Consider the following 123,562-nt stretch of genomic DNA (forward strand, 5'->3'; position numbering starts at 1 on the left):
TGGTATAAGCGATAAGGTTTTTAAAGTAATTATTAATATGTAGCCTACTGCAATGCAAAATCTTGTGTAAAATCAGACTTTGGAGAGTTATCTGAAATGTTTCATTCTTCTATTGGGGTAAGACAAGGTGAAAATCTCTCCCCACTGCTTTTTTCAATCTTTCTGAATGATCTTGAAACTCATTTACTAAAAAAGAGTAAAGGATTAAAAACAATTTCAGATCTTGTGTACGATAATCTACAAGATGAGGATACAGTAACATATGTCAAAATCATCACTCTGCTGTATGCTGATGACACAATAATTTTTGGTGAATCGCCGCAAGATCTCCTGAAGTCACTTGATTCTTTAAATGATTATTGTCAAAACTGGGATCTCAAAGTGAACTCATCCAAAACCAAAGTTGTTGTTTTCTCAAGGGGCAAAATTAGAAATATCCCTTGTTTTCAATTTGGTAACTCAAATATTGAAGTTGTTGATCATTATAACTACCTTGTACTGTACTGGCTGTACTACCAAAAGTGTTTGTATGATCAAGCCAACAAGGCAATGTTTTCTTTAATATCAAAAGCAAGGAGGCTATCTCTTCCAATTGATATTCAGCTAAACCTCTTTGATGCTCTTGTTTTACCAATTCTTATTTACGGCAGTGAAATATGGGGTTTTGAAAACTGCCAACTTGCAGAAAAACTTAAATGTAAATCATCTACAGCAACTGGTATGGTTCTTGGTGAACTTGGTCACTTTCCTGTAATTAATAGTATTAAATGCAGGGTAATTAATTACTGGGCAAAGGTAATTATGAAAGATTATAGACTTAGCAAAACCCTCTACAGTCTTCTATAAGTTTCATATCTGCAAAAGTTGATTAAAGTCTTAAATAGTCATATAACAATAAATTATGGTCACTTCAAGAGGACCCATGTTGCATGGAAGAGGCAGGCTTTTCAATATTAAACTACCAATCATTTTGATAGTCTGTATAATGCACAGGTAGGGACCTGAGCCAACTTCATTAAGTGAGAGATATCATTTTTTTTCAATATCTCTTTTAGTCATCCTTCTCTTATATTCCCTCATATTTTCCTCTTTTCTTTCCTTCTTCCCCTTTACATCTTCCACTTTTTCTTCCTTGCTTCCAGTCCTCATTTTGCTGCTCCCGGGATTTACACAGGGACTGCTGGTGGGGGTGAGTGGGTGTGGTGGGGGTGAATAGTCTTGAAATTAAAACGGATAACCTAGCTCGTACCAGACTATAAGACGTAGGCGGTGCCAGCAGAAACGAAAAGTACCCATGACCCGGACCCAGGAATGGGTTTCATTGTTATTTACATAAATTCCATTATCACAATGAATGAGTAGGGAACAAATTTGAATGTTCTGAAAGGTATTTTTTTCGTCATCTTTAAGTCCCGCAAAGGGTCATTTTTATGAATGGCCAAGTCTTCCAAAAACGTGTAAGACAAACGTGTAAGGTTACACGTGTAAGACTGCATCTTACACGTGTAAGACTGCATCTTACACGTGTAAGATTGCATCTTATACGTGTAAGGTTGCATCTTACACGTGTAAGAATGAAGTGGGATTCTTTAGTTGACGAATCACAGAGTAAGAAATCACAAACAACCAGTCATCTTACGCGTAGCAAACTTCGACCAATAATATGTAAAGACGTTTTGAGATTTGTAATACCCATGACTTCTTATACGTGTAAGATTATGAATTTAGTGATGGGCGATACGCGATATTATTGGCGGCGTACCGAGGATAAGTAGAGCTCGTCACCAACATCGTATTCATGTTCTAAATTTGTATGAGTGTTACAATGTCCTGTATTTCATGCTAAAACTCTGTCAGGAATTGTTCAGATTGTTGGACCGTCATGGTGACAGCCCGTCACTTTCTGGTTACTTTTTCTCAGTTATCTGGAGTCAGTTTGTACTCAATATCAATTAATTTCAAAAGTGAAAGTAAAATGATCACGTTTGCGAAATCTTCCGTGGTACATATCGACTAGAGGCTGAGATTATTCGACGCTCGTCGTATGTACTAGTCAAGAAATGCTATGGCGAGATTGCATTGGTCGAAGATGAATACGCGTAAGATAATTGGTTGTGGTTTAAATATGGGTTCTTTATATATGATTCGTCAATTTAAGCAACCCGCTAGATTCTAAGACGCATAAGATGCGATCTTACACGTATAAGATGCAATCTTACACGTGTAAGATGTCATCTTACACGTGTAAGGTTACACGTATAATCTTACGCGTTTTTTGGTCCACTCGGCCATTCATACATTTTTATAATACACCCACTTTACATACAGTACAGGAAACTATCGTAATGCAATTATTCTTTACTATGATTTTGTTTGAAGGTTGATTGTTGAATGATGGCAGCTCAAGACAATTTCCTGGGATACCCTCAATCATCTACTGTTCCTCAATCTCAAGTTGTTTTTAACAATGCAGCTCCTGTCCAGAATAGTACATCACCTCAGGAAAACCAACGTTACCGAGTCAAAGCTGGACAGGTTACGGGTACTCTACACATTGTGTGTGGATGTACATCAATGTTACTGGGTATAGTGATCCTCTATATCAGTTTGAATTCCTCAGAGGGATTCATCAATCGTTTGGATGAGGAAAATATAATTAAGATCAACTACTATGAGGGTGTTTTGGTGTTTTCCAAAATAGCCTGGTCATTTTGGGGAGGTCTTTTTGTAAGTATCATCAAAACTATTGCACTACATTGCATTCAACAAATTTTAATTCTGATATTTATTTAGCATGGTTTGGGTTTGTGTGTATTATGTGTATCTCATTGCTTTTTAGAATCTTTTTTTATACCTCAATATTATTATGTTGGACCTGACAAATTGCAAACTGACATGACACCGACGCTTATTACCAGAGCATGATTTAAGGAAGCCCCGTCATGCACTACGAAATGTTTCAACTGCCACTTTACTTTTCAAATCCCATTGAACTTAGAATTGTGCGTGTGTCATTATTACTTGGTCGATTTCAGAACAAAAGTGATGTGTGTTTAAAGGATAATTCACACCTTCTGTAGATAACATAAAATGTGAAATCGACCAGCATCTTGACAGCGTTTTTTATGTAAATACAGGGTGTCCCAAAAGTAACTTAACATTGTGAATTGGCCATAACTTGCTTTGTGTTAATAGTGTTGTTACAACAATTGCACAGTATGTAGATACTTCTTTTAGAAATTTTATGATACCAAACATGCCTATGTGGTCATGACCCTTTGGCATGAAATTAACGGATATCTACTGTACCGTAAAACCCACTTTTATAAACGCAAAATAAGTCTCGTCATTTGAGATGTGATAACACGATATAACGTGTTATCGTTTTCAAATCTGTTTTGTTTAATTTTGCTATGTTTGTTTGATTGTTTGTTTGTTTTCAATGCGTAATCTTCATTTTCTGTTTTATCTGGATTTTATATGGAAACTGCTTAAGATCTTTTCAAAGGATTCGATGAACAGTTGTACGCGGTACGTTGTTCTCCATTGAAAGTCGACGTACTGATTGTCTTGGGCTTTTCGCCACCGCTCTCCGTATGACATCGATGTTTGTAGCCAGTCTTCCTGTTCTTCCACGTCCTGCCCGAGGTAGATCATGAACAGATCCAGTTGATAGGACTTTCTGCACTAGTTGCTGAATTGTATTTCGACTGGGTGCATAATTTACATTAACATGTTCCCTAAACTTTGCTTGAGTGAGTTTGTCCGACTTTGTCTCGGCAAATAATCTGAATCCGTTGATCTGTAGGAAATTCATCTTCACTTCAACTGTTTTAAAGTAAAGTTTAATATTGTCAATATATCCTAATTATAATCTAAAACAGCAGTTACGCTTACGCTAGGCCATGTAATCTATGAATATTCATACCTAAATGTAGCGTGTGCAGTGAGTGAGCCAACTCTATTGTTCATCAGGGAAGCACATCATTCATGTGCTTGAACAAAAAACATTATGAGCTTGCTTTTGTGGATTTGATACATACATATGTACAGCCGCACAGTAAGGTCAAGGGGTCATCAATAATGCTGTTTTTGGTATCAAAATAATTCTAAAAGATCAATCTATGTGAATATGTTCTCCATTTTGGTATGAAGTAGAAAGTATTTGAGATATGGCAAATTCACAATGTTAAGTTACTTTTGGGACACGCTGTATAACTGTACAAATTCAAATTTAACCATGCACTTCTATGCAGCATAGCAAAGCAGTGGTATCATGTTACTCACACCGCTCGCCTGCTGTACAGTAAACCCAGTGGGGGCGGTGGGTAGTACTGAAATAATCCTTGGCTTATAACACTGATCCAAACAAAAGATACAAGCAACCTGTTACTCCAGTTATCATGGTTATACAGCCGTTTTCCGTTTTCCGTTTTCCGTAATCGTACAGGAATACCCTGTTCTTACACAGCCGTTTACACGGCCGTGTCCTTAACCGTAGCGATACATGTTCTTCTTTTAAACAGCCGTTTTCACGGTTCTTTCTTCTTACAGGATCTGATGTTTTTCAGCAGTTTTTTTTACCTAGCTGGGGGGTTACACCCCAACTAGTCCGACGAGTAGGACCTTTTTTTTTCTAAGTTACCAGACTATACACATTTCACACTATGATCACTATCTCACATGGCGCAAGAAAGACGAATCGCGAAAGTCCAGTGACCGCGCCGCCCAAAGGGGCGGTTAGTGGATTTTTGTGGTTAATCTTTCTTGAGCGATCAAAGTTAGAGTATAGTTGGTAACTAAGAAAAAAACCAGGTCCTACTCGTCGGACTACCTCCAACTCAGGTCTTGTTTTGCTATCCGATTTTGCTTTCTTCTTCTTTCTGGCAACAAACTGAACATACTTTGACCGATTTTGACCTAACTTGTTCAATTGACCAGGACCATACATATCACCTGACTTTTAATGGGTTAAAGGTTAAGGGGTCGAATAAGCTAAAAATGTGATTTTAGCTAAAAATGCTTCTTTTCCTACATATAACATCCTACAATGACGTCACTTGCACATAATCATCGGCTATATCCAGTTCCCATCAGTAGCATAGCCAGGGGGTTGCGGGGGGATGGTTGCAGAGTACCCCTTGACAAAAAATGAAAGAAAAGAGTGCCCCTCTGACAAAAAATGAAAGAGAAAATCTGGACGGCAAAGGAAAAGAAAAGGGACAAGGAGCCCCCCTTTCACCAAGACATTTTGCAGGGATCGGGTCAAAGGTCCTGCAGAGGTCAAATCTTAGAAATGCATTTTCTGGACATCTGTAAGGGGTACAGGGCTCAAACTCAAGGTCAAAGGTCATCTGGGGTCAAATCTTATAATTGTATTATCTGGACATCCGTAAAGGGTACGGGGCTCAAACTCGGTGACAACAAACCTCGTGACCAGGAGAATATTGTGGAACATTTGCAGGGGCCAGATACCTCCAAAACACCAACATGCCCCAGCTAGGTTTGTGGTCTATGACCACGATTTGGGACTAGTTCTTCTTATACAGGCGATGGAACACCGCCAGTATATTTTCGTCCTGCTGGCATATTCTTTTTTCTTTGACATGTGTGAAGGACTTTTTAAAAATTCTGCCAGTGTCAGACGCTGTACCGATTTCGTCCAAAACCAAGATACGCTGACCTTAGACTATGCCATAGTCCATTTTTGATCAATAAAAGCATGTTAATAATCATGATGAAAGCATTCAGTTGAGCTCGAAATTATACTGATATTTATTACATCAAAATACTAAAATTGTGAAGAAAAAGTTTATATCGACTATGGACATTTCATTTTAAACGGGACTTTGAAAGGGCAAAGTCCCTAACACACTGACTGTCAATCATACTTCTTTATCGATCCAATTTAACCGCAAGCAAAATACAAGACGCGCTCATGCACTTACTAAGAGTTTAATGTTCCCGCCAAAACAAAGGCCGCATAGTTGTGTACCATGTAGTTATTAATGGTAATGGCAGGTGCCCGGAGGATTTAAACCATAACGAGATCTGGGCGACCAATAACAAGCCAGATCCATTAAAAGATGCATTACATCATGGCCAATTACATCATGGCCAATTTAAGTAGGCCAGAAATCCGACAATCTCATCCATAGACAGCCGTGTTAAGCATGTAAACCGCAATCCAAAGTCAGTAGTCCACTTGGGAAGCTAAACAAACAGAGGGAGTACGGTGACTGAAAAGATGAGTTGTGAAAATCTATCAATTGTGCACACATTAATTAAATCAGAGTTTTAAGCTTTAATCCCTCTTCTTAGCGTGTCCAAGCGCAGGGTCAAATGCGCCCGAGCCAATAGCTGACGCATGCAAAGAGCTTTTAAATAGAAATAGAGTCGCAATAGATTATATAATCTTTTGTTCGTTTGATGCCGATTAGAAGTTGCGACAGGCTATTCATAAAAGTGGTACAATTGTTTCGAATAAAGGGGTTCCGCCATTAAATTGGTCACTGATCCGGCATCATATTAACGCTCTACACAACAGGCGAGTATCAATAAGTGACCACACTACAGTCATGTGTAAGGGCAGTCATGTGTAAAGTGGTACCATTGTACTCGCGTATCCCAAATGTGTGCTTGTGTGGGTCTGGAGTCTATAAGGAGGCTTTAGCTGTCGATGCAATCATCTTTACCACCCACCTGACGTTAGGCGTTTCATTTAAATAAATTGAATGCTCTCGCTGATCGATTACACATTAGAATGTATGAAGGCTGCCATCTATATTACACGATATATGGTAATCGCTATACGTATACATGTAAGTATAAGTATAGGCCTATAAAGGTTGTTTTTAAGAAATTTCCATTTAATTTTATTTTAAGAAGGAGATTGGTATAGAAATAGTGGCGTACCCAAAGAGGGGAGGGGTTGGGGAGGGGCAGATTCACCTCTGTGAGAAGTCTTGGGAGGGAGGAGGGGATATGGAGAATGAGAGAGGGCTGGAGGAAGGAGAAATAAAAAGATATAATAAAGACAAGTAAATAAATAGAAATATAAGGAAAATGATGGGAATGAGGGAGGGTGATGAGAGCGAGGGAGTGATAAAGTGTAGGCCTAGGAAAGAATAAGTACAGAGAAGGGAAAAGAAAGGAATGATGAATACATTTAATAATAATTATTAGGCCTATATAATAACTAAACACCTAACAGCACTGGGCAGCCATTCGATGATGTCAATGCCTTTATTCGTTACGTAATTAAAACGCCCAGTCAGATGTAATTCACACCTACCAAACACAACTCACCCAATTTCGCAAACTGGACGTTGAATGTACACTCTCATGAATATTGATTGGCAACATTTTCCAATATGTCAGCGCTCTAATCGGAAACAATAGAACAATAGACCCTGCAGAGCGTTGGACGCATGTCCTCATGTGTGCAGTGTTGCCCCATCTGTGGACAGACCAACAGGTGTTCCATAGTCTGTGGAACCGTTCCACACTCACAGGTAGTGTTTTGTCCTTCTGGTAGATAGCCCCATTTCTGCAAAGCGACCTTGCACCTTCCGACCCCTGATCTTAGTCTGCTGAGACACCGCCACTCAGGCTGTGTGGAATCAGCTCCAGGTGGTAGCTGCTCACTGGGTTGCAGTCCCATAGCTGGTGAATTGGGAGATCTCTCTTTCCACAGGGTGAGTCTTTCCGCTTCCTTGGAGACTGTCCCAAGAGGATGAACTTTGCTTAGGAAACTTTGCCTGGATGTAAGGCGTTTGGGTGCAGCAGTCTGGTTGAAAATGGGGTGCTTCATATCAGTGGTCTGACGCTCACGCTCTTGCATGCTGGTCACTTGTCGACGTACATCTGGAGGGGCTATAGCAGCTAAGGTGTAGAGACTCTCCGTTGGTGTTGATCGGAGGCATCCAGTGATAAGTCGACAGCATGAGTTGAGTGCTGGGTCCACCTTCTTGGCATGAGTTGATCTTCCCCACACTGGGCAGGCATATTCAGCACGGGAGTAGCATAAGGCCAAGGCTGTTGATCTGAGAGTGTCTGCTCGAGCTCCCCATCTGGATCCAGTGAGCTTGTTCAAAATGTTGTTTCGTGAACAAACTTTGGTCCTTGTCTTCTCAATGTGGGCCTTGTATGAGAGTGTGCGGTCGAGAGTGACTAAACGGGTGTTTCACAGTGCTCTAGTGTGGTTCCAGACCAGGTCACCTTCAGTTGACGTTTAGCTTCACGGTTGCGGAGGTGGAAAGCACACAACTGTGTCTTGGATGGGTTGACACGGAGGTAGTTTTCCTCGTAGTATGGCGTGAGCTCATCCAGGGCTTTGGAGAGTCTCTGTTCCACAACAGTGAAGTCGGTGTGTTGTGCACTGATGCCAAGATCGTCTGCATAATATGAAGCGTTGGGTGTCTTCACTTCTCGGTTGATCATTGGTGTAACTATATATTGAACAGGAGAGGTGCAAGAACACTGCCATGGGGTAGTCCGTTCCTGAGTCTTCGCCACCGGCTCTTCTTGTCTCCAAGCTGAACAAAGAACATCCTGTTGTCAAGCATTGATTCGATGAGCTCCGTCAGGTGGATATCTTTGGTTAGCTCCAGGATTTTGCTGAGGGGACATCTATGATTGACGGTATCGTAGGCTGCTAACAGGTCGACGAAAACAACTCCGGTTACCAATCCTTCCTCAAATCCATCCTCAATGTATTGGGTAAGTTTGAGATGGGTCGATAACTCTTTGGGATGGATGGATCTTTCCCTGGCTTCAGCAGACCGATGATATGAGACTTCTTCCAGATCTTGGGGAGTCTGTGGCTGCTACGACAGGTGTTGTAGAGCTGTAAGAGCCATTTCTTTGCATCTGGACCAAAGTTCTTCAGCTGCTCAGTTGCGATGTTGTCAAGGCCAATTGCTTTCCTTGGTTGGAGTTTGGCGATTCCTGCTTCCAGCTCCTGCATAGTAAAGGGCTTGGTGAAGCCGGGATCTCCGCTGTATTTCTTGCGGTCTAATTTGGTCTTCTTATGTTTCTTGCCACTTCTTCCATTCAGGAGCAGTTGGTGGGCAACCTGGTTGGGTGTGACTTTGGGCTGCTGTCGGGCTGTTGTAGGGTCACCTTGGAGTTTGCGGATGGTGGACCATGCCTTGGATGGAGATGGATTCCATAACTGTCTCACCCTTTGCTCTTGTTTCCTCGGCGAAGGGGTCAGCTTCAAACATGGTTACATACTCTTAGTATTCTTCTGCACATTCCTTGGAAAGGCCTGGTATGTATTCCACCCTGCAGCCCCTTGGTATATGTCTACGAGCAGTCTTGGAAACTAGTTGGGCAAATGTGTCATAGTTGTCTGGAGTTGGAGTAATTCTCTTCACCTTCTGGTCTAGCTCTTTTGTGAATCCGTTCCAGTCTGCTTTCTTGTAATTGAGGCGTCGCTGAAAAGGCACTTTGTTTGGTGAGATCACGGTGTTAATGTGGATACCAATTGGCCGGTGTTGTGTTTGGGGAACTGGATCCAGTACAATCTTTTTGCACATGTCAAAGATGTTGGTGACAATAGCTAGATCAGGGTTGTATCCTCTCTTCCAACGGGCACTATGGAACGAAGGAGGAAGTTTGGAATCATGAATAAGGCTCAGCTGGTGTTTGTCTATCCATTCCTCAACTGCAGCTCCATCGTTGTTGGTTTCTTTGTAACCCCATTGAGTGCTGTGACTGTTGAAATCGCCGATGAAGATACATGGCTTGGTGTCAGAAGTCAAGAGAGGGAGCTTGAAGTCTTCTGCTGGTGGTTTGTAGACTGATGTTATTGTTACATTACTGAGCTCAACGGTGAGGATGTTGTTGTCATCAGACATCCTATTGGCTTCAATCACAATACCTTCTTTCACAAATATCGCACTCCCATATTGACGACGTGGTCTCTCAACGGCAAGGACCATACCTGGTATGGTTGGGCGGTGGTTAGTCGTTCCTCTATGGGTTTCCTGTAGGCACAGGACATCACAGTGGAGATTGTTGGAGATTGTTGCACAATCGGAAATCCGCTGATGAGCTTTAATACAATATCCAGAATATGCACAATGGGCAAGTGGACTACGGAGTAGTCTACGCTGACCTGAGCTTAATATACCTTATACACAGATGTTATGTATGGGTCATTTTGTGAATATCTTTGAAATGCTACTTCTGCAGAAAGGCGCAGGATTGGTTGTTTTGATACCCATACAAAAGTATCATGGATATTTTAGATTTTGCCAATGTGTAACGCGACCTATTATCATTGATCAGATGTTCAAGGTGCAGTTATATAATATGCACTGTATCTAATTAAAGGAAGTCACAACAATCACAATCACAACATTATGCCTTATATGTTAGAAAAATAATTATCAAGCACGAATCACGTGGTTTTATTCAAAGCAAACTCATATTGTCCATAAAACAAATAAAAATAGCCGGCTCTCAACACGCGATATTTAAATATTGGCTAGTGCAATGACGTCATGGTTATTCGTGCTCAATTATCGTCAGCCTTCATTTTATTACTGGCACGTCATTGCAGCAGACAATTTCGGCGCCCGGGAATTTTGAATATCGCGTGATGAGAGACAACTGTTTTGTTTTTATGGTCAATATGAAGTGAAACCACATGATTTTTGCTTAATAATTATTTTCCTAACTGAAGACGAAATGAGGTATTGTTATTTATTTTAGATTTTCTCGGGAAATAAAGTATGGAGAGTGCTGCCTGTTGGACCAGTAGTAGAGCCCAAACTTCCAGCTCATAAAACCATCTTTGTGGAGCTGGAAATGTTTTACTTATATGTTGTCCAATATGTGTTATTTTAGACAAAAATAAGGTTTTTTTGTTTTATAAACATTTTGATATTTTGAAACGTGGAGATTTTTTTCTGCCAGTTCTACCCCCATGATTAAAAAGGGAGTTGTTTGATTGATATGTATCAATTATATCGTTCGGAGTACTAGCTCTTACACTTAACCAGTCATTATATTTTACTCATTATTCATCGTATACTTTCTCTGTTCTCTGAGGTTTTATACACGTGCCTTCATCTTTATATTTAAAAGGCCCGCCTTTTTGCGTGATTTGGCAGTGTCCGCAGTCTATTGATTTTACGCTAATGTAGATTGAAAGACCAAGGTACAGTTTATGTGATTATAAAGAAATTCCATCAAAATATTCAATATATGGTGTCAAAGGTCAACTTTCATCATATACTGACCGACCCTCGTGCATTCACATTTAGTAGCCAGTGTCTATGGTGTATGTTCATGGTCATGTTCCTATGGGTCAAAGATAGCATAACAGTCTGTTTTCGTGATCTGTGATCACAGCGTATCTAATAATATTTATTTATTAATATTATATAGTTTTATTTGGTAACTGGAATTATTGGACTTCAAACCGTCAAAAAGAAAAAACCTGTGGTAAGATGACTTTTATTGCTATTTTACTCTATGATTATATTTTTTGCATCAGCATGGTCAGTGCAAAATCACTAACCCTATAATTGCTATAGCTTTAGCACTGACATCAATTTACAAATTCATCTGCGATCTATTCCAGTCACCCAGGGCAAAATACAATATTATGGCATACTCTCCCCTATTCGCTGAAGAAGTGACGCGTAATGCTGGATTCATACTTTCTGCTGCTTCATCATGCAAGCGGAGCGGCACACCGCTGAGCGGCAGCGGCATGACTCTGAAAGCCACTCTTGCCACTCAGCACCGCTCCAAAATCGTATTTTGTTCTCATACCTCAGAGCGGCACCGCTCGGAGCCCGGGCTCCGAGTTGACTTGAATTCAACTCCCAGCGGTGCTGCCGCCGCGCCGCGTTAAAGTGGTGGAGTGATCGATATATCGGCTTGCCGCTGGTCACCGCTAGCGTTTCTGGTGCGACTGCGTAGTGAAGTAAACTAATTTTCAGAGCGGCAAAGCGGCAAGCGGCAGGAAAGTATGAAACCCGCATAAGGCTACCATAGCAATAGATGAATCCAATTTTGGACTATATCGCCCTGTTCACGCGGTACCTATGCGTTGAACCATATCATGCTGATCACTCGCACCTGCAAGATTAGTATCTTTGAAAAGAGCGGTATTGTATTCAATCTATGATTGCAGACATACACAGGTGATGAGTGCAACCTGCTTGTAGTGCATGGCGATATTCGCCAGCGAAGTGGTTACATAACTCCTTGGTAACTGGATCACCCACCTTTTGGAATTGGAAGTACATGCCATAGACTTTGTGTTGCGATCATTTCGATCGTGGTGTAGAACTAAAAAGCGTAATCCAGTTGACATATTGATAATCGGATTACACGTAACACTTCGCTGGCGAACAGTCAAAAATGGTATCAATCTACTGCTATGGTAGTTAATCCGATTATAACGTCACTACAGTAAAATTTAGAAGCAATAACTGCATGTAGCTGCTAGCTGTAATACGTTCTGGCTAAGGGGTCGCGTAGTCTGTACGCAAATTAGCTTTTAATTAGCTGCTATCCGATATATATTTCATTCTGTCATAAATATTAACAAATAAGGAAAGGTGGTCATCTATAATCAGAGCCGCAATTTACGAAGTAGTGCACATCAAGACTCAATAAGGAACTGTTGCCTTTCAATAGAATTAAAGGATGCAAAGAAAAATATAATGATGGAATTGAGCTTACTGCTGCTCAAGTTTCTTTCCAATTGCAATTATTATTATTTTTAATATTTCTCTTACTCAAAGTACAATCCCAGATGATTGGAAAAGAGCGATTGTTGTAACTATTCATAAATCTGGGGATATCACTAATTTGAAAAATTATAGACCAATTTCCTTGTGTTCAGTGGTAGGGAAAATGTTAGAGAGAGTGTGTTTACACGTAATGTTGTCAATTATATGAGAACGAATGGTCTTGTTTCTTCTCAGCAACGTGGTGTTATAGCTGGTCGTTCCTGTACCACTCTCCTCAGTAAAGTTTGCCACCACTGGCTACAAATTCTTGATCAAAGATCTCCACCAGATGTTGATGTCATCTTCCTGGACTGGAGCAAGGCTTTTGATAAAGTCAGCCACTCTTTGCTCTTGGCCAAGCCTCGTCGTATTTTGTGGTCCTCTCTGGCACTGGAATTTCTCATTTCTGTAGGTCTCACACAGTGTGTTAAATTCCGAGGGGCATCGTCAAATTGGGTTTCTGTTGAGTCCGGAGTCCCTCAGGGTTCAGTCCTGGGGCCTCTGTTGTTTAACCTATTTGTTTTGGACTTACCAAATTTTGTTAGTTCATCTCCCCTCCCCCTCCCCAATATGCTGATGACACGCTCCTGTACATCCAGGCTGAAGATGACATCAACACTGTCTAAAATGATCTGGACAGTATACCGGTAGTTAACTGGTGCAATATTAACCAAATGTCTTTAAATCCAGACAAGTGCAAGGTTATGAGATTGTCCAGAAGAGTTGGTGTTAATAGATCCACTCCATAGTACACCTTACATAACAAACCCTTGGGTGTAGTTCATAGTTACAAGTATATCGGCATTATGATGTCTTCAAATCTGAAATGGGGGGGGGGGACCATCGTTAAATCAGTAACTTCAAGAACCTCGCGGCTTTTGGGATTTATTAGGCGGCTGGTCCGCTGTAATGATCCAGATATTTTGGTCAAATTATATACCACCCTCTGCCGTCCAATTCTTGAATATGGGATCCCAACCTGGCTTCCACATCAAAGTGGACACTTACAATCCTTGGAAAAAATACAGGGACGTCGGGCACGTGCCTGTATTCCAGCACCCAGGGGAGAGCTTGAGTATGGTGTACGCCTGGAAAAACTCCCGAGAAAAACTAGGTCTGATGTCCGTGTGCAATAGATACAATTATCTTGCTATTTCCTTTATTGCCAAGTGTTTCAACTGCAAGCATGATATTGATCCTTTGGAGTATATTTCCATCAATACTCGTCATAGTAACTCTCTTAAATTCTCCCATTCTTATGCTAGAACCGAAAGTTTTAAATACACTGTCTTCAAACGTTTTCCAGTTTATTTTGGCCAACTTCCTCCATCTCTCAAAGACCAATTCTTGTTTGTTTAGTATCTCTAATTTCCTGGACAATCTCAAGAATCATTTCAAAACAATTAGCTGGAATTCAAAATAGTTTTTAGTTAGGCTTATTTTTTACCTGAAGGTTGTGCTTATTATCAAGCCTCTTCTTATGTTGGAGAATATAGGCAGATTGCATTCTTTGCCCTGTTCACCTGTGTTGCCTGTCTGTGTTTCTGTGAGAACCAATTAGGTTTAGCCACTTTGAAAGTGACATTGTCACTATCTGGCTATCCCTGCCAGGGGTTATCTTATCCTTTGTTTTTGTTCCTGGTTAAGGCATGCCACCTCTCTATTTTCTCCAACATGGGTCAATTCAATGTCTTGCTTTATGACCTTCCATGGTTTACATTTTATATTCTTTGCATGTGTAATTTTGATATTGTGCAATATTATATGTATGTGTTTTTTACTGGCAAATAAAATGATGATATGAATTGCATAAAAATGTGAATGATACAATGCAATAAAACCTCTCAGAAAATAAAGAAGGAAAATTTAGGGCGATAACTTGATTCTTAAAACCTCTTTAGGAGCACGTAACCTCTTAACCAAAATTATCTCATTTTATTTTTCTTTAAGATAACCGCCTACATGGTGATGTCTATTTTTACATCACTTTGTGCAGGAGTGCAAATAATACTTGAGAGCCTTGCAGCAGCACACGCTGGTCTCACTTGTTACAGCTATCGTACATATGATGATGACATTTTTGACAATAACTACAAGAACTACAACACCTACTATGACTGCAATAAAGAGGTAACAAATAAGATTATATATTAAATATAAAATAAACAGAAATCACAACCTAAACATGCACACTGAACACAGTGTACTTTCATTTTGGAATAATTTAAGTCCATTTTGTTTTAAAACTAGAAAGTAATTTCACATTGTGTGGCAAATATTGAATGTCCAATCCATTATCCATTCAAAAGGAGCACCCCTCCCCGTCCAAGGCTATATGATTAGGGTTTGGACTAATTAGGTTAGGAATTGTTTTAGGATTAGGGTTAGCCTGTTAAGGGTATGTTAGGGTTAGGGTTGGGATTAGGGTTAGGTTAGGGTTAGGATTAGTGTAGTAAAGCTTAAGATTGATATTCGTGTAGCAGCCGATAAAGTTAGTGACAGCCCGTCACCCACTCATGTCATAGGTTAATTAAAGAAAGCTTGTCCTCTGATAAACATGGCGTGGTACTGAATGAAACGATAATAACACTGCTGAACTAAATATATGTTTGTCACCGCATTCTTCTTTCATCCTCATTGGCCACTTTGTATTTAGGTTTACCATATTGACGACGAGGATTATATGGCTACTTTCGGTTCGACTGGTGTAAGGTAAAGGTAAAGGAGACGATCCTGTATAAACAGTGATCGGAGTGCCCATCTCTCTTTCATTGGCGATTGGGCCAGACTCCTCCATGTAATGTTGCTATAGGGGATCGCTACACCTCCTCTACAGCGAGTCTGTTACCTTCCCAGCATTTAAGAATGCCGGTACCCATTTAATCACCTGGGTGGAGAGGAGTAATCGAGATAAAGTGCCTTACTCAAGGGCACAACACGATGGCGTCGCCGGGGCTCGAACCCGCAGCCTTCCGATTATGAGTCAGTGCCCGTTCCGCTAGGCCACCGTGCTCCTATCGACTGGTGAGTTCGATAGTAAAGAAGAGACTTGGGAAAGATACATCGACAGACTGTCCCAATATTTTGAGGCAAATGCAATCACTGACAATGATCGCAAGAGGGCTATATTAAACCTTCTGCAAGATACTCTTTCCTAAGAAGCCCACAGAATGTTCATTCACATAAATAACTGAGGCAATGCAAAAGCATTCAGTTCCAATTCTGAGTGTAATTGTCGAGCGGTGCAATTCTTTAACAGACTTCGTCAACCAAATGAATCAGTATCCACATATGCCGCCGAACTAAAGGGGTTGGCTGAGAAGTGTGAATATAACGGCGATGTTCTTGAAGCCAATCTCAGGGACAGGTTCGTTTCTGGATTACAAGAACAGCGACTCATGCAGTCGTTACTGAACCAAGGCGAAAAACTAACTTTCAAGAAAGCGGTAGAGCTTGCCAATACTTGGGTGCAAGCTAAGGCCAATGCACAAACCTTCATGCAGAGCACATGTGGCCATCAGGCGTCATCACAGTCAGTCAACAAACTAGGTCAAGGTCAGCGACGTCAGTTTCGCGGTCCACGCAAACCTAGCACCAGCACTGGCAACAAATCACAACCTCAATCGGGCGAGGTAAATAAGCGCTGCTTCCGTTGTAACAAATCTGATGGACATTCACCGTCAACTTGCTGGGCAAAGCAGGCCGAGTGTCATTTTTGTAAGAATAAAGGTCACATAAAAGCAGCATGTAGAAGATTCGCTAGAAAAGGTAGCTCAACCAACCTTGCCACAGACAATAATAATGCTACTGGTAGTAATCCTAAATGAGGGCAGTGTTCATAATCTTTGTACTTGTTCAGGTAGTAATACTGTTAATTATGCATGACACTAGTTATGGTATGTACAAAGTTCAAGATACTGGTAGTAATCCTAAAAGGGTAGACCCATTCTTGTGTCTGTGTCACTAAATGATACAAGTGTAGTCATGGAATTGGATACAGGGTCAGGGGATAGCATAATGAATGAAGATGAATTTATTAGCAAACTGGGTGGACCAGAGGTAGTCCCCCTGACCCCACTTGATTATACCTTATATACTTACAATCAAGAACCCCTTCAAACTTTAGGAGTAGCTCAAGTGCAAGTGGGACATAATGGTCAGAGCAAGGTCTTACCACTTATTGTTGCCAAAGGTAGGGGTCCTACTTTGTTGGGTATATTGTGGTTAAAAGAACTACAATTAGATTGGAAACAAGTGTACAGGGTGAACACTTTGGAATCTGAGAATGTCACATCCCAACACAAACCACTCTTTTCTGGCGATTTGGGCACCTTGAAAGGTCACAAGGTAAACATTGCTGTAGAACCTGATGCACAGCCAAAATTCTGCAAAGCGAGGCCAGTGCCTTTCGCTTACAGATCTAAAGTAGAAGCAGAATTAAGACGCCTGGAACAGGATGGTGTGTTGGAACGCGTTACATTCTCAAAATGGGCTACACCAATTGTGCAAAGCCACTGTTAACCCTGTTTTGGTCCCTGACAAATACCCACTGCCACGTGTTGAAGAGTTATTTGCTAAGATTTCTGGTGGTAAGACATTTAGTAAGCTAGATTTAAGTCATTCGTATAACCAGTTAGAGTTAGATGAAGCATCGCAGGAATTGTGCACCATTAATACACATCTAGGCCTCTTTCGGCTAATGAGGCTCCCTTTTGGTATCGCATTCCAGCGTGTCATGGACAGCTTGTTGGCCGACATACCATTCACTTGTTGCTTCTTGGATGATGTGCTGGTGAGCGGTGCTACTGAAGCAGAGCACAAACAAAACTTGGAGAAAGTTTTGCCGCGACTCGAAGAGGCGGGACTTCGCTTACGCGAGGACAAGTGTACATTTTTCGCACCAGAAGTCACTTACCTGGGTCATCGCATTTCTGCTGCCGGGTTGCAGCCAACAAATTGCAAACTAGACGCGATATCAAAGGCACCTGAGCCGACTAATGTCACTCAATTGAAGTCCTTTTTAGGACTCCTCAATTATTATGGAAAGTTTCTTCCACGCTTGTCAACGTTCTTAGGCCCCCCTCCACAAGTTGCTACACAAATACTGTGTATGGAGGTGGGGCAAGCCCCAACAGGACGCGTTTGTAACATGCAAACAACTGTTAGCGTCAGCGAACGTTTTAGTCCACTATGATACAACGAAAGACTTATTAGTCTCGTGCGACGCTAGCCCGTATGGAGTCGGGCGGTGCTCGCTCACACAGATGCAGATGGAACAGAGCATCCTTTCGCGTATGCTTCCCGCACGCTAACGCCAGCAGAAAAGAACTACTCGCACCTAGACAAAGAAGGGCTAGCGGTCATTTTTGCAGTGAAGTATTTTCATCAATACCTTTATGGAAGACATTTCAGTATCACCACCGACCACAAGCCTTTGCTCGGTTTATTTGGTGAAGCACGAGCGATACCCTATATGGCGTCATCACGTTTGCAGCGTTGGAGTCTCACACTCTCTGCATATCTATACAAATTGCAGTATCGACCAGGTGTAGCAAACTCTAATGCTGATGCATTCAGTAGACTGCCTTTGCCTCCAAAGGGTGGAGGTATGCTACGCCAGAACCAGCTGATTATGTTCTGGTATTTGATATAATGGAATCTACACCTGTAAATGCTGACAAAATCAGACTGTGGACAAACCGAGACCCTGTGCTAGCCAAAGTAAAAGACTATGTACAGAATGGATGGCCATGCTCAATTCCCCATGATGATGAGCAGCTCAAACCCTACTTTCATCGTCAGGATGAGTTGAGACTGCACGACGGTTGTATTATGTGGGGCTCTCGAGTGGTAGTTCCACCCCAAGGTCGCCAGTATATCACAGAAGAACTGCATGATACACACCCCGGTATTTCGCGTATGAAATCCTTGGCTCGCAGTTTTGTCTGGTGGCCCTTAATTGACAATGATCTCGAAGCGATGGTTCGCCGTTGTGACAGTTGCCAAGTTAATCGCAAATCGCCGCCAAGTGCACACTTACACCCATGGCAATGGCCGCAACAACCGTGGTCCAGAATACACATTGATTTCGCTGGCCCATTTCTTGATCACAATTTCTTGGTAATTGTCGATGCCCACAGCAAGTGGTTGGATGTGCAAATTATGTCTTCGATAACCTCTTCAGCCACTATTGACACGCTTCGCAGAGTCTTCGCCACGCATGGACTGCCCAAGACCATTGTTTCGGACAATGGCACCGCATTCACTAGTGCAGAATTTGCAGATTTCCTCAAGAAAAATGGAATTAAGCATGTGCGCTCAGCACCTTTCCATCCAGCGACTAACGGACTTGCCGAACGCGCAGTCCAAACTTTCAAAGACGCTATGAAGAAAATGAATGACAAGTCATCACTTGAAACCAAAATTACAAGGTTTCTAATGAAATATAGAGTCACTCCCCACACGACTACTGGTCAGTCCCCCTCTGAATAGCTAAATTTATTGCTAAAACTGGTCTAGTTTCCTACAAAGTGAAGCTGACTGATGGTCGTGTGTGGAAGCGTCATGTTGACCAGATCCGTAAGCGTTACAATAACATGCAAAGTCACTCACAGGCTGAACCTAAGTCAGAGGTAATTCTGCCTCCTGGTGATGTACTCCTTGACGAGGCAGAAGTTGTAAATGAACAGCCTGATGGTAACCAAGGTAACCAACCAAATGTTAGTAATCAATCCCCCTGTCAGGTATGGTGTTGAATAACATTTTTGAGCTCAAAACAGAGTACCAAAATTCAGTGAAGCAAAATGTAAAGACTTGATTTTGTTTTACTGTTGCACATAAAACATCAAAATTTCATGTTTTATGTTTTGGGTTTCCTTTTCTGAAAGAAACAGAAAAAAACATCCAAAGTGAACCCAAAAGTGTTTGTTTTTTGGATCAATTATCTAAAAAAAATATAAGGTAATTTTAAAATTAGTAAAAATAGTACTGAACATCAAATTTCAGTCATGGACTCAAATACTGTACTCCAAGTGAAATAATTAGTTGTAGTTGTGTGAAATTTTCACTTTATTCACATTGTACTTTCTTGTCATCTATTTACAATATATCAGGTATAACTACATGTATGGAGTAAATGCCACTGGAAATAATTGTGTTTCTTAATCATTCACAATATGTGTTGTATAATTAAGGTTTCCTAGTATGCTACTTGTAGTTGGACACAAATCTTTTCCCCATCGTTAGTTAACATGGTATACAAGGTGTAAGAAAAAAGTGTAACCAAACTTTAGGGGACTTGTGTACATGTAGTTTCACAGGTTATAAACTGCCCGGCTATTTTTCGGGTACTCTGCAGGCAGGGGCTGGAGTGGGGCAGGGTTTCAATTGACAAGTGCATTATCAACAGCTTTCATTTTCACGTGCTTGAAATCTATAAGCTTAACTACTGAACATACAGGCCTATGCACCCCCCCCCCCCCCAGCACACACACACAATCATAATTACTCACATCACTAGTATCACAGACATTCAAATTGCATCATGAAATCTAACCGGCTTTCATAGTACACTGATTTTAAAGTTCAAACGCCAGCTCTTCCACGGTGCTGAATTCGACCATCATGCATGAGCAAACATAAGGGCGCACATCATTGAAAAGGATGCCAGTCTTTCTCTATAGAAAATGCTGCTTAAAATCATTAACAATTTCTTGATATCTGCCTTCTGTGGCAGATTTAATATTACTAATGACCAATCCAAATTTAGCCAAAATTATGCAAATTTCTGCTCATTTTAATGCTTACTTTTAGACTGCAACAAGTCTGTCCAAAAACATTGTATTTGGATAATGATTTAGAAATTCACAATCATATTTGCCACACAAAGTGAATGTCTTTGAAGTTTTGAAAAAAAAGTGGATATAATTACATCCAAAATGAAAGAATTCAGTGTTATGTCTGAGAGTACGAGTACACAGCTGCCTGTGATATTCTAGTAAAATGTCTTATTTTAACTCTTCGCAATAGGTCCGCTTCATAGTTTGCCATAGCCTTACCGCTGTAATCGGACTTGCTGAGATGATAATTGCCATAGTTTCTGCCGCCTATTGTTGTAATGGTGGTTGCTGTTCATGTTGTGGAAAGTGCTGTAGACAGTGTTGTAAATATAATGCCTGCTTATGCTGTTGCCAGCCTAGTGTAAACACGTCACCCCCAACGGTGGTAAGTACAACACAGGGGGAACCGCGCAATAGGACTCATTATCCCGAAGGGTCATTATTCCGAAAAGGGCTAAGGCCATTTTATGTTAGAATTAGGACTAGGTAAATAATGATAATAATAATAATAATAATAATAATAATAATAATAATAATAATAATAATAATAATAATAATAATAATAAACAAAGATTTAATATAGCGCCCTATGCAACAAAGCCTCAAGGCGCTTTACAGAGAAAACATGCAAAACCTAAAACAACCAAAATAACTTAAACCAAAACTTACACATGATATACAACGTTATAATATAAAGTATAATAATATTACTACAACATGGTAAAATAGAAAGCAATTAAAGATAGACAGATTTTAAAAATAGTACAAGAAGCAAGTATAATTATTACAATATACAAAGTAAAATACAAATTAAGATAAAAACTACCCAAAAAAACCACATTGGTGATGTGACCGGCACATAAACAAGAAACTAGGAGAGGGAGAGGTTGCCAGCACTTACACTCTCTGCGAAGATCAACAGCATCTTGTTCCATTGAATGGTAAGTTGGGCTGGGTGATAAATGCACACACTATTAGGTATTACGGTTGATTGTGGCGAATGTGACCGGCAGCAATCTAGGTTTAGCATTAATGGTAAGTGTTAGGGATAGAGTTAAGCTAGTAATAGGGTTAGAGTTCGGATTGGAGTCAGGGTTATGTTTAGGATTATGGCTTAGGTTTGTATGTTTTTTTGTTTTTTAAACGGTCACTCCGTGCGGAGACACACTTGGGGTCTGATTGGACCAGGCTCAAACAAAATGCTCAAGCCAGGATGAAAAGCCTATTATGAGCATGCTGGCCTACGTGAAAAGAAAAGAGAGCTAAACATTATTTTGAAGATAAAGATAAATGAAAATAAGGCCATCCCCAACAGTTAAGTGAACAACTTTAACCACAGCCTCTGGGTCAACAGTATGCTTGGACTATATTTATAATAGGGGTTATCAATTTCACGCATTTCTACACCTCAATGGCAGCCATAGCCGCGACGGGGACACAGCTATCTCACCTAAAATGTGAAATGATGCGGCCTTGAAGGGTATTTTAAACTGCATTCTATCACCCGTGTTACACGTAGACAAAAGAATCTAACATCGAATTTTAAGCGGGTTTAGTCCACCTAATTGGGCACTCACAACACCTGTTTGGTGCATGCGGGGAACCAATAATGGCCGACCAAATCCTGACCATGACTTGGCTCGTTGGATTCGTCTATACGCACATGACCATATACGCACGTGACCACTTCCGCGCTTCCATAACAGCTTGTAGACAGTAAGTCTCGAAGTGACTTTCTACTTAGTGAGTGGTCTTCCTGTACATTTGAATGCAAAGGCGGTAAACACGCGTCTAGTTCGTCACGCCATAAAAAGTGAACTAAATTGTGAATTGATTTTCAAATCGCGGTTTTTCCATATCTCCTGATTTATGACTTTGCATCCCTTATTTCTCGGGTATTGGAACTCAAAATATCTATCGGGGCTGCGAGCCTCTGGTTATTCCTCGGTTCCAAGCACAATGTTTAGATATTTCACGATAGGCCCTCAAATAAACTGATGCGTAGTTCATAACCAGTAATGAAACACAGTGGGTTGATTGATATTCGCTGTATAAGTAGTGATGTAACAGGATTAATTACCATAGCAATAGGTGAATTTTTTTAATGTATTGCCCTGCACTAGACGTACGCGGTAACTCTGCATCGCACTTATTAGAATATGCATAAAGACCTGGATCGTAATTGAATGGAATTTCACATAATGCAGGGTCCATGTACGTTTCACCAGGGATTCTTTAATGGGATAAGCGACTGAAACCACGTGACGATTCCGAATGATGTATCCTAGGTCTAGACAATAGGCGGCCATTAGCGGAGATTTTGTTTCCTGTATGATGTTATTCACGTGTCGTTATACTTTAGTACACAAAAATATAAGTTCACAGGTTTACAATTTTTAAATTATATTTTGAGCATACAATATATTCTGTAGTAAATCGATCAAATGACGGTGATTGTTCAGGTATTATATGCTTGATAGAATTAAACTGTCTGACCAGCTAGTATTCTCCTCCACTGTCAGTGTGATTCCAGTCTCACCACATACCGTGTTGCGGAGGAGATAGGAGGTGGAGGAGACTAAAGCTGTATTGACGAATACGCATGCGTTTAAAATGATGTAGCCTAGGTCCAGCATTGTTGTAACCCATTGACCTTATGAACTCTCACCTAACTGGTTTTACTCACACGTGTACGATTAGTGTCCTTGAAAAGAGCAGTATTGTATTCAATCTATGACTGACCACATACACAGACATGACAGGTGATGGGTGCAGCCAGAGGTGACACTAAATTCACGGTTTTTGTATTAGCAACGCAAACCTATGACGAATTTTGTTGGCTTGTTCTTAACAAAGTGAGGCACGGTATCGATCGGTTATGAATAATTCACATCAACTCTTCCTCGGCCCATGTGATTGAGGTCACCACATAAAGATGTCGTAAGCTTAACGAATTGTTGAAGAGAGTAAAAGCGCCCTCAATTGCGGTCAGACCGGGCGGAAGTGGGTCAACTACTATGATCCCATCAGGCAGCAGTGATTTGTTTTTCCAATAAAGTCTTCTAATTTGATAAGGGAATGTCTTTTTGCTAAAGAAATTGTCGAAATTAGGACTTACTGTCAACAATACGAAGGAAATAGATGACATGTGTATGATATGAAACACAAGTGGGTATTCGAAGTAACAAAATATGCAACCTCACGTGATCTTGCATTAAAGGCGCCGAATTTGTCTGTGCATTTGTATTCATTTTCTCCATGGAAGTAAGAGAGAAAAGAATATCAATCTTCACTAATCAGATATAATGGTATCTGGCTCCCAGCATGAATTATTGATTTTATAAGCAGGTAAAGAAAATCACACAATAGTACGGTGTTGAGTAAACTTATTAATTTAACTAGATTTCACCCGAGCTCGGCACTTTATTACAAAAATGGTATACTATGAAAGCCAATCATTTGACAGCTATTTAATTGCAATTCTGCGTAAAAACCACATGTGCCTGCTAACGGTCAAATTTTTTTTATTGCATGAGGTGAAAGGGCTTTGGTAGTAGGTTGCAAAAAGTCACATCAAAAATTCCTCCGGAGCTTGTTGCCATAGCAACGGCAGATTTTATGATTTTAGCGATTTTTGCTTATTTTGGGGTGAAAATAAGGGAAAATATGTACTTTTCTGAATTACCCTTGACTTAAAATTTGAAGTCACATTAAACAATCAATCTTACCACCATAAAGTACTATCTTTGTACTTTCTCCAGATGCAAAAATATTTCAATAGTATTTCCCTATGTGCAATTTTAGGGATGGGCAACATTGGCAATTTAGCACTTTTGAAAAAATGACATTTTTACCCCATCTTTGAAGTCAAAAAACTATTTTTGCTTGAGCAGCCAGAATTTTTTTCTCTTTGGTGGTACTTGAGCAGACATTGCCCCATCCAAATCTGGAAACAAATCTCTGGGGCTATTTGTCCTGTAAAGCCAGTGTTGCCTGAAAGTTTGCCAATTTAAAAAAAAATGCATTTTTTGAAATTATGCATTTTCTACATATTTACTCATATAACTTTTTATATGACTAAAATACTTTTAGTATTTACCCTTTGCGTACAAGATTGAACTCACAACTGCATCCGGAAGCAACACATTTAAGGCTGCAAAAGATTCGTGTCCTGCAAAAACCGGTATTGCCAGAAAATCTGACTTTTTAAATCTATATTTCCAATAAGCGCATTTTACATAATTTATTTATTTAGTTCTTTTTTGCATTGTTAATGTTATTTAATCTAATGTTATCTGTACATTTGCTAGCACCATCTCATACAGGTTTCGAAACTTGGGGTTGGTGGTGCCAGATAGTATGACAATTTGAATATTTACCCATACCCGTAATTAGTGACTGCTTCAAAATATGCATGCATGCATTTGTTTTTAAAAAAACGTAGCGTAGTAAACGAATTTAGAAAATATATACACAGTATAAACTTCAACTCCCATGGGGCACTAATATTGAGGTTTGCATTATTTGCCACACTTTTTCGCTGAAGACACAGAAAAGTTCCCCCTACTGTGTCAAGTAATGCCCTACTAATGCCCTTTGATAGGCCTGATCTTTTACATTTGCCCTGAAAGCCCGGAGACACTCCCACTTTGGAGGTTACACGTATGCAGGGCCATTATTAAGATCCCCCTTTTCAACACCGCTGTCACCCAAAGACCCCATATTTTGTTACGTTCACATGCTCTGTCACCCAAAGACCCCTTGTTTTTCCTTTCGATCTGTCACCCAAAGACCCTTATCCATTTGAACATCCAGCAACGAGTCATCTATCACTGATTTTGTTTCTTCTTTTGAAATAACAAAGCCATTTGAAGCCATTTAGAACTAGAAATGCAATTTTCTCACCCAAAGACCCCATTTCAAAATAAGGTCACATTCTTACCCAATGCCCCCTAATTTAAATCCAAACAGTCCGTCTGTCACCCAATGACCCCATATTTTGTACATTTTGCTCTCGCCAAATGCCAAAAATTATCCATGCTCTCACCCACATGACACCATATTTTTTATATTTTGCTCTCACCGATTGCCCCTTACTGTGAAAGTGCAGCCCTACACCTATATCCATTCCATTTCATATTGAAGTACCCCCCCCCTTCCGGGGGTTGAATGTCTACTGAATGTCTTTTTTTTCCTTAACTTGAGCCTATTAAGGGAAGGGGTATGAACGTTTGGACAGTATTTATTGTGGGACATTAGAGCACATCAGACATATCGAATTGCATTCTGAATACGAAGAATGTCCTTCTGATATCAAATAATTTTGATTTTTGAAATTCGCAATTTAATACACATTTTATGGCAAATCATTAAAATTGATATTTTTGATATTTAACAGTACTTGAAGTAAACTTTATAAATCTGATGATTTATACTTAAAGTGTATGTAGGTGGGATGAAAAGCCGACGATCAATTGAAAATTTTGACCTTTCGTATTGAAGATATGGATTTTTTTCCCAAAACACCAAAAAAAAAAAAAAAAAAAGGTCTTTTGGGAAAAAAATCCATATCTTCAATATAAAAGGTCAAAATTTTCAATTGATCGTCGGCTTTTCCTCCCAGCTACATACACTTTAAGAATATATCATTAGATTTATAAAATTTATTTCGAGGATTGTTATATATCAAAAATTTGAAAATATCAAATTTTAATAATTTGTCATAAAATTTGTATTATATCGTGAATTTCAAAAATGAAAATTATTTGATATCAGAAAGACATGCTTCGTATTCAGAATGCAATTCGATACGCCTGAGGTGCTCTCATGTCCCACAAAAAATACTATCGAAACGCCATAAACGCTCATTCTAGATCCCTTAAGACAACGAAAGACTCCAATTCCTCGCTCCCAATTTACTCACATTAATGATCTGTAATAAATACGATTGACCAAATATTTTATGTAGGACCCCATATTTTGTTACGATCACATGCTCTGTCACCCAAAGACCCTTGTTTTTCCTTTCGATCTGTCACCCAAAGACCCTTATATAAATAAAATAAATAAACAAAATTCCATGTGGCCAAGTTCTAAGCATAAAATATTTGGTCAATCGTATTTATTACAGATCATTAATGTGAGTAAATTGGGAGCGAGGAATTGGAGTCTTTCGTTGTCTTAATAGGCTCAAGTTAAGGGCATTACTTGACACAGTAGGGGGAACTTTTCTGTGTCTTCAGCGAAATAGTGTGGCAAATAATGCAAACCTCAATATTAGTGCCCCATGGGAGTTGAAGTTTATACTGTGTGTATATTTTCTAAATTCGTTTACCACGCTACGTTTTTTTTAAAACAAATGCATGCATGCATGTTTTGAAGCAGTCACTAATTACGGGTATGGGTAAATATTCAAATTGTCATACTATCTGGCAACACCAACCCCAAGTTTCGAAAACCTGTATGAGATGGTGCTAGCAAATGTACAGATAACATTAGATTAAATAACATTAACAATTCAAAAAATAACTAAATAAATAAATTATGTCAAATGCGCTTATTGGAAATATAGATTTAAAAAGTCAGATTTTCTGGCAATACCGGTTTTTGCAGGACACGACTCTTTTGCAGACTTAAGTGTTGCTTCCGGATGCAGTTGTGAGTTCAATCTTGGACGCAAAGGGTAAATACTAAAAGTATTTTAGTCATATAAAAAGTTATATGAGTAAATATGTAGAAAATGCATAATTTCAAAAAATGCATTTTTTTTAAATTGGCAAACTTTCAGGCAACACTGGCTTTACAGGACAAATAGCCCCAGAGATTTTTTTCCAGATTTGGATGGGGTAATGTCTGCTCAAGTACCACCAAAGAGAAAAAAATTCTGGCTGCTCAAGCAAAAATAGTTTTTTGACTTCAAAGATGGGGTAAAAATGTCATTTTTTCAAAAGTGCTAAATTGCCAATGTTGCCCATCCCTAAAATTGCACATAGAGAAATACTATTGAAATAGTTTTTGCATCTGGAGAAAGTACAATGATAGTACTTTATGGTGGTAAGATTGATTGTTTAATGTGACTTCAAATTTTAAGTCAAGGGTAATTCAGAAAAGTACATATTTTCCCTTATTTTCACCCCAAAATAAGCAAAAATCGCTAAAATCATAAAATCTGCCGTTGCTATGGCAACAAGCTCCGGAGGAATTTTTGATGTGACTTTTTGTAACCTACTACCAAAGCCCTTTCACCTCATGCAATAAAAAAAATTTTGACCGTTAGCAGGCACATGTGGTTTTTACGCAGAATTGCAATTAACTGCGCATTTAACCCAATATATAATTCGAGTCAAGCTCTGTCTTTGGATATTATGAGCGCCCTCTAGCCAGGTCAGACCATCATTTTAATAGCAATATGCTATTAACATAATGCATTGGACACATTCAAATTACTAAGTATCACATCCTGATTTAAATGATCCTTGGTGCAGCCTACTTATAGTGCAGGGCAATAAATTCAAACATTGTTTTCACCTATCTCTATGGCAATTAATCCTGTTACATCTTTACTACGGCGAATAGCTGAGTGAGTCTGTAAGTTGATTGATCAATGATTGAGTTGTTGATCATTTGATTATTCATTGATGATATCAAATTATGACTGATTATTGATAAATAGTTAATATGTTGATTTATTAAAATTATAAGGGGAAATCAATGTTACTTCTTTGATTTGTATGTGATGTGGTTTGTTTTGTTTAGGTTCAGTACACTATCCAGACACAACCACCACAATATCTACCGACTGCTCCGCCGCCCATGGGTGCTCCACTACCAGGTAATTATATAATCCACCGCAAAATATGACCTTCATGTCCAAAAAAACAGGAAGATTAAAAATTTTTGGGTATAAAAATTTCCAGATCATAAGGAATGAAATAACACATGGGCTAGACGTAGTATACAGTTCCCGGGATGGGCACTCAGCATAAGAAGTGACGGGTATGTGCCTACCGGCATTACGAAGTAGGGGCCTATCGGGTACAAAACGTTATTTTAAAAAAGGAGGGTCATTGGTTAAAACAAAATGAAAAGGGGTCATTGGGTATTTTAAAAATGGTGTCATTGGGTATAACATTTTTTTTTAAAAGGGGTCATTGGGTAGAAAATTTTGAAAAAATGGAGCAAAATTCTATTTCTTGGTCCAAATTTTCAATACAAATTTGCTAAAATAAGAGAATTTGAAAGTTTTCGCATTTTTGTGGCATTTTGATGATGCAATTCTAGAAAAAAAGGGGGTCATTGGGTAGCCGCACCTAAAAAAGGGGGTCATCGGGTAATTATTTTAAAAAGGGGGGTCATCGGGTACAGTCGAGTTCAAAAGAGGGGCCTATTGACAGGCACATACCGTCACTTCTAAAGTTGAGTGCCCCCGGGATACAGTTACGTACCATGGTTACAATCTTATAAATGGTTGCACTTGTTCAGTGCCGAGGGGATCGTGACACAGCAAAAAAGGTCATCGCCTATTGAGTCCTATTGATGACAACCTACCGGTAATTCCAAGAACGGTAACCTAGGTAACGAATAGTTACAAGTAGTTGTCTCTCTAAGGTCACATTGCATGCACAGGTGTAGTTCGTATGAAAGTATACCATCGAATGCTGTCAGCGGCAGCCCTAGTTGCGTCTGTGAAACTCGGGCCTGTGATAATCCTGATGTCGTAAAGCCAACTGGCTGTAGGTTTGCCTCTCTTGCGTTTTCCCTCAACCATTCTTTGGATGAATGTATCTGAAGGCAGTGATGTCTGGTAATGTGACCAAAGTATGATACCTTTCTGGCAATAACATCGGCTCGCAAGGTATTCAGAACTCCAAGCACTTAACGAACCCAATCATTATTTTGTTTTCCTCTCAGTCCATGGAATCCTCAAGATTCGTCGATAGCACCACAGCTCAAAAGAATCGAGTCTCTTCCTATCAGACGATTTCATCGTCCATGATTCAGATCCGTATGACGCCACAGCAAATGCTGTTTAGCAAACGAACCTTGAGGGATGTAATTTGGTCGTGTTTGAAACTTCACCCCGAGCTATTGTCAATCTTCGCTGTATCTCCTGGATGCAGGCACTTTTAGGGTTAATGATGGAGCCCAGAAATTCAAACCTTTCCATCTTTTCAATGAGATTACCCTCCATTTGAAGAGAGCTCTTCCTCATCCGCTCGAAGAAGCGCCTCAAAATCCCCACACTGTGTATTGCTCTGGTATTTCGTCTACATCAAATGTCACTGGTGGTGTGACTCTCTTCTTTGCTTTGAGTTTCAACTTCATCCGTCTGACAAGTAGCTGGTGGTCACTGCCGCAGTCTGCGCCTGGTCTGGTCCGTACACTGAGCAATGAAGAGTACCATCTTCTTTTCAGCAAAATATAGTCAATCTGCCTTTGCCGCCAGGACTCCTTTAAGTCCACAATCAACGAGGGTGCTGCTGGAAGAAGGTATTTCCAACAATCAGATCGTTTGCCTGACAAAACACTTCCAAATTGTCTCCACGATCATTTCATTCTCCCAATCCAAACATTGACCTTGATTTGATATCAAACTCAAGTTGCCAACTTTTGCATTCCAGTCTCCCAAGACAATAAGCACATCTTTGCAGGGGATCTTATCCAGGACATCTTGGAGCTGACCATAAAAGCTTTCCATAGCTTCATCAGGTGCAGTGGATGTTAGTGCATAAACCTGGATGACTAAGATGTTGAACGGGTGACCATGCAGTCTAAGAGAGATAATTCTGATCGCTGATCGGGTTGAAGCCCAGGAAGGATCTAGCTGTATTCTTGTCCAAGATGAAACCAACTCCGAACTCCCGTTTTACCCATCTTTGTCTGAATGTATCACTGTGTATCCGTTGTCTGTAGTTAAACGTCCTTGTTTGAGCCACTGTGTTTCTAAGATGCTCAGTATACAAATGTGCTGCTCTTCCATTCTGGTTATAATGATCTCTAGCTTCCCAGCAGTCATACCTTGAACATTCCATGTTCCTATGACTCCGGTTCATGCTGCTCCTTTCGGCAGTACACTCTGTGTCATTACAGCCGCGCCTAGTCGGATCAACATGCTCCTCTTTCCCAGTAGCCATTGACGCATCGTCTGGCAAGTGGGTCCCACCATTGGATGCCGGGTTTCTACATTGATTACGACCTGTCATAATAAACTGGACTTGCTGAATGGCCGCCGTTCGCTCCCCAGAGCCAACGCCCTTCAGATGAATCTTGTATTTCGTTTCCAGTGTCCAGCCACCCTCCTAACCAGTATCCAAAGGAGAGGGAGACGGTTCATCGCCTACAGCTCGAACCTGAACAGGTTTACTGGATTCCAGTAGCAGGTCTCCAGACCTGACCTCATAGATGGAGCATCCATTAGGAAAAACACCCATGAGAAACACAGCACCAAGAGGTAAAAAAGCGCAGTGATTTATAGTGCGCTACGCACAGGCACAACGCCTAGACGTTGATCCACAAGCCTCAGCACACTTTACAGGTTGTCGCTAACCACTACGGCCCCATATCATTCCATAAACCATTTAACAACAAATCAGGGACTTTTGTTGATACAAGAGCGCACACCCTAGACATTCCACAAATAACCATCGCAACCAGTATCAGCTCCCTGAGTTTCGTACGAGTTACAACGAGACAATTAGCAGTAAGTTTCTTGTCCAGGGGAATTTCTAGCTAACTCAATTTTTCCATGAGAGCATACTAGGCACCACCAGGGTTCGAACCCGCAACCTCTCGCACCATAGTCGAACGCCTTAACGATTGAGCTTACTTGACTGCTTGACTACTGGTAATGGTAACTTTCAGCTCCACGACAGTGCTAGGCACTGCCTCCTCTTATCATAGTAGTAGTTATAGCTAATCTTTATTTGCATTGAGGTAATAGTACTAAAACTTTAAGACCATTTTCATCATAATTGGAGCATTTTATCTATTTTAACCCCTGTGGATCTTCAAATTTAAATTTCGACCTTTTGATTTATAAATCTGGAACGATAAGTCCGAGGTAGGTCAAACTATATATTTTCTGCATCCTTTTGCTCGTAGGAGTAGTTTAGTATGAGCAGTTTGAATTTTTACCACTGTCTAAACTTTGACCTTGGTAATCTGAAATTGCCCAGGGGTGACAATTCTACACCCCTCATATCTCATTTTGCACCACCTATAGCATAATAATCAGCGAAGAAAAACACTTTAACTGGCAAAATCATCTAACCTGATGAAACAATAGTTTGCAGCCGGACTATGTCAGTTTATGGTATGACACTGACAGCATTATACATTATTGCATTGATTTGCTCGTTCTCCTTTTTATTTCGCAGTGTGATAATAGCGGGTCTTTTGACCTGCCATAACTTAACATCTATAGAGTGACCGGGGTATCATTACTCCTTATGATAAGGATAATGCTGTGATACCAAACCTCACATTTTCTAATTTTCCTACACTCATAGAAATGACTTGTTCGCCTTGTTGGCGCAATTCAAAAGGAGTAAGTTTGGACAACTCAAAAATAGTGTAAAAGTTGCCAAAACAAAATTGATTTTAGTTATCCGAACTTAAAAATGCTGAAAAAGCTCAAAAGTTCCGTCAACTAATCAACTTTGTTGGCATTACTTAAAAGTTGATGTAAGTCGTTGCGTCAACTTTTAAGTAATGCCAACTTCTGAATTCAAGTTCAGGGAACTTAGAAAAATAAACAAGGTTCAAAGAACCAATTAGTTGAGTTATTGTAACTCAACATGTAAGTTGATGTAACTCGTTCATATTAAGTTACTTCCCAGCAAACACAAAAACGTTTTAAAAACGTTTTTAAAAAGTTATATTTTGGCTTTTGGTTTAGGTAAAAACGTTTTAATAACATTAAAATGTCGGGTTATATAAAGGTCATGATAACGTTTTAAAACGTTTTGTATGAAAACACACTCCAACAACATTTTTAAATGTTTTCAAAAAATGTTATTGTAAACTATTTTTGCAAACATTTTTGCCAAATATTGTGTCAATACTTAAATAACATTATGTTAAAATATTTGAACCCAGCAAACACAGAAATGTTCTTAAAATGTTTTTTTTTCAAAACCTTTTAATAACATTTAAATGTCGGGTTATATAAAGGTCATGAAAACGTTTTTAAAACGTTATTGAAAATATTTTAGGCAAACATTTTTCGCAAAATATTTTCAATAACGTTTAGAATGTTTTGTATCAAGTTTTCAAAACGTTTTTGGAATGTTATTACCCTTTATATAACCCGATATTTAAAAGTTTTCTGTAAAACATTTTTGTTTGCTGAGCAGTAGATTATCAAAAAATGTTTTTTAAGGTTATGAAAACGTTTTATACTGTTAATATACCCATTATATAACCCGACATTTAAACGTTTTCTGACAACCTTTTATAACCATTTGCGAATGATGTCGAAAACGTTTTGTGTTTGCTGGGTTGTACTTATTGTTTTGAGTTATTCCAATTTGGTACTTTGTTACTTAATTCACGTAATTGGATCATTTTCTGCACAATTAGCAGTATTCAAATATTTATTTCTGTAATCAGTGCAAAATTTTGTATACTATAGCACACCTCTAGAAAATTATGCTAACCTAGTTTCATTTTTTGAGTTGTAACAACTCAATAAAGTAAGTGCAAATGAGTGCGACCAACATAATGATATCGAGTCAGCGTTACTCAAAATTGTACGCGTTGGCATTACTCGGAAAGTTGACGCAACGACTTACATCAACTTAGCTTTTTTTATTTATTTCATATTCATATTCAATTTATTTACATCAAAATCACATACATAATAACACCAACAACTTCATATAAAAACAAGATTGGTGTGCAACTAAAAGCAAAAGCTTGAGAAAACATTGCACCACCTGTAGTGGGGGTCTCAGCTAGTGTTCCCATGCATCCAGATGATGTATTTTTCTTCGTTTTGTTGTTCCCAAAATAAAATATTGTCCCATGGGTGGGGGAAAGGTCATTAAACTTAACATGGGGTCAAATTTCAAACTTCATCAAATTGTGTCGAAAACATTACTAATGTATAATTCCTCTGGTCATAAGGATTCAGGACCCTTTTGTTCGAAACAATGGTACCACTTTTATGAATAGCCTGTCGGCAAATTGGTTTGGCACAAAGGAACAACGCGTGACGTGATACCTCTCCATGTTTATACAACCTTGGAGTTTGCCATGATAATAGAGAGGATGTAATTCCCATCATGGTTTGAAAAAGTGAAGAGCAAAAAACAAAAAAAAGGGGATATTAGGCGGTACCAACATAAAAAAAACCCAATTTGTATGTAAAATTCAATTTCATTCACAATTTTTTTTTACCATTCTCCCTTTTTTCTGTCACCCTGGGTAAAAAATAGTCTATTGCTAACCCAATTTTTTTTTTCACAACCTCCTTCCGTCTACCGACGGCCATACATGAACCAACGGCCATACATGAACCAACGGCCATGACGAGCGGGGGGGGCGGGTTTTGTTTTGGGCCTCGGTATTTTACCTCGGGAGCTACCGTTCCCTCGGAAAAATACCTCAGCCCAAAACAAAATCCTCCGATTTCACACAATGACCTCAAAATAGATGGTGCGCAGTTATTATTGTCTAAATATGCTAGTGATGTATACATTAAAATTCTGAGTCTGGCTTTGTGCTCTACTTTTATTGCTAGTGATGATGTCTTTATCATAGACAGTGGTCTTTATAAGCAAAGTTAGCCAGCTGTTGTTTTCACTTTATACTTCAGTATTTAAACGTGTTCTTAAGTACTTGCGCGTTTCTTCCACTCCTCTCCATTTCTTTTCATGGTATATTCTTCTGACTCTTGCTGCTATTTGCTTCCGTTTTCTTTCTTTCTTTCTTTTTTCTTTTCTTTTCTTTTCTTTTCTTTTCTTTTCTTTTCTTTTCTTTTCTTTTCTTTTCTTTTCTTTTCTTTTCTTTTCTTTTCTTTTCTTTTCTTTTCTTTTCTTTTCTTTTCTTTTCTTTTCTTTTCTTTTCTTTTCTTTTCTTTTTTTCTTTTCTTTTCTTTTCTTTTCTTTTCTTTTCTTTCTTTCTTTCTTTCTTTCTTTCTTTCTTTCTTTTCTTTCTTTCTTTCTTTCTTTTTGGTAACCTGTTACCTATAAGCTTAATTAAGTTTCAGTGAAATAATGTCGCAAGTTAAAAATACAAAATATAGCTCAACATTGGAAATATAAGCATTTTAACCAGTTCCTTTTTTGATAGTTGTGGAGCACCAAGTTCATGAAGTCATAAAAGAAATCAGGAACCACTTATTCCCATTTTACATATCAACTTTATTTCCCTAATGTGTTAGCAACACATATCCAAAATTTTAACGAAATCCGTTGATAGTAAGCTTTCCAAAATGAAGTGAATTTAAATCATCAGTGATGTACCTCCTTTTGGCTTCTATTTTTAAAAGCATGTAAGCTACATTGATACCGATGCCACCAATAAAACATTTTGCATACCACTTTGTCCAATTTTTGTTGTTGTAATTTCTTCACAAAATGCAAAAAAATGCAACAAAAAAATCAATGGGTGTAGTACCCCCTTAAAATTCTGAGTCTGGCTTTGTGATCTACTTTTATTGCTAGTGATGATGTCTTTATCATAGACAGTGGTCTTTATATTGAGTGTAAGCAAAGTTAGCCAGCTGTTGTTTTCACTTTATACTTCAGTATTTAAACGTGTTCTTAAGTACTTGCGCGTTTCTTCCACTCCTCTCCATTTCTTTTCATGGTATATTCTTCTGACTCTTGCTGATATTTGCTTCCGTTTTCTTTCTTTCTTTTCTTTCTTTCTTTCTTTCTTTCTTGCTTTCTTTCTTTCTTTCTTTCTTTCTTTCTTTCTTTCTTTCTTTCTTTCTTTCTTTCTTTCTTTCTTTCTTTCTTTATTTATTTATTTATTTATTTATTTATTTATTTATTTATTTATTTATTTATTTATTTATTTATTTCAATTATTACTCACATAATAATACCATTTCTTGCTTTATTACAGTTAAGTAATCAACTGATTCTGAAGTCAGCTGAGCAGTGTTTTGCATCATCCTGAAAATACGATACTACAGGCTGCATTAGTACTCATACATAAACTGCTCAAATAAAGAAAGTCCGCAGTCATGTAACCCGTCCTACACCAAAATCTGATCTTGTTATGACAATTTGATTGATACGGTCGTATGCAGAATCTTGTTAGCTCCAATTTGATACCAAATTTGCTACCAAACACTCAAAGGTGACAAAGATTGATACCAGTTTATGGCATTTGCAGTTAGCAGCCTGGACAACCGATTCTTTTGTTTAGCAAGGCTCACTCAGTCATTTAATGTGTCAATACAAACGATCGAATTTGGTGTTGAAACGAGCTAAATTTTGAGTTACACCTTTTCAATGTAAAATTAATTTTCTCGGCCAAATGAAATGCAATCATTTTCAGTAAATGTCAGGTCAAATTGTACTGCTTGATACTTTCTTTTTTTTTTCAAATCTAGTGTTAAACTTAGGCGTGAAATTCAGTCATTTCGTGTAAGATTTTCGATTTTGATAGGCTTAAACTCTGCCCGCGAGCCTTTTCTTGGATCAACCTTTTAGCTTTTCAAAGTAATATAGTACGCTAATGAAGGATTTTTCCCAACTTTCTAACGCACATCACCGTGAGCGATATATCATAGTTTTGTCAGAATTTACGTTTTGATTTCACCATTTTTTCACCGGCTGAAATTTTTTCAAAATCAACGCGTGAAATATAAGGCTAATAATACTAGCATTGTGGATCGATATCCCTGGGTTTAATAGGAATACCGGCATGATACAGTGTTGCCAGAACTTCAATATAGCAACGAAATTCCCAGGCCTATAAATAGCGCTCCTATACTGATCATGTTTATAGCACGATGAGGATATTTCATCATCACGTGAGTGATTCGGACCAATGTGTTGAAATTTGCTTCTCCTCAAAACAACTTTGCCCGAAGGCTTACATGCAATTGGGCAATATTTTAAACAAAACTTTCTTTTACAAAACATTATATTACGCTGTATGTTTTATGATCAAGCAAACTGTTTGGAACACACTTCCAAAGAAATAACCTTCGTAACGCCCCGGCGTAACGCCCCAGACTTTCGTTATTTAAACGCCAGAAATAGATTGTCCTTATAAGAACCATCAGAGATTGTGGCTTATAAGAACCGTTCATTATCATTGTTAACTTAAACAGGTTTTTGTTTTTAACATCTTTATAAATTGATTGTTTTTATGTTTGTTTGTAAATTTCGTGCTTTACGCGCTTTGAGTTCCTCATCAGAGATTGTGCCTTATAAGAACCATTCATTAACTTAAACAGGTTTTTGTTTTTAAACAAAAACCTGTTCAAGCAATTATTTAAAATTGCTTGCCTAAAAAACAGAATAACTTGGATGTTAATACTTGACGTAGTGTTTCAATTGTCATGAAGGTGACTGGGTATGGTGCCTTTTGTTTGTGTTTGTTTGAAACTGCTTTTGGAAACCCACCGAAAGTCATAGGCCCTAATGAAGCAGCCAAAACAATACCAGGTTAAACATGGAAGTTTATAAAAACTTATTAAATAACCGTAAGGAAAAAAAAACATTTGTGGCAACAATAAGCCTTGCATTGAAAGTCGTGGTTAAAGTGTGTTGATTACCACACCAAAGTTTCCCTACATACACCCCTACTACCCACCTTACACACCTCTGCACCCACCCCACCCTATAGGCCTACATGTACATGATATTACATAATAATATATAGCATAGCTATACATTTAGGTATAGCGCTTAATTATGACAAATATGGTTAGGCCTATATATAGGCCTACATGTCAAATTAAAAACAAACCCGAACACTGATGAATCTCTACAGAAACCCGAACACAAGTCTGAAGGGTGTAATGAAAATGGCAACCCGAGATGGGGGTGGTAGGTCATACAAAATTCACATGGAGATAGGAGGGACAGAAGATTAAAATCCCTATAATAACACGCTAATTTTTCTAGGTTTGGACCGTGGATTTTCATGAACCTCAAGCGTGCGTCTCTTAATACGGACTAACCTAGGTAAACAAACACACAGACAGACAAAATGGTTTTCATAATCATGGAATGCATATAAATTGAAATTGCAGGCTATCACGGGAGCAAATTTTTAAAATTAACCTCATTTACCAATTGGGGATTTGGGCTACCAAATCGCTAGTCGGGCAATCTTCATGATCTTTGCTTTTCAATGGAAAATTGCCCTGGATGACAACAATGAAAATATCGACTATTTCTGCTGGTTGCGCACGAGATAAAAGCACCGAGTTTGACATTTTCAGAGCATGAAGGAAAAAGGGTAAAATAAAAACGGAAATTCTGACAAAACTATAATATATAGACCCACACGATGTGCTGCTTTACAGAGGTGGGAAATATCTTTCTTTAGCAAACTATATTAGTTTGAGACGCTAAAAAATCAATTCCGTAAAAAGCTCGCAGGCGAACTCAAGGCCTATAAAAATCAAAAATATCACACTAAAAGATACAATTTGATGCTTAATTTTAACACCAGGGTTTAAAAAAAAATGTATATCCAAGCACCAAGTTTTTAACTGACATTACTGAAGAAAAAAAAAATATTGCTTTATATTTGACCGAGAAAATTAATTTCATAGCAAAAAGGTGTATCTCTGAATTGTGCTGATTTTAACATGTATCGATCGACTTTTAGCGCGACTAAGCATTTCTAAAGAATCGGTTGTCCAGGTAGGTGACTGTTTGGTTCATTTTCAAAAGTTGCAAATCAAAACGAAGCACGCGGTCGAAATTGCTTAGCGTGGCAATATGGTCAAGCTTGCTTGCCCACGATGGGCCCCTGTCGACTATCCCAAGTGCGCGCTTTATTCAATTGTTAATTTAAAACGCATGGATTGCTACAGTGCTTTACTGATGAATACTAGGGCACGATGCGATCGATATGACTAGCGGTTGTTTCGGGCTATGTCAATAGTCGCGCTCTGCCATTCACCTTTACATGTCCGCGTGGTCCGTTTTTAATTTGCAACTTTTGAAAATGCACCAAATTTCATATACTGGTATCAATCTCTGTGAATTTAGAGTTTTTGGTACCAAATTTGGTATCAAATTGCACCTAACAAGATTCTGCACACGACCTTTTCGATCAAATTGTCATAACAAGATCAGGTTTTGGTGTAGGACGGGTTACATTACTGCGGACTTTCTTTATTTGAGGTGTTTATAATACCTTTGTATGTATGTGTATGTACAGAAACTATGTATAATGTAATAGTATTAGTCTGGGTGAGGTTGGCATGAATACTAATCTCGTGCAGAATGTTTGTTAAAAGCAAATTTTGACTTGGGTCTTTATAGTGTAATGGCTCAGAAATTTAGGGTACCATTTTTCATATGGCATCAAAGGTATCAAATCCAAGATTGCCGCCAATGTCAAAATAACCACATATTTTTCTTGGTAGGTTTTATATGCTGTAATAGGTCCAGTTGGGTGGTAATACCAATGTTTGTAATACCAAGTAGTTAAATTAACACTCTGCTGATTATGCAATGCATGGCAGCCATTTTGTATTTCAAAATGGCCGCCATTAAGCACATTGGTGTGATTATTGGTATATACGGAAGCGTGTATCCAGAACTTATATACCTTTTAATAGCATTTCTTTTGTGTTTGTGAGTATTTTTAACTTTTAAGGATCTAGATGGCACCGAGAAGTGATCTGTTGTACACCTGTGTTATAGCTATTATTAAAATGACCCATTGACTCCCGATTGTGATTATGTAATATATACCAGTCAGCGACACTACATTAAATTAAGAAAAACATGCCCGAAATGTCTCGAATCGGTAATTCTTGGCGAAAAAGCTAAGTACCTCCGGCACATGTTGAAAAAGTAGCACGTATATAAGAAGATTTCAATTTTCGTAATTCACTACTTTTTCTGCTCACAAATGACGAGACAACCGAACAATTGCCGTACTGGTCCGATTACTGATTTTGTACCAAAATACTATTTGTCGTTTTTCCATTTCTTGTGAGATATTTTCTTTTGCCTATTACAGCAAATAAAATTGTTTTTAAAAAGTAACATTTAAATACTGGGTTATATAAGGGTCATAAAACGCAGTAAAATAGAGTATTAAACTAACTATGAAAGGTATAATGGATGGATGTGCAAATGCTAATATAATACCCCATTCATTTCAAATTGTGTGTACTGAAAAAATATTATTAGGCACATATGGTTAAGTTTTTAACTTAACCATGTTAACATATGAAACTATTATGTGATTGTAAATTGTGTTTGTAATAAATGTAATCATGAATATGCAATCAATCTAAATGAGTAGTTTTGCTCGCTTTTTAATTTGGATCTTTGGTTCCGTTGTTTTTGTTTATTTCAAATTCTTTGTCATTTAGTATAGGCGACAACATACTGAAACGCCCATCCAATTGGAATTACGATTTCTGATGAGCATATAACTCTGTTGCTAAAAACAATCAAATTGATCAGAATTTGAGTTCTTTTTGCCGTAACCACTGGCCAAAACTAAACATTTTATGCAACTCAATTTGCTTGATTGTGTCGCAAATAAGATTTTTTTTTTGGTGGAGCCAGAAGCCAGATGCCTATATCCATGATATCTGTGTTTGCGCAATAGGCAGTTGGATGTTAATATTATTAGTATATTTTTTTCGTTCTGCCATTAGCATAATTCCTGTAGTCAAGTAGCCTGTTCAAGTCCCTGGCTCCATCTTCTAGGTTAGTTTTATTTTATTTGTAAAATATTATATACTTTTGTAGCTGGATCAAATAAATACATGGAATATATTGAATTTGTACTGTTTGTCACATTTTTGTATTCTATTATGTTTGTTAAAGCGTTTTAATGCAACTTTTATTACTGCATAATAGAGAGTTTGCGAAAGAAGTTTGAAAGTTTACTTTCACTGCAACGGCAACCTCAGAAATATCGATTGGATTTCTTGCTAAAATTTACTTCAACGCGAACGTCTGATTGATTACTGCGCCAACAGCATCTTAAACTCGAGACATGTATACTAATGGGCGATCAAAAGAAGGGCATATGTAAGAGCTTGGAAGCGACTACATTAAACTCCAAGGTGGTATAAACATGGAGAGGTATCGCGTGACGCGTTGTTCCTTTGTGCCCTTTTGTTTGATCAAGTGGGTTATTAGTCACGCTTCAAGACAAAAGACTCTGCCTTAGGCGCTTCGTTTGAATAAACATGAATGAACTCGCTATACTGCTCAACAAGGATTTTGTCGGGACCCAACGCTAATCTTCTTTTAAATATTATTTTGAAACTAGCTAGACGTTTCAATTAATATTCTTGCGATAGTTATAGTAATTAATAAAGGCTCAATTATTAAAGTTAACGTTAACTTGGTCAATTTCAAAGCGTAATGAAACACCAATTCTTTATTTCTTTCCCCTCCTCAATCTTTCTCTCTCGCACCTTCCTCTCCTGTTTTCCCTCCACTCCCTTCTTCATATTCGCCCATTCCTCTCCTCCCCAGCAAACAAAAAACGTTTACGACATCATTCGCAAAAGGTTATAAAATGTTGTCAGAAAACGTTTAAATGTCGGGTTATATAAAGGGTATATCAAGGGTATAAAACGTTTTCATAACATTGAAAAACATATTTTGATAATCTACTGCCCAGCAAACACAAAAGGTTTTACAGAAAACGTTTAAATGTTGGGTTATATAAAGGGTTTAATAACATTTTAACGTTTTAATAACATTCTAAAAATATTTTTGAAAACTTGATACAAAACATTCTAAACAGAATGTTATTTTTGGGTTGAAAAATTATTTTGCGAAATATTTTTGCCCAAAATATTTGCAGTAACGTTTTAGATACGTTTTTATGACCTTTATATAACCCGACATTTAATTTAAATGTTATTAAAACGTTTTGAAGAAAACATTTTAAGAACATTTCTGTGTTTGCTGGGGGAAAATATTTTAACATAATGTAAAAGTGTTGACAAAATATTTGGCAAAAAATGTTTGCAAAAATAGTTTACAATAACATTTTTGAAAACATTTTAGTATATATATTGTTGTAGTGTGTTTTCATACAAACCGTTTTAAAACGTTTTCATGACCTTTATATAACCCGACATTTTAATGTTATTAAAACGTTTTTACCTAAACCAAAAGCCAAAATATAACTTATTTAAAACGTTTTTGCATGTTTGCTGGGTCTTCACCAATCCTCTCTCTCTCTCACACACACACACACACACAATTTACCCCTCCTATACCGTAATGACGCACCTGGGTTCCTTTGCCTTGGGGTAAATTTCATGTACAAATAGAGAGCTCCCTTCTCTAAAAATCCCAACAAGAATTAAGGGTATGTGCATTTATTTGATGGTGGGATTTGTATGGGAGGGCACTTTTAGTTTGTGTCTAAAATTCCAGTTATGTCAAGGGAGCCCATAGCGCAATTAGGGGAACGTTTCCGGTTTTACCCCACTCGCACTCCAGTTTCCCCTCCCCAGTGGCGTTGTCATTGTTTTTTTCTTTTGGGAGGCGACTTTTTTTTAAATGGGCAAAAAAGGCATACAAACGTACAATATCACGCTGTCCCTCCCTCTTGGCTACCGCCACTGCACCTCCCTGTCCACTTGCAATGCTCATACCAGGCGCAACATATGACATGTTATATACATGTATGAGGGCATGGTTAAAATTATAGGCCCAAGGTGATCTCAAAACTTTGAGATAATTTAACCATGTCCCGAATATAAAGCAGTCAATATTTAGAGAATAAAGGTATTGTTTTTAGCCGCTGGAGGGCATCCATCGTCTCATATAACACGGGCGACATCATTATTTTAAGTAAAACAACGAGGCGAGCCGAGTTGTTTTACTTAAAATAATGATGTCGCCCGTGTTATATGAGACGATAGATGCACGACAGCGGCTAAAAATAATACCTTTATTCTCATTCTTAAACACTTCAATTCAAATAAAATATTATACAAGTTTTAATCAAATTAAATCCTCATTTTGCAAGGAATTACCTAGGGCTTAAAATCGATCAGTCCCGTTGTTGCTGTGCGCCTCCGATTGGTCCAAATAGCGAGTACGGGTATCGCGTCGACGCACACGCGCTGACCCGTGTGATATCGTGTCATATCACACGGGTAACGCTGGGTAAGAACCAATAAGATTGCAGGAACGTTCTCAAGTGTTTAAGAATTGTTTTATATACCGAATTCAATCACTAATTTTAAACAACATGTGGTGTATTTTTATCTGAACAAATTTAGATTTACAATAATTGGTCTTTTAACTAGACTACATAGTTTTTGACTACATAGTTTTTGAATTCAATGAGGAAATTGACGTATTTTCGTTTATAATTTACGCGTTCACTTTGACTTCTATAGGCTTTCATGGCATAGTGGTTTTGAATAGATAATCCTCTATAACCCTCTAGGCATTGAAGTTTGTGCTTTTGAACCGCCTGACTCTCTAATAGGAGACTTGAATGCTTGATGACATGAGAACGTATAATTACTGTGAACTACTCACTATTCCAGAAAAATACAATGCTATATTAACTTCTCTTACTTTCAAAATATAATTAAGATGAAACGTATTGGTTCTGGTCATGCTAGACTTCCACAAAGTCCATACAAGTGGGCTATTCCATCATGCAGTTATTGTTAACTACATGTATGCACACAACACAGGGGCACTCACAATAGGCAATTGAACCGCTATGTTGTAGCTATATGGGATGAACTAGTTAGCATCAAATATCAAAAAGTATAAAAGCTATGATTTTAGTACTTGCTCTATGTTTCAATTACTTATTCTTGTCCAAAATCTTCAACCCGGTATAAGCTTTAATAACGGGGGAACATACATTTTTATTAAAAAGAAATCCTACCAGCTATCCAAACTCGCCGTGTTATTCCAATGCACATTTTGCTTCACCGGGCAGCCATTTTTTGGTCGTATTTGGAAGATTGGTCTCATAAAACCGTCATAGGTACAAATTTAGTACTTTCTGTCAATCAATTATGGCTTATTCTCTACATGTCAATCTTTAAATAATTGGCATAGTCCTTATAATAACGGTGGTCCGCCTTGATGAGTAAATGACAGCAAACAGCAGCAAACCAGTGAAAAATACCCCATAACTCGGTCAGTGGAGCTCCGCTCGTACATGTCAATAGCGTAATTATCGATTGGATTAGTCGTCCGTAGCGGACAATTCGGTCGCTCATTGGATCAATATTATCAGGTGGTAATAAATTTGCATTGGACAATAGATTACTATATAATGGTTTAGTACTGCATATATCGGTTTAATCTTCCATAAGCGGGTTTATGGCTGGAAAGGTCACGGTGAATATGCCGTGGACGACACTGCACTATGCGAGCCACAATCCCGGTCATAATTTTTCGAACACTTTAACATAGGTACTTCAAATATGCCCCCATTCCCCTGATCAATGTTTATTGGCGGGGTAGGGGAGGGTTGAAGCAGTAGGGAAGGGTTCAAACTTCACACCAAAGAAAGCGAAATTTTAATATGTCAAGTATAACAGAAATACGGTTTCAAACAGTTCTACTTTGACACAAGTGTTCGAACTATTTATGACCGGGATTGCAGTTTGTCTGAATATGAATACACTGACTGTTTGAAACACCAGCGAAGTTCAGGTCGCTCCTTTAATTCACCCTGATATTTAGCATATACTTTCATAATAGAAATAACCATTCAACCGTAAGAAGTTATTTAAAAAATGCGCAGTGATTTACAATAATTCCATAATCTATCATTTTGAAGCTTTGGGAAAAGGTTAAAGAGCATTGAACCTCGACCATTATCTGAAATAGAGAAGAAGTATTTTTGAACTCGTCCGAACTGTGCAATAGAACTGCTGGAGTCAATGAGCCCCTCGATTGATAATAATGCTTGAACAGTTTACAGGGATTCACTGACCACTGTGGCCGAAGACAACCATAACTATAAACCATTTGGCAACAATCAGGGACTAACAGCTAAGATGCGCACACCATACACATACCCACTCCCTGAGTTCTTGTACGTGTAACCAAGACAATGAACAGTTATTTCTTGTCCAGGGTAATTTAATTATTTCACGAGAACAACGAAGGACTGTGCTGGGGCTCGAACTCTTAAACGACACTGGAGTCTAATGCCTGACCGATTGACTGTTTGTTCAATACACCACTTATACGACACGGTTAACCCTTTCATTAACTCTACTGCCCTGACCATAACCCTACTAAAAGTCATAAATTATTCGGTCTTTGTTGATGATTGGTTGCTGAAGAATGAAAGGAATGCGCTTTATTTAGTTACAACTATATAGTAATATAGTAACTTTCTTCATGCTGTCTGATTTGCTAGTGGTGCTGATTTGCTACCTATCTGTGTTGCTGTCTATCGGTCGATACTTTAATTTTTGGAAATAATCTGAAATAGGTAAGTATTATTATATATGCACTAGTCAACGTGTACGTTGGCTAAACATCTCAAAATAAGTAATTACCCCTTTAAAATAATGGCTATTATTAAAAAACGGGCTATTGTATTACAAATCTGTAAAATGCGTTAGAAGCAGAATGCGCAGAAATAAATTCTGCTTCCAACACATTTTACAGATTTGTAATACAATAGCCCGTTTTTGAATAATGGCCATTGTTTAAAAGGAGGTAATTGCTTTTTTTTTGAGATGTTTATATTATTTTGTGAGTGCGAACTTTATCGACGACAATAATGGTACATGTGTCGATAGTTAGCAATGACGTTGGGAGACAGTGTCACAAATGCATTACTTTGGTCACATGAGTTATCCTATGATGTCACATGCAAGTCTACATTCAAGACGGCCTTTATGTTATTCCACACAGGACAAAATAATACAGCAGTGTCTATGGCAGACCAGTGCAGTGCAATGGCAAAACTTGCAAAACCTTGATAAGTTTGATTATATTTTTTGTTATTAAATTGTAAAAGAATTATTCTCTAATCTCTACTGTGATTGTGTTTGAAGGTTGATTGTTGAATGATGGCAACTCAAGATAATATCCTGGGTGACCCTCAAGCATCCCGACCTCAGGTTGATTTGAACAATTCAGCTCCCGTCCAGAATAACGTATCACCCAAGGAAAACCAACGTTACCGAGTCAAAGCTGGACAGGTTACAGGATCTCTGCACATTGTATGTGGATGTATGTCAATAGTGCTTGGTGTGGTGATCTTGTATCTCACTATCAAGTCCCATGACGAATTCATCAAGCGTTTGGATAGGGAATATTATAATACTGATATTAGAGACGTCGAGTATAATCTTTCGGATTTATCCATTATAGCCTGGTCTTTTTGGGGAGGTCTTTTTGTAAGTATCATCTTATTGTACTTGTCAACAAATTACCCATTTGAATAATTCCGATGTTAATCTGGCACTGTTCGAGTTGGGTGGGTGTGGGTGTGTATGTCTCCATATTTGTTATAACTTTTTAAAACGCTTATAATACTGGTTTCACTCACAACAATAAAAGATGCAAGCAACTGTTTGTATCATTTCTTGTCATATTTTTCCTTATTATTATAGTTCTATTTGTTAACTGGAATTATTGGACTTCAAACCGTCAAAAGGACCAAATCTGTGGTAAGATGACTTTTATTGCTATTTTACTCTATGATTGTAATTGTTGTGAAATTTATTTACCCAGGTATATTTAGAGTCGCAGAGCGCAATTATTTTCCGTAGTTAATATTTGTTTACTGTGTTTTACTGTTATAGTACCTTGAAGCTATTAGTCCTTGGCTCTGTGTATCTGGGGCATTTTATATTTTGCTACATTAGTGGTATTATTTCGAACGATAACAATACGATTTATTCCATTTTTCATGTGCCGCTGTATGGTTCTTACAAGGGGTCGAAGGTCATAATGGGGCCAAAATTAAAGATGGTCCTATCATGTATCTCAAATTGTTCTTCACTAGGAATTCTTCATCACTAGGAATAATAAAAATTCCTTTAAAAAAGGAATGGGCGCCCAACTGTTTGGATACTTTTTTTTCTCTTTAAAACAATAATGTAATATTAGCATAGAAAGAAGTCCATTAATTTTGTATTTTAAACAAAGAATATACGCACAACATTTTATCCCGAACATATCAGAAAACAATAATAAAATAAAATCCAAGCAAATTGTGGTTTTATTTCTAAGCTGGGCATACTTTTAAGCAAAACAGTTGCGAAGTAAATCTAGCAAGACCGAAATTAGACGCTCTTTGCAAAGTGAAGCCAAACAAGAGAAATGTGTCTGATTGGGGAAGGTGTTCTGACAATCCAAATATAAACTTAGTCCACCTCAAATGACCTGTAACAATTTGTGATTGACATTACTTAATTCACCTCGGATGACTTTGATCTGACATTCAACTTTTTCGTTCTTACACCAATCATATCCATAACAATTTAACTCTTACAACTTCCTGTCAACTCTCTAATTTAAAACTCTAAATTTCTGTCTGTTTGCCTTTTCTGTCTACAGTTTGTTACAATTATTATGATAAGCAAACATTGCTGGGTAGATAACAGGATTTAGTTATTTACTTAATCCAATCATGGAGGTAGTATAGCTACAACCGCTCCCCTATTGGGTCAGTCCATATGAAATCAAGGAGGCCCCCCACCTGACCCCCTCAGATTTGCTTTATATTTTAGTCATATGTTGTACCTGTTAAAATATTAAAACCTGCAAATCTGAGGTCTGTAGTTTTACGGATTTTCTGTGGCAGCCATTTAAAGTTGGAGTAGGGTGGTCTAAAATTGGACCCAAAAGTTGCCCTTTAAATAAATTTCATCTTTGGGAGTCTGTGACTTCTTTACAAAAAGAGAGAGAGGTCAGAAACATTGTATAAAAACTAACTGAATGACAAATTTGAAAAAAAGTAAAATAAAAAAAAATCCGTAATTGCGCCTTGTGTCACGGGTTCATTAAATATGCAAGAAAAATGTAATGTTTTGTAAACTGTGCAAGTTTAGCCCCTAAATTCACATTTTTTGTCAAATTAATTACTGTTTTGTTGTCACTGATGCTAAATATAGGATAAATACAATACATATCCAAAAAATTGAGCTCACAATTCATTTACATTTGAACAGCGCCCTGCAAATGTGCCGAATTTGAAGGTTTAAAAGTCAAATTGGCCCCAATATTGAAAATAAAATGGAAATTAAAGTAAATAGGGCCAATAACTACGCATCTAGTCATTTATTTTCAATATTGTGGCCATTTTGACTTTTAAACCTTCCGAATTCGGCACATTTGCAGTACATGCAATCATACGAAAATGGTCAACTTTGGGCTTGTCGTTTTATATGAAGTCAACCTATAAAATAACTGGGACTAACCCAAGTTGTAATTTAAGACTAGTAGTCATATAAAAGTGATGTTTTATAAATTTTGAAGGTGGACCACATCGACTTTGGGCCCCCGAAAATGTTGAATTTGCAATAAATTTCATCTTCGTGAGGGCGCTGTTCGAAATGTAAATGAATTGTGAGCTCAATTTTTGGATATGCATTGTATTTATCCTATATTTAGCATCAGTGACAACAAAAATAACTAATCTGACAAAAATGTGAATTTAGGGGGCTAAACTTGTCAGTTTATAAAACATTACATTTTTTCTTGCATATTTAATGACCCCATGACGCAAAGCGCAATAAATTATTTTTTATTTTTTTATACTTTTTGACAAATTGGGCATGCAATTAGTGTGTATACAAGGTTTCAGACCTCTCTTTTTTATTAGGAAGGTACAGGCTCCCAAAGATGAAATTTATTCAAAGGGCAACTTTTGGGTCCAAAGTTAGATTCCCCTACTCCAACTTTAAATGGCTGCCACAGAAAATCTGTATATTGAAAATAAAATGGAAATAATAGTAAATAGGGCCAATAACTACGCATCTAATCTTTTTTTTTTTTTTTTTTATTGTGGCCAATTTGACTTTTAAGCCTTCCAAATTCGGCACATTTGCAGTACATGCAATCATAAGAAAATGGTCAACTTTGGGCTTGTCATTTTATATGAAGTCAACCTAGACAATTACTGGGACTTACCTAAGTTGTAATTTAAGACTAGTAGTCATATAAAAATGATGTTTTATAAATTTTGAAGGTGGACCACATCGACTTTGGGCCCCTGAAAATGTTGAATTTGCAATAAATTTCATCTTCGTGAGGGCGCTGTTCGAAATGTAAATGAATTGTGAGCTCAATTTTTTGATATGCATTGTATTTATCCTATATTTAGCATCAGTGACAACAAAAATAACTAATCTGACAAAAATGTGAATTTAGGGGGCTAAACTTGTCAGTTTATAAAACATTACATTTTTTCTTGCATATTTAATGACCCCGTGACACAAAGCGCAATTTATTTTTTTATTTTTTTTTTACTTTTGACAAATTGGGCATGCAGTTAGTGTGTATACAAGGTTTCAGACCTCTCCTCTCTTTTGTAAAGAAGGCACAGACTCCCAAAGATGAAATTTATTTAAAGGGCAACTTTTGAGTCCAAATTTAGACCCCCCTACTCCAACTTTAAATGGCTGCCACAGAAAATCCGTAAGAGCTACAGACCTCAAATTTGCAGGTTTTTAATATTTTTACAGGTACAACATATGACTTAAATATCAAGCAAATCTGAGGGGGTCAGGTGGGGGGCCTCCTTGATTTCATATGGACTGACCCTATTGCAATGTTGATTTGGACAAAATCGTCATCATTTCTACATTACAGTCTCCCAACATTGGAAAATGGGGGGTCGGGGGGGTGGGGAAGGGGCAAGTGTAATCTGAATGTGCATTTGCAACTATTATACAAAATAGTACGGAACTATTCCATATTTAGCTTCGATTGCGTGCTTTTAACACCAGAACGTGCTGGTGTGGCCCTGGTGTGGCAACGAATTTCCGCCAGAGTTGTAGTAGGCTTACTACCTCCATGATCCAATCATGGCAATAACGTCAATTTTGGTCTTCAGTGTTTTAAAATACAACAATGTAGAACATGTATAATTAATATGCCGTGTTGTTTGCATACAGTTTTCCGCCCAATTGTGCCACCATATTGCAACTTTGGCAATAACCGCTATATAGATTCTATGGTAATTAGCAAACAAAAGCCATCAGTAGAGTCCTCGTTAATTGATCTAATCACTATGGACCACAATAGTCTCATCCCAATGGCATAGTCCAATAACCTCAATTACATAATCATAGTGCAAAATTTGACCTCAAGTTGCAGAGTATGAGTTTGTGTACCCAAATTTTCAAAGGATGAAAGTAGGCCTACAAATGTATTAGGGCTTAAGAACTGTTCCCATGATAGATGAGCATGTTGTGGATCCTAGTGTATGGTCAAATGTCACCGTCTATCGGGTTTCTAAGGCACACGGTAAACTGGTTGAACCCATACAAAGGTCAGGATTTATTTGGTGTTTTTATAAATCCTAATTTTGTATTTTAAACAAAGAATATACGCTCACCATTTTATCCTGTGCATATCAGAAAACAATAATAAAATAAAATCCAAGCAAATTGTGGTTTTATTTCTGAGCTGGGCATAATTTTAGCAAAACAATTGCGAAGTCAATCTAGCAAGAGTGAAATTAGAAGCTTTTCACAAAGAATCACAAAGTCATGCCTATATTTTGGCGCCTCCGTAGAGGGCGCCAAAAAAGTATTGTTTTACGATGCTCAGTTCATTTGTTATCAATTCAAATATGTCACAAGATTTCATACGCAGAGGTCAAAGTTTTAAAGAGTGGTCTCAAATTTCTCCCCTAAACATTAGTAATCTCAAACATATACTTAATTTACAACATTGGTGCAATATTTATTGTCTTCTCCCGCTTGCAATTAATGCAAGTTCAATAGGACTGTATAGTTTGACCAGTAGATTCTGAGATTGCACATTTCTCACAAAATGGGAAACACATTAGATGGGAAAAAATGGGGCTATATAATCATTTCAGCTGTAAGGACATTGGTCCCACTAATGTAGCAGGACAAAATGCTAACTCAAAATAGTACTACACAGCGCCATGTACTACGTATATAGCACATCTGGTAATATCCTGTTATTTATAACTTTGTTGTAACCGTTCAAATTATTCCTAAGATGCCCATTTATGATTACTGCCGCAATTTACAAAGTAATGCACATGATTATTCCAAAGATCTAGATATTACAAAGAAAATTAGAATAATGAAATTCAATCAAATATTATATGGTTAAATGAAAAAAAAAATATGTGATCAACTTTGGGAAAGAGTAAAGGGATATAACATGCTCTGGCCTCTTCATGCCTTGCACTTTTGTCCGGTTTATATTTTATTCACACAATTTTCATACGTTACACGCATGCAACCTTTTAACCAACATCATGTCATTTCTTTTCTTTAAGATAACCGCCTACATGATGATGTCTATTCTTGCATCACTTATTGCTGGAGCGCAATTCATAATGGAAATTGTAGGAGCAATCTCTTCTCACGTTTCTTACGGATATGGTCGTAAACCTGCCGGTGATTTTACCTTCCATCATTTCTACAAAAGTGACGACTATAACCATAACATTGAGGTATAAGACTAAGCTGTAATACAGTGGCGTGCGCAGCACATTGAAAGTGGGGGGGGGCAGGTTGTTCAGTTCCCCGAATGGAGTCTGTTAGGAGCAAATTTTGGCGTTTTTAACGTTTTCCCCGGAATCCCCCCGAATGACCAACAAAAGTGGGGGCATGACCCCCCTGCCCCCCCCCGCCTCTCTTTGCGCACACCACTGCTGTAATACAACCTTATCATGCTACAAATAAAAAATCACCATAGTAACGTGACCCGATAACGTGACTATAACCAGGGTAACGATTTATGATTATAAGTAATACGTCTATAACTTCGTCGGGTGCATTACATACTGACGGATGTTGACTTTTGTCATTTTTATGAAAATTGGCCGATGTATTTTAAATAGTGAGTAGTCTAATATTACCAAGATTTGAAGCTCAAGTTTGCATCATTAATTAGTTAATTAAATATGCAATTGACGGATGTTGATATATGACATTACCCGACTTTTTACAAAGTGACGTATCTAAATTCCGTCACTATGTAAAACACCGTTTACTCGGATAACCAACTAAATTGTTTGACATATCCCCGGCATCCGTCACTATGTAAAAACGTGATTTTTAATCTGAACGTACGAAATTCAATATTTTTCATTGAAAACTACGGAGATATTTCAATGGATCATTATTTTAGTAAATATCATTTTAATAAATTTTGAAAGGTACGAGTTGCTTCGACAATTACTTAGAGACAGAAATTCAAAACTTTCCAATAAAAAAGGGATGGTAAAGTAATACAAAATGAAAATAATGATCCTTTTTAATGAGTAGGTTATTGAAAGATGATCAAAAGATGTTTAGAGGCGGTTCCAAGTTGACAGATAATACAGTTAATGGTAAAAACTGAATACAATCAATGACGTTTTGTAAAAAGAAGTTACAGCTTGTGCGACTAGCGATATATACCATGATGTCATGTATGTCGTGGCGAGTCAGTTTTATCATGAAAAAGGGGTTTTAGAATAAGCGTAAAGAACCGACGTGCTTCGAAGTCCTTCCTTGATCCGATTTTCATGCGCAAGACATACTGACAGATGAATGACGGATCCCCATAGATCAACACGAGAAACCAGATTGACGTGCACGACATCAGCGCACGACATAGTGACGGATGTGTGACGGATGTTAGAGAGCAACGTTTTCACGTTTTTACATACTGACGTATAATAGCAAATAATTCTTAATGTGATAGATGTTTCAAGATACTTTAGATACTAGTTTTTCACAATACAGCAACATTTGGAGGATTTTACCTGCTAGTGCTCTGCTATGGTTGATCACAAATTTAAATTGGCATACTCTTTGATCGCGTCTAACTCAAAAACGTTTTTTCTGGCGGAGCCCAACATCCGTCAGTATGTAATACACCCGACGACTTGTTACGCTACTGTTTAAAAAATGGCGTTATTATTTCAAATAATAAGTAAACTAAAAAAAGTAGTGCTGAATGGAAGCTTCCATCCAAGTTGTAAAAATTGGCCTTTGGGTGACAGATTTCATAAGTCTGTGACGAAGCATTGGTTTACCAACAAACTACGGAGCCTTTTGGACTCCACATGTGTGCTGTAAAAGGGGCCATTAATAGCCCAATGTATGCATTACATCTATTATGTACATGTTAGTGCCCCTCCCATGAAATCATGGTAAATAATTGTCTTATTTGACTATTTATTAGGATGGCCTCGTAGCTTGTCATAGCCTAGCCGCTATCATTGGACTTGCTGAGATGGTAATTGCCTTTGTTTCTGCCGCCTATTGTTGTCATGCTGGATGTTGTGCATGTTGTTCGTGTTGTGGAAAGTGCTGCAGACAGTGTTGTAAATACAATGCATGTGCCTGCTGTTGCAAATCTAGTGAAAACACGGCACCTGAAACAGTAGTAAGTAACTATCCATTTATTAATTTGCTTTACCTCAAACCAGGGAAGTGTCAAACTTGGTATATTCTTTTTTTCAATTCAATGGAGCCATCGACATTGTTTTTAAAATTTGGGCCCACGAACAACACACGCAGCTCATAGAGAATGGAAGTAAACTGCACACACAAAGCATGCGTCTCATAATCCTTGTCATGCGTGTAAACCAGAACTCAAAAATATTATGTGTTCCTTAGGAATCGATATTGGGTCCACTCTACTGCTGTTTACACTTCATGTCAGTGATATAATCGTATTTGCTTCGTGTTATCCTATTTGCTGATGTAACCATTATTTTACCAAATGATATCATTGCAAGAGATTTTAAAAGGGCATTTCGTGATCCACAGCCTCATCCCCCTACTTTTCTCAAAAAAGTTTTAATACCACTGGAAACCTCTGGCTACATAATGTTCATGTACAAAAAATTTCTTGTAGATTAATTCGTTTAGCAAAGATATCGTGAAATTTTAATTTCGTTCTGGTATACCAGAACGAAACAACAACACATTGTCTATGGAGCAGTGTATTACACATAATCATGCATAACTCGCAAACGCAAAATCGGAATCAACTGAAATTTTGGGAATTAGCTTTTTTTTTGTGGATATCTATTCAATGGAGCCATCGACATTGTTTTTGAAATTTGGGCCCACGAACAACACACGCAGGTCATGAAGAAATGAAGTAAAGCGTGTCATGCATGTAAACCAGAACTCAAAAATATTATGTGTTCCTTAGGAATCGATAATAGGTCCACTGCTGTTTACACTTCATTTCAATGATAAAATCGAATATACTTCGTGTTATCCTATTTGCTGATGTAACCATTATTTTACCAAATGATATCATTGCAAGAGATTTTAAAAGGGCATTTCGTGATCCACAGCCTCATCCCCCTACTTTTCACTGGAAACCTCTGGCTACATAATGTTTATGTACAAACAATTTCTTGTAGATTAATTCGTTTAGCAAAGATATCGTGAAATTTTAATTTCGTTCTGGTATACCAGAACGAAACTACAACACATTGTCTATGGAGCAGTGTATTACACATAATCATGCATAACTCGCAAACGCAAAATCGGAATCAACTGAAATTTTGGGAATTAGCTTTTTTTTTGTGGATATCTACAGAAAAATGTCATAAAAAGAGGATGCTAGGATCACGAAATCCTCCTTTTAGTAAATAGGCTCTACTTGTAAAACTGACTATATAATATGCGACACCCCATCGCCGTCGATGATACGGTGGGTTGCGGTAAAAAGTAATCGATATATCGGCAACGTACCGCACCGCAGGGCAATTGCGGCGTAGTATGAACGGACCTTTATGCTAATATCATATCACATTGCACAAAAACATTTTATGATTCTTTATCTATACAGTAAATACCCTTAAGTTGAAGTTCAAATCAACTATTATCAATGTTGATTTTAATTACTTGTGTTACTATTGGACCACCCAAATATAATTTTGTGGACGTTCTTTTTTTGTGAGTTGTTTATAATCACTTGGTAACAGATTTACAATTCCATAATGATACGGACTCGTGATATGGAACGACCCATCTTTAGCATCGTGATCATAATAATTATAATAATTATTTCTGCCCATATCCAGACGAGGCATAATATGAGTTCTTTCATAAAGTATTGTATTATAATATTTTGCAGTAAACCTTTGACGAGAGCGTATTTTAAGCGTACATCGCGTATTTATTGCGTTGAAACGCACTTATCTTCTCTGATCTTCTGCTGAGGCGATCTGCTGTTGCGAAGTGGAAATTTATGAACTTTGCGCTGTACATGTTGTTAGCTCTGACTTTGCAACATCACGGTATACGCGCTCGTCAAAGGTTTACTGCAAAATATTATACATGTAGGACAATCAGAGACCAATAGAAGATGTATAGCCATGAAAATCAATAAATGTTGTTTTGCTTATCCTCCCCCTTTTACGAAATTAAAACATTAAAAAAGTTCAGAAAGTTTAAATACAGTATTGGGAGATATTTGCAAATGGGTTGGTTTGAGTTGAAATCAAATCTTTGCGATACACACATGTTTTCAGGATCTAGTCTGTCAGTGTCCAAATTTGGTCGGACCAATCATCATACTCAAGCATAGTAATTATTAAGGGGGGTAGACACATTTTAGGGGGAAAAATAGTTAATAGTAATTTAGCAATCTCCTAGGAAGTGATCATGTGATGTGATGAGTTTTTGTTTTCGGTTATTTTTTGCGAGAAAGGTACCTAATGAATCTCATCTCTTACATTCAATGGCCTTATGACTGCTTTGATTTTTGTGTGATTTTTTTTGTTAAGGTTCAGTACACTGTTCAACCACAAATAAATCAACAACAACCAGCATATGAATCGATTATCAAACCAGATGCTCCGCCACCAGGTAATAAATATGTAACCATCAGTATGAGCCTCGTATAATTGTCGTTGAGGGCGTGTTTAATCGTAGTTTTACACACCATTGATGACATCATATGTTTTGACCTGTAATAAATTACAGGTCAAAGGTCATCTTTGCCAGTTGAAAACTCGCTGACAGGATCATGGCAGAGGAGTTTTCTCAAAAATTGGACTCAGTTTTGCAATCTTTGCACAATTTAAATGTAGCAGTTGGTGAAATTCAAGAACATAACAAAACACTGACTGATAGAGTGAAAAATTGGAGCATTACAAAGAAGGTGCAGCGCAAGGACGCGATTTTCACACACGAGACTTTCGAGAGTGTGCAGAGTCAGCAGACGATAAATTCAATCGTCGCGTACTACATGAACACGGTCCTGCAGAATTCACTGATGATCGCACCGCCGTGGGCATTGACACCGAATCAGATATACAAGCCGAGTTTACGGCGATAAAGGACACGCTAAAAAGCTTAAATTACCAGCAGATCTTACTCTGCACGAATCAAAACAAGGTATAAAACGAGAAGACCAACCAAGTTTACAAGTGCTGGCCAAGTGTGCCCGCTTTGCTGAGACATCAATTAAACTTCTGTCCACGTATAATTGTGACAGGATTACCGAGGATGATCTCAAACAGTTGTGTGTTATTCAAGTGGCACAAATGAGGTTTCTTCAGGACGAGTATGCTTCACTGATAGTGCAAAATAAATTCAGTAAACAAACTACTCAAATGTTTAGATCACTGCAAAAAAGCACCTCTGGTCTTTCGCCTGCAGCACTGAAAAACTTGAAACTTGCAGCGGACATCACCAGCACCGCTTCAGCAACACAGGTTACGCCTAGCCAGTCGTCGTACGGCTACGGATATAGTGGACTAAATTCGCGAGGACGAGGACGCGGTGGTGGTTGGAGGCCGAGAGGCTCAAACTATCGACGACCATATAACAATCTGCAGGGACAATCCCAAGATGCTTTTGGTAATTTCGCGCAACGGCAAGTGCCGCAGTATCCGCTAAACCCAGACATTTGATTATTAATATTATAAATCTTTCTTTATTCTTGTTGGTTGCCAGTTGCCTGCCTTTTTTGGCATTGTTTGGTATGTGTAAAAAACCAATTTATCAGGCTGCTGGCATTACAACTCATATTCATGAGTGGCAAAAAATTGGGGCACCACAGAATGTTATTCGCTGGATTGCTGAGGGTGTGCATATTCCGTTCATTGATACGCCTCCAAGTTTTCATTTTCCAAACCACAAGTTTACCTTCTCCCATGGTGAATTTATTTCGAGTGAAATTCAAAGTCTATTGGACTCAGGTGCAATTCAAAGGTGTGATCCTCAGCAAAGACCGGTGTGTATTTCTCCAATTAAATGTGTTCCCAAAAAGGGTGGTAAATTCAGATTGATTGTGGATCTCCGTAGAATAAACAATCATTGTGATGTTCCAAAATTTTGCTATGAAGACATTAATGTGGTGACCCAATTAATTCAGGATGATGACTACATGGTAACATTGGACTTAAAGAACGGTTTTCATCACATTCCTATTGCAAAAGCAGAAGTATCTCGGCTTTGCGTTCCGAGGAAAATTTTATAAATGGAAGGTCCTTCCATTCGGGCTCAAAATGAGCCCATATGTGTTTTACAAGGTAATTCGTCCGGTAGTCCAACATTTGAGGGCTCGTGGAGTGAGGGCGCTAGCATATTGCGAGGATTTCTTCCTGGCGGCAACCAGGGACAATATAGACGCTCACAAAACTTTATTGCTAGACACAATGAGCCGACTCGGCCTTACAGTGAACATGGACAAATCGTCCCTCGAACCGGATATGACAAAGGATTACATTGGCTACAAAATTTGCACACAAGGAAAACCAATGTTGAAAATACCAAGTGCGCTAATCAAGAAGCTAAAAAAGACTATTACACGCGTGCTACAACTAAACAAAATCAGGGCCAGAGTTTTGGCTCGTATAGCGGGACAGTGTGTCTCAATGTCAAAGGCAGTGTTGCCAGGGAAACTGTTGCTAAGAAATAAATGTTTACAGACTATTGGCAACCAAACTATCCTGGGATCAAGAATTAGTGATGGATTCGGAAACGCGTGCAGACCTCACCTGGTGGAATCACGCAGTGACAGCATGGAACGGCAGCCCTATCATGGTTGGACCAGTGGATGTCCAGATAGAAACCGACGCATCCCACACCGGTTGGGGTGCGGTGTGTCAAAATCAGCATGCGGCAGGATTTTGGAATCGCAGAATGGCCGAAATGCCATCGAACTACAGAGAAATGATGGCGATTTTGCTCGCTTTGAAGTCGTTCAAAATTCTGGACAAAAAGACAGTTCAAATTTGCACAGACAATATTGCAGCAGCGGCATACATCAATCATTTAGGAGGTTCGAGCAAACAGCTGTGACAGTTGGCAAAGGCAATTTGGTAGGAAGCCTACGAAAGGGAAATGACATTGCAAGCCAAATACTTGCCGGGTCCTCAAAATGTAACGGCCGACGCCCTCTCTCGGCTTCCAAACAAGTACGAATGGCAGCTTCACCCAGGACTGTTCAGGTTCATCGACAAATTATGGGGACCGCACACGGTCGATCGTTTTGCGACGCTGGCAAACGCACAATTACCTGTTTTCAACAGTCGGTTTACGGAACCGCTTACTTCAGGAATCGACGCATTGGCACAGAACGACTGGGCAGCGCACAACAACTTTTGCAACCCACCATTCCGCATGATAGGTCAAGTACTGCAAACAATCGCGCAAAGACAGGCACATGCCACTATAATAGCACCGCTATGGCCGGCCCAGCCATGGTTCCAGACTCTCAGGGAAATGTCAATTTGCCCACCCCTAAAACTTCCAAAAGGGAAAGCGTTTATCCCATGCGGAGCACAACCGGAACCATGGAAAAACAAAAGGTGGAAAGTGTATGCCTGGAGAATTTGTGGACACGGACATTGACTGAACAAGGTTGGTCAAAAGGGCCACCGTCCAATTGCCACTTTGTCTAGCGCCCTCAACACTTCGCACTTATAATGCGTCAATTCTTAAATTCCAAAGTTTTTGCGTTGAACAAAAAGTTGAATTTCCTACTGTTATTACAAGTGTTGTTGCAGATTTTTTATGTTCTCTAGCAGACTCATCAGCTTCGCCTCGTGCTCAACTTAAAACAGCACAAGCAGCATTAGGCCATGTTTACAAAGCTGTAGGTGTGCAAAACCCACTGGATTTGGGTTGTATTCAATTGTGGATTACTGCACTCGTTAAGTCTTCAACCCAAAAGCCCATGGCTAAATCACTTGTTATGCCAGTCAAGCCATTTACGGCATTATTCTGCGATTGGCCTGAAAACAAACATTTGTGTGTGAAAAGACTTAGGTTGAAGACTATTACCCTTATGGCCCTTACTCTTATGCTGAGACCTTCAGACATTGCCCCAAAATCAGTGCAGTTCAATGAAAACACATGTGAAACATCAAGGTGGTTGTTTTCAACAGAGAACATCACATTCACTGAAAATGCAGCACAAATTAAGTTTCATGGTGTGAAAAATGACACCAGCAGAACAGGTTTTGAAGTTCTCTTGCAGCCTGTACCTGAGGTAAAGTTAAACCCTGTTCGGGCTTTAAAGGATTACATTGAAGTGACTCAGAGTGTTAGGCCAAAAGACAACCCGGTTTTCCTTTCATTGTCACAGCCATATGGACCTATTACGGCAGCTACTGTGGCAGGTATTCTCAATGAGGCTATTCAGTTGGCTGGCTTGGGAAACAAAGGTTTTTCAGCAAAAAGTTTTCGGCCTACTGGTGCAACAGTCGCTATAGAAACAGGTTGTGATCCTGAAATCACAATGCGACAAGGTCGATGGAAAACACGTTCTGTATTTTTTGATCATTATGTACATTCTCAGCCTCCGCAATCAATGTCTTGTGACATTCTAAATCACGAGTAAGCGCGTTTTTTGGTGTATTATCTCTCCATTAAGGCATTATCAATTAAAAATGTTTGTTTGCATTTTACATTGTTTAATTGTGTGTAAATCAATGGTGTGGATTTAACGTAGGTTTACAAAAATCGTAGTTTTACACACCATTGATGACATCATATGTTTTGACCTGTAATAAATTACAGGTCAAAGGTTATCTTTGCCAGTTGAAAGATCGTTCCAGTTGCATTAATATTTGTTATATTGTATATAGGTTATATCAAGGTTCTGTCAGTGAGGAGATTGGTGAAGAATAAGGCATTATCAATTAAAAATGTTTGTTTGCATTTTACATTGTTTAATTGTGTGTAAATCAATGGTGTGGATTTAACGTAGGTTTACAAAAACTGTATATCAACTATCAACCTCAAGGTCAACCTACTTCGTGGCCTCACTGCCGTTGTGTGGAACTATTCGCTGTTGAAGCGAGGTCGCGACGTAATTAATCGGATTAACTACCATAGCAATGGATGAATATAATTTTGAATAGATCGCCCTGCACTACATCGTTCACGTTTAGTGACACACACAGGTGATTTGTGCAATCTGCTTGTAGTGCAGGGCGATCTATTCAAATATTGCATTCGTCCATTGCTATGGTAGTTAATCAGATTCTTACATAACTTCGACAGCGAATGACTGCAATTATAGATTGAATACAATACCGCTCTTTTCAAAGATACTTATCTTACAAGTGGGAGTGATCAGCGTGATATGAATATTCGATAGAATCACGATCCAGGTCTTTATCCCTGTTCCTCGATATCTATTCCTGTTACATCATCACTTCTACGGCGATTTCGCCGTAGAATGGATTGACGCCTCTGGGTCAGACCGGGATCAGAGAGAGATTATCGCAACAACATCCTAAGGTAATTTACCTTAGGATGTTGTTACGATAAGGAAAATCCCCTCTCTGACCCAGAGGCGTCAATCCGTTCTAAAAAGTGGAGGGACACATCTATTTGTAAAAGTATAGTTTGCTTTACGCGACGGAGGCGTTTGGTGTATGTGGAAAAGCCTCGCTGAATGATGAATATTGCTTTTTGAGGTTTGCTTATAGTTCCCAACGTCCGGATTCCCTCCACCACACCCCGGGATGCTTCAATTCAACAATTTTCTAATTGATATATTTTGTGGTGTCACCAATTTTTTATATTTACCATTGGTTTCATGCCCTGTGAGGCTCTAACTCCCTGTCGAGCTTGCGGCCTTTATGTCAGGGTGTAGCAAAACTGTAGCGAGGCGGTAGCTGTACCGTGGTTTCCCACACATATCCACCATATAGAGACGGGGTGTCTGATGCAGGATGTGCTTCATGAGAAGAGAATTTTTTCTTCAAAATGAAACCTCAATTGAAACCATTCGGTGTACATTTTAAAAATATATTGGTTCTAGTAGTAGCAGACTTCAACATGTTGTCAAAGGGGAAAGCGTGGCTCAGTGGTTAGAATTCTTGCTTCTGGTATATACATGAGGCCCTGTGTTCGATCCCTGGCGGTGGATAACTTCCTGTGAAATTGACCTGGAATTATAATGTCTGAATTTATTTGGCAAATTCTGTAGATTAAATTCAGATTTCCGCTCTCCCCATGGGGCATTTAGAGCTGGGTATAAAAATGAAAAAATTCCGTTCTTTGGGAAGAACGTTAAGTCGTCAGTCCCGTTAACAGAGTAGCCATACCTGATGAACCTCGCAGTCAGTTTCGGGAGGAGTAGGGTGTTAACCCCTGACCGTTCCTAACCAATCCCAGTAGATCTCAATGGAAATTAGCTCCATATAATAGAGGCTTTCTTGTATTATCCAGCATGTCCATGGTTGTTAAACCCGAACTTATCATATCAAAAATAATTATATATTTCACTAAATTAAACAACACATGTTTGTAACTTTAGAATTTGAGGTGCCAAAATGTGTGTGAGGGAACATTTAGGCCTAATATTGGCTGGATGTCCATGGCCACATTGTTTACCATTTTGGGATTATAAAAATATCCATTACATAAAAGAATAAAAGGGGGCACCAATGCTGAAATTGTAACAAAATGTACTGCCATTTTTAATATTTCATACGTGTAAACATGGTGTCTCTTGGTGTCCCGGTTACGAATGAAACCTAATGTTTTAAATTACTGATGACATGAAGTTGTAAAAGATCTCTATTCTCTTGAAAAGGTTATTTGCTCGCGCAGACTGGTTCGTTATATAGCAAAAAAAAAACAGTCTTGAATTTTTTCCTGCGCTTCACGCGCAAATATCCTAATAAAATCTATACTCTGCTCCCTCTAAATTGTAATGCGCCCACCGCCACTGTCGATCTTATACCTAAGCCAAAACTTGGCCACTTGAGTGCACATGCCTTCCTCACGGTGAGTTTGGGGCCTCCAAATTTTAGCCTAGCTCATGTCATCCTAAACGGTAAATCTGGCCATGGGTACCTACTAAACTCAACTCAACTCAATTCAAAGCACAACTCAACTCCAAGTCAAATAATATTTCTTGATCATTCTTGATCTATTACAGACTACCTTGAAGTGACCAACTGATTCTGAAGTCAGTCTACGGCTGCTATGCTTGCATCAACCTGGAAATGGCTGCACTACAGACTGCATTATAATGATGGGTACTCATCACAGTGGATGTTTATTTAACACTCAGCTAAATGTAAAATCGGATCCTCTACACTACAATATAATGTATAGTATTTTTATGACATAGAAACATTTAAATTTTGCAAATTGAGTTCGGGTCAGTTAAAATTGATGAGGGCTCATAAATTTCAAACGCAAGACCCCGACCTTTGATGATTTGAGCTTATTTCGAGCACTGACATTACGGCCAAGTTGGCTGCATTGCCTAATTTACGACTGGGTATGGATATAAAGGGTGGCTGTTTTGGCTTCTGTTTCATTTGGGCGCCTGTACATTTGTTTTTCTTGTTTAACAATAATGCATCAAATGGCACCAACTTCCCGGGGGTGGAACGTCCCCCTTCAGACACCCCACTGCATATGGATAAACGGGTTACCATTTTCGCTTTCTGTTTTGGACTCTCCTCCATATTACAGCCTGTCTCAAAAAAAATTGTGCAAGTGAAAAGCGCCCTCTCTGGCAATTAGAAAGTACCGTTGTGAAATATTGCTTACATCAACGTCAAGGGTGTAGTCTTAGCTCTCAAATGCCGTTTGTTCTGTTCAATTTGCTTGTTTTAATCTCGAGATATGTTTAGTTAAAGACGAAAGGGTAAAATCACAATTGTGCCACTTTTACTAGGGAAGAGGGCTTTACATGTAACAGTGATAGCATCAAGTTTATCAAGAGTTCCTTCATGAAATCAAAAGAATGCATCAATTACACAATACAAAATTTTTTTGACTGTTTTTACTGTTTTATCATGATGCAGGAATGATGATTCTCTTTTTCCACTTAAAAGAGATTAAAAGATAAATAAATATTTCACATTCTGCTGTAAAAATGGATTTCACATTCTGCTGTTCTGCATGTGCGTGTCAATGATTTTTTCATGGTAAATACTGTTCTCTTAATCACTTAAGACATGTTAAAAGACAAACAAATATTGCGCACTTATACATGTTATAGGTTAATGAACGCGTATTACTTGTTGGGAGAGATATTAGACAAAATAATGCTGATGTTGATGCGTCTAATGCATGCGCGCCGAAAGGGGGAGTGCATTAGACGCATCAACATCAGCTATCATTGATTTACACGTACAGCTCTCTTCCCTAGTAAAAGTGGCACAATTGTGATTTTACCCTTTCGTTGTTAAATAAACATATCTCGAAATTGGAACAAGCAAATTGAACAGAAACGGCATTTGAGAGCTAAGACTGCACCCGTGACGTTGATGTAAGCATTGTATCACAACGGTATTTTTTAATTGCCAAAGAGGGCGCTTTTCACTTGCACAATTTTTTTTTGAGACAGGCTGTATAATGTTGCCTCGCAGGGATCGGTACACTTCGTCCACAGCGGGTCTGTTACCATCCCGGCATTGATAGGCTACCCATTTATACACCTAGGTGGGGTGAGGCAACAGAGGTAAAGAACCCACGACCTCGAGCTGCATCGCGATTATGAGTCGAAGTCTTACACCGTTGCGCCACTTTTGAGCAATAAATGTGCCACCGTGCCACGTTATGTTTGAGCAATAATTGTACAATAATAGTGAAAAAATGGCCCAATGGCTTCAAATTGAGCCTTTTGCATCTACACTTATACATAATGCTAGTATACAACTTTATAACTTAACCTTTAATACTTGTGTGCAAAATGTGCTGCTCGCTACGCTCACCTTTACATATACATATAGACCATTTAGGGTTTGCAAATTGGGTGTAAAGTGTGAGGGGAAAAGATTTATGGGCAGCCCGAGAAGGGGGGCAGCAATATTGGGCAGGCCAAGAGGGGTGCAAGCAATTTTGCACACCGTTGGAATTTTACCCCAGGGTCATAATAATTGCACAGACCCTAAATTTGATTGGTTGGGTGCTTGGCTTTATTGGCGTTTTATCGGTTACTCAAAAGTGTTTATGCAAGTATCCATTATCAACGTTTCATTATTTCTGTGGAACAGTATAACTCAAGAAAGAATGCCCAGTTTGAGATGCAGGAGAAAACATGAGAGAGCGAGTACGGGCTCGAGTATGGACTGGAAACCGCCAAATGCACATAATACCACATGGGAAGAGTCGGAGCTCAAACCCTGGACCTCAGTGATGTAAAACGAAAACACAACCACTTTCTGACTCGACTACCCTGCCCGGCTACCCTGTAAATTTGAGCATTGTAACTAATCATGTCATCCAAAATCACTGATTTACACTGTGATACTCATAAATATCCCAAATATGTCGGGCAAGTAAACATACTGACAAATGATTTGTGAAGTCGGTGTAATCTGTGGCAATGCAACAGACAAGTTGTATAGACAATCAAGTGATAGAAAAGTCCTTTTCAGAGGGCTGTGCTTTCGAAACTCTAGCGAGTGCCATCTTCTAGAGTTCCGAAAGCTCAGCCCTCTGAAAAGGACTTCTCTAGGGAAAGAATAAATCTTACTCATGTTTACCGACCTAGAGTACCAAGCAATTTCAAATCAAGTGATAGTTTTATAATATGTGAAAAGTAACTAAATAGAAAGAAAATGTTTTAATTATTCCAGTAAAACCACCGTGATAAAATCTATTGAACAGTAGTAGTACTAGAGACGTTATGAATATTAATCAGATCAGAGGTCATTTCCGGTTTGCATATCAATGAGGTGGGCGTGGCTCATTAGCATACTAAGTATTGGAATATTAATGGGGGAGTTTGAGGAAATCTTATTTCGTGTAATCTTTAATCGTGTAAAATAGTTTTAAAATCTTTTTTCGTGTTGCGGTGAAGTTTAAAATAGTTTTGGCGTTGTGATGCTCGTGAAACGTTTTTTCGTGTTTTGTGTAAGACATTTTTGCTGAACCATTAAATGGTATCAGCCTATATTAGTCTATCTTTCTTACTGATAAACAAAGAATAAAACTTTTATTTCATGAGTTCAGTCAGAAATGTAAAAACAAACAGCAGCGATTTCAAGTCAATAAAATCCAAACAAGGCCTCAATGCAAAAGATTGTTATTCCTTTCACTATGATGATAACAGGAGATGTGTGCAGAACTGCAAAAACCAAAAACGTGTTCTTTTCTAATGACCATCTTTCCTTTATTTATTACCACCAAGTGTCAAGAAGCTCTAAAACTGATTTATTTTCAGTGTACAACATTTAATGTTTCAATATGTTTCTTTTGTGCAATAAGTTCAACAATGAAAAATAGGAGAAACATAAAAAGTAATAAAGAAAAAAAAGCCACTCTTGACACCCCTGTAATCTTGCGCTCATAAGTTAAGTTGCTTTTATGATACGGAATTGAAACTTAGCAAACAGTAACAAGAAGGATGAATTAATAATATCTGCAAAAATGACATTGTTTTGTTGTACCATCACAAAATGCGGTTCATTTTCTACATATCGAGGGTTGACAAACAGAAGTGCCTTTTTGAGAAAAATGAGTAAAAATAATATTTTGCATTGAGATGTGACCAAGTATTATTGTGCTATAGATGCAATAGGAAGTTGAATTGAGTTAAGGCTTATGATTTTAAGAATCTGTGGGTATTACAGATTATTTTGGTACCAAAATCTCAAAATGGCCAAAAGTGAGTTAAGACCTTCTGTTTGTCAACCCTCGATATAACCTTTTTATAGGACACCTTGAATCTTGAAATGCTAAGAAGGTATGGCCCCTCAAGTGGTGTCAAATCAAAGAGAAAATGTTCGGCACGTGAGTTTGGGGTCTCCAAAATTTTGGCCTGGCCCAGGGCCCCCCATAAGGTAAATCCCGCCCTGGTTAAAAGGGCCTGTACTGCTCCTTGTCCATGGCCCCTGATGCTCTTGCTACATTCCAGAACAATATGTGACTGGACACCACGAATCTGCCGTAAAGTCGGCCCGGTCAATTTTGTTTTATTTCGTGTTTAGAAAATATATATCATAAGCTTTAAAATGGTATATAATTTGACTTCAAACGATATCCAGAAGCGGGGTTATGGTTTGTTGAACTCTGTTCCTTCAACAAAATTATACCTTTCTTCGGTTCTACATGTGTCTCTTTTTCCACATTTCTGATAATAAATATCAAACAGTCATAATTGGCGGTCATTTCAAATCATCCCCAAGTCAACGAGGTTCAGGAATGTCCTCTAATTGTTAATTGTTGGTTATACATACCTAGACAAAATACAATGCTTTGTTTTCCACCACTTGAACAGGATTTAGCCAAAGCAAACAAAGACAAGAACTATTTAAGGATTCTATAGAAATAGGTAGAAGCTTATTATTCTCTTCAGCAATTGGATTATTGATTGGTTTTGATGAGATACTTGTCGCACCAAATTGAGGTACCTATGAATACGACCTTCACGCACATTTTACATTGTAACTCAGAATACAATTTGCCGACTTTACGGCTCATTCGTAGTATCCAGTCACATAATGTTGCCGTCTATTGTTTTCAGAATAACTATAAAATGCCCTCCGTACCCTATTACTAATCTTAATCCTTAACCATAGTCCTAACCTAAATATTTACTGGCAGGACCGTCATCCACACTGCAGTTCACGTTTGGATGGTACCAGATGGATCGAGTAGTTGGATCTCTGACAAAAGCGCACATAAGCATAAGAAGAGTGCATAAGCATCATATCTCACGTGTCTGATACCTTACTGTACTATTATTCACTCTTGTTGTTCTAAGCTGCTGTGAACCACTGATTGGCCCATGTGGTTGTCCTTTATACTGCCTTAGTGCCTATTTAAATTCTTGACCTGTGTCATTTATAATTTTTTTTTAAACACCAAATAATAAAGCCTATCACAAAACCTTAAAGGGGCTGTGTACTTATACGCAAGTCGTTGTTTACTAATCTGAAACACCATTGCATCGTACACAAATTTGTCATTATAAACTGTCACTTTTACATTGGTTTATATCATTTTTGCTAGACTTCCCCACAGTCCATACGAGTTGTCGATTCGAACCAGTTTGCCTGAATGTGAAAACACCTGACTATGTCAAACACCAGCTAAGTTCAGGGTCGCTGCTTCCCATTGTTATTTAATATTGAAGAATTTCACAATTGATATAAGCATTCAACTGTAAAAGGTTATAAGCATGCACCTCATTTATTTATTTCCAACTGCGAATTTACTCTACTAACTTCCACCCTTGTTGCTGATTTGCTGGTAGTGTTGCTGTCTTTTGGCCAATACTTTAATTTTTGGAATTACTACACAATAGGTAAGTACTTTTAAAGCTAATTAATATAATTTACACACTCAAAAACATCATGGTTGTACCAACCTACCCCTAAGGGAGTTCAGGGGGAGAAGTTGGTGAATTAACCCACCATTTAATATGTTTATTATACAGTAAAAGCCATGTTTCTTTTTATTTTCCTGTATTGAAATATTACCTGTACCTGTAATTCAAAACTAGACAAAATCTTAAAGGCGAGAGGAAGGAGAGCGTAACCTAGCGGTATTTACGCTCATACTGTCTAATTGAGACAAGTTAATATGACACTCAATGGATAGGTATGGGTTCTATAAAGGAGATCCCAAGGCAACATATCAGTGGTGCCATATATCAGTGGTACCAATTTTTGTCTCACCTCAATGATTTTTCGCGGGAGTGGGAAATACCCAAAACTTGTTGGTTTATTTCAAGAGAACCTTGTCATTGGGTAAGGAAGATTTTAAACATGGGGGGGTCTGACCAAACCAAAAATTTTGGTGATCCATCATGGGGGTGTCCGGGGGTTCCCCCTCGGTGTCAGGAAATTTTGCGAGAAAAATGGTCAAAAACACCCATTTCCCGGTATCTAGTCACATTTTTTACTTCATCAAAATTATTGATTTGGCTCAGCCCCACAAGGCCCCCATTGAGGTGGCTCAGCCCCACAAGGCCCCCAGTTCTTAAGCCTATGCATGTCTACGGGTCGTTAGTTAAATTCAAAAAACGAAAAACATGGCTAATGCCACTCCTAATAATATTTGGTACACTCATTCAATTAGCTAATGCTAGACTTGGACATATGTCATGTGAACCAGAAAGAGTAAACAATCACGTTCCAGCATTGTATGGTTACATAGACGTTGACTGTGTAAACGCAGTGATGTGGAGCTTACTAACTTCTTTCAATTAATACTTAAAGCGTCGCGATCTTTTGTTGGTCGAAGCAACCAAAAAAAATCGATTTTCATTGTCTACATTAATATATTATTGAAAAACAAAACTTTAATGTTTTGCATAAGTTCATTCTACAAATCATATACTTTGAAAACTTGCTTGATTTGTTGTTAATGAGTTATGTACGTTTTACAAAAGTGTTGTTGTTTCAGCCCTCAACATAACTCAAGAACCACAGGATCTACAAAAGTATATCTGTGATATTTGAATTCTTCTACGCTCTCTCTATTAAATGATCAATGCAATTTTTGCCAAAGCTCACTACCATTCGCAAGATGCTGTGAACTACCAAATCGGAACAGTTTAAAATAGTTGCTAACCTTAACTTTAACTCTGACATATAACTTTCATCGATTTTGACCATACTTGGTCACAAGAATGACTGACCATGACCATATATGCCACATGCATGACATGATTTACGTTGAGCCAAATGTCACCGAAAGGTCACAGAGGTCAAAAAAACATTATTTGTCAATAACTATAATACTTGACACGCTTTGCCTTTTACGGTATATAATTCTTCTGTCAATCACTATACTTGACCTAACTCTGAGACACTTTTACCGATTTTGACCATATTGGTCACAACAATGACTGACCAAGTGACCATGACTAGACATAGTGACCCACCATTGGTTAAATGTCAAATTATACAGTAAGCCAAAGAATTAAGGTACCAGTTATGTTTACCCCATATATATCCCAAACAAAGACAGATATGTCATAATTGGAACCAACAGCCATTAGCTGCATATTTTAGCTCGAATTTAAGACATCTTTCGTTAAAATTGTTCATGAAATAAAGACACGACGATCCAAAAACCCAAGGAAGATACCAATTTAAAAGTTGCAGTTTGCTCCATTGATCTGTACACAAAGCGTTCGCGAAAGAGAACTAGCGCCGTGCTTCCATTGATTAGCAGGTTAAAACTAGCGTCGTGCTTTCATTGATTAGTACACAAAAGTGCAACTTTTGATTTCGTTTCTTCCTTAGGTTTTAGATCACCGTTTCTTTAATTCTTAACCAATTTCAACAAATAAGGTCTTAAATCAGAGCTAAAAAGTATAGGTATTGGCTGCTTGTTTTAATTTGGACATATTTGACTTTATTTAGGATATACAGCGGTTAATACAACTGGTACCTTAATTTTTTGGCTTACTGTAGGTCAAAACATGATTTTCAGCTCAAAATGCCTCCCATAAAGTCATAAAGTTATTACATATTAGTCACAATCAAAATCTTCAAAATACCTGCATACAGCCTGTCTCAAAAAAAGTTGTGCAAGTGAAAAGCGCCCTCTTTGGCAATTAGAAAATACCGCTGTGATACAAAGCTTACATCTACGTCAAGGGCGCAGTCTCTGCTCTCAAATGCCGTTTGTTCTGTTCAATTTGCTTGTTTCAATCTCGTTAAGATAACAACGAAAGAGTACAATAACATCTGTGCCACTTTTACTAGGGAAGTGGGCTGTACATGTAAATCAATGATAGCTGATGCTGATGCGTCTAATGCACTCCCCCTTCGGGGCTCGTGCATTAGGGGCTGTGCAATAATTATGTGTACCCCCGAGGTGGTGAATTCTCAAAGTGGTCTGCCAAAAATCGCTTCCCCCCCCCTTTCGACCCTTTGGCCGTGCAAAAAAACCTTTGCCCCCCCTTTCGATGTGCCAAAAATCTTTGCCCCCCCCCCCTTTACACACTTAGATTTTGGGGAACCCTAATTTATAACCTTAAATTGTCTTATCATATAATGCGAGCGTTGCGAGCAGGAAATTTTGCATATTTGAACGTGTTCCTAATGTTTTCCTACACCTTTTAGGGCGTAAATTAGAAACGATGCCCAAAATACCTGTGCCAAAAAAATCGCTTCCCCCCCTTTCGACCTGCCAAAACTGCTTGCCCCCCCCTTTTGGCCTGCCAAAAATCTTTGCCCCCTATAATTCACCACCCCGGGGTACACATAATTATTGCACCACCCTTAGATGCATCAATATCAGCATGCGTACATTATTTTGTCTAATTTCTCTCCAAACAAGTAAATACGTGTTCATTAACCTATAAGTGTGCAATATTTGTTTGTCTTTTAACATGTCTTGAGTGACAAAGAGAACAGTAATTACCATGATAAAATCATTGGCATGCATATGTATTTAATTTTACAGCAGAATGTGAAATATTTATTTACCTTTTAATCTATTTTAAGTGGGAAAAGAGAATCATTATACCTGTATCGTGATAAAACAGTAAACACAGAAAAACAATTTTGTATTGTTGTGCAATTGATGCTTTCTTTTGATTTCACGAAGGAACTCTTGATAAACTTGATGCTACCTTTGATTTACATAAACAGCTCTCTTCCCTAGTAAAAGTGGCACAATTGTGATTTTACCTTTTCGTTGTTAACTAAGCATATCTCGAGATTAAAACAAGCAAATTGAACAGAACAAACGGCATTTGAGAGCTAAGACTGCTCCCTTGACGATGATATAAGCATCATGTCACAACGGTATTTTCTAATTGCCAAAGAGGGCACTTTTCACTTGCACAATTTTTTTTGAGACAGGCTGTATAATAATGCCACATGCACATTATAATTGTATTGCCATAATAGCCAATGTATATGGGGTTTTCACAGGACCAAAGTTTATTAAGGTGTCATTTCCGGTCTGAAATCAAATACCATCAAAATGCCTCGACTGCCACAAATAGCATAGCACTACGTACTGTTATATGACTTCCACTTGCACACATTCATTTCAATTACCCAGTGTCTATAGTCCGTGTTAACTGATTTGGCGTTGAAGGTCCTATTTTGCCACACATAACATTTGCTATAACACCACTATTAATATACAGTCCGTGTCTAGGTCGAGGGTCAAAAGGGTGACCGAAAGGGTGACCAAAAGGGTGAACATTTACCTTTGGTATTTGGTCGGTTGAAGGATCTTGCATTTTTATTTAAAATGATGGTTTTCTTGGATAAAGGTGTAGCACTCATGATGTGGCCACATCATGATTATTATCACATTGAAAGATCCAGAAAGAGTTGGACAAAAATCTTAATTCAAATGTACAGAAAGGGTAGAAAATTGACCCTTTTTTCTGCTATGATTTCGTTTGAAGGTTGAACGATGGCCGCTAAAGAAAATATCCAGGGATACTCTCAAGCATCTACTGTTCCTCAACCACAAGTTATAATGATTACAGCTCCAGTCCAGAATAATGTATCACCTCAGGAAAACCAACGTTACCGAGTCAAAGCTGGACAGGTTACAGGATCTCTGCACATTGTATTTGGATGTATATCAATGGTGCTGGCTATAGTGGTCTTCTATCTCACTTTGAAGTCCTACGACACATTCATTAATCGTTTGGATAGGGAAATTCAACCTATTCAGTATGTCAACTATTATCATAATGGTTTTTTCATCATAGCTTGGCCTTTCTGGGGAAGTCTTTTTGTAAGTATCATAAAAACAATTGCACCATTCAACAAATTCCATTATCCATTTGAATATGTCCATACTTATTTTAGACGGCTCAAGTGTTGTGGGGTGGGTGGGATGTGTGTGTGTGTGGGGGGGGGTTGTTTGAGTGTTGTTGGTGGGCAGTGGGTGGGTGCATGGGTATCTACAAGACTAGAATCGATTGGAAAGTAAACATTATGCCACCATTATTAGGGGCAATCGCATATGATAGTGACGTACTTGTGCTTACCGGAGTACGACTATAGGGGTCTAACGATGTAATCTTTTCAGTGTGGATCTTTTCATTTGGTGTGATTGTGGACTGTACAAGTTTGGGGCCATTGGGTACCTTTAATTTTTCAAAAATATCCAACTAATCAATTTCTGACTATTTTAGTCCAAAATGAAAGTGAATTTGTGCATTTTCCAGGTCAGTTTGTTTTCCAATTTTGCCCTCTTTTGGCCCCTATAATGGTGTTTTTGAGCTTTAAAAGAAGATGAAAGGGGAATTTGGGTATAGCTTCCATAGGTTATAATGATCTTGGTGTAAACTTTTGAAAAAAGAGGGTCAAAGGGTATTAAATTTGTAGCAAAACGGGGGTCTATTAATATTCACATGACGCATGTCAATATATGCGAGTACCCCTGGGTACAGACAATAACGTTTTCTACAACCCTCGGGATTTAATTTTGTTTACTACCTATAAAATGGCTTGATTTTCTGAAGAGGCATATGTGTAAGAATATAGCATCAAAATTGGACTATTTATCAACTTATCCATGAAGAATTCTGATTTTGATTTTTTCACGCTATTTTCCTTACATTTTGAAACTTGATGTTCTTTTACCTAAGCTTAGCGCATGTTTGACCTGATGAATTGAAAGTTTACATGACATCGACAACCATACTTACGTAAACCATTGGTTTAATTTTCAACAACTTAAAATAGGCTATGCAAGCAACCTGGTACCATCACTCTGTCATGTTTTATTTATTTCTTTCTTAATATTATTATAGTTCTATCTGGTAACTGGAATTGTTGGACTTCACACCGTCAAAAAGACCAAATCTGTGGTAAGATGACTTTTTATTGAGGCCATGATAGGCATGTGTGTTGAGGATGGAAGAGAACTCGGGGCTGTATGTAAGGAGGAGGAGAGAATAAACAGTGATAGCATTGGTAGGAAAGGAGAGGGGTTGGCACCAATAGTAGAAGAGAGCTTTGAGCCCTATTTAGAGCGCAGTGATGGGGAGGATAGTGGCGTAAACCTTTCGGAAGGTACTGAGGTGGACAGTGTAGATTGGAGGAAGGTAGGAAGGACGAACCAGCAATAGACGGAAAATGTAGTGATGACAGTACTTATGTATGTGGCATTGAATTTCCTGGGAGATGCGAGTGGCTCAGAGAGTGGTTCTGGGAATAGCACTGAGACGGAAGAGGAATATAGAACCGATCATGTGGATGCTAGAGATGAAAATGTGTATAGAAGGTTTGACCAGGGCGATGGAGATGGACAGAGCATTACTAACGATGGATTTGTGAGTGGGAGTGAGAGCAACAATTGGACAGAAAATATAGCCTATATGATATTTCAATATAATAAAATGTGTGACCTCGTCCAAGGTGCGTGAAGCTTAGTCAATAACGATCGGCGAGCTAATACACGCATTGGCGGTAATTATAGGCGCTAGGATGAAATAGCAATTTTCTTTGTTGTTTTACCTCATTGGTTGGTTCGAAATTAAAAAGGACAAGTGATCAGTGAAAACTAATATTTTGTGGAAAAAATAAGAATCTATACTTTATTGAAATGTCGACTTTGGTGCTTCATGTTTTATGTGTAACTTGATTGCAGCTAATCCTTTTCATTACATATGCATACTTTTAACTTTTATCATTATTTTTAATCTTATTTTCTTAAAGATAATCGCCTATATGGTGATGTCTATACTGGCATCAGTTATTGCAGGAGGACAAATCATTGTAGAGAGCGTTGCAGCTGTCAGTGCCCCCTTCTCAAATTGTTACAGTTATAGAAGGCTTACACAGAGTGACCCATACGAGTATAACTCAACTTCATACATACATGACTGTATCTATCAGGTAACAATACATGTATATTCATTATACTCTCTTAATGTAAAAAGGCGAACCAAAAGAGTGAGTACTTATGCACTCCGGAAAGAGTGAAATTCTCCAGAAGATTGAATTTCTCCCAAGAAGAGTGAAATTTCACTTTTTCAAGGAGCCATATAAAGGACCACTCCAAAAAGAGTTGTCCCTTAACCTTTCCACAAAGAGTTTCTCTCATATGCCTCCTCAAAGCATGGACTTTACACGCTTTTGGAGTGAAATTCACTATCACTCCAAAATAGTGAAATTCACTCTGAATAGAATAATTCCTACTCCTTAAGGGATGGGGTATGAACGTTTGGACAGTATTTATTGTGGGACATTAGAGCACATCAGACATATCGAATTGCATTCTGGATACGAAGAATGTCTTTCTGATATCAAATAATTTTGATTTTTTTGAAATTTTCATTTTATGGCAAATGATTAAAAATTGATATTTTTGATATTTAACAGTACTCGAAGTAAACTTTATAAATCTGATGATTTATACTTATAGTGTATGTAGGTGGGATGAAAAGCCGATGATCAATTGAAAATTTTGAGCTTCCGTATTGAAGATATGGATTTTTTTCCCAAAAACACCCAAAAAAATTGGGTTTTTTGGGAAAAAATCCATATCTTCAATATGAAAGGTCAAAATTTTCAATTGATCGTCGGCTTTTCCTCCCAGCTACATACACCTCAAGAATATATCATTAGATTTATAACATTTACTTCGAGGAATGTTATATATCAAAAATGTGAAAAATATCAAATTTGAATAATTTGTCATAAAATTTTTATTATATCGTGAATTTCAAAAAATAAAAATTATTTGATATCAGAAAGACATTCTTCGTATTTAGAATACAATTCGATATGTCTGATGTGCTCTCATGTCCCACAAAAAATACTGTCGAAACGCTCAAAACGCTCATTCCAGATCCTTTAAGGGAAGTGTAATGAGCATGAGCCTGGTTTGGATTCCAGAGGGAGTGTGCCTGTAACAGACACAGCCACCAGAAAAGGACCAGCTCAGATCGCGCGCCAAATAAGTTTGCAGTTCAGAAATTGCATTTTTTTTCTCAGCCTTGAAAAAATAGGCAGGGGGGAATCGAACCCGGAATCTCACTTTTATAAAATTCAGTGCGTTACCACTAAGCCAACTGAGTAGCTGTAAGAAGTTTGATAGTAATCCTTGATATTGCTGAATAGAATAAATCAATACTGATAGGCTTATTTATCTAATGTTCGATGCTATTCAAAATTAATAGACGTTCCATGGGGCCTATAAATTAGGAATATTATGTGAATGATTATCAATCGACCAATCAATCAAGTTTTAAGTTATCAACAATCAATAATAAACCGATGAGTCATGGAATATTATTAATTTCTTACTTATCTACCAAATAAATAAATAAATAAATAAATAAATACGTCTGTAAATAAATAAATAGGCATAGGTCTAAATAAATAGATAAATACATAATGCAGAATGCAGTTAGTATTTTAGTTAGAAAGCTCTAAACATTCTATTATAATTTTCTGCTATGCAGGCAAAGGACTTGTGCCTTAAATATCCGCGCCTAATCAATAATGGGTCTTTCACCATGCTCACACACCATGCTAAACTACTGACCATGCTGACTGTATCCCTGTAGGATTATCAACTGACCAGGTCCTAAACAACTCAGTAAAGTGGATGCTTTTACAGTACCAAATCAAGTCTACATACCAAGGTCATAGCAGGGCATTTACAAAGAATGTTCAAAGGTCAATGTTTCCAAAGAAGTATAGTATAGATGTTGACGCAAGCTTTCTTGCGGGAAACATAAAAACATACTCGCCAGTCGTGGCCTTTTTATGAGATTTGATACAGCGCATAAGTATATGGCTGTCCCAAAATCAGTTCAAGACCCGGTTTCCAGACGCAAATTTGTATGTTGTTACAAGGAATTCAAACTAATTTTATCATCAAGTGGCCCACATAGAGGAATACGACATCTATCGTGAGCCAATCTGCATTCTTTTGCCTGCAAAAGCCGACGATCAGGTCTAAAAGCAGTGTGACTATTCGCGTTAATTTCATGATAAGCTTAAAACGCATTGCAAACGCCAAATTGCAGTCACAAAATATATAATATTAGTAAATCACCAAAACAAATGGTAACGCAGGTATGTGGAAAAGAATTGCAATAACTATAACAAACTATATGCCCAAAGAGTTGTCTTTGGCATGTCGCTTTTTTGAAATATCACCAATAATATCAATTTTTGGAAAAAACGCCCCAAAATTTAAAACAAACATGAGCCTTCCAAAATAAATAAATATTCGCACTCGGCGGCCCAGTGACTACCTGTGATGTGGGGTAACTCGTTGCTTCCTCTCTCCAGATACCTGTACTTCAAGTTCGCCCATACCCCACGCCTTAAGGAGCCATATAACTTTTTATGGAATGGTTCTTTAAATGGCTCATTGAAAGAGTAAAATTTCATTATTTTTCGGAATGCCAGTAAGTAGTCACTCTTTTACATTAAAATATGTATACAACTTTTAGACCTGTCAAGCTTTCGCCAGGAGTAGAACTGAGATTTGTGCATGTGATTCGTAAATGAAGAGCACGTTATATAAAATGCTCAACAATACTGAACAATTCTGATTTTAGAATCTACCAGTTTATTTAAGTCTGGTGTGGCAGCAATGCTGAAAATGTACAGATTTTTGTAAAAAGTGTACAATATTTCGGGTAAAGACCCTTTTTCAGGTACAGAGGAAGAAATAAATGCCTATTATGGTATGTTATGTTATGTTATGTTATGTTATGTTATGTTATGTTATGTTATGTTATGTTATGTTATGTTTCAAGATGTTATTACCGACACCTCGTGTAATCGTGTGACCAAAAAAGTTTTTATTTTAGGGACCGTTCACAAACACTTGTTAGGGGGGCCTGATGCAAAAAGGGGGCCTTGAAAATTTGTGACCCTCGTAAGGGGGGCCCTGAAAAATATGACCTCAAATTTTCCTGGAAAAATTGAGTTTATATGCTTTTCTATGGGATTGACCCATAATTTTCATGTCAACAAATTTTCGAGGTCTGTAAAGGGGGACCACGATAAAATTATTTTGCATCAGCCCCCCCCCCCTTACAAGTGTTTGTGAACGGTCCCTTAAGTCAACTGATTCACGAGCAGGAAAATCGACCAGGTCCACCTACATGTATGTAGGATAATAGGAAACAACGTGACCGAAGCCAAAACCAATCCTAAAACTTTTAATTTGAAACAAGCAACTGACTAGAACATGGTCAATGCGTGTGTGTAAATGGCATCACTGTGTTATATTATTTGTGACAGAAGAGACATCTTATGCTTACATTTGACCCGACCATGTGTGGTTATGGTCATACATGGTTGTGACAAAGTAAGGTTATTATTATGTTTTGACCAATCTAAGTGTGTTAAAATATTGGATCCAAATATAATAATGATAACTACTCGTCTAAATTTTAAAACTCATAGCTTGACCAATGGGCTCAATTGATCACTAGGTCAAAGTATCGAGCTGAGCCAAGTTTAGTGATTGACAGAAACAAAGAAGAAGAAAAGGAATTGACAAAAAAAAGTCAGTCGTGACCATTTCACGATTGTGTCAGAAGAGTTGTACAAAAAAGACTAAGAACTATGGTTGGTTTTGTTTTGAATCTGTTCACAATAGGTTGGTCTAGTAGTTTGCCATAGCCTAGCCGCTATCATCGGGCTTGCTGAGATGGTCATAGGCATAGTTTCTGCCGCATTTTGCTGTCATGGTGTTTGTTGTGGTAGACCGTCTTCCCAAACGGCGGTAAGTACCAGTTTGCTATTTAATGTATCAAGACCACGCCTAATAAGATGCAAATTTCTTTTTATTTTTTGTCTGCTCATGTTTATTTATTTATTATATTCAAACAGTGTAGCCCGATCAGTAAAAATGCTATTCTTACACGGGGCCCTGCTTCATATAACAATTGCACAGCAGAAATTTAAAATTACTTACAGCAAAATTAATAACACAAATCAGATCAAACTAACATGAAAAAATATAGCACCAACCAGAGTAACAATTTGACCAAAAAGGAAAAAAACAACAACATATAAATACAATATCAAATACAAACCGTAAAACCTCGTCTACAAGCATATAGAGTGCTTCTGATGAAAGCTAAATTGACCCATCTATATAATATAATATATAATTTCTACAATGGATGTCTTCATCTGACATTCGACTTGCAGAAAGGGTAACTTTTGAAGAACTGAGTCGCTCTGAAGTCAAAAAAATGACGTTTTCCCGGACCCTGTTTGTACACAAAGTTAATGGGGACTATTTACTGGTGTGCACCCGTAAATCACATTTCAATATATTATAACCATCTATAATTTCACTTCTGTTTCACTGATGGTCAAGTCAGACAAAGTTTCATTTGCACCAATAACATCAGACGTATGACCATGTGTATCTAGTAGAGACATTGCGATTTTCCAAACGCAGCACTTACGTTTTCGCGTACGTTTTCGCGTACGTTAATACGGTGTTAAATATTGCTAGTCTCAGTTCCAAACTGGATTTTGCTCATTCGTCACGAAGGAGAACAAATGAACTGAAATAAAGACTATACTATTTGATCAAATCTCAACAGCTTCTAACCTAGGTCGATAGAGGGCATAGTAATTGAAAAAATAACAGTGAGCTGAGTCTCTGCTTAAATTCAAACAGACCGCTTTTGATTTTGATTAAAATTTTGACCTACATGCTCATTAAACCTAATTGTTTTTGTGCTCCCCAAATATTATAGTTGCCCCAAAACATATATTTTGGTAGATTAAAGATCACTACATACATACATCACGACTTTAGTTTCAAAATGAGACTTTTTCGTCCTGAAAATTGGGCGCGTTGCATGGACTTAGACATGAGGTAAAATCAGCATATTTCACGTAGCATCTGCGTTTTTATTCTACGTTGGAATCCAAAATGGGAAATCGCAATGTAATTTTCTTAACGCAAAGTATCACACACATTTCAATGGGCAATCTCTGCGTGTGAATATTGTGTTTAAATTTAGTCCATTTTTAACACATCGCTGTACCTTTATTATAATGATTTGTTACAAACAAAAAGGATCATAATAATAATTCGACTTTCCTTCATATGTTCATTATCTTTGACTGTCTTTAATATATTGTGAAATGGACCAATTTTGTGCATTTTCAACGATGTATCTACGTCGATTTCGCACGTGGAATATCTTCAAAAATAGCTAAATACGTGACCTCGCTTCGATACAGGAGAGTGGTTTTGAATAGATCAACGTACGTCCGATGTCTACGTTTGGAAATCGCAATGTCTCTACTATCTAAAATCCGTCAATGTTACTGACAAGACTGTAAATATCAAGATGGGCTTATTTAATACCCCATCCATACATCTTGAAAACTGAATGGTCTTAATATTTCTGTTTTTGATTTACGATTTAGGTTCAGTACACAGCTCAGCCAGAACAAGAGCCCCCTAGCTATACTGCTCCACAACCAGGTAATATAATTAATATTATGAGTGATGAGGTATGTGTGTGTATGATTTTGTTTATTACTCCAAGTGGTGCACCGTGCGTCAGTTTTTGGAGGGGGGGGAGGGCAAAGATAAAATGTATACCAGTCATTGTTACACTTTGGTCTCAAATAAGCGTACATATTGGTATTGACGGGCCAAAAAGAAGACGCAAAGTATTGTTTGTTCTTTCAAATTCTTACTTCGTTCACGTCTTTACTTAATCCATGAAGACTCTCAGTAGAAGTGGACTCTTTTGTCTTCATGGGTTAATAGTCGAGTAGATACCTTTGTATTTTCTCCTTTAGTGTAAAGTTGCGTATGACTTATATTTTCTTGTTGAATGTTGATGCCTAACATGTTGAGAGGTAAAAACCCCATCTAAGTCATTCCCGACTTGACACTCACAACCACGTTCTACCCGACTATAAGCAAAGATATGGGACGGAAGTAATCAATCGGTGGGTGGAACTTTGGAGATGGTTGATCCTGGGACCTCTGTAATGCTAGACACGTATAATATTGTCAAGCCTGGGTTGCAGGAACATGTGGTTGAAATTATTTATGTGTTATAGCTTAATGAAAAGTGTGTCTTTAATTAGCATTGGGTAAGGGCTTATTTCCTATATTGTTATTTTTGACCATGTGGTTATTGTACCAATCTCTTACACAACCAATTGTCTTGATCTATTCCAGTATATCAGGATCTCGTCAACTAGTACGACTGCCAGCAGTGCTATGCTACTTCCTGAAAAAGTCTACTTAATAAGTACTACTTTAAAGTCTAAAACTAAGCATGAAAGGTATAGGCTAAATGTGCAACTAATAGTGGTATACCATAGTCTGATAGTGATATAACTGAAGCAGCCCAAGTCATCCACATCATACGGGCGAAGGTCTTTCGCGGTTGCTGCCCATGCACTATGGAACGGTATTCCATTATCTCTCAAATCAGCCTTCTCTGTTGACAGTTTTAAAGCAATGCTTAAGGTTACACGAAGAAACGTATAAAAAACGTATAAAAGACGTATAAAGTTGTTCTCTAAAACCGCGTTTTCTCAGCAATCAAATATCGCAGTGAGTCAAATGTTGGTGCATGGACGTATCTTAACATTATTTTTGTGTATTTATACAAATTTTTAGAATCCGTTTGAAAATCCTTCGTTTAAATCATTTTTACGCACCGTGTTCACAAGATCAAAAACACGTTCCATGCAGTTTTTTTCAAATATTCGCTCCGTATAAAACTACGCCGAGTTATTGTTTTCTCCTTTTTTGTATTGAACTACAAATCGACCAAAGAAATAATGTTGCCATGGGGAAGAACCAAAAACAGTACCGATTAAATTTTATTAGCCCGTTTTGGGGAACAATTTTCGAGAATCTTGTACCACAAAACACTGTTATGTTACATTATCGATATCTGGATTGTGGAACATTAATTTTGATTTCTAACTGCCTACATTATTTCTCAAAAGTATGTCGATTCCTTTCCCATTTGAATTTCACTCCAAATTTAAGCTACTTTTGCAAAAATCGAGGTTTTTCGCCATCGATACCTCCGACATTTACAGCGGTGATGAGATTGTTTATCATAAGAGCCTGGTATGCACTATTCCATAATAGTCAGTTTGAGATCAATCGATTTCACAGATCACTCAGTAGCTCAATCGGTTAGCGCGCTGGGCTCACGTTCGACTATATAATACTATAGTTTTGAGCTGGAAAGCTTTGGTACGTGTTCGAGTCCCTATGTGGTCCATTCCATCTATTTTATTTTATTTTTCTCTCACTTTTTTCTTTTTTCTTGTTCGTTTCTTTCTTTCTGACTGCAGCGATTGATTGTTTTTGCCAGTTTTTTTTCATTATATAATTCAGGAATTTTTAGGCTATACTAGTCTAGGCGCGGCCTATGAATATATTTTTACAAATTAGATTAACAAAATATTGGTTGTTGTTTTTGTTACTGTTGTTGTAGTTATTGTTGTAGGCCTATATATTGCATAATCAGGGTATAAATAGGCATACTAGGGCTATTATAGCCTATAGAAGCATTGATTTATTTCACGACAGATATCATCCAGGATAATTTAAAAAATTGAAAATTTAGAAAATCCAAAGGAAAATTGCCGAAAACGGCTGCCCACAATCACCCCCCCCCCTATCAGCCCATATGGTCCTATCATGCATGGTCGACCCTTCCCTATCCCTGCAACATATAGGATGACTCACGAGCCGCGGTTTGTCCGTGTTCTAGTTCAGATTGATACACTATTGTACGCGTGAGTTCATTCTTTTCTGCATGGCTGTTTCCATTATTAACTTCCGCCCCTCTGGAATCAAGCCTTGAAAATCAATTGCATTTAACCTTAAGACGCATCTTTTTAATTCTTAGTCTTTTTATCATGTTAATACTGATTATGTACATTGGCAAATTTGTTTTTAAACATCATTGCTGCAGTGTTTTGGTTGTTTTTAGATTACTTTTAAGGTGTAGTTTTTAATATCCAGTGTCATCAATCTTGTAATTTTAATCTGTTATATGGATAAATTTTATATTGTATATTTTATGTATGTGCATTTTCCTTTTTTAGTTGTAAAGCGCTAATTGCGCTGCAGAAATATTGGTTTATTATTATTATCATTATTATTATTATTATTATTATTATTATTATTATTATTATTATTATTATTATTATTATTATTATTATTATTATTATTATTATTATTATTATTATTATATAGTTACGGGGTTAGGGTTGGGGTCAGTAACCCCCGACCCTAATTAGCATATCGTGATGATCTGTCTTAAATGAGACATTTACCGGTATTGTATACCATCTATGATTGCACGCATACGCAGACATGACATATGATGCGTGCAACCAACTTACAGTGCAGGGCAGTACATTCAAAATGGTTTCCACCTATTGCTATGGTAATTACTCCTGTTATATCACTACTTCTACGGCGAAATCGCCGCAGAAGTGATGATGTAACAGGATTAACTGCCATAGCAATAGGTTAAAACAATTTTGAATATATCGCACTGCACTAGTACGTTCAAGCGGTACCTCTCCATTGAACCATATGTCAAAGAACAGGGATAATATTCATATCATGCTGATCAGTGATCACTCGCACCTGTAAGATTAGTATCTTTGAAGACTATGATGAGTGCAACCTGCTTGTAGCGCAGGGCGATGTATACAAAAATTGTTTTAACCTATTGCTATGGTAGTTAATCCTGTTACATCATCACTTCTACGGCGAATAGTACAGAGGTATTCCACTGATTGGTATTCCACAGTATTGGTTGAATTGGGAGAATTGAGTTTTTATCATATAGAAGAAGAAACCCTACAGAAACACGTTTGTTGTCCGCATTATTGAATCATTTATGCAGACGTTAAGGTTGCGTGTGAAGAAACTTTGAGGCATTGTTGAATGGCTGCGTAGTGCTGTTATGTGTTTAGTTTCTATGATAATAATTACTATTATTTTCTTTATTCATTCCTTTCATTTTCTTTCTCTGCACTTATTCTTCCTTATGCCTACACTTTAAGGGCCTATCATTCCCTCGCTCTCCTTCTCCCTCTCCAACTTCTCCAACAGAGAGATTGCGATGCGTGCTGCATGGATCATGCGTGTATACGGCGTTCAAAACATGCGTACATGTTGCTAGTCTCGGTTCCATGCCGGATTGGGCTTCTTCGTCAAGAAAAGAGAACAAGGCGGCTGGAACAAAGACATCTGATCTGATCATGCTGCTTTCAATTTATTATATTTCAGTGCTTCCCATTGACAAAATATTTTTGTAGATTAAGGACCACTACATCCATACCATGACTATACTTGCGTGAAACGTCGAAAATGGCTAAATACTTTAATATAGGAGAGTGATTTTGAATAGATAGACGGGCGTACGATCACGACGTGCAATCCACCTGAGCGTGGTTTATACTACAAACGCACTCATTGGTCCTCTAAGTCGACCGATTTTCCCAGATTAGCCGGAACGCTGACAGTAGCCCAATCACAGGAGTCGTTGTTTCGGTTCAATTGCAAACGATTTGTTAGAAACGACAGAAACCGGCTTTGAAAGAGACTATCTTGTACGGTATCATACTAGGTTGAAGAGCGAATATACTAGAGACATTGCGATTTTCCAAACGCAGCACGTAGAACGTACATTTTCACGTACATTTTTACGTACGTTAATACGATGTTAAATATTGCTAGTCTCTGTTCCAAACTGGATTGTGCTCGTTCCTCACGAAGGAGAACAAGACAGCTAGAATACTAGAATAAAGACTATAATATTTGATCTAATCTAACAGCTTCTAACCTAGGTCGATAGAGGGCATAGTGATTGAAAAAATAACAGTGAGCTCAGGAGTGAGTTGAGTGTCTGCCTCATTCAAACAGGCCGTTTTTGATTTTGATTAAAATTTTGACCTACATGCTGATTAAACCTAATTGTTTATTTGTGCTCCCCAACTATTATAGTTGCCCAGAATAGATTAAAGATCACTACATCCATACATCATGACAATACCGGAAATACTACTTTTACACAACCATGATATATATACCATCAAAAAAGTATGAATATGCACTCTGTGGTGAATCCTGGTATTTGTATTTTTGCATGAGCAGAATGTGCACGATAATTAACAACTTTGTGTTCTGTTTAATTGGAGCTATTATAAAATTGTTGCAATGATCCAATGACCCGTGAATGAGTTTTGTATAGCTACGAATTATGTTCATTACAGGCAGACCTAGGACTATTAAATTTTATTACGATGATAAAAATACGGAATGTCTTCCTCTTCCCATCTTTTGCAGTCATCAAAACGTTCAAAATTCATAGAATTCGGCCAGGTATCTAGACAAACGCAAATATGCACAAATATCAAAATACAAAATTAATTCAGACAAATATTAGAAAATTAAACTATTGTAACTCCAAAAGCGTCTGGAAATGGCTATGTGTAACCCGCGCAGTTTTCATTGGTTATTTGGTTATAGATGAGGATGATGCTTATTAAAAATAACAAGTGAATAAATACGTTCCATGACTTTACCATTACTGTATTATGACACATTTTATCCTTCAAAGTACACACAACCGTTGCAATAATCCGTGCAATGTGCTCACCCCTTGTCATGCAGTGGGCAATGCCCAAAAGACATAAAAAGGTATATCTCATTTAAGACAGAATATCACGATATGCTAATTAGGGTCAGGGGTTAGGGTTAGTGTTAGGGTTAGGATTAGGGTTAATAATACTATAAACATGATATTGTCACTTGTGCAAGTGAACTAATGCATGAAAATGGCAAATGTTATATTTGGGAAATGTTGTTCAAAGCAATAAAACCGACATGTTCCGTGTGAATTCATGAACTGGAAAAATTGAGAGTCAGACATTTAATTGATGTCACATTGTTACTAGGGCATAATAGGTTGTATAGTTATTGAAGCTTACTGATATGCAATAATCTTAATATAGGCCTAATTGTTTTGATCTTTATTTTGCAATGTTTGGGATTACACAGACGGCAGGTGGGGAACCCAACACAAATGACCATACGGAAATGCTCCCTGAAAAGACCCCTGTTTTTGGACCATGAGCCCTGAATTTTACCAAAACAGAGCGCTTGAGTTTGAAAATTTTAGATCTTGAAGACCAGTAAATTGCTAGTTCCTCTCATTTCTATAGCTATTTTCAACCGAAAAATTAAGAAAGATCCTTGATTTTGACCGTTTTTCACAGCTTCGAAAGACCCCTTTTGTATCGGTGCTATTCAAAATATAAGTTCCATAGAACCTAGTAATATGCCTGTATTATAGCTATCAATCGATCAATCAATCAATCAATCAAGCGATCAATCAAGTGTTCAAGAAATCAACAATCAATAAAACTACTTACTAACCTACCAAATAAATAAATAAATAAATAAATAAATAAACGAAAGATACTTAATATATTGGTTAGAACACATTTTGCAGAATGCATTTAGTATTTTAGTTACAAAATTCTGTGCTTATATTCGCGCCTAATAAAGGGTCTTTCACTCAATTATCAAAGTACTGTGTTCCCTGTAGGACTATGTAGTGGCCAGATCCTATCTATGCTTAAACACGGTCCCTGCTTAAACTGGATGCTTTATAGCAGGTGATAGTGCCCACTTGCTGAATGTAGGGCGTTATCGTACAAAGAGATGCATCATGCAGTGCCAATCACAGCACAGGTTTGATAACATTTTGGTATAATTCATAATAATGGCCAACCAACGTACATGTATACAAAGAAGATGTATATAGGCGTAGATGCAAGCTTTCATGCGGGAAACATATTCGCTAGTCGTTCTTTGAGATATTGATACAGCGCCGAAGACTACAGCTTTTCCGAACGCAGCCACGAACCCTGTATCCAGAGGTTAATATTGATCTTGTTACAATGAATTCAAAGTGATCATATCGTCAAGAGATCCACCAAGAGGAATACAACATTTATCCCGAGCAAATCTGCATTCTGTTGGCTGCAATAGCCGGCCATCAGACATAAATTCTAAACGGAGCATGTCCAGATATAGCGTTAATTTCACGGTAAGCCTAAAACGCATTGAAAATGCCAAAATGACGTCACAAAATATATAATAATCACCAAAACGAATGGAAACGTAGGTATGCAGAAGAGAGCTGTATTATTAATAACAGAGTATATGCCCAAAGATTTATCTTTGGTATGTCGCTTTCTTGAAATATCACCAAAAATATCAAATTTGTGAAAAACGTCCCAAAATAACAAAAATGATCCTTCCAAAATAAATACACATTCGCACTCGGCGGCCCAGTCATTACCCGCCGCTGTAATTTGGGGTAATTCATAACTTCCCCTCCCCAGTTACCTGTACTTTAAGTTTGCCCCTATCATAGCCCTTAATATCTTAATAAGCATGGTAAGACATTAATTTAATATTTCTATGTTCTCCTACAAATACAGGAAATTTGGCTGAATACAAAAATTAAGTGTAGGTTGCATAGGACAAGTGTAAATAATACAAATATGCCAAAAAATCAATTGTTGTTATTGTTTGTTTGTTTTGTTTTGTTTTGTTTTGTGGGTTTTTTTTTGGTTTTTTTTTTGTTTTTTTGTTTTTTTGTTTTTTTGCTTTTTGCTTTTTGCTTTTTTAAATCAAATATTCTTTTAAACACAATGTTATGCCAATATTTGACAATAACATTTTGAAAACATTTTTAAAATATGGCTGTAGTGTGTTTTCGTACAAAACGTTTTAAAACGTTTCCATGACATTTATGCAACCCGACGTTTAATTTTATTAAAACGTTTTTATTTAAACCAAAACCAAAAATGTAACATGTTTAAAACGTTTTGAAAACATTTTTTTTTTCACTTTAAAAAGAAACAGGTGCTCCTTTAAAAAACAAATCAAAACTGGGTTTTTTTAGAACCACCCTATTGCAATCAAAACGTATACTCGGAAATTGTTTGTTTCCCTTCATTAAATGTTCACTCTACCTTTATAGTCAACATTCGAAGTATTTACTTCTTTCACCAACCTGGAAACTAATGATTTATGTGTCTATGGAAACTAATTTCAAAAACTAAACAAAATTCAAATTGTTTCTAGTATCTGTATTGTAATACCCCAAGGGGCGCACGTTGAGACGGGCTATTTCCTATCTACAGTTCCATGGGAAGGGGGGAAATTGTACTAGATTGTCACATGAGTCATCTAATAATAAGAAATAACATAGCCTTATCCGAAGCTTTACAGTCAAATCAAACGATAGCTTTCAAATGCTATTTCCCTCGCTGGATATTGTTTCAGTAGCGGAGCGAAAAATCCGGGGGAACCATGACACTCAAGTCATTCGAACAACATTGGAATTAAACCAATCATCGCCTACAGTAGCTGCCTGTGTGCAAAACATTGCAACAATGTCTCGATCCATCGCTGTATTTAAGTGAAATTTGAGGTTAAATCATCAATGATAAGGACAAAATGCTCACGTTTGAAGTCATTGCGAAAGCGGTAGGAGTGAGAATGGTGTTTTTGCTGCACATTGCTTTGTGCATTTGGCGTCTTGCATCTTTAAATAACTACGATGATTTCTGGCCCTGGGTGATGTTTACTGGTGCTTCCGTGTTTTTGCTGGCTGAAGCTGCCTTCACTCTTTGTATTAATAAACATGGTGAATGGAGAAGGTAAGAAACATGCTTAAAATAATAACAAAACCAAATCAGGGACATTATTCTCATCAGGTTGACTTTAGTATTTGGTCAGTTGTTTGCAATTTGCAACTTTTGTTTAGACTGGACTTTTATTTACTCCTTTGATTGATGGTTTGCATATCATATATACATGTATATAATCTATATAGGCATCCGTGCAACAGTTTACAGCATAAAAAAGAAGTCAAATTGGGTAAACCAAGATTCATATCTGACAAAATTAATGAGGTTCCTACGTAGAAATGATACGCATTGGTTGCACAACTGTATCGTTGCCAATTATGCCCCAGATATCTAGGATATGAAAAGAGGTTAAACTTACACGTGGGACTGTGTTAGGCCTACTCCCTAAATAGGTACTACAAAAATAAACCAAGTGAAGACTGGTACCCGAAGGTCCCCTTCCGATTAGTTTGCATGTTTTCAGCAAGTCTCAATAAATAAATCGAAAATTAAGAACATAATGAATAACGCTATGTTGAATTTTATTGCGATGAAGTAAGTATTTATAGTTGTAGGCTTTAAGTCCACAATTTTTAAAAGGCTTGATTGATTTTGTTCATGTTGTATGTGGGTTAAAATGATAATTGGGAGCCATAATAATTGGGTTGCTTGAAATTCTGACACTTAATTTTTTTGTGTTATCTCTTTTATTTAACAAAAATTGATGGACTTAAACTCTGTTTGCAACAAAACAACTGTACCCTCTGCAGAAATCCATGTTTCACCTGGAATAGATCTGAACCTAGTGTACCACTTTAAAGAGGTTGCCAAGTGATTTACAAATCAAAAGAAAAAGTCAAAAATCATATTTCCTTTTTGAATTATGTTTTTTTTCCATAGAATCTCATATTTTCTCAGTTTTATTTTGTTTGTTAGATGTCTCTTATTACGATTATCGGTTTATTTTGACGAATTACAAAGTATCAAAATTAATATCAATTAAAGGAATATTTCGTAATCCTAACATCCTCTTTTTATGACATTTTCAATAAATATCGATGAAAAAAAGGTTATTCCCAGAATTTCAAGTGATTCCGATTTTGCGTTTGCGAGTTTTACCAGATTATGTGTATATTACACTGCTCCATAAGCCACTATGTCGAATTACGTTGTGATACACCAGAACGTAATTCAAATTTGGCGATATTTTTGCTAAACGGAATAAGCTGCAAGAAATTTATTTGTACATAAACATTATGCAGCCAGTATAAAAATCTCAACTTCTTTTTGAGAAAAGTGGGGGATGAGCGGGGGGATGAGGCTGTGGATCACGATATTCCATTTTTAAAATGTTAAAGAACAATGTATAATTTAACAAAATACACCAAACAATAATTACAATTCCTTTTTGCAATATTTTATCAAAAATGTCAAACAAACGTCAAAATGCATATTTTAACGTGCATTTTCAGCTTCATGTAAAAAACTCAATTTCGAAAAATGATGGACTAAACCCGATTTGCTACTATAACCTCTTCATTAAAAAAGGTTACAAAGATTGGGTTAACGTTAGAAATGAGTTTGCAGATTCATAACTTTTTCACTATTCCCTTTCTGATTCGTTACAGGTTTATCCCTTGTATTTTCATCTATTTGCTGGGTACTGTACCTGTGTTATTTATGCTGGAATATGATCTGTTAACCAGGCGACTGGAATATAAAGACAGATACAACATGGAAAGCTGTACACGATTTGCTGATAATGTTACACTGACATCTAGTGTTGCTGGCGTAAGTATACTGTCATACACCCACACAGATACCCTCCGCTCACACACACCAGGCGTAAGTATACTGTCATACACCCACACAGATACCCTCCGCTCCACACACCAGGCGTAAGTATACTGTCATACACCCACACAGATACCCTCCGCTCACACACCAGGCGTAGGTATACTGTCATACACCCACACAGATACCCTCCGCTCACACACCAGGCGTAAGTATACTGTCATACACCCACACAGATACCCTCCGCTCACACACACCAGGCGTAAGTATACTGTCATACACCCACACAGATACCCTCCGCTCACACACACCAGGCGTAGGTATACTGTCATACACCCACACAGATACCCTCCGCTCACACACCAGGCGTAAGTATACTGTCATACACCCACACAGATACCCTCCGCTCACACACCAGGCGTAAGTATACTGTCATACACCCACACAGATACCCTCCGCTCACACACACCAGGCGTAAGTATACTGTCATACACCCACACAGATACCCTCCGCTCACACACACACCAGGCGTAAGTATACTGTCATACACCCACACAGATACCCTCCGCTCACACACACCAGGCGTAAGTATACTGTCATACACCCACACAGATACCCTCCGCTCACACACACCAGGCGTAAGTATACTGTCATACACCCACACAGATACCCTCCGCTCACACACACCAGGCGTAGGTATACTGTCATACACCCACACAGATACCCTCCGCTCACACACACCAGGCGTAGGTATACTGTCATACACCCACACAGATACCCTCCGCTCACACACCAGGCGTAAGTATACTGTCATACACCCACACAGATACCCTCCGCTCACACACACCAGGCGTAAGTATACTGTCATACACCCACACAGATACCCTCCGCTCACACACACCAGGCGTAAGTATACTGTCATACACCCACACAGATACCCTCCGCTCACACACACCAGGCGTAAGTATACTGTCATACACCCACACAGATACTCCCCTCACACATCATCAGAACACAATAAGACAAAGTTACCCCGGAAAGTTACACTGGCATTTTATTTTCACTGTTTAGGAATTAATGATGGATTATTGTAATACCTTTTGCAAAAAAACACTAAACACTCAGAACGCTAGTCGCTTGGTGGCAATTCGCCATAGTAGCAGTAGTGATGTATCAAGATTACTTACCATAACAATAGGTTTACACTAGACGAGGATAAAGACCTGGGACACAATAGCCACAAAAATATGACAACTCTGATCAGAGAAGATGGAAAGAAAGGAGGGAGAACGGAATTATATCCTTGAGATAATCCCATAGGTAATCCTGTCGCACCTATTCATAGTCCTTTATTCTCAAGTAGTTACACATCTACTTGAAAGTAGCCTTTGATGTGATGTGTGTTGCCGACTACGGTTGATTAATTTTCACTCCAGAATTGAAACCATATCCAATGTTTCTATAGAGAATCCCTTGAAAGTATTACATGTGTGTTAAGTACCTGATGTTGCTCTGAAGGGATACCACACGTGGATACTATAAGAAAGAAATGTAGTTTTGTAAAGATTCCAAAAAAATCCGCCCATTTTGGAACATATATTAATTATTTAGGAGAGTGTTTTAGGATTTTGTTAGAAAAGGGATGATTTTTGATCATCTATATTTTATTGTTTTATGTATTTTCCTGTCATTTCCTGCAAACCTAATAAAGATATTTTGATAATTGAAAATAGTCTGTATCATAAATCGTAGAGGTTGAAAACGTAACCAAGCGTGCAAAATTAGTATTTGCCATGGAACTTCGGTCATATTTTATTTGAAATAAACTGGATGTTAGGATCTGCATGCATGGTATGCATAGTATTGATGGTATACAGACACTGACCTTTCCCTAAAACTAGTAAGCAGCAACTTGTGTATTACACCCGTGATGGGTTCGAACCCTTTTGTTGTATTTTATTGTTAAACCTTAATAGCGTGATTGCTTTTGAATGAGCGGCAACACACATATTTTGTTTGAGGATAGCTGGATCTATCTCCTTTCTTTACATCTTCTCTGCTCTGATGAAAGTATTTTCAGCATAAATCCATTAACATTTGGGCATTCAAGGTGTCATCTAGATGGGGTCCCAGAATCTTCATGCACAAACGTGATAGCAGTTGACATAATCAGGTCCACACCTTCTATACACATTAGGACCGAGACCAGTTTCATCTATATTTAGCTGAAGGTGATAACTTAGACATACATTAATATTAAGAAGATCATGACTTGGTCACTATAGTAAAAGCCTTCATCGCCGCTTTCTGAGATTCATGGAGAGTCTTGATGACAGATCATTTGCCTAATGAATGTACAATCATAGGTACATATCATACAATTTTGATAGCAAAATCTAGCCATCTAGTGAGAATGTTGGTGGTAGGAAGGGGACTGTTTCGGATTATGTTTTGCACATTATTCTCAGTTTTGTCAAGCTGCCATTCACGACAGAGCAACTAAAGCAACCATATTGTGGTCCAGGCATGGCCTCCAGTTAGTGAAATATTTTAGAATTTCCAGGTTTGCTGGTGATCAGTGCTGTTGAACCTTCACTGCAGGGTGGCTGATGGAGCAATCGGAAGACTTTCATTTTATTGAGGTTTTTATTAAGGTTTCAAGAGAATGCGACGAGAGCATTATGCAGTGACCATGTTCAAGAGTGAAACTGAAATAATTTGGTTAGTACTCTTTCAAGTACCTTGTTGTACGAACTTATTGACCGAGCATCGTGTTTGCAATCATGTCCTAGTTTATCAAGCAATTGAAGCAATCGTGGCTACCTATGTTTGTAATAGCCTAAATATTATATTGGTCATTTTTGTGCAGTTTAATAAGCAGATGAAACCTTTCTCGGACGTTTGGTTTAGACGGTAGGATTTACACATGCCAAAGGTTTTCTTTTCGTTGCTTGAATTGGATTGCATTTTACACCTTTCATGTAGGTGGAATTAGACCATTTGATGGTGAAGGAAGCCTTCACTATCTCGATTGGTCATTTCACTGATAACGCGGTAACGGTCAGTGGTGTTTCCTGGTTCGTAAGCCGTGATGAGAGATTGTTGGTGTCCATTTGTCCATCAATTACATTTCTGGTAAATCTCTTTTTCTCTGCACCCGAGATTACACACTTCAAGCCTTGATTTCAAGTGGTTTAGAAAACTTATGACTCCTTTACTTTAAAAGATATAGGGCCCCGGGATAGGGCCCCTCAAAATGCAACTTCGTCCATCCAGGACCAACTCCGGGGGGTCAGAACTCCAAAAGTAAAAATATCTTTTTTTAGTTTTGCCCTCCCTTCTTTTAGAATTATTCAAAATAAGCACTGATGAAGGTAGTCGTATATTATTCATGTTTCCACAAGAAAATAGTTACCTTATTAAAGGTTGTACTACACCCCTGATAATTTTTGTGACTAATTTTGCATTTTTCTTCAAAAAAAACTACACACTGGTATCAAAATCTATGTATATTATAGGGGTAAGGAATCCAATTACTTCATTGAAATTTCAGTGATTCAAGAAAAGTGGTTAATAATATGTAATATATTTTAAGAAATGAGGTACATTCTAGCGGTACCTTTTCTTATCATAAATAACGTACCGCTTGTCTTGAGTCACTGAAATTCCAGTGTAGTAACTGGATTATTTGCCCCTTTAAATATACATAAATTTTGTTATCAGTGTGTTACACTTTTATCAATGGGTGTAGTACCACCTTAAAGACCCTTTTAATGATTCCAGCGCAAGTGTCAAAAATTAAAATGGTTTATAAAGTGAATTCAACATTGTTCAAATTGTCATTTGGTATTTTTGAAACGAACAATTTGGTAAAAAACGAAGAAAACTGTAGTATTAACGAAGTTGAAGCCCCATTCAAATACATGTAGCTAATTTATATACTGACAGTATATAATTTACAGATTACACGTAAATGCTTTATTTTGTCTTAAATATACAACTTTCGGCTGAGCCACTTGCAAGCTATGTAAGCGCATCTATGACAATAACAGAGGGACCAAAATCTGAATTTTGATGAATTTTACGATTGTCCGGATGAGCAAATCACAGAAGGGGCCTTTAAGCATAGTTATACATTGATTACGCGAAAAATATCATATATTGTGTCTAAAAAATGCCACCCGATTAAAAAATATGAGGTATTTGGTCAAAATAATTTAATTGATAGCTGAATCAACATCGTGTTCTTCCACAAGTGTAAAATCACTGGCGGTTGACCATTAATAATGACGTCAATTAAAATAAATGAAAATGAACAGTTTCGCCACTTTCTTTACAGTAATTGACAGAACGTCTTGCAGAATTGTTTGCCAATCGTGTGAATGGCCCGTGATCTTACACCTCTAAATTTCCTCTCGTTGGACTATCTGAAATCACATGTTTTCACAAGTCCTCCTGCAGACCTTGATGAACTCCAGAGACACATAATTGCAAAAGTTGACATCCCCAGGCAAGACGTCTCTCATAAGACGTGATGTGAATGCCATGTTGGGGAGAGCTGATATCTGCATACAGAGGAATGGTGGCCATGTCCTGGTGGCCGTGTGGAAGACTAAGATTGTCAATTACTGTAATGAAAGTGGTTAAACATCTGATTTTTGACGGCGCCGGTTCGCTATCCCTAAGGACCGCTATCTCTAAGGTTCGCAATCTCTAAGGTTCGATATCACTAATTTCAACAAAAAAAAGGTCTACTATACCTAAGGTTCGATATCACTAATTCGGATTAAGGTTCGCTGTTTCTAAGGCTCGATATCACTAATTTCAAATAAGGTTCGCTATCACTAATTTTAAATAATGCCCGCTATCCCTAATTTAAACAAGGTTCGCTATCTCTAAGGTTCGCTATCGCTAATTTAAAATAAGGCCCGCTATCTCTAAGGTTCGCTATCTCTAAGGTTCGCTATCACTAATTTTAAATAAAACCCGCTATCTCTAATCTTAAATAAGGTTCGCTATCTCTAATTTTAAATAAGGCCCGCTAACTCTAATTTTAAATAAGGCTCGCTATATCGGGCCTTATTTAAAATTAGAAATAGCGGACCTTATTTAAAATTAGTGATAGCGAACTTTAGGGATAGCGAATGTTAATCAAAATTAGTGATAGCGAACCTTAGAGATATCGAACCTTAATTAATTAGTGATGGCGAACCTGAATTAAAATTAGTGATAGCAAACCTTAGAGATATCGAACCTTAATTAATTAGTGATGGCGAACCTGAATTAAAATTAGTGATAGCGAACCTTAGGTACAGCGAACCTTAATTGTAATTAGTGATAGCGAACCTTAGAGATAGCGAACCTTCAATAAATTAGTGATAACGGTCCTTATTTAAAATTAGTGATAGCGGGCCTTATTTAAAATTAGTGATAGCGAACTTTATTTGATATTAGTGATATCGAACCTTAGAAGTAGCGGACCTTATTCCGAATTAGTGACATCGAACCTTAGAAGTACCGGACCTTTTTATAGTTATAGCGAACCCTTTTTTTTTTTTTTTTTTTTATGTCTGAACTATGCAAGGCATTAACAGCTGCTATCGGTATGATAGCGCTGATGGGTTGGCGCCAAGATAGTTGTTAACCTCCCGTTTGAAGCTCAGCCGATTCTGGTTAGAGATAATTGGACCAGGTAGATCGTTCCAATGGTGAGCTGAGGATGGAAGGAATGACCTCTGGTGGCTGACCAGGTTGGATCTTGGGATTTTGACAGCTTGGTCGTGGGATCTGACAGAACGCCGCAGACGAGGATCAATAATCATACGATCTGGTAACAGATGTTGAAGGAGTTCTGGAGCTTCGCCATAGAACATCCGATGAAATAGAGTGATGGCTCCCACTGCTCTTCTATGTCTCAGGTGCTGTATTTGATGGTTCTTTCCATCTGCTTCTGAGATGCCAATGATACGTACCGCTCTTCTCTGTATTGCATCAAGTTTGGACAGAGAAGTGGGTGGAGCACCCATCCATGCAGAGCTGGCATATTCCATCTTGGATCGGATCATAGTCTTGTATATCGTTGCTCTCTGAGAAGGGACAAGGTAGGGGGCCGCACGACGTAGGAGACCAAGACGTTGGCTAGCTGTTCTTGCCATCTTGTCCACTACAGGGGTCCATGACAGGTCTTTGTTAACAGTAAGACCAAGAAGGTCAACACTGTCTGACTCTTCTAGAGTTGTTCCAAAAAAGTGGAGGTTAGGGTGACTATATGAAGCATCTCTGCGGTTAGAAATAGTGGTGGTCTTGCACTTCGCAGCTCCAAACAGTACATTCCATGTGTTTGCCCATGTCTCTATTGCTTTGAGGTCTACATCAAGTGATATTGCAGCGCCAATTCTATCTTCCTTGGACTTGATGGATGACATCAGGTTACATCATCAGCATATAAGATTGATGGATTTGTAAGTCCGGAGGTGATGTCATCGATGAAGATGATAAACAGAAGTGGTCCAAGGATGGAGCCTTGTGGGACACCAGCATTTATAGGCTTTTCAGTTGATGAAATCCCATTCAGTGAGACTCGTAGGGAACGGTTGGTGAGGTAGTCCTTCAACCACTTCAGCAGCTTTCCAGTGAAACCCAGAGCAGATAGCTTTGCCAATAGGCCGGGGTGCCATACCCTGTCAAAAGCCTTACTGATGTCAAGGCAGGCAACTCTACTTTCTTCTCTGTCATTGATGGAGTTTGATAGCCGCTGGGAGACATATGTTAGGGCATCGGAAGTGGAATGGCCAGCCCTGAAACCAAATTGCTGCTTAGATATTAGCTGATGTGAGTCTAGGTGGCGCCACATAGCTTCATATATCAGTCTCTCCATGACTTTAGACAGTGTTGACAGTAGGGATATAGGGCGATAGTTGCTGGGAGAATGCCTGTCCCCGTTCTTGTGGCATGGGATGACATTAGCAACCTTCCACTGGTTCGGCACATGACCTTTATCAAAGCAAAGTTGGAAGAGACGAGCAAGTGGGGTAGCAAGCTCAGGGGCAGCGGTTCTAAGCACAATGGATGGGATACCATCTGGTCCAGAAGCTTTGTTGATGTCGAGTTTCTTCAGCTGCTTACTGACTTGCTTTGGCCAGAATACAATGTTGCCGCACTTGGAAGCAGTCTTATTTGGAATGTTAGGGACTGGCTTACAGTTCTCAGCATGAGGGATGGTTGATTTCTCACTGAAGAATGTTGCAAAGCACTCAGCTTTAGCCTCTGATGTTATGTAGGTGTTGCCATCAGATTTGAGGACTGGTATTTCACTCTTGCCCCCTTTGCCCATAAGCCGATGTGCGGTCCACCACCAAGACTTTGATCCTGTCTGGAGCTCGTCTGTCATCTTCTCCTTAACTCTAGACTTGTGCGCAGATGCAGCTTTTCTTGACACAGATGTGTACTCTGTCCTGGCTCTGTTATATTCAAGTCGGGACTCTGGAGTCTGGAGGGATTTCCAACATCTCCACTTGGTATCCTTCTTCTTGAGTGCCCTTTCACAGCCATCATTCCACCATTCTGGGTAGTTAACATAGGAGTGCACAGATTTCTGGGGTATAAACTCATGCATTGCCTCACAGATGACATTGGTCACATTATCACATGCAGCTTCAGGGTTGTTTTTCGTGATCAACTTGTTCCACGGAGCTGCGGCTAAAGCACTTCTGAGTCCGTTCCAATCTGCCTTTTTGTGGAGCCATACTTTTCTGGGTGGTGGTTGTTCAGATAGAGGTTGAGCTTGCAATGTTGTCTTGGCAAGGTAGTGGTCGGAGGTGCCAATGTTGTGATCTATGATGACTGGAGTGAACAGGTTGGGGGCATCTGTAATGATAAGATCTAAGCGATTACCAAGCTGGTGGGTGGCTCCTGAGACAATTTGGGTAAGATCATGTGTACAGCAGAAGTCATATGCCATCCTGCCCTCTTCATCAGTAGGAGATCTGCTGAGAAGCCATTCGCGATGGTGACAGTTGAAATCGCCAGCCAAAATAGAAATGTTGGCTTTGGTTCTTGTGATTAGGCGGTCCATGTTATTATCATACCACTCCAAGGTTTTGATGACTTTCTTTTGAGGACAATACACAAGAGAAAGCAGTACTGTACCACTCATGGTTTCCATGGTGAAGACCATTACCTCATGCCTCTTGGGCTCCATGCTGTATTCTCTCACTATTGGCAAGCCATTCTTGTAATAGACTATGCAGCCGCCCCATCCACTGTTGTCAATCCTATCTCTTCTCATGCTAGAATAGCCAGCTAGGGAAATGGCTGGACTATCTTCAGGGATTGAAGATTCCAGCTTAGATTCAGTAATGAGGATGAGATCAGGCTTGGACTTCGTTGGAGCAGAGCAGATCCTAGCCTTTATTAGTTCTTAAGCCTCTCAGGTTGGTCAGCCAAATATTCAAATTCGTTAGTCGTGATCCGTGAGCAGATTTAGTCAAATTCGTTCGGTCCGTCCGTTTATTCTCTTTAGTAACTTTCGTGACAAATAATGCAGAATTGGGGGAGTCAGCCCCATTGGGAGGTAAAAAAACGAAGCACCCACCGGGAAAACCAGACACCCTTCACAGCACGGTCAGTAGTAAAAACTGCTCACTGCAAGGTGGATAAATTTAATAAGTTGATCAATTTATCCAGTGTCTGGCAAAGGTCATTCTCAGCTTCGCAGCCTGCTCTGCAACAGTGCCTGCCTTTCTTTTGAAGTTTCGCAGTTCTTCTGCAGGTCCATTACATGAAGGGTTAACCCTATGCAACTCCCTAGGTGGAGGGTTCTGCTTTTACACAGGTGGACAGCAGCCGAGGTTCACTAATTATGGAGTGACTCGCCTCAAATCCAGGAACAAGTAGTGCCGTTGAATCTAAAGATTTCGTCCGCCATAACGATGTCCTGTTCAGCACCGACTATTTAACCATAGCTGGGTGACCATAGTGTAACCACCTGGATATACAATGCTGGTCAGACATTGATGTTTAGCTCATAGCTGGGGTTAACTAGGATGTACAAGAAAAATAGAGAGAGATAGTCACAATACCAGTTTGCACCCACACTAGCTTTGACCTGACAACACAAAGAAGTAGGGTGTTGTCCGTGTGGGGATGTGCCGTCACCTTCACACTTCACACTTTTCTCTATTAGAGATAGCAGGATTTCATATCCATTGAACTTACACGTTAGTGATAGCGAACCTTAGAGATAACGAAAGACAGCGGTCCTTAGAGATAGAGGGATGTTACGGCGTTGACTTTAGTTGACTTCGCGCAACTGTACTGATTTTTACTCGGCTCGCAAAAATAGCCACTGAGTCCTTATTAATGGTCACACGCCAGTGATTTTACAGTTATCGGAGGACAAGATGTTGATTCAGCTACCAACTATTTGACCAGATACCTCATATTTTTTAATCTAGTGGCATATTTCAAACTGTATACTTTGTTGTGTGTGTTTAAGGAAAATAAATACAATGTCTAACAGTACAGTTCTTTCAGAGACATCCTGTATGAGTTGAGTGTGGGGCTTTGAGGACATACAGTCACTGACAAAAGTTTCGAATATTGTTCAGTTTAGAGCAAGCCCATCTACATCTTTATTTATTTTTTTACAATCAAATTGTGATTACATAGTTTCATTTTGCATCACATATGTCAATATCATGCAGTCATTTATATTTTGCCCCTAAAGGCTACCACTATCACCCTATTCCAGGAGGGATGAGAACAAAATGGAGGCCAAAAATCGTGGTTTTGGCGGACTTATGGTTTGGGCACCCGTGCAGTCAAGGTTATATAATGACAATATGACTTTATTTACGGGGTGTATGGCTCAAAGTACCAAAACTAACATGTTTTTATAAATTATATTACCCCAGGGGTGGGTTATGCCATGGAATTCAATCGTACCGAAAATGCCCTTCCCCGCACCGTCACCTCCATATCTAAAATTAGGGAGGACTTCAAGTCCTGGAATGGTGCCATTAATAAAATAAAATATTACATTTATGTTCTTTACTATTCAGGGGTCAATACAATCACTTGTGGATATGTGTAGGGGGTGGGGAGGGTACGTTTCATAGCATAACCAATCCCTTAGATCTGGCCTACTGCAAAAGACATGTAATTTCCGAAACTGGGGGCAATTGAAGCTAAACATTTCGTAAACATTATGTAAGTCATATTGTGACATGACCTTGACCCAAGGAGGCCCGAATCAAAAGCATAATAATTGACTTATAATGATGAAAATCCAATTAAATGATCAACATTTCGAGGGCTGAGAACCAGAAAGCCTTAACTCACAACCTGTCAAATTAAAATTTATGATGGGCTTGCCCTAAATCAAACAATATTTCAAACTTGTGTCCATGACTGTATTTTTGCAAACTCGCTATCTGCCACTGCTTTACTAAACTATTTTGATATTCAATTACTTTTACAGATCGTCATCCCGGTTCAATTGACAGCTAACAGTTGGTCACTTGCGCTGCAGCAAATCATGTTATTCCTACTTGTTGCTGGTCGCTGGTTTCTTCCTAAAGGAAAATTATCAAGAGAAAAGTTATCTAACATGCTCCTTGCTTACGTCGGAATGGCAGCAGATATATTGGAATTCCTCTCAGAGGGTGTCGGAACGGAAGCAGTACGATGCGAAAAGCCTGTTATTATTGTGATTTTATGCATCTGGGCATGGAGTCTTTTGCAATTTACAATGGAACTTAATCTACAGATGACTAAGCGGAAGAAACAAATGTTATCTCGAGATCGCAGGAAAAATTCTATCCTATACAGAAGTCGTAACTCTGAAGTTCGTGGCATATTTACGGTTATCATTATGCAAGATGGTCCTTTTCTTGTAGTTCGTCTTTACCTGATCGTGATGCATGATATCTTTGAGCAGAGTCTTATATTTTTCACTTTCAAGAATATATTGGTAGTTATGTTACAGCTATATCGATTGTGGATTCTGACATGTATAAAATTAGACAGCGATGAAGGGTAATATTCATTTAGGCTGGCTGGATCACTTAGACGAATGAGAAAGCATCTAGGTCGAAATGCAACAAACAACAAAGAATCAACTTGTGCCACGGCTCTTCATCAGATGAGCTGAAATCTCAAATCATTAGAGGTTTAAACAGAAAGTAAATTGACGTCTCATCTTCCAATTCTACCTGGATGAAAACAAAAGGCAATACAAGAAAATATAATTCATGACTTTGACTGACCAAATTATTACTGAGTTTGTACATTATACACCTTGGGCAATAATTGTTACCCAATGTTGAGTAAACGGCATGTGTGACTGACGGGTTAATATTATTGAAAAGATGTAAAAGAACACATAAATTCTGCCAATTCTGTCGGTCCGTGTCACGTCACTTCCGGTTGATGATGTTCGAGTGAAAACAAATTCCTGATTCGATTTTTGTTGATGATTTCTGTCATTGGTGTTATGTAAATTTCGATCACAAATAGTCAGTGGAATCAAGCAACAGTTTTTAAGTCTTCAGAGTGGAAGAAACTTACTTGATTTACCGTTTATATACTGACAAACTTAAAATTAAATTCCATGGTCGAGTGTCGTTTTTCCGAAATTGAACGTCACTCCAACAACATCGCTATGTAGTCTCCTTCACAGTCGGTTTCTGTTGTTCATAACAAACCGTGGGCCACATGCAGTTTGGGCCCGAGACTAGAGATAGCCCGGATGTTGGACCGACAGAATAGTTGAGTTGTTCGCAGCTAGCCCAACGTTAGGGACACACCATTAGATTCTGGGTTGGAGGCATAGGAGTTTTGGTCAGGCTAATTGGTTTTAGTTAAACATGTTAAAAAACAACGTCGGCATTTAAATTAATAGCGCCTATCCAACTTGTTCAATTCCGCTGCCACTGGGATACATCAGAATCATGTCTTCAAGGGCGCAGCCGTAATGCAGCTCTCTCGGTACATTGATAATAATTATCCCTGCCAGCTTCCCCGTACTTCCCATTACACCTAGGTGGGGTGAACATGGTGAAGTAAATGAGGTAAAGTGCCTTGCCCAAGTGTACAACACGATGGCAGTATGGCCCCACCGGAATTCGAACCCGAAATCCACAGATTTGAGTCAAAGCCCGTACCGCTGCACCATCACGGTGCACTGTGCCCTCGGAACTGTTTTATATTAGATACAGTTAGCATCCTGGACAACCGATTCTTTTGTTTGGCAAGGCTCACTCAGTCATTTAATGAGGCAATACAAACGATCGAATTTGGTGTTGAAATGAGCTAAATTTTTAGTTACACCTTTTCGATGTAAAATTAATTTTCTCGGCCAAATGAAAAGCAATCATTTTCATTTTTTCAGTAAATGTCAAAAAAAATGGTAGTGCTTGATACTGTATTTTTCTTTCAAATTCTAGTGTTAAACTTAGGCGTGAAATTTAGTCATTTAGTGTAAGATTTTCGATTTTGATAGGCTTAAACTCTGCCCGCGAGCCTTTTTTTGGATTATCCTTTTAGCTTTTCAAAGTAAGATAGTTCGCTAATGAAGGATTTTTCCCAACTTTCTAACGCACATCACCGTGAGCGATATATCATAGTTTTGTCAGAATTTGCGTTTTCATTTCACCATTTTTACTGCCGGTTGACCATTTTTCAAAATCAACGAGTGAAATCTAAGGCTAATACTAGCATTGTGGATCGATATCCCTGGGTTTAATAGGAATACCGGCATGGCTACAGTGTTGCTAGAACTTCAATATAGCAAAGAAATTCCCAGGCCTATAGCGCTCCTACTGATCATGTTTAACCAGAACACTCAATTGGGGATTTGGGCTACCAAATCGCTGGTCGGGCAATTTGCTTTCAATGGAAAATTGACCTGGATAAACAACAAAGGAAATATCGACTATTTCTGCTGGTTGCTCTCGAGATAAAAGTACTGAGTTAGACATTTTCGGAGTATGAAGGGAAAAAGGGTAAAATAAAAACGGAAATTCTAACAAAACTATAATATATAGACCCACGCGATGTGCTTTACAGAGGTGGGAAATATCTTTCTTTAGCAAACTATATTAGTTTGGGACGCTAAAAATGAATTCCGTAAAAAGCTCGCGGGCGAACTGAAGGCCTATAAAAATCAAAAATATCACACTAAAAGACACAATTTGATGCTTAATTTTAACACCAGGATTTGTAAAAAAAATGTATATCCAAGCACCAAGTTTTTAACTGACATTACTGAAGAAAAAAAAAATATTGCTTTATATTTGACCGAGAAAATTAATTTCATAGCAAAAAGGTGTATCTCTGAATTGTGCTGATTTTAACATGTATCGATCGACTTTCAGCGCGACTAAGCATTTCTAAAGAATCGGTTGTCCAGGTTGCTAACTGGATAGTTTGCGATTTCCAAACGCTGTGATCGTACGCCCATCGATCTATTCAAAACCACTCTTCTGTATCAAAGCGAGGGCTTTTGTGGAGACATCGTTGACATGACAATGCACGAAATTTGTCCATTTCACAATATTTTAAAGACAATCAAGGATAATGAACATACGAAGGAAACTATTATTATGATCCTTTTTGTTTGTAAGAAATCATTACAATAAAGCAACAGGGAAGTGTGAAAATTTGACTTCATTCATAGGCCCTACGCATGATTCATTCGTACAGATTGTCCATTAAAATGCATGTGAGATCGGTCGTATGCGTTGTGCCTTTTTGATACAAACGTACCTTGTATACGCACGGTCCACGTTGACATTTTTACAGCGTTACGACGCTTCATGAACGCGACTAGTTTTCACCACTCGAAAAGGTATCACTTTGAAATAAAGTCATGATATATGCATGTAGTGATTCTTAATCTACAGAAATATTATGTTTTTTGTAATAATAATATTCCGGAAGCACTGAAAAGGATCAATTTTAAGGGCATGTTAGGCCTGTTCTAAAATCAAATAAGGCTGAATTAACTTTATTATATAGGCCTATAGATCGCCGTAAAAAAACATGTTAAAAACACGCCCTACAGAATTTACCAGATTTTGGTCACAAACATATGCCACAAGAGAGCCGACCGCTGTATCCAAAATCGTTAGTTCCGCGTGCCGAGTATTGAACATCGCAATCTCTAATAGAGATTGCGATGTTACATACGTGGTGCGTGGCCCGTGCGTTGGCCCGTGTGTTTATAAATACGACGTTGAAAACGGCGTTAAATATTGCTAGTCTCGGTTCCAAACTGGATTGTGCTCATTCGTCACAAAGGAGAACAATGCGGCTGGAACAAAGACTAATATCTGATCTAGTCAATAGAGGGCAATGTGATTGAAATTTAATGGCTACCGAGTTCTCTGCCTAATTCAATACAGCATGCTTTTGATTTTGACTAAAAACCAAGGTTACCATGTTGCTTTAACTTCATTGTATGTTTGTGCTTCCCAAATATCATAGTACATATATATTGGTAGATTACGAACCATCTACATCCATATATCATGACTTTACTTTCAAAATCAGACGCTGAACTATTTTAGACATTAATTTAGGCATGAACTTTAACATGTCGTAAAATTAGCATATTTCCACGCATTTCAACTTTCCTGTTTCCACGTAATACGACGTTGGTGTCCAAAATGTGAAATCGCCATGTTATATATTTTTATACTGAACGTATCACACGCACACATTTCATTGGAAAATCTCTACGTGTTACCCTCGCGTTGGAATTAAGTCAAATTTTCACACATCCCTGTAGCTTTTTTATAATGATTTCTTACAAATAAAAAGGATCATAATAATAGTTAGACTTTCCTTTGTATGTTCATTATCCTTGACTGTCTTTTACACATTTTGAAATGGACAAAGTTTGTGCATTTTCAACAATGTTGCTATCGTACCCGTATCGCACGTGCAAAATCTTCAAGACTGGCTAAATATGCGACCTTGCTTCGATACAGGAGAGTGGTTTTGAATAGATCGACGGGCGTACGATCACGGCGTTTTGGAATTCGCAATCTGTATTGTCTCGGTTTCCCGTACATGAACTCGGTGAGCTGATCCTGGTTGCGATGTTAAATGTGGTATGTGTGCTCTTTATAGCTGCAACCCAACAAACACAAAACGTTTTCTACATCATTCGCAAAAGGTTGTCAGAAAACGTTTAACTGTCGGGTTATAAAGGGTATAAGGATATAAAACGTTATCATAACATTAAAAAACATTTCTTGTTTTTTGATAACCTACTGCAAATATTTTAACAAAATAGTGTTGACAAAATATTTGGCAAAAATGTTTCCAAAATATAATTTACAATAATATTTTGAAAACATTTTAAAAATATTGTTGCAGAGTATTTTCATACAAAACGTTTTAAAACGTTTTCATGCCATTTATATAACCCGACATTTAATGTTATTAAAACGTTTTTACCTAAACCAAAACCCAAAATATAACTTATTAAAACATTTCTAAAACGTTTTTGTGTTTGCTGGGAAGTTCCTGTTACTTGCTAAATGTTTAGATGGTTTTGGGGTGCTCAACTAAATCACGTACAGTGTTAGGCAGGCTGATGGGTTTATGTCTAGCGTATCCCAGGTGCAAGCTTGTAGACAAATGAAGCAATTAGGAGTGAAACAAGATACTGCCTCAAATTTTGCCAATAACTTACGGCTTGCACATTATTCATTCATCTGATTTTAAAGGAATTCACCGCGTATTATATGCCGTAATCGTGGTAATGGGCTATTCTAGATTTCACCCCCCCTATAGAGGGGGTAAATGTTCAATAAAAGAAATGTCTGGAATTCCAGGTTTGCTTCCTAAAAACGACTTGAAATGCGCTTGCCAATCTTACTGGAAAAAGCTTGGAAATGTTTGGAATGCAATAAAATGTAGAAAACAATCACGGAATTGTCCAAAATTTTTGCTGGTTTTTGTTGTATTTAGACACTTTGAAAGTCAAGAATAACCCAGCAATCGTGCGCAGAGTGTGTATATCTATTTTCTGGAATAGCCCATATGGAAAATAGTAATTTCTCAGTCAAAGAATAACATACAATACATCAATGCCGATGTTTCGAGTATCGATTGTTCTTATCTCAATAGCTGCTTAAACTGTTAAGGTGGTACTACACCCCATGATAAATTTTCAAAAAATAAATACACACTGCACTCTAAATTTTACAACGGTTAATGTAGCTGTGAACAAATAGTTGAACAGTTTGTTGCACTCTCTTGATGCTGCGTACTTTGAATAAACATGTGTACATGCAGTGCTTATATGATATAATTACCATTAAATGGCCACATGTGTCAAAAGTAGTCTTTTGGTAAAGTGCTCGTGATTGTTAGAAGACAATTTATACAAATTACATCATGTATTTTCGGGACGAAGTGCACTAATACATAGTTGTCCCGAAAGTATGCGCTTGTATTTTCGGGACAAGTATGTGTTAGTGCAGTATAAATAGCCAAGAAATTACTGTTACCAATTACGAGTCTTTTTTTCAAAAGACAATTGACAGCTATGGCTGCTTTATTGGATTTATATTGTAATATAGGCACTATAATGTACACTGGTTTATTCAAAGTACGTAGCATCAAGACAGTGCAACAATCGGTTCAACCATTTGTCACAACTACATTATCCGTTGCAAAATTTAGAGTTTGGTAACAAACGTTATGTAGCTATATCATAGGGGCAAGGAATCCAATTACTTCACTGAAATTTCAGTGATTCAAGACAAGTGGTTCATTATATATATTATATTCATTATATATGTTAAAAAATGAGGTACATTATAGCGGTACCTCTTTTCTTATCATTGATAACGTACAGCTTGTCTTGAGTCACTGAAATTCCAGTGTAGTAACTGGATTACTTGCCCCTATAATATTATATACATAACTTTTGTTATTATTTTTTGAGAAAAATGCAAAAATAGTGATAAATGTATCAAGGGGTGTAGTAACTTAAACGTCGATATTTTAACGTGATTTGCTCTATCTTCATGACGAATCCTGCTCACATAATCACGGTGTTAAACAAATTCTGGCCTGGTTCCATCTCGTGGACAAAAGTACCAATTTGACGCCTGGGATAATGTACAACTCGGTACTTGTCAAACATGATGACTCTGTTGATCATATTAATTGAATGTTATTGTTTTAAAGATTGTACTATATATACATAAAATTTAGATTTTTTAATAAATACAATTCATAATCTTAACTACCACATTCCATCTTGTTAATTAATGATTCCTATATCCTTGTTTATTGATTGTTTTTCCCTTCAATCGGGGATACTCACATTTTACACAGGGTGCGTAATCATGAAAATGGGGATCCCCAGTTGACACATAATAAAGCCCGATCTTCCCCAGTTGAGTAGGAAAGTGTCATACATTCCTGACTTTCTACAGGGCAAATGGAGACATCGCCCCCTATTGCCCTGTAGAGTGTCTAACACGCTCTATATAGCCCCTGTTACCCTGCACATCGTCATCATCCCTATATCTTCGTGTCAAAAATTCAGTGCCGTGATAGTACAGCGAATCCTCTCGTTTTTCAACAGCTACGCATGGCGATTTTGTTCGAGATAGGCCGAGCGGCTCAGGCTAGGCATACCATGACTATCATATGAGATACCACAGAGTTTCTATATTCTACACATTATTACATGATTTGTGGGGAATTGCCGTTTGGTCTAATACCATTCCGTCTAATAACCGTTTCGTCTACACCTATTTCGTCTAAATCCACTTGGTCTATATCTACTATGTCCACTAATCATTTAGTCCTATAACCGTTTGGTCCGATAACCAGTTGGTCCGATACCCATTCAGTCTAATAACTGATAAGTCTAAACCTATTTAATCTAACAATCATTTACTCTAATAACCAATTGGTCTACCTCCATTTGGTCTAATAACCAATAAGTCTAATAACCATTTCGTCTAATACCCATTTGGTCCGACAATCATTTAGTCTACTAACCAATTGGTCTACTATCCGATTAGTCTAATAGCACATGTAAGGCATGTGTGCGGCACTACACTTCAGTACACTCATACAGGTCATATTCCGGGGGGCACTCACTGTGGTTTTAAAGGAGGGCGCCTGTCGAGGTTTCATGCCCTATATTACCACCCCAGACCCTACTACATGTAGTATTTAGCATTTAAATTTGCAAAAATAGGAAAACATATTTTTGTTGAATTGACAGGTATACTGGCCCATGTGCCACCCATGGCACCTCGGTGATGTAGCTATAGAAAAGACCGGGAAAAGACTGCCAAAGGACAATAGCCCAGCAAAATATCAATTTAACCCATAAACCAGTTGTAGACGAAATGGCTATTTTTTTAGACGAATCGGCAAATAGACAAAATGGTGTTAGACTAACTGATAATTAGACATAATGGCTATTAGACCAAACGGTTATTAGACCAAATGGTTATTAGACCAAATGGTTATTTAAAAAATATTAGACGAAATGGTTATTAGACTGGATGGTTCTTAGACCGAATGGTCAATGGACCAAACAGTATTAGACTAAATGGATATTAGACTATATGATAATTAGACTAAATGGTAATTAGCCTTTCTGGTGATAGACGAAATGGATATAGACTAAATGGATGTTAGACCAAATGGTATTAGACCAAATGGCAATAGACCGATTTGTGCATGCTCTAGTACCCCATATGATGTTGCTATTAGAAGAAAAATCGATTTGTTTTCAGGTAAAACCAGGGTTTTGTTTCCAGTACACTAACTTGAAATGCAATACACTAATTAGTGGCGACTGCTGTTTGTTGTGTATATGTTTTACTGCATTTTGTCCGTAAAGATTTTTAAATCGTCGTAAAGATTGTGATATATTTAATTTTGAGAATTACAATTATACTCAACACGTTTAGCCCATTCAGTTAAGATCCAGGTGCAAGTCCTATAACACAATGCATATGTACACTTTCTTTATTGATGATATTATTGCTATCTTTAACATCAGTTTTGTCTTTTCAACGGGAAAAATCCGATTGAAAATAAAGTTTTTAGGGGCTAGCTATAATATTGAACAATATATCCCATATTTTGACATGCACTTATAGAAAATAAATAAATTATTGTCTTACTTTATAAATGATAAATACTGTAAAATGACACATAACTAAAGTGAGGCCAATTTCTATCTTTTTTATTTGATTCATAAAATTACATTCAACAAAATGATTGAAGACTGAGAAAACACACAATGCAGACTACAGAATGGAGTAGGTAAGATGCCATGTCCATAGCTTTGCAGGAGTTTCGGACTAACAATCAACACATTAAAAAATACAGTTTAAAAGTGAAGATTGTAGTGAATGATCAGTCCTTTATCATGTGCTTGCCACTATCTACTTTATAGTAAACTATACATTGCGAAATAATATAAAATTATTTTAAAATAAAATGTGCATGTAAGTTGAGTTAACATAGCGAATTAACTAACAACTGCAGTGTATTTCTTGATTTTTATAATAAGCATGGGTAAAAAGCAGTAAAGACAAAAATACAGAACAATTTGGAGTAATGAATTAAAGAGTTGACAGGAGTTATAGGAGTTAATGTGTTTTGCTGTTTCAGTGTGCATGTTCTCACCATTGATGGTTTGGTGAACTGTCATGTAACATGGATGTAAGCGTGATCCTAAAAATGCCTTTCACGGTGACCCAAACTATTTACAAGACCTCTTCTGCATTGACGCTGGCCTTCCCTTTAAAGGGAATTTTATTATGATTAAAACGTGAAAAGGTTTGCATCCTTAAAAGCGCATAATATATCTTCACCGAATATGCTATTCCCATAAACATAACGTTTTATTAAATCTAACACGCTTAGAAATTAATTAATAAATATTAATACATTATTGCCGATACATTCAGCAACATCATTTTAAAAATTCACTAAAATTGGAAACGGTCGGGTAACAATTACTGATATATTCAGTAGGAACGGCAAAGGGCTTGTTATTATTGTGATTTTATGCATCTGGGCATGGAGTTTTTCTCCAATTTACAATGGAACTCAATCTACAGATGACTAAGCGGAAGAAACAAATGTAAACTCGAGATCGCAAAAAAAATCTATCCTCTACATATACATGATATACAGCAGTCGTAAGGCACCGTTCATTATTAAAGCCAGAGGAGGCCGGGAGAAATGTAGGGTTATGTGCTTTTCAATTTGACAAACAGGGCGAGTCGGAGTTGTGTGATTTTTTTTCAAATAGGGGTCATGTGAAATGTATTACTTATTATCCTGGGAGGTCTTGTACAGACTATAAAGAGTTTCCAAAATGAAGTTTGAAAATGTACTTCAACTTCCACGGCAACTTCATATAAATCAATCGGGCTTCTTGCTAAGATTTACCTCTATATGCGAAAGTCTGATTGGTTACTGCACCAACAGCGTCTTATTGCTTAAACTCGGGACATATGTATGAAGGGCATATGTAAGTGACTGCTGCAAAATGTCCCAATTTTGTTTGGACAAGTGGGTTATTGGTCACACTTAAAAAAGACTCTACCTTAGGCGCTTCGTTTGAATAAACTTTCTTAACAGGGATTATGTCGGGAGCTAGCCATAATCTCCGTATTATATTTTAACTAGCTATATGTTTCCCGGGATATGTTTCACTTAAGGTTGGTCTGAACACTGGAATTATGGAAACTGTCGGGCCTCATAACTGCTACATTGTTGGTCTAAAGTATATAAAAGTATACATATTTAGAATGGCAAAGACTTGATAAGTTCATCTTATGAGCATTTTGGCCCAAAATATCAAAAAACTGTTTTTGGCCCACTTCTTTTTCGTACATCCTACCAAAAAAATTCTTGGGCCAAAAATGTTTTTTATTAATTTTTAAAAACTAGATAAAAATATCTAGGAGCCGTTTTTTTTAATTTTGACTTCACCAAAAGTATTTGAAATTTGGGCGAAATCGGGCTTTCTTATGATTTTTTTGAAAATTCAGCATTTTTTGACCATTTTTGGTGCAAATTTCGAAATGCGGGGAATATTAATGTGTTAAAAATACATTTCGCTGAGGTGATATTTAAGGACCGATTATTAATTACGAATGGTGACCAAATTAATACATAGTTATACACTGAGTAATTTGACACAACATTGAGCATCATTTAAAGAATGTAAAAGAACACTTAGATCCTACCAAATAGTTGAGTTAGGTTGCAGCTAGCCCAACGTTATAAGTAAACATTTACTCATATGCAACCTTTCCAGTGGCGTAACCGGACCTGGCCTGCGGGGTGGGGCAAGATTTAAAAGTTTCCCAATTTCTGGTCAAAAGTTGTAGTATTTATGTGCGAGCAGCTTGCCGCAAAGCGTTAAAAAGATCAAAGATGTTTACAATCTGCTGCCACGGAGATAGTTGAGAGATTTCCAAACGCCGCGATCGTACGCCCATCGATCTATTCAAACCACTCTCCTGTATCGAACAGAGGTCGCGAATTTAGCCAGTTTTTAAAATTTTGCACTACGAAATGGACGTGGAGACATCGATGAAAATGCAGAAATTTGCCCATTTCACACTATTTTAAAGACAGTCAAGGATAATAAACAAGGAATATTGCTACATTTCAGTATTTGTCAAACATGATTCCACTGTTGATCATTATGATATTATTTTTAGATTGTAAAATAAAGATACATAAAATTTAGATTGTTAATTAAATCTGCACAGAATCTTAACTACAACTTTTCATCTTTGTTATTACTGATATGATTCCTATGTTTATATTTTTGTTTGCTTGTATGTTTGTTTGTTTGTTTGTTTGTTTGTAGAGATGCAGTACTGGGAATAAGAACTTTTCCTACCATGCTATAGAAAATAATTGAGTATGTACATTTGTTCATCACTCAGCAGTCGAATCTAGAACCCTTAGCAAGCAACATCCTCTTCATTGCATCGAAGAAAATTTCCCAGTCGTATCTGTCTCCATTCTCTTTCGTCTTCATGACGATATCAGTAGGAATTTCCTTTAACTGTCTTCCTGTCTTCATGGCCATCATCTATATAAGACAATTACAATCGATCATGTTATTATTCTGGGGACACTCGCATATATTGGCAATATATCGCGTCATGTGCGTCATTTGTGTCAATAAACCCCCTTCTTGCAAAACTGCCACCCGATGACCCCGTTTTTCATCAGCTTACACCGAATGACCCTCTTTTTTAAAAATATATTTACACCAAATCTGCACATTTTTGCGCGCTTCTTGAAGCCCATAGGCACAGGTAAGTCAGTGCCGGATTTACCTTTTGGGGCCCTGGGCCAGGCCAAAATTTGGAGGCCCCTAAACTCACCGCGAGGAAGGCATGTGCACTCAAGTGGCCAAGATTTGCTTTAGGTATAAGGTATAAGTAACGGCGGGAGCATTACAATTTAGAGGGAGATGGGCTTAGATTTTATAAGGACATAATGCGCGCGAAGCTATTTTAGCCTAAAGTGAAGATGAATTTTGCTATATAATGGACCGGTACGCGCGTGGTGCACAAAATATATACACCCCGAAACGTGGTGTTTTTGCGATTCCCACCTATTTATACCCGCATGCGAAGCATGGACGGGTATATTGCCATCCTGTGGTTTCATCTCCTTCTCCTCCTTCATCAAACACATCATTCTGTCAAGGCTAGCGCTAAAACTACAAAGGCCCTGGGGCCCATATGTGGTACACTTATGGGCCTTACCTCGTAGAAGTGCCTTTTGCCCATCTTGGCCCCAGAGGTCAAAGTCACGGGCCCCAGGGGCCCAAATGTGAAAATACAAATCACGCAGTTTCTCATCAAATGAAGCAGCCTCAGGGCCCGGAGTTGGTACACTGATAGCCCTAGGGTACTCTATATTTACAAATATACAAGGGCCCCTGTATGTTATATATTATGGGCCCCAGGGGCCCAAATGTTAAAATATGGCGCAACAGATTGACAAGCCTAGCTCTAAAAGTACAAGATCACTAGAGCTCATATGTGACATATGTATGGGCCCTAAGTTGTAGATGTGCCTTTTGCCCGTTTTTGTCCTAGATGTACAAGGCTAGGGGCCCCATGGGCCCAAATGTTAAAACAAATGGCCGGCTGTTTCTCAGCAAATTAAGTAGCTACAGGGTTCAGATTTGGTACACAGATATGTCTTTAGTATTATATTGTCATATGTATATATGACCCCTATATGTCACATTATATGGGCCCAGGGCCCCAAACACTAAAACATAGGGCCGGCCGTTACTCAGTAAATAAAGCAGCTACAATGCCCAGCTTTAGTTTACTGATAGCACTTGAGAATCATACTTCAACATATGTACATGAGCCACATAAGTCATATATATTGGGCCCCAGGGCCCTAAATGTTAAAACAAAGGGCCGGCCGTTTCTCATCATATAAAGCAGCTTTATGGCTCAGAGTTTGTACACAGATTGCACCTGAGAACTACATTGTTATATGTATATATGAGCCCCATATATCACATAATATTGGCCCTAGGGCCCCAAACGCTAAAACATAGGGCCGGCCGTTACTCAGTAAATAAAGTAGCTACAGTGGCCAGCTTGAGTCTACTGATAGCACTAGAAAGTTATACTTCAACATAATTATGTACATGGGCCTCATAAGTCAAATATTATTGGGCCCCAGGGCCCCAAATGTTAAAACAAAGGGCGGGCTGTTTCTCATCAAGCAGCTTCTGGGCTCAGAATTTGTACACAGATAGCACCTGAGAATTATATTGTTACTAACACCCACACACCCATCCACCCCACACACACGTAGGACTAAACAGACATATCGTATTATATCATAATTGGAAATACCAGCGTGAAGCGTCAAGGCTGTTCCAGTTAAATTACATACCCATTGGCTGTTCCATTTAACTTACATACTCCCTCTGAAATGGCCCCCAAAAGGCTGTTCCGTTTAATTTACATACTCCCTCTGAAATGGCTGTTCCATTTAATTTACATACTCCCTCTGGAATAGTTTCTCCTGAATCATATTGCATAGCCTCACTGTGAGTAAGAGAGACTGACAACAGCAATCTATGGAGAGTAAGAGAGACGACTCCCTGGGAGGGGACTTTTTACAATTTCTTTATTTCAAGTGCTACGACAGTGCAACCTACATTCAATTAAAGCTTGTGACTTGGACTTTCACTTTTTACACATTTTCTGCCCAATTGGGCGACTTTTACAATTTCTTTATTTTAAGTCCTCAGCAAAGAAGGACTGTAAGTTTGGGTACACCGATAACATGCGGGTATAGCCGTATTTGTGTACAAATATATAGCCTTCTAGTTCTTCATTGCTGTTCTGATCGTCGCTTGTTCGAAACCTTGCTGTTAATATCCCAGCAAACACAAAACGTTTTCGACATAATTCGCAAAAGGTTATGAAAGTTTGTCAGAAAACGTTTAAATGTCGGGTTATATAAAGGGTATATTAAGAATATAAAACGTTTTCATAACCTTAAAAACATTTTTGATAATCTACTGCTCAGCAAACAAAAATGTTTTACAGAAAACGTTTAAATGTCGGGTTATATAAAGGGTATAAAACGTTTTAATAACATTCCAAAAACATTCTTGAAAACTTGATACAAAACATTCTAAACAGAATGTTATTTTGGGGTTGAAAAAATATTTTACGAAAAATGTTTGCCCAAAATATTTTCAATAACGTTTTAAAAACGTTTTCATGACCTTTATATAACCCGACATTTAAATGTTATTAAAAGGTTTTTAAAAACACAACGTTTTAAGAACATTTCTGTGTTAACTGGGTTCAAACATTTTAACATAATGTTATTTAAGTATTGACACAATATTTGGCAGAAATGTTTGCAAAAATAGTTTACAATAACATTTTTTGAAAACATTTAAAAATATTGTTGTAGTGTGTTTTCACACAAAACGTTTTAAAACGTTATCATGACCTTTATATAACCCGACATTTTAATGTTATTAAAATGTTTTACCTAAACCAAAAGCCAAAATATAACTTATTTAAAACGTTTTAAAAACGTTTTTGTGTTTGATGGGATGTCATCTTTTTTCTTATTTATTTATTTATTTATTTATTTATTTATTTATTTATTTATTTATTTATTTATTTATTTAATTTTTTTTTGATTGATTATTTGAACGACGTGATGATTGATTGAGCAGATTGCTACTTTAGTTGTGGGACTTCTATTTGAATGACATCTTACATTAGTATTGATTTATTCCGTTAAGCATTATCACAGGTTTTAGTGCATATAGGAATTTGGTTTGGTAGTACAAGGTGTCCCATAAAAAGGTTACATGTAGAAAATGGATCGCATTTTGCGATGGTACAAGAAAACACTGTCATTTTTTCAGGTATTAATTATCCATCCTTCTTGTAAATGACTTCTAAGTTTCAACTCCGTATCTTTAAAGCAACTTAACTTATGAGCGCGAGATGATAGGGGTCTCAAGAGTGACTAATCATCAAAATATCGCACAATGAAATTTAAACACAAGCACATCTTTGTGTTCTATTTTTTCTAATTACTTTTTATTTATCTCTTTTTTTTCATGGTTAAAAAACTTTTTGCACTGAAAAACCACATTGACAATTAAATATTGCACATCTCTTATAGAGCTTCTTGACTCTTAGTAAAAATTAAAGATAGTCATTAAAGAGGAACACTTTTTGGTAAAGGCATTTCTGCACGCTGCATCTCCTGCCATCAACATAATAAAATTAATAACAATTTGCATTCAGGCTTTGTTTAGGTTTTGTTGAGTTGAAATCGCTGCTGTGTTATATACTGTAAGAATATTGTCCATTTCCTGACCAAACTCTCGAAGTAAAACTGAACAAGTTTGATTATCTGTTCAACAAAAAAAATATACTGCGCCTGCCATGCTATGGCTGACCTACTCAAATGACCCGCCAAATGCACTGTACGCAGTGTGCAGGCAGCGTGTTGCATTATGTCAAGTAAACGTGGTAAACAGCTTGCTCAGAAATTCGTGGAATGCGAGCTAAATACGCACGTTGTGAACTTGACATTCACAGGGGTACTAGTAGAGGATACATAGATTATGGCATGAAAAAGACATTTATATTTGTTAACATTAACTTAGATTGTTTTCAAAAATCTACATGTAACCTTTTTTTGGGACACCCGGTACTATCCGTTGCTTCAGAACCGAGAGGTACCGGGTTCGATTCCCACCTATGCCTAATTTTTTTAAAGACTAGAAAAATTACTGCAGTAAGCAATTTGGCGCGCGATTTCAGTTATTCATTTTCTGATGGCTGTGCTTCTTATAGACACCTCCTCTGGAATCCAAACCACGGTTCGCTCTCTTCACATCCCTTAAGGTACCAGCTATGTTCATATAATATCCTAAACATTATTACAGGGACAGATATGTCATAATTGTAAACAGCAGCCAATAGCTGCACCTTTTAGCTCTAATTTAAGATTTTGTTCTACACTACCAGTCGTTATCCATGGGCTTTGTAGCAGTGATGGACGATGGTCTATCCTGACATGAAAAGTGATAATGATACGGGATAAATTCGTTGTTAGTAAGTTGGATTGTCATCTTGCGAGGATCACGTCAAGGCGTCCGTATGATTGTTCAAGGTATATACAAATTATGCAGCAAAAACTATATATAATATGTTTAAAAAGCTCAATCAACTCTTTGAAAGTGACAACCCCTTGTTCAGTGCATTCGTTTATAAACAGTTATTTAAACTTTTTAATAAACAGCTAAATAAACCAGCTTTCTCTGTTATATAGTTCTCGCTATTCATATCTGATTCCTAGCTACCATATACATGCTATAGTCCGTACCGAAAAAATTACAACATGCTGACTTGAGTTGCAATACTTTCTGAGAAGAACCGCAATGACTTATTTCCGTGGTAAATCAAGTTTATCATGAGTAAGCGCTTTAATAATCAATGAACTTTCCATGATGGTTTAATTTCAAATTGGCATCAGGTTTTCATACTGCACATAGGCATGGTATGTTGCGACATGACACTCTGATTCAAATGAAGTATATTCCAACTAAAAATCCCAGATCCTTCGGGTACATGTAGCTGTAGCCGCAGTCTGTGTCTCACGAATTTAGCGAGGCTGCGCGCGAGGCAGTCTGTGATGGCCCTCACGGACTTCTCTGGATCGGGGCTGATCGAAAAGTGGCGTAACCTAAAGCAACAGAGACCGAAAGTAGATACTACCCTATAGCTGACGAATTTGACTCTAGGTTTCAAAGTAACCTTTCTTTGCAATTGACAGAGGGGAATTGACTATGACTAAGCATTCGGACATGGTCTTGAGCAGATGTTTTCCACTTCGTTTGTTCAACGCTAGATGGCTAGAGTGTGCTGGCACTTTCTCTGCATCTGGATACGCGTCGTCCCTGCTATACAGCAAGATTTTTTAAAAGAAAAGTAGGAGACCTTAACATGCACTTTATGGCCATACATTAACAGACTTACCCGCACTAATGACGGTTGCATCTTTGACTTACATAATGAGAACCATTTCTAACCATTTTGATTTCCTGCCTGATAATACATTCTTCACTTGACATTCATAGAACAAGAATGGAAAACAAATAATGAATTACGTGTATAGAGGCCTACCTGATACATGCAAGCTCTTTCTAGATAATAAAGCTGTCCGAATGTGTAAGCTACTGTTGAGCCAGCAGCCGTTACTCCGTGATTACTTTGAAATAAGATCTCCTTATCCTGTAAGACTTGGGCGAGTCTCTTGCCTTCTTCCTCATTGTCGGACACGCCATTGTAGATGGAATCGTACGCTATTTTGCCGTAAAAGCTGCAAGATTCTTGATGGACCATTAACAGTCTAGGATCTTGAAGACAATCTGAAAGCAATGATTTACGTTTTACCGATTCATATATGTAAATGCCTTATTTTGTCTTAAATACACAGCTCGGCTGAACCACTAGCCATGCTAGCAGGCTGTGTTAACACATCTATAACAATAACAAAGGTGCCAAAATCTGAATTTTGATGATTTTTACGATCGTCCTGTTGATTGCTGATTCGTATTATGGGCAAATCTTAAATACATGTACATATTAAAAATTGGGCTTTTGTGAATCTCACGACGCCTCTACAGCCTGTCTCAAAAAAAATTGTGCAGGTGAAGAGCGCCCTCTCTGGCAATTAGAAAATACCGTTGTGACATAATGCTTACATCAACGTCAAGGGGGTAGTCTTAGCTCTCAAATGCCGTTTGCTCTGTTCAATTTGCTTGTTTTAATCTCGAGATATGTTTAGTTAAAGAGGAAAGGGTAAAATCACAATTGTGCCACTTTTACCAGGGAAGAGGGATTTACATGTAACAGTGATAGCATCAAGCTTATCAAGAGTTCCTTCGTGAAATCAAAAGAATGCGTCCATCCATTACACAATACAAAATTTCTTGGACTGTTTTTAATGATGCAGGAATGATGATTCTCTTTAATTCCATGATAAATGAGCCATTCCATTCAACAGACTTGATGAGAAAGTATAATCCTGAAAATTTGATCCTTGCAAATTTAGCAGCGTAAAAAATGCTTTCAAACCTTTTTTTCACTTTTTCTGTCTGACAAAGTTCATATTGATATTGATGCCAAATTAATCCTGAAAATTTGCTTACCCATATGCGCTATTCTGTTGTTTCAGATCAATTTCATCAGTATTTGAAATTTGGGGGATCAGCGTTAGAAAAGATCTAACTGAAGACCTTCATGCAGGTATTTATAACTTCTCTCAAACCTCTTTACAACTCGGTTTCGTTTTTTTTACAAATACATTTTCACAAAACGAAACAAGGTTTTGAGAGACCCATAACTTTTTAAGTAGATTAGATACACTGTTTCTGAGGCCAGATTCTGTTTTTCTGAGTAAAAGTCACCCCAGTTAGTACTTTTCAGTATAATATCTTTTATGCAAAGTCAAAATATGAATGTCCCAAAACGCTACTAATTCAACGACGCAACTCGAGAGAGCAAAAAGTGGGGATCTGGACCACATTTTGACAAGCCATATCTCCAAAACCGCTTGGAGTTGAGCATTCATTTTTTCCATGTGTTCATTATGCTCATATAGGTATGCTAGAAGTGATTTTCAGCAAAATTTGATGGGATTACCAATGACCAAACAACCATTTTTGTTGATGTGGCTGGAATGACTCCTATGTGAGTAGGCAAGCCTAACTGATGTTTTTAATGCAAAGTCATCAAGACCCCAAGCCACTATTTCTCAGAAATGTTGTCCAAGAACATATTTTCAACATACCTAAAGTTGATGGTGGGGCAAATTGTCTGACATTGGTTTTAAGGGGGTCAAAATGTACAAAAAATGTACTATTGGACTTTTGCATGGGTAATATCTCAGCTAAAATTATCCTAATTGACTCAATATTGGATAAGAGTAATGTCCTACCAAGGGGTTCCGACTGGCAAAAAAATGGACAAAAAATTATTTTAACTTTTGGAGTTCTGACCCCCCGAAGTTGGTCCTGGATGGACAAAGTTGCATTTTGAGGGCCCTGCAGCTTTTAAAGTAAAGGAGTTACAAGTTTTCTGATGCCAGATTTGAACTCTACACAATTCAGTACCCCAGGATACATACTTTTCAAAGTTGTAAGGGGTTCTCTTTATACATTTATGGACCTCCAAACATCGTCTGCGTTGCGACACATTTTTACGCTGATCCCCTAAATTTCAAATTGATGCCACGGGAAAACGAAATAGCGTATGAAGCTCAAATTGTCAAGATTTTACTTTCTCATCAATATCTACCACCACACAGAAAAGAAAAAAATTGAAGAGGTGCTGCGGTGCACATCCCAGGAGTTGACATGGAATGGCTCAAATAAATATTTCACATTCTGCTGTAAAAATGGATTTCACATTCTGCTGTTCTGCATGTGCATGTCAATGATTTTATCATGGTTAATACTGTTCTCTTAGTCACTTAAGACATGTTAAAAGACAAACAAATATTGCACACTTATACATGTCATAGGTTAAAGAACGCGTATTACTTGTTGGGAGAGATATTAGACAAAATAATGCAAGCGTGCTGATGTTGATGCGTCTAATGCATGCGCCCCGGAAGGGGGAGTGCATTAGACGCATCAACATCAGCTATCATTGATTTACATGTACAGCCCTGATGTACAGCTCTTCCCTAGTAAAAGTGGCACAATTGTGATTTTACCCTTTCGTTGTAAAATAAAGATATCTCGAAATTGAAACAAGAAAATTGAACAGAACAAACGGCATTTGAGAGCTAAGACTGCGCCTGTAACGTTGATGTAACATTACGGTATGTCACAACGGTATTTTCTAATTGCCAAAGAGGGCGCTTTTCACTTGCACAATTTTTTTTGAGACAGGCTGTATAAGGCCGTGTGTTTTGAACTCGCCACCCTCAGCGTTACATCACAAATATTATGAATTTTTACACCAATCAAGTTTCAAATTCGAATATCTCCACAACTATCAACCCTAAACTAGCAAAAGTATACATTTTGGAAAGCTGAAGGAAAAAGCAGTTTAAATATACACATTTCAACTCATTGTACTGAAGTTATACAGGGTGGAATAACAAAAATCCAAATAAAAAATGGGTCACTAAATGCATTGCTAATTACTAACTTGCAGTTATAAACTGAAAGTAAACAACATTGATTTGGTTAGAGGTTAGGGGAGCCTACTGACTTTGGAAGAAAAAAATCACAGCTGTTTGGTAATCTCGAATACAGGTTGTCCCAAAATATGTTCAAATTTTTTTACAATTCAACATATTTTGAACTGAAACATTTTACCCCTAACCCATACAAAAAAAAAAAAGTAAGTCCATATTTAGATTCCTCATCAAATTTCCTCTCCGAAAATGTAAACTTTGACTATGATAGGATAAGTAATTAAAAATTTACAGCAACTTTTAGATTTTGAAGACATCCGCATTGCTTACTACAGTGTTTAATATGAAAACGGGTAGTTTTGTACATAAAAGTTTGCATTTTATAGACTAAACCAATCATAAAGAGTTCAAAATGATTAAAAACAATTAGCAGAATTAATAATCTTTCAAAAGAGCTCTTAACCATGTCTGTAGCCCATATGGATGCAAAGATATGATCAGTTGATTCAACGCGCACACACAAAATCTTTATTTCCCATAGACTTTGCACATACCGCCACCGCCTCATCCGCCACCGCCTCATCCACCACCTCGGTCATTCTGAACTCAAACAACTCTAACTCCACTATCTTAGCTGATAAACAATTCTCCTTTGGAGGTCTGTTAGGGCACTCATTTAGCTACACAATGACACCAAACACACTTTAATACCTTTTGTTTAAGCAGAGATATAACAATTTGAACGAGTCTCGATTTGGAAAAGCGTAACAAAACCACCATTTTTGGGTGGCGAGTTCCAAACGCGTGGCCATAACAATTATGTTAGAAGAGGTCATACCCTCAATTGTCTCTGACTTACTCAAAGAAGCCACATAAGGTTGGTGTGTGTGCATAATGCATCTAGCGGTTGGATTCATTTGGTTAATTGCACGATGTAGAGAAAATGCAGTCACAATGACGTGGCCTTCTCCTTCTATAGTCTGACCAGTTATCAAATCGACACCAATCAGATTACTGGCAGTCACCTGCATGCATGGCAAATCATTATATTAAATAATGAACAAACTAAAAACAAAGACATTGTAAAACAGTAAGCAACTAAATCAATTCCGAATGAATATAAGCCCATTTAGAATCCAGATTAAGGTTCGTAATCCTGGAACTATGGATATGTTGGGGCTGATAATTGCTCAATCATGTCAATTGTTGGTCTAAAGTATACATGTATGAAGATACTTTACTTAGAAGCCTCTTAGAATGTCAAAAACTTAAGGAATCCATCTGTGAAGTCGAATTTTGGCAAATATAGCCTACTGATATTTGTAGACCCCAACCGTTTATTGACCCAAATTTTTCGGGCAACATTATATGACAAAAAATTCTTCAGTATTTTTATAATTATTGTTATATACCTCATATATAGATTCCTGTCATCTGATTGGTTGAAAGTGCAGTCATTGAATTAACTATGCCCGCAAAATGAACTATGGACCGGTCCATGGAAATGAACTATGGACCGGTCACGTGCGTGACGATCAAACTGCGCGTTTTTCCCAGCGTAAATTATATGGGCGCACACCTCTAATTCACTTCGCGTGCGTTGTAATGTGGATGAGTTCCGGTAAAAACGAAATCTTTTTTGAGGTATTTTGGGCCTTTCTGTGGACTTGTAAGGAAAGGAGAAGCATGTTATAGCTTAAAGGGGCATTTCGTGATCCACAGCCTCATCCCCCACTTTTTCTCAAAAAAGTTGAGATTTTTATATCACTGGAAACCTCTGGCACATTATGTTTATGTACAAAATATTTCTTGCAGATTAATTCGTTTAGCAAAGATATCGTGAAATTTGAATTTCGTTCTGGTGCACCAGAACGAAATTACAACGTATTGTCTATGGAGCAGTGTAATACACATAATCATGCATAACTCGCAAACGCAATATCGGAATCAACTGAAATTTTGGGAATATGCTTTTTTCGTGGATATGTACTGAAAAATGTCAAAAAAAAGAGGATGCTAGGATCACGAAATACCCTTTAAATAAAAGTTTGAGACCTATACACGAACTTGGATCCCAAAAGTTGCATAATCCAATTTTTGAAAAAGTAGGCCCTCGGATTGAGAAAATGACCAGAAACGTGTTTTCAGGGTAAAAACAGGTCGAAAATGGTCATGGTGCTCTTTAAACGCCCATATCTTGAAATCTAATCGGAAGACTACCCGTACATTGAAACATATATTAAATTTTCATCGATTTGCAATCGATTGGTGGTATATTTATGTTCAATTTGTTGCCGAAAAGGTCTAAATCGGGCAAAGAAGAGACGTGTTTTCACGTGTATTTCAATGGGACGCGCTATTGACGTTTCTATTTTTTGGTAACTGTTCTTTTGCTGTATGTGTCTTTTGATTATGCTGACACATGCGCTCGATTCCCTGGTCAACCGGTGCATGTAGTAGAGCTGTCCTAATTTCAATGCTGTCGAAACACAATGGTTGCTTTCTATGATCTGGTTTACTACATGTAGGTGATCTGTGGTAGAGAATCCGCTTCTAAATCCGGCTTGTTCTCGAGGCTGGTTGAAGTCCAAGGTAGCAGTGAGCCTATTGGTGATGATTTTGGTGAAAAGCTTATAAACATTCAACTGATTGGACGATAGTTTCTAGATCTGTACTGTTGCCTTACTTATAAAGGAGGATGATAATGGCGTTACTTGACCCTCTAACCAATACAAACTTGTTCTGTCTCGACTCAAGATGCAATACATAATCCACCAAGTTTGATGAACGTAAAGCCACCCCTAGTCTCGAGAAAAAACAGTTTTACTAATTTGACCTCAGATGACCCCTGATGCCCTCGGGTGACCTTTAACCACTAACCAATACAAATTTGTTCCGTCTCGGGCCATCCACTTCGCCGCGGGGTACTTTTAAATTGCGAATTAGGGGCCCGTTCCGGCACACTGCTACAAAAGTCCAGAGCCACACCTTAAAGAGTCTTGAGCTTACATTGTCTTCTGT

General features: G+C 37.9%; 4 protein-coding genes across 4 annotated transcripts; 3 read left to right on the forward strand and 1 right to left on the reverse strand.

The window, feature by feature from the left end:
* Positions 1-14,713: 14,713 nt before the first annotated feature.
* LOC140151782 (uncharacterized) lies at positions 14,714-36,017 on the forward strand. Its single transcript, XM_072174119.1, has 4 exons — positions 14,714-14,888; positions 20,787-20,981; positions 28,352-28,427; positions 35,669-36,017. The coding sequence occupies exons 1-4, from the start codon at positions 14,721-14,723 to the stop codon at positions 35,674-35,676; spliced, it is 447 nt and encodes a 148-aa protein (XP_072030220.1). The 5' UTR covers positions 14,714-14,720; the 3' UTR covers positions 35,677-36,017.
* A 31,472-nt stretch (positions 36,018-67,489) lies between these two features.
* LOC140152498 (uncharacterized) lies at positions 67,490-81,935 on the forward strand. Its single transcript, XM_072174831.1, has 7 exons — positions 67,490-67,638; positions 71,716-72,053; positions 73,078-73,134; positions 73,985-74,164; positions 77,898-78,023; positions 79,697-79,754; positions 80,466-81,935. Exons 2-7 carry the CDS (start codon positions 71,724-71,726, stop codon positions 80,486-80,488), a joined length of 774 nt encoding a protein of 257 aa, XP_072030932.1. The 5' UTR covers positions 67,490-67,638; positions 71,716-71,723; the 3' UTR covers positions 80,489-81,935.
* A 5,621-nt stretch (positions 81,936-87,556) lies between these two features.
* Positions 87,557-101,642, forward strand: LOC140152499 (transmembrane protein 26-like). The gene is made up of 3 exons (XM_072174832.1): positions 87,557-88,012; positions 89,611-89,773; positions 100,257-101,642. The coding sequence occupies exons 1-3, from the start codon at positions 87,810-87,812 to the stop codon at positions 100,815-100,817; spliced, it is 927 nt and encodes a 308-aa protein (XP_072030933.1). The 5' UTR covers positions 87,557-87,809; the 3' UTR covers positions 100,818-101,642.
* A 10,001-nt stretch (positions 101,643-111,643) lies between these two features.
* Positions 111,644-121,572, reverse strand: LOC140151742 (putative aldolase class 2 protein PA3430). The gene is made up of 3 exons (XM_072174079.1): positions 121,401-121,572; positions 117,517-117,761; positions 111,644-111,893 (listed from the first exon to the last, which is right to left on the reverse strand). Exons 1-3 carry the CDS (start codon positions 121,570-121,572, stop codon positions 111,741-111,743), a joined length of 570 nt encoding a protein of 189 aa, XP_072030180.1. The 3' UTR covers positions 111,644-111,740.
* Between the last annotated feature and the right edge of the window lie 1,990 nt (positions 121,573-123,562).

Source organism: Amphiura filiformis, chromosome 5 (assembly GCF_039555335.1).
Source record: "Amphiura filiformis chromosome 5, Afil_fr2py, whole genome shotgun sequence".
Taxonomy (NCBI): domain Eukaryota; kingdom Metazoa; phylum Echinodermata; class Ophiuroidea; order Amphilepidida; family Amphiuridae; genus Amphiura; species Amphiura filiformis.

Excerpts from the sequence above, each read along its gene's own strand:
- LOC140151782 (XM_072174119.1), top strand. The coding sequence starts at position 14,721 with ATGGTGATGTCTATTTTTACATCACTTTGTGCAGGAGTGCAAATAATA. Across the intron at positions 14,889-20,786 it reads ACTATGACTGCAATAAAGAG|GTCCGCTTCATAGTTTGCCA; the intron begins GTAACAAATAAG and ends TCTTCGCAATAG. Across the intron at positions 20,982-28,351 it reads ACACGTCACCCCCAACGGTG|GTTCAGTACACTATCCAGAC; the intron begins GTAAGTACAACA and ends TGTTTTGTTTAG.
- LOC140152498 (XM_072174831.1), top strand. The coding sequence starts at position 71,724 with ATGGCCGCTAAAGAAAATATCCAGGGATACTCTCAAGCATCTACTGTT. Across the intron at positions 74,165-77,897 it reads TACATGACTGTATCTATCAG|GTTGGTCTAGTAGTTTGCCA; the intron begins GTAACAATACAT and ends TGTTCACAATAG. Across the intron at positions 79,755-80,465 it reads CTATACTGCTCCACAACCAG|TATATCAGGATCTCGTCAAC; the intron begins GTAATATAATTA and ends GATCTATTCCAG.
- LOC140152499 (XM_072174832.1), top strand. The coding sequence starts at position 87,810 with ATGCTCACGTTTGAAGTCATTGCGAAAGCGGTAGGAGTGAGAATGGTG. Across the intron at positions 88,013-89,610 it reads AAACATGGTGAATGGAGAAG|GTTTATCCCTTGTATTTTCA; the intron begins GTAAGAAACATG and ends GATTCGTTACAG. Across the intron at positions 89,774-100,256 it reads TGACATCTAGTGTTGCTGGC|ATCGTCATCCCGGTTCAATT; the intron begins GTAAGTATACTG and ends TTACTTTTACAG.
- LOC140151742 (XM_072174079.1), bottom strand. The coding sequence starts at position 121,572 with ATGCAGGTGACTGCCAGTAATCTGATTGGTGTCGATTTGATAACTGGT. Across the intron at positions 117,762-121,400 it reads ACCTTATGTGGCTTCTTTGA|ATTGTCTTCAAGATCCTAGA; the intron begins GTAAGTCAGAGA and ends CATTGCTTTCAG. Across the intron at positions 111,894-117,516 it reads AAAGAGCTTGCATGTATCAG|ATGATGGCCATGAAGACAGG; the intron begins GTAGGCCTCTAT and ends TGTCTTATATAG.